Below are 144,179 nucleotides of genomic sequence, written 5' to 3'. Positions count from 1 at the left end.
TTTTCTAAATCTCCATATTTTGAAAGCTTTCCACTCTGCATAGCTTAGAGATCAGAAGGGGTTGGTAGGGTGAGCTCTATTAAAATGTTCTTAAATTTTCATCAGCCAGCGTTTTGTCCAGTTAATTGTGGACAACACTTTTTACCGTGTGACAATAGCTGATGTCCCATACAATTTTATATTGAATTCTCAAGGGTATTTCAAGGCTGTCGGTGTGGTAGGTGTGATTAATTTATGAGATACAGGCAGTTTCTGATGTATATTTCTGGCTACGAGGCCATGTTTTCCTCGGCATTCTGTAGGTACTAAATTATTGCAGATAGCTGTGATTTCCGTCATTCCCTTACCTCATTAAATGTACCTCATCCAGGTGCCTTCCCTTCCTTTCTCTCTGTGGATCTGGGTGCCCAGTTACTGCCTGTCGGGCATTTCTTTATTATATATATATATATGTGTGTGTGTATATATATATATATATATATATATATATTATATATATATATATATATAGAGAGAGAGAGAGAGAGAGAGAGAGAGAGAGAGAGAGAGAGTGAGGGCTCAGTTCATGTGGACGTTGACCTAAAACACCAGTCAAAAACATGGGCTCCATCTGGAGGTAAACATATTCTGTCACATTACATTTGACAAGTTCAGTGACAGGTACCTGCTTGTCAGTTTTTACTGTGGTTTGCATTTCTCCAAGTTTAAACCTGTTTATTGTTTTTTTTAAATTTATTAAACCTGTTCATTATTTATTAAGCTGTCCAGAGACAGTCTTCTTTCTCAGTTTTGATAAGAAGTATTAATCTTCTATAGGAGGCAGCTAGTGGGCACCATAGTGCACAGAGGACTGGGCTTGGAGTCAGGAAGACCTGAGTTCAAATCTAACATCAAGACATGTATTAGCTGTGTGATCCTTGGCAAGTCACTTAACCCTGTTTGCCTCAGTTTCCTCACCTGTAAATTGAGTTGGAGAAGAAAATGACAAAACTTTCTAGCATAATTTGCCAAGAAGATCCCATGGACAGTATGGTCGATGGGGTCACAGAGAGTCAGACATAACTGAACAACAGATCAATTTTTTCATAGCTCCATTAGGGTGATAAGCCCTTTGTTCCATTAAGATAATACAGGGTTTTTTGTGTTTTGGAGGGTTTTTTTTGGTAAGAATGCATTCCAAATGAGTTCCAGACCATTTCCCAGTTCTTGAAGTATATGTTGAGACTGGTAGTGTGTAGATGGTAATCACATGTGTTACTTCATGTGTTACATGTGTTCTTCCCATTGAGCTTTGCTTCCAGGATGCCTGGAAGCCCTTTAACTTCCTACCTTTCCCCTGGAAGCTTTAGCCTGCTTATGGGTGGCTGGGAAGAAAGAAGGGCATTTGCAAGTGTAGACCTTAATTCTGGGTTTCATGATGGGAAGCCTGGTTCCTGAGGAGCCCACTTTGGGGTGGCTGTAATCTGGAGGAAGATTGTCCTGACTTTGCCTAAACTGGTCACTTCATAGCCTCTGTCCACTGTTCCTGGCTCTGCCCTTCGAGGCCCAACAGACCAATTGGATCCATATTCCCCAGGAGAGGCTGTCAGCAGTTCCCGGTGCCCCTGAGCCTTCTCTTTTCTGGCCAAGTGGCCTCAGTGACTTTGGCTGACCTTTAGATCCCATGATCTCAGGTCTCTTTAATCATCCCACTCACCCTTTTTGGGAGCTTCTACAGTTTACATACCGTGATGTCAAGAAATGAATATAATACCAAAGAGTAGTCTGGCCAGGGAGGACGGGAGGAGTTTCATCTTCTTATTCCTGGAAATTTGCTTCTCATGAAGCAGCTGAAGATTACATTAGATTGTTTTGGCTGATATTTCAAAGTATCTTAAAAGAACTTTACCTCAATCAACCAGTCATCATCTTTTAAACACCTATTATGTGCCAGGGACTGTGCTGAATGCTGTCCTTCAGGAGTTTACATTCTAATCTCACCCCACCAGCTGACAGAAAAGGTGTAAGCCAGATAGCTGATGAAAACCAGCCAAAGTTACTTACCCGTTCAAACCAAATATTTCACAATGTGTCTTTACAGATTCCTGAAAAGAATCATTAGCATCTGATAAATCAACTAAGGAATGAAGCATCCATTTTCCCACGAACAGATTTTGGTGGTGAGAATTCTAGAAATAATGGGTGACTTTGTGACTTCCCGCAGCTGCCCATGAAATCACAGAGCAGTGATGTTTCAGGAGTCCAGGCTGTAAACGCTGCTGCCAGATGGATCTGGCTGAGAACTCTGCCATGGCAGCTGAGCAGTCAGGTGGAATCATTGGCAACGGATGGTCCCTAAACAGGCTCATTAGGTGCAAACTGATGTTCTGTAAGAGCAGAGGCATTGGAGGCTTCCGTTCTGGCCCTAATCATCAAGATGAAGAATCTCAAAGGGGAGCGGTGGATCTTCACCGTCATGAAGAAAGGAATTGGGGCATTTGTCCACGGCTGAATGAGGCTGGAAAGCTGCTGCCTGAGAAGGCCTCAGAAGCATAGCCATGGTCGCAGCCCCCAGCCCGGCAGCCTGGATGCCCAGGAGTGGGCTCGGAGCAAAGGAAGCTCCCTTGTTGCTTCAGAGCATAAGTTTGTGGTTTTATTGGTGATTTATTTTGATGGGAACTGCAGCTTTTCAAGGAAAATGGTCATCCTGATGATGACTTGTGTCTCTGGGAAATTCATTTGCTGGATTAGAAAAAATGAGAAAGATGGGAAAATTTAAATATGCCCCTTTAGATTTTCACCCACGTCTGTCTGTGATGCCTTCAAAGTAGACTGACAGACCCAGAAGAGACTTGGAGATTACCCAATGCAACACTCCTGTTTAACGGATGGGGAGCCCGAGGCCCAGCAAATGAAGTGACTCACCTAAGAGCACCACTCTGCTGAGAAGCAGAGACAGGTTATGGGCTCATGGGAGGAGAGGCTGAGACCTGGGAGGAATCGGAAGGCTGTCCAACCCAGGGTCCTGCTCTGCAGATGAGGAGGAAAAGCCAGTCATCACAGAACTCCCAACAGGACTGGGGATTCAGTCACATCCTTTCCTTTTAAGTTCAGTTCTCTTCCCACTGCATCCTGGACCCCAGGCCCCCAGATGCGCACTGCACTATTCTTATTATCTTAGGCTTCCAATACATCAATTTAGCATTCCACTTATCCTTCCTTCCTTCCTTCCTTCCTTCCTTCCTTCCTTCCTTCCTTCCTTCCTTCCTTCCTTCCTTCCTTCCTTCCTTCCTCCCTCCCTCCCTCCCTCCCTCCCTCCCTCCCTCCCTCCCTCCCTCCTTCCTTCCTTCCTTCCTTCCTTCCTTCCTTCCTTCCTTCCTTCCTTCCTTCCTTCCTTCCTTCCTCTCTCCCTCCCTCCCTCTCTCCCTCCTTCCCTCCCTTCCTTCTTCTTTTCCCATCTTGCCATGTATTACCTAGGTAAGGTGCTTAGCCTCTTTTGGCAATCTATTTCCTCAGCCATGATATAAAGGGATTGGATTCGATGATCCCTCTTTGTTCTAACAGCTTTGTATCTGAGATCCAATCAATGCCTAGATAGTTTCTGTGGCCCAGCCTCTAACTTGACCATTTCATGGTGTACTGAATCCCTGTCCCTCTGCCCAGTAGGCACAAAGCTCACCACAAGTCAACACCAAACCAAGCCTAGTCAGAACAAAGGTTGTGTGATTGGCTCTCCAATAGATGACTAACACCCTCTCAGGACAAATGCATGTCATGAAATTCTCAAAGAAATAGAAACATCCACATTCAAATTTACTTCGTTCTAAAAATCCCCACATCCACTCAAAGTTCATTGCTCTTCTGGGAGTAAGGGAGGATGCCAGGAAGCAGAAGAAATACTGACCAGGCCTGACACTGTCCTGGCACTAATGCACCTTCCCCTCTCGATGCTTGACTGAGCTGAAAGCCTTACACTTACCTTAGCCTCGCACTGACTTTCTAACTTAGATTTCTCAACTTTTTTCTTTGCCTTTTTATTTTTAATCTGTGCGAGGGAGGGAAAATCAGCAGATTTTTAGGAGAAAGAGAAAGGAACTACCTGGCAAATAGAAGGCCTTAAAGTGGTTGTTTCTTGGCACATACCACAAGGATGGAATAGAAAGGTGGCGAGGGATGGCAGAAATCACACTGACTCAGGGGAGGAAGGATCTGTATTCCAATCTTGCCTCTGACACTACTAGTGTAGCTTTGCACTAGTCACTCGATTTCTCTGAGTCTCAGTTTCCTCATCTATAAAGTGAGGAGAGGGGATTGGCCCCTTCTGGGAGAGGGGTCATGGCAGGGGGAGAGGTAGATGACCGCTTCTGGTTCTAGTCAATCAACAAATGTTTTTAAGTGCCTACTATGTGCCAGGCACTGTGCTAAATACGTTCTAGATCTGTAATCCTTCCTAAGCCAGCAAAGCAAAGCAAAATTCCCACAAGGATAAATTGAGAAATGCTCATCTTTCCTTGAGGAAATTCATCCAACTATCTGAGACTCTTCATTCCTCTAGTCACCTTTTCATGGTGTTCATCACTACTCTTTTGCTATTGAAAAATAGCTCATGTTACCGTAGGATGTGGTCTACTCTTTCATCCAAAGCTTTGTGTCTGAACAGTAAAAGACTTGAAAACATTCCCGCCCGGCACCATAATTCACCCCCTGACCACAACCACCCAGGAATAAAAAGGGCGAACTACACAGAGAGGGCAGCTTGTAGCCTGAAAACAGGGACAATGTGGTCTAATGGTTATCCCCTGTGGTTCAGAATTTGTCTTGCACAGAGAGGAGTAGAAATTCCAGGGCAGACACCTCGAGTTTTTGGTAATTGAACTGGGGCCTTGTCATCAGCTGCAGGACAGAAGAGGGATTTAATTTTGCCACCTCTCACCTCTCCAGTGGATGCATCCTTTGAAAGCAGGCGAGTGCCTCTGGCACTCTCCCCAGCTTCCTCGTTGATCCTGCTGCACACAATCTGATGTTAGAAATATCTGATGGGAGGGGTTGGCAGGATGGCATTGCACCTCAGATCGCCTCCCTTTCTTTGTCTTCCTGGTCACTCTGATTATATGTAGGGGTTTGATGACTTAGCAATGTGTAATTAAAGGACTGCACTTTTCTCTGGCTAAGTCTCTTTACTGGAAGGTATTTCATTTCTTATTAGATGCTACACCTCTATAACAACTTCACTGGCAGGATGAGAACCTTATTCTGAATAAGGGGTGTGTATGTGTGTGTGTGTGTGTGTGTGTGTGTGTGTGTGACTGTGAAACAGCTACTATTCTCCCTACACCCAAGCCAGCTTGGCCTCTTGGTGTGTGCTGAGCCAAGATGACAAGGAGAAATTATTTCCTATTATTTTTCATATTTTTTATCTTTATGTTCAATATAATTATTCAGACAGAAGCAGTGCTCGTGGCTTTCCTACTAGTCACTACCCCACTATTGTTTTTTTATGCTTGATGTTAGACTAATTATTGCATACTAATTGATTTTTGTAATGGAGGAAGGAAAAGGAAGAAAGGAGAAAGCAGAAAGAGAAGAGAGAGAGAAAGGAGGGACGGATGGAGGTAGAGAGAGGAGGGATACAGGGAGGGAAGGAGAGAGAGAGAGGGAGAAAGATAGGCATGGAAGAGGGATGGAGAGAGACAGAGACAGGGGTGGGGGTGGGAAGGGAGGGAGAGACAGAAATTTAAGTGCTTACTGTGCACCAGCCATTGCACTCAGTGCCGGGGATATATCTTTGATTCTTCTCTGGGCTCTTCTCCTGACTCTCTGCGCTTCTTGATTCACTGGGACCGGGCAGCCTTTTCACCCCTGAAGATCCCTTCACCTGAGCGACCCTTCCTGTCTCGTCAGCCTTCTCACACCTCACTCCCTTCCACATATTCTCTGATCCAGCAACGCTGCTCCTCAGATCGGGCTGGTGGGCTGGCTGGTAGCTTGGCTGTTGTCCTTGTTCTGGAAGAGGACCGGCATGACGTCCCTGTGTTGGAGTTAAGGCAGAGGGTGTCCGACTGGCTGATCAGGCCAATCTGAGCTCAGAAGGCTCCATCACAGGCTGGGCACAGACAGTCCGTGTGAACATTTGGAGTGGAGTTGTCTCTAAATTTGTGCAGCTCGTGTTTCTTTTGAGCTACTGTACTTCTGCTCTGCTCATAGAGCACAGCTCCTTCTTTGCTATGGGCACTCCAGGCCTGGTGGTCCCATGCTGGTATCTCCTATGTTACACAGTCATACGTAGTCTGAGCTGAGTCTCTGTGGTTTGGGGCACAGCCCTCAGCCCTTCTCTGAAACTCTAGGAGCCTTGATTTCCCACCGATCCTGCTCTGCAGGGCACAAAAACAATGAGCTTCTGTTTTCAAGGTGCGATCATCTGGGCCCTCATGTCTGATCTCCTGAGGGGTTATGGTTGAGAATTGGGTTTTGTTTTCAGACGATTTCAATGGTGTTTTCAGAAGAACTTATTACATCTTTTCACTTAGTAGGACTGTCACAGCTGTAAGTAGCCATTTTGGCACCTAGTGTGGTATGAGGGGCTTGGAGGAGGGCAAGGAGAGCTAAAGAAATATTTGCACAGGACGTAACCAGAAGAGGGAAGGAGCACACTATCGCCAATAGTACCATCACGATCATGATGATGATTATCGTCATAGCTCCTTTCATATAAAGCTTTCAGGTTGGCAAGTACTTTACATGTGTTGTTTCATTTTATCCTTATATTAACTCTGGGAGGTAGGTGCTTTTTTTATCCCCATTTTACAGATGAGGAAATTGAGGTAAAGAGTACATAAGTGACTTTCCCAGAGTCATACAGCTTGAGCATGTCTGAGGCAGGATTCAAACACAGGTCTTACTAGCTCCAAGTCTGCCCAATGTGCCACCTTTCTGCCCATCAACTGCCTCCCATACTTGGATTTTCAATTTTTAGTTTTTATTAATATCTTTTTTTCCATCATTTTCATTTTCAAATATATCCCCCCTCCCTTTTCAACATGGAGAGCCATGCCTTATACAATGTTTTGAAAAGGAAGGGGAAAAAAAATAGTTGAATAGAATTTGCCAATGCTTCGATCAAGTAACCAGTATAAGTGTACTGTGTCCCAGCTTCCTATTTTAATTCATTATTCTTGCTACCTTGATGACAAGCTCGTTTCTTTGTATTGTAAGAGGAAAATCACCTTAATGTTCCCTCCTTGTTGTGCTTCTGAGCACCAGAAAGAAAAAGTTATTAGAGGGAACTAAGGGAAGAAAAGTACTTCACAGCACAACTTCCAATAGGTCTGCAGTTACTTTATGAGATCCTAGATGTGGCTTTTAAAAGGAGCTCAACATCTATTTCATCCAACCCCCCTCATTCCCTAGCTATGGAGACTGGTGCCCGAGAAGGTTGACTGACTTTCCCTAGGTCACCCAGGAAGTAAGCATCATAGGGAATTTTCACCCAGGTTCTCTTCTTCCAGAGTTGGCACACTTTCCACAGTATGGCCATGTTTTCCTGGTTTTACTCTATTTTAATTCACTATTCATTTATTACACAAACATATATTAAGCACTTACTGTATACAAAGAGTACTGTAACAGGAAATGAAAATGATTGGAAGAAAAGGCGAAAGTTATACCTGTTCTCAAGGAACTGAGAGTCTGGGAAGGGACAATGTTTGGAATAAACAGAGAGAATGCCTCTTGCAAGGGAAAGAGCCATGCCCTTGGAAGTAGAAAGACCAAAGTTTGAGTCTGGGCCTCCAATTATGACCTACATGACTTTGGGTAAACTCCTTTACCTTTTTTGAGCCTCAATTTTATTGTCTATAAAATGGAACTTATAATACATATTCTTCCTACCCCTCAGGGTGGCTGTGAAGAAAATGCTTTGTCAAATATCTTTCTTCCCCTGCAGGTACTCGGTAAATATGATATTTTATCATAAATAGCCACGAATGACAATATAAACTGGGACTCCAGGGAAGTTCCTCTGAGCATGCATGATACCGCTGACCATTTTATGACCTTGGGCAACTCAGTTCACTTATCTAGGCCTCAGTTTCCTCATCTATAAAATGAGATGATCCAACTAGAAGCCCTCTCAGGTCACCAGGAGCTCTAAATCTCAGCTCCTATGAGCCCATGAATGCATGTTGATTTGCTGCAATTCATTAGAATTATGATAGGCAGTGTGATGTAGTGGGTAGGGTTCTGATTGGAATCAGAGAGATCCTGCCTCTCATATTTGCTAGCTGTCTGACCCTGGGCAAATCATTTAGTTATGCTCTCTGAACCTCGATTTACTCATCTGTAAAACGGGGACAATCATAGCACCTACTTCATAAGATGATTGTGGGCATCAGATGAAATAAATAAGCAACCTTGAAAACATCATGCAAATGTGAGGGGACAAATACAGGGTGTCCAAAATCATAGCTTAAGACTGCACCAAGATTTTTGGGACACTTTGTGTATGTATATAAATTACTCAACTGAAATTTTCCATTGTGAGTTCAACTCAAAATTCAACAAGCATTTGTGATTAAGCACCTACTATGAGCCAGACACTGGAAATTATTAGTGTCTGAGCCTTTCACTACATTGGCACAGGGAACTGTCCAGCAGGATTCCTCCTACCAGTGCAGGTCTATATCTTCTCTGCAATTTATAGCCTTAGAGGCTTGCAGAGCACCAAGATGTTTGGTAACCGGCCCAAGGTCGTGTGGACATTATGGATGTCAGATCTAGAACTCAAACCTAGGTCTGACTCTAAAAGCTAGCCCTCTATTCACTTCATCACATAACAGCAGAGATACAAACACAAAGACCGAATATTCACTGTCCTCATAGAACTTATGTCCTATGAGTTGTATGGAACAATTGTCCATGTCCCATTAATGTAGGAATATACATTCACGGTATTATTTTATCAAAGCAATGTGGTGCATGGTGGATGGGTCACTGGTCCTGGAGTTGAGAAGACCTGAGTTCAAATTCAGATTCAGATGCTTAGAAGTTTTGTGACCTTGTACCTCGGTTTCCTAATCCATATAATAAAGATTATAATAGTATCCACTTCATAGGGTTGTTGGAGGCTTAAACAAGATAATATGTGTGAAGAGCTATTTAAATGTTAGCTCATACAAAGTGTCCCAAAAGTCTTGGTGCGGTTTTCATCCATTAAAGCTTAGACCCACACTAAGACTTTGGGGATTCCCCGTGTTATTATCAGTTCTTACTATGTTTCAGGCGCTGTCCTATAGGGCCTGGGTTCTGTCTAGGGATGTTCTGCCCTTCTTTTTACTGCCCCATAGAACCCTGAGCCTCACTCAGTCACTCAACAAACATTTGTTGAGTGCCTACTTTGTGCCAGGCATTGTGCTAAGTGGTAGACATACAAAAAAAGAGGCAAAAGGCAGTGCCTGCCCTCTGGGAGCTTATGCTCAAACGGACTCAGGCTACAATAAGACACCCCTACTGAAGGGGCTGTCTGAGCAGAGTCTGGAAGGGAGCCAGGGACTGCGGGAGGTGGAAGTGAGGGGGCAGAGCATCCCAGGCCAAAGGCTTTGAGGTGGGAGATGTCAGTGAGCCTTCTGCTGTTTCATGGGCCTTCCTTCTTCACCCTCTTCCCTCTGTTTGTTCCTAGGAGCTGTACAGATGTCCTGTGTGGTTTCATTTTCATCATGACCATCTTTTGCTACATCATTTTAGGACTTGTGGGTAAGTTAAGACAGGCGGGAAGGAACAATGTCTGGATGGAAACGGGAATTTCATGACATGCCTTCCCTCTGAGTGCCTCCTAATGGTGACCGTTGTCCTTCCCAGAGGAGGTGGGCATCATCTATGCACACTGGCTGGCGGCCATCATGAGCAAGAGACACCCAACAGCCTCGTCAATAGCAGACCCAGATCCACAGAAATTGTGAATAGGAAGGGAACTCATTGGTGCTGCCAGGGCCGTTGTGGTCCTCAGTCACGGTCAGATCCATCCCGTGGATACAAAATGAACAAAACCCAGCAGGTTTGGCCGCTTGGGGTAAGGCAGCTAAAGTGGAAGCTCCCCCCTTTAAAAACAAAGTATTCACAGAAGCATGCCGAATACACTAGTTCTCAGAGCTGGGATGGCACGGCTGGTTGGGAGGATGCCTCCCTGGCTCCTGGCAGGCGGTTCCTCACTTCACTGCTCGCTTTGGGGCCCAAGATTGCCTGGGGACGCAGCCAGAGCTCAGGGCGCGGGGAGAAGGGGCCCTTCTGCTCTCACTGGGTAGAGCCTGGCCACCCTTTCTGAACAGCCGGCCCAATCACAGCATGGCATGTCTGTTCCTGAGTCCATCAGAGATCTTTGAAGAGTGCTGTGATTTGCTATCATTTTCTCTCCATTGAAAATATGGTAATGGCTTATCATGCTCACAGTCAATTTTACAAAGTCAATAGGGATAAAAAGGGATAGCAGACAATCTATCCTCAACTCACTGGGACATGATAGGAGAGAATTTTGTCCTGGAAACCATAGCTTAGGCTTCAAGGTCTACAGCACCTAGTGCTGCCTGGCTGACGTCTGCACTAACCTGCTTGTGACCTTGCACAATTTGACATTAGAGGTATCCAAGGACTCTTTTCACGAAACACTCCATCTCATGACCAACCTTTTTGTTGGCTTTCCCAAAGGCCTGGACCAGCCTCTGTCCTCCCCTCTGCCTCCTAGCCACCCTGGGTTCCATCAAGACTCTGCTGAAATCCCACTTTCTACAAGAGGTCTTTCCTGGTCCCCTCAATGAGAGTGACTTCCTTCTGATTTACCATATAGATAGATATAGATGAATCTATATGAATCAATATCTGTGCATATCCATCCATACATATATATGTACACACATATATGTTATGTATCTATATGGATATATGTACATATCTATATATGTATATATACACATGTGTGTGTATAGATATGTATGTAGAGATCTATCTGGGACAGCTAGGTGGAACAGTGGATAAAATGCTGGGCCTGGAGTCAGAAAGACCTGAATTCAGATCTGGCCTCTAACACTTAGTAGCCATGTGACCTTAGGCAAGTCACTTGACCCAGTTTGCCTCAGTTTCCTCATCAGTAAAATGAGCTGGAAAAGGAAATGTCAAACCCCGCTAGGATCTTGGCCAAGAAAAGCCCAAATGTGGTCATGAAGAGTTAGACATGACTGAACATCACCTTTTCCTCACCCACCTTCTACCAATGTAGGTGTACACCTTCTTTGTAATTTGTAACCCTAGAGACTTGCTGAGAGCACTGTCAAGTTCAGGAATTGATCCAGGGTCATGTGGACAATATGCATGTGAGATACAGAACTCAAACTTGGGTCTTTCTGACTCTAAAAGCCAGCTCTCAGATACAAACACAAAGACTGAATATTCATTGCCCTCATGGACTTTACGTCCTATGAGTTGTTGGGAACCCTCCCAAGCAAAGGGCTTTACATATATTATCTCATTCGATTCTCACAGCAACCCTGGGAAGTAGATGAAGAAACAGGCTGGGAGAGGTAGTTAAGTGACTCACCCAAGGTCACACAGCAGTAAGGTTCTGGTGCCGGATTTGAACCCTGGTCTTCCTGTCACTAAGTCCTACCCTCCACCGTGGCACCACCTGCTGTCCCATAGGGCTAGTCATTCTATTCTGTTGACCCTTCTTCTCAGGCCTGCCCTCCTCTCCTTGCTTCTCCCTTTCTGAGCCTCCTCCCTCTCTTCCTTCTCCTCTACTCCCCATCCCCTGTGAGATAGCTCCTACAGGGACAGTCCCCATTCTGCCTATGAGGAAATTAGCCTGAGAGAGGTTCAATGCCTCACCTTGGTTGCTCAGTTATCAGAAGTTCCAGATGAGATTCAAGTCCAGGGCTCTCCCAAGTCCAGTGCCATCCCTCTTTCCAGCAGTGACTGCAGAACATTGACTTTTCAATGACATTGTGAAAGGGAATGGGGAGGACAAGAGCAGACTGGATTGTTCTGTTTCTGCACATGTCGGCATTCTTTGAACGGCCCCAGGTTTCTCCCTGAGACAAAGCTCCTTCTGTAATGCTCACATTCTTCCAGTGAGTCACCGAGGTTAACAGTTTCTAATAAAGACAGAATGTCAGCCAAAGCATTAGGGGCCAAGGACACAGTAGGAGCCAGCAGGATGTGACACGTTCCATACATGGAATCACAAATGACAAGGAGCCTATGGAAAATCATCTAAGAGATGTATAAGCCAAGAGGACACAGGATCAGTGATACAGTGAATGGGGGAGATGGAGGCAAACAGCTTTGTCCATGGAAGCTATAGATAGGATAAAATGGGTAAAACCAGTAGAGAGAAAGCAGAAGGCCTCCCACATCACGGGGGACTGGTGAAGCCCCCCTTAGAAGGGTTTTGAAGGAAGCCGGAGAAGAAGGAGGGGGAAGAAGAGGGAGAGCAAGTGTTCCAGGCTTGGGGACATTGGGGGAGGGGGACAATGCCAGAGCTGAGGAGGCATGGCCAAAGTGGCTGGGGTCACTGGATCAAGGAGTGCACGAGGCTCCCCACCAGGGATGGGATGAGTCTCCCCTATTGCCATGACTGCTCAATGGCCATGAGTATCCCTAACTCACTTTCATGGGCAAGGAGCAGCCTGGAGGCTGCAGAGAACTAGTCAGTGTCTTATCATCTGGATAAATGAAAATGGACCATAGCCTTGCCACTGACCTGCCCCTGGCAAGCTGGGCTGTGTTTGTGCCCCAAGTAGTGGTGAGTGTTCTACAAGAGCTCCTGATGTTCTGCCTTTGGACCAACGGTCAGGGCTGATGGGACCACCTAGGCCCAGGACATGCAGGTTTCTTCCCATAATGCTGAAGATCCTGCAGTTTGGGTCAGTGTCAATGCCCTGACCAATGGACTTGCCCAACTCTGATGGGAAATACTTGTTTCCCATGCCTCCTACTGCAGGGGAAAGAATGCGATGTACAACATTGCATCAAGGTTTGCTTTCTAGTCCTGGCATGCGATCATCCGTGACCTGGATCTCAGTTTCCTTATCTGTCAAATGAAAGGGTTGGAATAGATGACCTTCAGGGCCTCTTCAAATTCCAGCTAAACTGCCATGAAGACCCTTCATGCCAATGAAGACCTTTCCCACTTCCAAGGGGGCCCACTCTCCTGCCCAGGTTGAGACAGAAGGAAAACAGATCTCAGATCATCCACTGCTAGTTATCACCCTTCTAGTGAGGCCATTCTACTGGACCAGAACTAACCTAATCATCCCTTTTCTCCTGCTTATGACCTGGAGAAAGGTGGCAAGGGCACCTAGCAGGAAAGTGAGCTCCTCTCTTGGCACCTGGTGCCACTCTTGCCTTGTGCTTGGGCCAGTAGAAAGCCCTGGACTGATGGCAACCAGGTGGAGGGAGGGAGGGAAGGAGAGGGGCAAGAGAGGGACCTCCCAGGATCACTTTCATGGCCCCAGCACAGTCAGGTGCCCAAGGAGAGTCCAAAGGCAGAGGGAAACCTCACTGGGTCAAGAAAGCAGCCCTCAAATGAACAATGGAACCTTCTTTCACTGTGGCCTGGATGAGACCCAATAAGCATTTAATGAGTACCTACTGTGTGCCAGGTGCCCTGGTGGGCACCAGGCACACTTAGACAAATTGGTCCCTTTTAGGAACTTACATTCCTCTAGGAAACAGCACATACACAGATGAATAAACAGAATATATAGAAAGTCACTTGGAATAGGAATGGAGACTGCCTCACAATGGGATGAATTGGGCCTAGGTCTTCTGGGGATTTACTAACTTTGCCAAAATTTTCCTAAAATCAGTTTCTAAGTGAATGTTAATAGATGCCTGAAAGACAATGTGATTGTCAGCCATCCCAGCAGGGGCTGGGTGGCCCAAATGGTGGCCATCTCCCAAGAACGGAAAGTCCTCTGTCTGCACTCACTCACAGTGCAACAACTTCCTTTCCTTACAGTGAGTGACCCCTAGCCCTAAGCCTACGTGGGTCTCCAAAGCCAACAAAAGGATGGTTATCGTTTACATGCCACTTGGTCCTAATGAAGTCACTGACTCCTGGTCAGCACCAGGACTTCCACCAGTGCATCTTGCTTATTTCTCTAGCACAGAGGTTCCCAAAGTGATTCCTCTCAGGAGACCATTTTGCATCTCCTTCTTTAGTTTTACAATTATGGGGTGTTCAAGAAGGGCTAGCACCTCTGGTGTGAGGGGTTGGGGAGCTCTTTCAGAGCTGCTCATCACTTTTGGTATCCACCCAGAACTTGGCTCTCACCCGTGGCTCCAAGAAGCTGGAGTATGTGCAGTGGCCACACCCCAATAACTGGCTTGGCAGACAGCTAAGCCAGGTGAAAGTAACCGACAGCCTCAAACCTCTCAGTGAGTTAGGGGCTCTACCCCAAGCGGGTGAAGACTCCCCCACCCTACCCCCCCTTTCCACTGTGGAATGGGCAGATGAGAGCAATTTGTTCCAATGGCCACGAAGGTGGCTGAAGCAGACGCTGTGGAGTGCTTAGAGCTCAGCCAGGTGTTGAAGACACCAAAGTTATCCACTGCATCCTGACCATCACCAGTCATCCTGACTTTTGTCTGGCCACTGGACTTTGATGACTATGGAAGAGAGAGAATCAAGCTGCCGACTTTGTACAGCTCTACCTCACTTACACCCAATTCACGGACAAGTCAAGACATCACCTTGTGATGTCATTGGTCCCCTTTGAAAATGAAGGACAAACAAGTGGTGAGGTGGGGACTCAAGCTCACATCCTGTGACTCCAGATTCAGCATTCTGTCCACAGCAATCTTGGCCCACAACACACCCACCAAGGAAGGAAAGAGTGAAAAATCATTTACTAAGTGCTTCCTATGTGCCAAGTTCGGTGCCAGTGGTAGGAATGCAAAAGCAAAGATAGCCCTTGCCTTCCAGTGGGGGAAACCAAGCTCAGGAGGCACAGTGGCTAGGGAGGGGCAGAAAGTCCAGGAGGACTCAGTTACCAAGGAGGAGATGCTGGTGCATGATGTGATTCAGACAAAGGCATTGGGGAATGCTGTGAGCCGACTGGACCATTTTCTGGTGCCAAGGACTGAGCCTGGTCCCTGAATCGGTGGAGGAGGCCTCCTGTGAGGCAGGAAACTGGAGGTGGGGCTGCTTCCCAGCGGAGTCATCCATGTGGACTTCCAAATTCAGCATCATGTGTCCTATTATCTGCTTCACTGCATTTGTAAATTGCTTGTGTTAAAAAGCCATAAGCACAATTTGGCAGGCCTGTTTCACACATATTAAAACTGTTAAAACATACCTTTAAGGGATGGAAGATGGCTATCCCAAAGCCAGCGTATCCCACCAGCATGTGTTTGGGGAATGCCTTCCATGGCCCAGACAGATTCGCCGTTCATTTTAAGTGGTGGTGCAGTCAGTGTGTCTGATCCCATCTTCTCCTCAACAGAGGGCTTTCTGAATATTTGTTACTAATCGACTCGACCCTGGAAGAGCAGGAGAACAGATGTGGCAAAGATTTGAAAATGGGAGGAGAGAGGGCTGACTGCTGGTCCCTCCATCATGAGGTGCTTGGCATCAGCGGAATGAAGGTTCCCCACAATGTGACTCCTCTGGATCACTGTGAGGACAGAGCCTTGTAACTTCTAAAGGCTCCTCTGACATATGGTTCTCCTTCACCCTGATCATTGTTATGATGGTGAGGGATCTGCCTGAGTAGAGATGGCTTCCAGTATCCTGTGAAGTGATGCTTCCCCAGAATGCCAGACCTGGGCACTGTCTCTCATGCCTGTTGTCTTCAGTCTGAAGATCCAGCCAAGCTGTGGGATGGTTACACAAGCCTGGAGGGGTCAACCATGCCAAAGCCTACATCAACTGATGTCCAGTAGTTTCAGCCATTTCTGACTCTTCATGACCCCATTTGGGATTTTCTTGGCAGACACACTGTGTAGGTTTGCCATTTTCTTCTCCAGCTCATTTTACACAGGAGAAGCTGAGGCACATGGGATGGAGTGATTTGCCCAGGTCACACAGCTAGTGTCTGAGGCTGGATTTGAACTTAGGTCTTCCTGACTCCAGGCCTGGCACTCTGCACTGTGGTCCCACTTAGAGCTCAAAGGTTGCATCGCTCCCTCTCGAGTATAGTTCAAACCCTAAAACAGATTAAAGTCTAATTGGGAAATTATTAACAAAATACAATAACACATAGATAATGTCAATGTGTGGTTTTCTAAGTCAGTCTCTGAGGCAGGAATCCTTATGTATAGTTTAGTGGCCCACTTGTATCTGAGTATGGACCCCCCCCCCAAGTCTGCAGGAACTAAAGCCGTCACCATCTGCATTATCTGGTTACGAGTCTAGGGTTGGGCTGTGTGTGGTCTGAGGGACAGACTGGCCCTCAAATCCACAGAGGGTCATCACCAGATTGGCCCCAGGTCTATGGACTGGGGGCCATGGTATGTCTCAGATGGCATCGACTCAGTTCCAGAGGGGTCATAAGTGATGGGATCACCAGTCCTTGAAATACTGGAGCCTTCTGACTTTGGAGTCAGAAAATTGGCATTTGAATCCTCACTGAACTACCCTGTGACCCTCGGGGATAAACTCCCTGGAACCCCTTCCATGATGTTTCCTTCCTGTGATGCTCGTAAATGTCCATGTGTCATCGATCCCCATCATGGGAGCTCCTGGAGAGCAGGGCTTGACTTTCTTATTTGTATTCCCTGGCCATGATGCTTTGCACACAGCAAGCACTTATTCCATGCTTTTTTACTCATTCATGCAGTCACTTACTCACTCACTCATTCATTCACTCTATAAAACAAGGGGGCTAGACAAAATCTCTGAGAGCCCCAGATCTAAATCTACGATTCCACTCTCTTGTCTTGAAGTAATTTTATCACATGCCACCCAAGAAGTAATCGCTCAGAAATCATTTCTCTGCCCACTTTCTCTCCAGACATACATACAGTCTCGCTTAAAGAATTAGGAAAGCTAGTGGCGTGGATGCTGTCAATAAATCAACAATTATTTATTGGAACACCTGCTATGTGCCAGGCACTGTGCTAGGCATGGGAGATTCAAGTACAAAACAACCCCTACTTGCAGTAAACCAATATTCCAATGGGAAAGACAAGGTGATTTAAAATATATATCTTATAAATAGGAATTGAAAGGATACAAGTACATGCAAAGTAGTTAAATATAAGTAGTAGTTTGGGAGGAGGGTTGCTAGCAGTTGAGGGACAGAAGGGGGTGTCTGAGCTGCATCTGAAGTCATCAGCACGCATTTATTAAGCACCTCCCATGTTGCATGCCCTGTGCTAAGCCCTGGGGATATAAAGAGAGGCTAAAATAAAATAAAATAGCCTCTGATCTCAAGGAGCTCAGAATCTAATGGGGGAGGGGACAACATGTGGATAGGTATGTAAGCACAAGGTATGTACCTGATAAATTGGGGTGGTCTCAGAGGAAGGTGCCAAGATTCAGAAGGATGGGGAAAGGCTCCTTGAAGAAAGGGAGATATTATTGAGACTGGAAGGGAGGCCCCTGAGAGGAAGCTCTGGTTAGCCTCTTTGGACCGGCCCCAGGCCCTCCCTGGTTTTAGGCCAAAAGATCGCCGTGTCTTTTCCAATGGGGAGCTGATGGTTTGATGGTTGATTTCAGGGAAAAGCTCTGGAAAGGTCCAGGGTCATGGGAGGGCTCATGGTGGTGCATGACATGACGACCAGACAACAGCTCAGGATGCTCACCAATAAGAGGCTAGGGCCAAGGGATGGGACCTCGTCTTTTTAAGTGGCTGCTCTGTGCCCAGCACTGTGCTAGGTGAAGGGACAGAAGTGGCCATTTCTTTGTCCATTTAACTTTTCATACTTTGTATTAACTTCGTATTCAGATAACTAAATGCATGTTTGTTCTCCACTCATACTGTGCAAGTAAAACATGAGGTCCTTAAGAGTGGAGACCATTGTTCTACGCCTGCCACACAGTGGGCAATTCATTAACGCTCACGAAACAGTGAATGGAATTGGTCTCACAGATCTCAAAAGTCAGCCACAGAAAGTGGTGACCCAGGGAGACCCAGCTGTCCCACAATACCTCTTTCCCCAACGGAGGCTGTCTTTGAGTAAAGCTGTCTGGGGAAGGGCAGTCTAGGCATGGCCAGGGACTGGATTCTTTGGCGGGCAGGATGCCCGGGAGTCCGAGGCGGGCACGTCCTCTCCTTTGAAGTGCTTCTGCTCACTGCTGCCATTCTTTTCCTTCCAGGGACCACTTGTAGAATGAGCGTCTATTCTGTGCAGACTGAGAGGGGAGTGGTGGGAGCTGGAAGCCAGCCTCATTTAGGAGACGCTTCGTGGGAAGTGCACCAAGCATGGTTTATCCTACTGTTGTGGAAAGCACTATAGAAGGGAGTTGGCTCTTCAGTCCCAGAAGAGAAGTGAAATCTTCCTTAGTTCTATCAGGAAAGATTTGTCTTTTGGAGAATAAGAAGATTCAGTAGGATAGAGAATAGTTCATTTGAGGATTTCATAAGATTGAGAACTGGAAAGAGACCTTTGAGGTCATCCAATCTGATCTCCTCATTTCACAGATGGGGAAACTGAGACCCAGAGAGGAGAAGGAGCGTATGCAGGGACCAAGGAGTAGCGGTGGGCTTGACGCCTGGTCCTCCGACTGTGAAGTCCAGTGCTCCTTCCATTGCATCACTCGGCCTCTTGTTTGAAAGGTGCAGGGAGGTTAGTTACTGCCCAAGGTCACACAGGTAGCAAATGACAAAAGACGGATTTGAATCCAGCTCCTCTGCCCCCAGAGTGTCTGCTCTGCATCTGCCAAACTGGAGAACAAATCATAAAACAAATAAAGAGTTCGTGGGAGAAGCAGTATGCAGCATGTCGTGGTGAATGGAATGTCCATCATGGAACCCAGAGTACTGGCGTCCAATCCTCTTCTGAAAGTTACTAGGCTTGGGACTGGGGAGAGTCACAACCTCTCTGGGTCTCATTTTCTACGTCTCTAAAATGGGAATGATAATACCTGTAGTACCTATCACACAGTTGTGAAGATCAAACGAGGTGATGTATGTAAAACATGAAAATGTCATCTCTCTCTCGAAGACAGACAGAATTTATTAAGTGCTCACTGTACTAAGCAGCTGGGGAGACTGCTTAATAAACACAGGCAAGACATTCAGCGCCTCCCCTCAGGAGCTTACATTCTAATGGGGAAGAAAACAAATAAAGGAAAGCTGGAAAGAGAGGGAAGGCAAGTATGTAGATGGCCAAGAGATAGTAGGGAGGTCTGGTTCTGGGCAGGATGAGCCAAGAGCTCGACTCTCAGATCGTGATGTACAGTCCAAAGTGCCAGAACTGGGGGAGATGGCAGTTATGGTCTGAGCGCAGGCAATATGGTGGGTAGATGGCCTAGAAGTGGGCATGGATTAGGCCTGTGAATCAGAGAGGAGGCAGGGAGGGAATTTGAAACTCAAGAATTATAAAAAAATCAATGACAAGATTGTTTTTACATATTGTATAGATTCTTAAAAGATGTTACAAGGCTTAATAATAAGATTTTGATACTTTCAAGGATCTGGGATCTCACTGATGGGGGCACACCCTCTAAGGGTGCAGATTGCAACCTAGATACACCTTCTTGTCCTGAATAGTTCATTCTTGTCATTCTTTCTTCAAATTCTCCTGCAAAGGATCCACCCAACATGCTGGGATTTCATCTAGATCCCTTGAGAGTGGTGAGACAGCTGACCTAAGTCCTTTCCCAGTCACAGTCATGCATTTCTTTCCTGATATCCATGACAATGCTTCTCTTTCCATTTTCCACATCCGAGCATTAGACCTGCTAACACCGTTTTCCTGTTACTTTGCTACTCTTTTTATGGGATGCTTTTGCTAGGGGCTTTCTGCTTAGGCTTTTGCATCGTGGCTTTCCCATCTTTCAGAGGGCTATCCTTACCTTTTCTCTGCTTGCTGACCTGCTGACCTATGGACAGATTTCGGCTAAAGCACCAGTATATCCAGCCGTCAACATTAGCTGTTGTCCTGCCTCCACCTCAAGCTTCTAGCTACTTCTTCACTCTTCCTTTCTGTTGCCTCCTTTGTTCTCAATCCTGATCTCACGACAGAGCCTAGCTACCTGGGTTTGCCTCACGCTGGGCCTTGCAAGATCAGAAAGAAACAAAAGACATGTTTATTTATGCATGATAGCAAGATGCTAACTCATCTGCAGATTCTAAAGCTTTGAGATAAGGATTCAGATAAGTTCACTGTGGAGTGCAGCCTGCAAGGAGAGGCATCAGGGTTTTGTTAATTCATCATGCAGTGAGCTGAGAGAAATAAACTCTTAATAACCATGCTCAGATCATCAGATATTTCTTTTTATTAAAGAATTATATGGCATTTCAGCAGTTACTTACAAACATGAACTGCTCTGATCAATGGATATCAAATAAATGAGTTTTTTTGTAAACTAAAATTGAGGGTAAACCAAAGTGCTCAGCACGCCCACCTTCAGTAAACTCTCCAGCCAGGCTTCTTCAGCCTTCACTTTGGGGGGATGGTGAAGCCCGTTTCCCTTCTCAGAGCTGCTCGGTTGACTGCTTGGGGGCAGAGGGCGTGGCTGGACCTGATTCTGGCTCTGCCACATGCTGCCTGCATCCCTTTCTCTCTCTGGGCATTCGGCTCAATCTATAAAATGAGGAGTTCCTTCTTAAGGTTCCTTCCGGGTCTGCATCTATGTTCTATCACTGAACAACGTTCTATCATTCTGAACATTGAAAATAATTTGAATGTGACAAATATAGTCCTAAGGAGCAGAGACAAGAGGAATCTAACAAGTCAAAGGGAAAGAAATTGGAAATGGGATAAGTCAGTGGGACTCTGTGTTGGACGTTTTTTGAGAACCATGGTGGTGAGTGATAAGGTATTGGGTCTAGTTTGGAACTCCACATAGGAAGATGGATGGGTAGAAATTGGAGAGAGTCCAATGAAGAGGAATAATGTTTTTTAAAGGCCTGGAAAATTGCAGTCAGGAGTTTCAAACAAAGAAAAATGATGAGGTAATATGATTTTGAGAAAAGAGAGATTACCTAAATGGTGCCTTCACAAGTGAAGAAGGGCAAATAGAGCAGACTGCTAATCTGCTGAGCTTAAATAAGAAGAAATGGGTTTCTACAGCAGGAAGAGAGATTTTCATTTTGATAAGAGAAAGTGATCTTTGGGTTTAGACTTTGTTTAGAAGAAGTTCACAAAGGAGGTCTTGGGTCCTTGTTTCAGGGGAACTTCAGAATTCATCTGGACAACCATCTGAACTAGATGTTTGGGTCAAGGATATTTAGAGTCTGTAGATTTGAGTTCGAGACTTACCTGTATGATCTTAAGTCATGTGATCTCTCTGTGGCTTCCAATCTGTGAAGAAAAAGCTGGATGCAATGACCTGTCAAGTCCTTTCCAACTCTTGTCCCTCATATCTCTTGTAGGGATCTTGTCTCCTCACCTCCGTGAGAATTATTTTTTTGAATTTAAGATTCTTGAGGGCAGAGACTTTTTCATTTTATCTTTGTATTCTTCACAACCCAGCCCATCCTGAAAAGAACAAGACCTGGCACACAGGAGGCACTCAATAAATGCTTGTTGGATTGAATTTTATAAAGACACCTTTGGGTACTTGTTGGGAATGGGTTCTCATGGTGCTGGTGAGTAGGGAAAGCAATGAGAACCTATATGAAGAAATGACCTTTATTTACGGGGGGAGAAAATTGGTCTGGTCAGGACTGCATGCTCAGTGGACATGCGTTCCTTCTATTGGACATGTTACATTTCTTTGGAACTGGGAAGGACTCTATTACTCCAAAATCACTGTGAGAAAGTAGGTGGAGCCATGTTATTGTGAATGACCCATGGAATTGATGTGTCTGAATCATGACCTTGAAAGCACAGTACCCGGAATGTCGGAGGTGCCTAATAAATGTTTATTGACTTGACTAGAAAAGTTGGCAGAAGGACCCAGGGTGAAACAAAACTTCACAAGAAGAACACAGAGTGGGAGTTCTGACCAAACTAAGTAGTCCCAGATTGGGTTTGTTTTCAAGGCAAGATAACAGGTAGCCAAACTTCTGAGTGAAATCAAGATGCTTTCTTCACCAATAAAATGATCATAGTAATACTCATACCTCCTGCCTTATAAAGGATTTTTCTTTTTATCAAGGAAGTCAAGGTCACGGAAAGTAGTTATAGTCATGGAATGCTATAAAAATGTAAATAAGCTGTTCTATTTTCAAACTGTTACTTCATCAGTGGCAGGTGACTGGCTTCCCACTCCCCACACCAATTCTCTAGGCAGGGAGAGTGAAACAGTTGAGACAATGTTGGGTCCAGAGTCAGAAGACCTGGCTTGGAAACCTGGCTCTTCTGTTTGACCTTGGGCCAGTCATTCACTCTTTGGACCTCAATTTCCTCACTTACAAAATCAAGGGGTTGAATTGGATGCCACTTAAGTCCCTGGTAGCCTCATGCCTATGATCTTCTAGTCTTCTTTCCTCAAGTAGCCGAGAGTCAGGGAGTACATGAGAAAACACTAGGCTGGAAGAGAGAAGGTGGTCTGGCTTGGGTGACTAGACTAAACACAGTGGGTAAGGTTTACAGTAGATAGCAGCAAAGAGAATTAGATTGTGAAACAGGGAAATGATGTTTAAATACTGGCTTTAATGCTCACTACCCATGTGACTTTGAGCATACCACTTCTCGATCTGGGCCTCAATATCCTCATCTGTCCAATAGGGATCTGTCAGTTCATTGCATCTAATACATTAGTCCAGGTGTGTGCTGGAGCCAGCTCTTACTGCCCCTCAAAATAATTGTAAGATTGTCAGCATGAGCATTCCCACCTCTGAAGTCAGCAGACAGGAAATCAAGGCTTTATTTGTTGTTCTGTTGATTGTATAGACTTAGAAAAGCGATGGAGAAAATGCTAACTAGGCACATTCAGCTTAAAAGGACACCCTGCGTAGGTTTTTCAGAAAGATGGTTGTTAAACATCAGAATTAGCCCTCCCATCTTGGTTTTCCCCAAAAGGCCATTCTTCTACTGAACTTCCCAGCATCCTCCAATCATCTAAGTTCTCAGCCTCTGGATCCTCCTGGATCCCTCACTGTCACCCCCTCCCATAGACAATTATTTGGTCATTTCTACCTCCATGACATCTCTCCCATAGCCTCCTCCCCCACTCCTTTCTCTCCATTCCCGCAGCCACCCCCATTACTCAGGCCTTCATGAACTCTCGCCTGGACTATTATAATAGCCTCCTAATTGGGTTCATCTCTACTTTCTACTTCATCTCTACTCCCTCCAATTCCTCCTTCCTATCATCTGCCAAAGGGAGTTTCCTAAGACTCAGATCTAACCATGTTACTCCTCTATTCAATAAACTACAATGGCTCCCTATTATCTCTAGGGAGAAAAAGTCCAAACTCCTCTGTTGGCCATTTGAAGGCCTTTCAAGTGGTTCCAGTCTACTCTTACAGTCCTGTTTCCCATCATGCCTTTGGCTTTCTACTGCACAGCCAAACTCTCCCATTGCTCCTCATCAACAGCCCTCCTTGTTCCATCTTTGTGCCTTTGCCCTGACTGTCTCCCATGCTTGGAAAGCTCTGCCTCCACACCTTCATCTCGTAGAAGCCCAAGTGCCTTCAAGGGTCAACCCAAGTCATGTAAATGCTATCAGTGCTACACATTTCAGTTTCCTCATCTGTAAAATGGAGATGGCTACTTCCCAAGGTTATTGTGAGGATTAAACGAGATAATATTTGACAAACACCTTACAAAATTTAAAGCATAACACAAATACTATTTATGATGATGATGATAATAACAGTCACAATTATTATAATAATATTATTCCTGCTAGGTTTTAGCATCCATACAAATCCACAAATGCAGAGTGCTTCAACAGCACTCTTCAGCCTTGGCACATCCTCCCACTTTTTTGTACTTTGTTTGCTAGCCCAGCCGGGTTATTATTCATCATTGCATGAACACCACTTACACTTGTCTGTCTCCATAACTTTGCTTGTGTCTTTCCTTCTGATTCCTTCTCCTATTTAATTATCAAAATCTGACCCATTGTCTAAAGTCCAACCCAAATGCCACCTCCTCTGGTGAGTGTGCCCTTCCTCCCTCAGATGGAAGTGATTAATGCGTCCTCCCTCAGAACTCCTAAAGTGTTTTGTTGACTAGCTCTCTTATCATCATCATCATTATTATTATTTTGTTGTTGTTGACTCATTTTCAGTTGTGTCTGACTCTTTGTGACCTCATGGTGCTTTCTTGGCAAAGATACTGCAGTGGTTTACCATTTCCTTCTTCAGCTCATTTTACATGTGAGGAAACTCAGACAAATAGAGTGAAATGACTTACCCAGGGTCATACAGCTAGTAAGTGTCTGAAGCTGGATTTGAACTCAGGTCTTCCTGACTCCAGGTCCTGTGCTCTATCCACTGTACCACCTAACTGCCACAGGGTTTTGAAGAGGCAGAGATCAAGAGATTAAGAGAGATAGAAAGTGTGTGTGTGTGTGTGTGTGTGTGTGTGTACATATGAGGAAGGGGAGGAGCCTGTGCACAGACAGGGAGATAGAAGAGGGTAGATCTAATATAGGAAACAGTTAGTAATCTGGTTTGGCTGGAATAAATAGAATGTGTGAAAGGTGGCGGGTAACGTAAAATGATCTGAAAGGTAGTTGGGAACCAGGTTTTGGAGGGCTTTGAGTGTCAGGCTCTGAGAAGTTTGTATTTTACCTTCAAGTCACTACAGAGAGTGAGATGGTTGGACCTGACTGTATTGATGAATGTGAATTTGGTGGGTAGAAGGTGGGCTGGAGAGGAGGAGCAGCCGTTTTACAAATGAGGAAACTGATGATCCAAAAGTGTGTGTGTTTGTGTGTGCATATGTGTATGTGTGTATGTGTGTGTAAAATCTCTCTAGCTCTCGATTTGTGGGTCTCGTCACATTCTTCTGGGAGACCTATGGTGCTTAGGCTGACTCTGCCCATCCTGTCTCCGACATCAGCAGGCTTTGCTTGCACAGTGAGCGCAGTTTCTTTGAATGGTCTTGCTTTTTGCGCCTCTTTCTCCAGACTGCCTTCCCTTCTGCGTATTTGCATTCCAAGTTAGTATTTCTCTTTTGCTTCTCTGGGGGATTGGCATCGTGGGTTCCCGTTTTTCTATCCTGCCCGGTACTTTTACTGCACCGCACTTCAATTCTGCCCTCATAATGCTCACTGCTCTTTTAAATTACTCCACGTTCCCCCAAACTCCACGGGGTCCTCTGTCTTGCTGAGTGTTGGATTGTTTTCCTTTGTTTTAATGCGCTTATTCACAGATGCCTGAACTTCACCTGGGGCCACCTTTCCTCCTGCTCTTAATGGTTTCCCATTGATTTATCTCCTGGTCTTTTCTTCTTTGGGAGGTCTTTGGCTTATCTTCCTTCCTGTTATTACCCCTTATTGCTCACTTTCTGACCCAGTTATTGGGGTCTAGATCTCAAAGCACCCCAGCCTCTTCCCATGCTGGGACTTTCACAGTTCACTACTGTAGGTCTCTACCTAAGTGACTTTTGGGGGAACAGAAGTGACCCCAGCTTCCCTCCCTCCCCTCCCTTTCTCTTCTCTCTCACTCCTCTCCTTTCCCCTCCCCACCACTGTTCTCGCGGTGGGGGAGGAGAATAAAGAAATTGTTTCTTTCTTTCTTTTTTTTTTTAATAGTATGCTTCCACCTGCCTTTGGCCCCCAACAGGTCTTTCTCTGGAGGTGCCATCGTCTGTACCCACAGGCTTGGCGCAGTACCCTACAGTCCCTGCTCCTGCCGCATTCCTTCCATTCCTTATTTCTCTGGTCCAGCAGTTTTGAGCAGTCCCTCTGATGCCCCCACAGATGGGGATGAGCTTTGCTGTTTGAAGCTTGGATCTCTGAGGTTTTGTAAGAAATGGATTGAGTTGGGGTAGGGATTAGGTCTATTTCAAGCCCAGACTTGTGTCCTGCCCTGGTTCCTCTGTTCTGAAGAAATCCTTTTCAGCCTAGAATACTACCATGGCTTTGGAGAGATGGAGGAGGCGATGGAGCGTCTATAGGGTTGAGTCTTGTTGGAAGCCCAAAGGTTGGGTCCTTTGGGTCAGTGAGCGCAGACTCACTACCAGTGCTGCAGTGGGGGGTGGGGAGGCTTCCTGTGTGAGCGTCAGGCCCTGACTGATTTTTTTGAGGGTTCTTTGGATATTTGTCCGAGACCATGGAGACAGCTGAAGTTGCCTTATTTTGGAGATATAATTTGTGTTTTGGAGAGATGTGAGAGGTTGTGAGGATCAGAGAAAATGTCTCACCTATAATATAATAATATATGTGATAAGCATTTATCTCGTTCCAGTGAAACCCTTTACATGCGTTACCTGTCTTGAGCCTCGTGAGAACCCTGTGAAGTAGTAGTTACCATCACCTCCATTTTACAGATGAAGAAACTGAGGTTGACAGAGTTTAAGGGATTTGCTCAGGGTCACAGAGCTAGGCAGGATTCAAACTCAGGTCTTCCTAACTTCAAGTCCAATCTTCCCACTGTTCCATCTAACTAACTGCCTTTATAGTTCCCAGTAAATGCAACCTTGGGCAACATGTAGAAAATGGGTTGAAATAGTTAACAAGAAAACATGAACTTTTCTTTTAAAAAGTCCTTTTCTTAATCAGGCTCTCAGAGACTCATCAGTTAGAGATGTGTGCTGCTGGAGGTCAGGCCTGGCCAGGGTCTCTCTGCCTTTTGCTGCCTCTCAAAGCCTCCGTTGCCCCAAGCCAGGCTCTGCCGGAGTCCCATTTGGCCTTTCATTAAGCTAATTGCTATTTATTCTTGGATTGAGCTCTCTTCTTCAGTTGGGGGATGAGGCAGCAGCTTTCAGCAGCCTTTCTAAATGCTGAAAGGATGGTAAGAGAGGGAAGCCCTCTGCTTCCTCCTTCCTCCTTGCTCATCCTGGGGGATGAGGGAAGAAATAGGGAGGGAGGCGTAGCCTCGAAGAAACGCCATTCCCTGGACTAGCACGTCCAGCCGGGAAAGCATCGAAGTGAGTGTTGGCCGTGAGATGATGGTGGAGTCTGGTAGGCGTTGTATTGGAGCCTGGCTGGGGATGGGCTCTATTGTAGAAGCATCCATGACAAATGAAGCAGTCAGTCTGAAAGCCTGCATGAAAAGGGAGCATATCAAAGATTCAGTCAAGGCCCAATTGGTAGGACCAAGGAAGTCTCCTGCATCATTTGAATTCACCGCACGTTTCTAGGGATCTGGAGCCAATCACCACGTTTTACCCAATGATTACTTTCCAGTACATGAGACGACTTCAGGGGATTCGCGGGCGGAGCTATACTTCACGATGAAGTGTGGGGGTGGGGTTAGACCCCTGGAAGGAGGGGAGGCCTTGGAGACGTCTTCCTAAGGGAATGTAGGCAATGCAGAGTGGTCCAAATGGGAGAGGAGATCCTTACAGAGGGTGAGGTCTTGTGGGTGTTTCCGTTTGGAGATGACAGTATGCTGGTTTCAGAGAAATTGCCATAACAACAATGACAATAATAATAATAACTCACATTTCTCTTGTGCTTTAAGGTTTATAAAGCGCTTTATGTAGATTATCTCATTCAGAGGTAGAGGCTATTGTTGTTCCACATTTACAGAGGAGGAAACTGAGGCAAACAGAGATAAGTGCCTTGCTCAGGGTCACATGGCTAGTAAGAGTCTGAGCCACATTTTATACTCGGGCCTTCCTGCGTCTAGGCCCAGAACTCTATTCTCGGAGCAAAGCAAACAAACGCAGAAATAACAGCCAGCATTTATATAATTATTAAAGTTTGCAAAGTCCTTCATAAGTACTATCTCATTTTGTCCTTACAACAACTTGGGGAGATAGGTGCCATTGTTATGTCCATTGTACAGATGGGGAAATTAAGGCATATAAAAGTTAAGTGACTTACCTTGGGTCATGGTTTAGTAAACAAGCATATATTTGAAGGTCAAATCGGAACTCAGGTCTTTCGGATCCCACGTTTCGGCTTTATCCACAGAGATGCTGAATGATGTATCTTGTCCCTCAAAAGGCTCTGGTCTGTCTCTTCACACAAAGCACGAAGACCTTCCACTGTCTAGACTAAAGCATTTCAGCTGGAAGGATAGCCTGTAGATGTGACCCTTCAGTAGATGTATCTGGGAGAACAAAGGGGCCATTGCTATCAGGCAACATCTCATGTTTCTAATCCTCTGTGGGCACTGGTAGAGGACGGCCTCCACTATTCTGGGGGGTCCCTCTGGGGAGGTCTTAGGGGAGTCCAAATGCCCTGGGAAAGACAGCTTCTTGTCTTTCTCTCCATGATCCAAAATGGGTTGGAGAGTTCTGAATGCAGAGAGCTGGGTGCCATGCCAGCAGATGGCGGGATGCAAGGTGACTGCTTTTATTCCTTTTGAGTTCCTATGGGTCATTTGGCCCCTTGGCTTCCTAGCGCTATGTGCTGTATGGATCCTAGGTTGGGATTTTGCCAGAGTAATTTTGCAAGGATGGGAAGGTGCCCTCATTCTTTGCTGACTGGTGCTCAGCATAGCATCTTTTCTGGACTTGGATGGGAGGCCAGCAAAGCTGAGTACTGACCAAGTGACTCCTTTTTCAGTAACCTGCTAGGGACTCCACCCTGGAATGGGAGCAAACCCTGTGCTCAACATATCTGCTTCAGGTGCATATACAAATTTAGTGAGCCAGCTCCATCCTGGGATTGTTATTTAGAAAGACTTGGCTTTGATCTTCAAACAAATGCACTAAAACAACCTGACCAGAAATGTGCCGTGCTCCTTATGGCCTGAAGGACCCCAATTTACACCATCATATACTCATTCTCTACCGTGAAAGCAGGATCTGGGGCAGGTGGGTAGGGGAGTACTGGGATGCTTTCTTCCCCAAGTTAGGAGGCCCTAATCTACACAGCAGGGACTTCTTGGTAAATCACTGCATTTGCCTTCTCGGGAGTAGAATTTTTCTTGGAAAGCTTAATGTTTTTGTTTCTAAGGCACATAAGCTCAAGAAGGGCTTTGTGTTGGGAGGAGCTGGAGTTTGACCTGAGCATTCAGGGTGTCCCAAAAGTCTAGCTCAGTTTTAAACTGAGACTTGAGGATTCCTTATACACCATGTACAAAGAGATGACTTGGCTGACCAGTTCAGTTAGGCTGGAGAAAACTCAGAAAACTGAGAAAGAGGGCTGCGTCTGTGGTCAGAGCACCCAGGCTAAAATCCTGGCCCTGGCCTGGCCACCTCAATCATCTTGGGCAGGTCACTAGCTCTGGGCCTGTTTCCTCATCTGTAGATGTATAGATGCTGTAAAGCCTCTGGCATTGGGACATTCATTTACAGTGACTTCGCAGAGCCTCAGTTGGGCCATCTGTAAAATGGGGACAATCCTACTTGTACGCCCGTTTCATGGGCCTATTGTGAGCATGGTATTTTACCATCTCCTTGGCTTTGGAGAAGCCATTTCCATCTCTGTGCCTTAGTTTCTCATCTACAAAATGGCCCCCTTTTGACTCTAAAATCTCTCTGGACACGGACTTGATGCTCTTAAAAGCATGAGCCATTTTATTTGTTCATTTTATCTATACTGTGGCCTCAGCTCTAGAGGCCAGGAGCAGCATGTTGTTTGGGGATGGAGAGCGGCCTGTCCGGAAGGGTCTTGGGTATGGGGTGAGCCGGTGAGTGATGAAAGGGATCGAGAGGGTGAGGAGTCAGGTCCGGCCTCTGCGGCCCCAGAGAAAGCGTTGGACAGGGGAGGCTGGATCCTTGAAGGAAAAAATGGAACTGAATGGAAGCTGGGAGAAGAATGCTTTTCAGTGTCAGAATTCTCAGCTAAATTTGGGGAGAATTGATTTTTTTTTTTTGCCAAAGTGAGATGTAAGAAAGTGGCCATAAAGAGGAGTGAATTATGCAGTAAACTCGAATCCAGTCGCTGTTGGAGAAGAGGAAACTTACATCCATAAAGAACAGAAACCAGGGCCTGTCTCAGGCTGGGGGTGGGGTGTCATCAGTGCTTCAGCGAGAGGTGCTGGGGTGTGACGACAGCTTGAGGGCTTGGGTTCAAGCCTTGGCTCTGAAATGCCTGCCCCTGGCAAGTCCCTTACCTCATCAGTGCCCCAGTGGCTAAGTCACAGAGAAGGTGCTGACCTGTGCCGGAGGAATGAGGTTTCATTCTGGGAGTTCACTACACTGATGAAACCACCCCACCTTACCTCCCTCAGCCCCACAATGTTTCAGTGCATTTCTTTCCTAGAAGTCAGGACTAACTGAGGAAGTTCAAATGTTGAACTACAACATGTGAAGTTTATTTCAATTCACTCACTCACTAGTCCTGCCCCCAAGGCCAGTGGATCATTTCATTGTCTGTACTACCACATCTGAGTACTGGCACCCTGGCTCCAAGTCCCCTGGTGGACTGATTCCAAGGTCAGTGGCCAATGAGTAGCTTCATCTCTGTGGGGTGATAGATTAGCAAACAATGTTTGTGGCGTGTTTTGGGATCACCCAATGATGCAATGAACCTGAACTCCTGGGTCATCAATTCTAGAAGGGACCTTAGAGGCCATCTCTCTATTTCCCAGAAAAGCAAACTGAGGCTCAAAGCACAGAAATGACTTTCTCAAGCTCTTTCAGCCACCTAGTAAGTGTCCGAGGCAGATTTGAACTTCAGCCTTCTTGCTCCTACCTGTCACTGCAAGCTCCTCCTAATGCCTGACTTACTTTCCGGCTCTGGTGCTTGTCAGCCGTATTTGGGCTCACACTCTCAGTTTCCATGTGGGAATGACATTAATATTAAAAAAGGAATAATGATGCCTCCACCAAAATAACTATTTTACCTTTCCAGAAAAAAAAAATGAAATAGAATCCTGGGGAGTTAACGCTGAAGGGCACCTTTTAGAAACGATTTATCCCAGCAGCTTCATTTTAAAGACCATGCTAGTTATCCTTAGAGGCACCATGACATCATGGACTGAGAACATCCCCAAGCTGACTGCGGGGCATAGGGGTGAGTTTGGGGACCCAGCCTCTCACAGAGACTGTCCAATGAAGGGTGGAAGGGCCACCACCTACATCCATGGAGGGAGCGCCCACGCTGGTGACATCCCAGAACCCAGAGCGTCAGCTCCTGCCTCGGTCCCTGACAGCCTGGGTGACCTTGGGTGAGTCACCCGGGCTTCAGGCTCATCCTCCACGGGTCTCATTCACCAAGGAGGCTGGCGGTCCCTCCTCCCTCTAGAGCTGACCTCGCCTATGGGGGTAGCCCCCTCAGCGCCGGCCGCAGGGTGTCTCTTCCAGATGAGCCTGGCAGGTGGGAGCGTCACCCCTATTCCTAACAGTGACTCGAGGCAGGACCACAGACAGTTACGTCATACTATTCACTGCGCATCTGTCAGCTCTGTGGTGAAGTCATTTGGTCGCGAGCCATCGGCCGTGGCTGTCAGCCAGGGAAGCTCTCGTCCCGTCCTCTCCTTCTCATTTCCATAAATGTCATCTCCTAAGTGCATTGCCTCATGTTCTGGCCCCAGCCCAGCTGAGTCTGGGGGGATGGAGGGAGCGTCTTTCCTGATGGATTTGGCTGTGTTTCATCATGTTTTTCATTAAGAAATGACCACGTACGGGAAATCAATAACCTCGGCTCCCTGGGGCAGGGGGTTCATCACGGGGAACATTTGAAGTGCCTCGGGTCGCCAGTCACTGATGTCATTCTCCTCTTTGCTTCTGCAGCCTGGGCCCACGGGGACGCCAAGAAATTGGCCTACCCCACAGACAGCAACGGGGATTTTTGTGGCCAGAAGAACACCCCCAATGAGTGAGTATGGTCCACGTGTATGCCTCGTGCCGGCAGCACCCAGCCCCGCTCACAGGGCCCTGTGTCTGAAGCTGGACCAGACCCCAGGTCCAAGGCCTACCCCTCCATTTTACAGAGGGGAAACTGAGGCCCAGAGACCCAAAGGCCACTACCCCAGCACGGAGGGTCAGAGGTGGGAGGGGAACTCCACTGTGCTGTCTGCCTCCCTTTCTCTCTTCTTCCATCCCGTCTCTTCCCTGCTCCCCCCGTTCCCTATGCCACCTTCTTGCCAGTCACGAGGTTTTGCATGACATGAATTAAAGCCTCAGCGTGATAGGAACATAGACCAGAGTTGGAAAGGATGTCAGATGCCATCTGGTCTAATACCCATTTTACAGAGGAGGAAACTGAGGCCCGTGGAGGTTAAGTGATGCCAAAGTTTATACTGATAATGTAAGAGGTAGGATTTGAACCCAGTTCCTGTGACTCCTTAACATACTCTGGACAGCTTTCCATGAGGTTGTCATTTTCCCACAGCCTTTTTTTGGATGCTATAAAGACAAAGCTTCATAAAAATGAACTTATAAATGCTAGGTTGTCGCAACCATTGCATCAGAATTCAAATTTAAAATAGAAATGAGAGGGCCTGGCCCCTCTGTAGTGCAGCATTATGGATCGAGAGCTGGAATTAGCCTGTAAGACCTGGGTTCAAGTAACATGCTGGGATCCAGACTGACTATGACCCTGGTAAGTTCTTAATCTCTCAGGACCCCAGGCAACTCTCTCTGACTCTAGGTTACAAAGAAAGTGCCAACCTTCCTGGGGAGAGCAAGTCTCCTCCCTCATGACAGCTTGGTTCCTAAACCAGGTTAATCACAAGGACAATCCCTACTCCTGGATATCTTTCATAGGACAGGAAAAACCTGGAGACATCACCGTGTGTGGTGGCCTTGGAGCTCACCAGTCAACTTTGCTGTTTCTGCCAAAGCCTTGAATAACTGCAATGACAAAAATGAAAACAAAACTTTAAGATGATTCTCCCACAATTCCTTCTCTCTGCTTAAGGATAACTGCAATTTCAGCTATTGAAAACAGATTTATCTTTTCCTTTCCTTTAGCTTAAAAATAGAAGGGAAGCAAACCACCATTGTGCAAAGTGCCTGCCCACTCCCCATTGGGCAACTCTTCCTTCCCCTGTGTGTCTGCGACTGGCGCGTGCATCTCTGGAGCCCTCATTCTCCTTCTGTGGAAATTAGTACTAAGTGATGGGGGGGCTTCAAAGCACTCACTTTTAAAAGAAAAAAGGAACTCCTTTTATTAACAGAATTCTCTACCTCCAGAGGGAGTACTGGTTAAAATATAAATAAGTTCAAGGAAGGTTTAGATACATTCCTGGACTCTGTTCTTAATGGATCACCCAGGGGAGCCCAGGATTCTTTGGAGGCACATTCCTACCCACTGGAGCTGGAGGTCATGGAGGACAGCCATGCTACTGTAGAAGGCCCCTGGGAGTGATATTCAGAAATTCAATAGTGGCCTGCGTTTTGACCCCATACAGCAATCCTTAGCTCTTAACCTCAGTGACTCAGGAAGGTGCAGGCCTGGCTAAAAGACAACGCTTGCTGGTGGACAGGACAAAGAAAGCTCTACGTGCTACAAAATTTCTTTGTTCATGTCCCTGGTTCCTCAAAGTTATTTTAAAATAATTTTTAAAGGTTTCATTGAAAAATAAAATCTCTATGGCAAAAAGGGCTCCAACCCCAGCCGGTGACCCACTTCTTTCCAACAAACTTAGATACAACAGATTGTACCATAGCAAAGAACTGGGACAGTCCCATGATGCATCTGTAGCTTATTATAACGTGTATGCCTTTGTGTGCTGGAAAGTCCACTCCTCGAGGGCAGGTATGCACTTTGGTGTACCAGAACCAAAATAGTTAATGGAATTCAGTTCACTGAAGAAGATAGATTCCGTCTGAATTGAGTTCCGTGCTGCATTCGCCTGCACTATTGGGTCCCACATGAATTGGGTTAAGAATACATTTGGGTGAGCCCAGATCTTGCCTTCTTTGGGATGGTCTGAGATGATCAGAGCTCAGCATCGTGAGGCATGCAGCGTGCACTTGAAAAGTCACGCTGAGTTAGAAGTAAAACCACTTTGGAGTTCCGTGTCTGTGTGATCGTGCTCTGGAGTCCCTGAACAGCAACAGTAGTACAGAATAATGACTGACGTTTCTGCAAGTGCTTAGTCGTCTATAAATCGTGCTCATAACACTCTGGATGGTGAGTGCTCTGATTGCCAAGATTCCAGATATGCAAAGTGGTTTACTGCCTTAAATGGAGTTGGGGCAGGATCTGAACCCAGACCCTCCTAGCGCCCATGTCTGGTACTTTGTCTGCCATGCTGCCATCTTTGGCCTCATTCAAAAGGGGGTAGTATCCAAAAAAGGGGAAGCTGGATATTCCATCATGTCGATTCAATCAATTGATTATTTACTGAGCATCCACCGTGTGCTGGGCACCAGGTTCGGTTCTGGGAATACAAGTACAACCTGGCAAGGAGTTTACATCTGAATATGGAGGGAGGCAGCAAGAGTGTGTATGTGTGTTTTATGTGGTTATGTGTGTATATGTTCTGCACAAATATATGTAAACATATGTATGTATGTGTGTGTGTGCGTGTGTATATATATATATATATATATATATATATATATATATATATATATATATATATATATATATATATATATATATATATATATATATATATATCTGTAAAACTGTAGGATAGAGAAATACCAAGAGGATAAATGCAAAAGATGATCATGTGTTTATGTACAATTTGAGAGGGAAAAAACTAGAAAAGGGAGGGATCAGGAGAGGTCTCTTGTAGAGGGTGGTGTTGGAGCTGTGTCTTTAAGACAGAGGTAAGGAAGGGAGTATGTTCAAGGTATGGGGGATGGCCAGTGCACAGGTGTGGAGGTGGGAGATAGAGTACAGGGTGTGAGGAAAAGAGAGAAGACCAGAGTATATGAGGCAAGAAATATATAATGAGGCTAGAAGGAGAGATTGCAGAGAGAGGGAGAGAGGAGGGGAAAGGGCCTCCTTGGGGTGGCTGGAGGTAGGTAGGGGAGGTATTGGGGTGTTCCCCCAGTCCTGGCCTTTGGGGCCAGGCCTACCATTTCAGCTGCTTCTCCTGAGGGTGATAAGCATGGGTCCCCATCCTGCCCCATCCCTTGGTGAGTGAAGGCCGGATCCATGCAATGTGCTGGCCAGGTAACACTTGGAATAGTGTTTGAGGTCCTGGGGGTGACATTTATAGGTGTGTGTCCAGGAGAATGACCACGATAATGAGGCAATCAGATACACTGCCATGTGGATAACTGGTTGAAGGAACTGGAGACATTTTGCTTGGAATTCTTGTGCTCGGCCCCAGTGAGTAGAATAAGGAATAATGAGCAAAGGTTTCTGGAGGCTTGATTTTGACTCCACGTGAGACAGTACACTTCCTACAACTTAGGTGCTTCCGAAGTGGAGTGAGCCTGCTCGGGCTTTAGCGGGCTCTTCCTTCCCTGGTAGTCTTCAGGTGAGGGCCAGATGGCTGCTTCCTGCCAGGAGGATCGCTGTTCAGTGGCTGTTAGATCAGATAGTCTCCACCAGTCTGTGATTTGGGTATGGGGCTGGAGCAGATCTTGGAAACTGAGGATTGTTTTCAGTTTCCCAAGCAATGGAAAGATGCATGGCGAGTGTTAACAGGCTGTAGAATGTTACCAGGGATCATTCATGCGCAGGAAGTGATGGCAAAGAGATGTGAGAAGCTAATGGGAAAGATGGTCCGGTCTTGGAAGATGGTGCTGGGGCAGCTGGAGGGTTGTTCTGGCATGGCAGAGGTGTTCAAAGTACCAGGGTATGAGCCATGGGCCTCTGGGGGGTCCTTATTTATGGAGACAGCATGGGTAAGAATGATGCAAGCTGATAAGGTGCAGAAGGTTGGTGATCTTTATCTGGGGACAGAGGGAATTCCACACCCAGGAAATCCGTAAGTGAACAAGCATTTCTTAAGCCCTTACCATGTGCTAAGAGCACAGAATACTGAAGAGGATGGGAGCAGAGCACTGGATGTGTGATGCCAATGGGGCGGAAACCATAAGCCATAAGTCACATCCACTCTTTACAATGTGGGCTGCCTGGTGGCAGCTCTCTAGCGAAGGTATTGAGGGCTGCCTAGAGCCGGAGAGATGAAGTGATGTACCAGAGTCTCACAGCCAGAATGTGGCAAACACGTCCTTTAGCTGTGGGTCTCCTGGGTTGGAGACTGGCTCTCTATCCACTGTGCCAGGAAGAAATAAAAACTGTCCCTGCCCTCAAGGAGCTGATAGTCAAATGGGGGAGATGACGTGATAAGAACCAGGGCTGGACACAACTTGCAGAGGAGATGGGAAGACCCTGAGATCAACCAGTGGTGTGTCCATGGGAGCCATCCAACAATCTCTAAGGGGTTTAGTCAATTTTTCCGTTTCAGAGTTTTGTAGTTTTACAAACATCGGATCCTCTTGGGACTCATTTGCCTTTTTCACCTCCCTTTGGGTCAAACGGAATGAAATGTTTAAAGGAGCCTTCCTTCGGGGGGGTTTGTCTTTCTTGGGTTGAGCAGCTAAGTTAGGGAGCGTGAAGCTGGAGAAAGGCCCTGCCTGGGAGGCACAGTGAGGTGGGGGGCCCTGGCTTGGGCGTCGGACCCCATCTCAGCTCTGTGCGCTGCTCACTGTTGTGACCTCAGGGACGTCAAGGAAAGCCTGGCTTCCCATCCTGCCACGGTCCTGCGAGGGCACGGCCAGGCTCACTTTGGTGCCCGTGTCCCCTGCTCCTTAGCTGCAGCCTGGCCTGGTGGGGGAGAGAGCCGGCTGCAGAGCTGGTGTGCACTCTGAACCGTGTGGGCAGCATGCCCAAGACAAGTCACTTCCAACCTCCCCAACCTCCAAGATGAAGCTGCAGAGCAGGGCTTGTGTGCTGAGCTCAGGGGTCTAACTCTAACTGGGAGCTCCTATGGCAGAGAGCCCGGAGGTCTGGTCCAGAAAAGAATGCCAGGCTCCGTGCCAAGCTCCGTGCCAGGCAATGGGGAGAAGGCACCAAGCAGACAAAAGAAGGGCCTGAGGTGTGGGGGGTGGGGGTCCTGCCTCCCTGGGGAGCTGGGAGAGGGCCCCTGAGCTTCCTGAGGGCCGGCTGGGCACAGCAACGGATGCCCCCACCACCGCCCCTGGCAGAGCCCGCTCCTGGAATGACTTGACTCCTAATGGTGTCCGGGTTCTCAGCCAGCAAGCACTTGATTGATATCAGCGCCACCTTGTGGCCACCACAAGAACCTCGGCTCCTAAAGGCTGTACTCGAGAACTTTGGTCAGGGTGCTTTGTTCTGCGTCCTTAGTGGTCGTGGGCACAGAGGAAATATCCTATCTGTCCAAGGCGTTGGGCATGGGGAGAGGAGGAAGCTCACACACTCACATCCTCGTACACTCTCACATATACTCACTCACATTCACACATACTGGTGCACGCACAGTCACACACACATATACTGGTGCACGCACAGGCGCACACACACATACTAGTGCACACACAGGCACACACACACATCTTTGTACATACTCACATACTGGTGCACACACAAGCACATACACACACTCACACACACTCATATACATACAATGGTGCATACACAGGCACACATAAACACACAGTCACACACACGTATACTGGTGCACACACAGGCACACACACTCACATCTTGGTGCACACACAGTCACACACACAGTCACACTCACACATACTGGTGCAAACACAGTCACACACACACACACACATCTTGGTGTACGCACAGGTACACACACTTTTTCATTTGCTTGTTGGATGCAGTTGGGAGTATTGGTGGCATCTTTACCATAAACGAAGCCGTTCCCTCTCCAGCATACTGGAGATGACTCAACAGGATGATGTCCTTCTCACATGTCACTTTTTTTTTTAAAGTGGGGCAGTGGGGGTTAAGTGACTTGCCCAGAGTCACACAGCTAGGAAGTATTATGTGTCTGAGGCCAGATTTGAACTCAGGTCCTCCTGGTTCCAGGGCCGGTGCCTGCTGCCCCCTAGCTGCCCCCTCACATGTCACTTTGAGCAACCCCAAGGACTCAGCAGTCAGTTTTATTTTGATTTTCTCACCCCCTTTTTTCAGAGATCTCTAGGTTGAATGAACAGCCCACAACGATCACATGCCTCTTCCCCGTCTCGATTCTCCAAACCAGTCACTTATACTTGTGATCCTCCCCTGACTCTCCCAAAGCAGTGCCTAGCTCTGAGCTGAGCCATCCCCTCAGTGCCCAAGAAACTGGTTCCCATGAGCCTTGGGGACCTTAAGAAACCTAACAACTGAATCCACAACATTCGGTCATTCACTATCACCTCTTCTGGTCTCTTGCCAAGAGACTGGAAAGCTATGAAAACTCACTGGACTTTGGAGCAGACTGCCCCCAAAATAAACTCCTCCTCCTCCTCCTCCTCCTCTTCCTCCTCCTCCTCCTCATTATCATCATTAATTGTCCACTGAATACCAAAGAGGCCGTGGCCTCCAGGTGCCCTGTTACATCACCGCAGCATACTGTTTGGAATTGACGGCTGCCTAAGAATTATTGTAAAAGCTTCAGGAGACCTTCTCTGTCCCTCAGTTTCCTCCTCTGTAAAATGAGTTGGGATGCTCAAGGCTCCTTCCAACCCTCTCTAGGCTCCGATGATGCAGATGTACTCAGAGTCAGCAGCTTTAGCGCTGAAGAGACCCTCAATAAAGGCTTGTTTCCCTGAAGGCGAATAGAAGTGCGTGAGGTCTTAAGGGCCAGGAGGCCTGGGTCCAAAATGGCGGGTGTTTCTGGGTTCCCTGATCTTCATTCTTTCTCTGTCGTTGTCTTTCTCTATAGGAAGAAGCCTATTTTGTTTTATTTTAACATTCTGCAGTGTGCAAGTCCCACGGTGCTAACGAGCTTCCGCTGCCCGACCAGGCAGGTAAGGCAAGGGTGAGGCCGCCTCCATTCTGTCTCAGAGAAAGCTCAGCTTCCTTCAAAGACAGCTCGAGAGCCAGCCCTTTGGGGGCCTACCCACATGCCCCGGGTGAGCACTCTGGCCATGACCCAGCGCTGTTCCGTGTCTGTGTCATGGGGACTCATCCGCGAACCTACCGGATCCTTCTCCGTCATCTCCCTCCCCCGCCCAGGAGAACGTAAGCTGCTTAAGAGAGGACCGTATTGCCTTGGCTGGAGTGTATTGAACAGAATTGAATCCTCTTGTGGGGAGAGGAGTTTGGGTGTTAACGGGGTGTCCTGGGTGATTGCTGTGAATCTGTGGGCATGTCTCTGCCAGGCCCTGTAGAATGTAAGGGTGAAAAAGAAACAGTTGTCATGGGATTAGCCTTTTGGATAGAGGGCTAGCTTTGGAGTCAGGATGTAGCTGAGGGATTCGAACCCTGCTTCTGATGCACGATTAGCTGTGTGGCCAGGCACAAGGCGCTGTACTTCTCCCAGGGAAAGGGATGACTCTCTAAGACCAAAAATCACAGATGGTGTGGTCGCCTGGATCAGTGAAGGTGATTTGCACACTGGGAGTTCCCTTAAGCCAACTCAATCATGTATCTGGCACCCTCCCTCCCATTGGCAACAGCAATGACAGAATTTTCAAGTAAAGGGTCCAGAAGATTACTGGCCACAGATTCTTAATTTCATTTGTACAATGGAGTCCTTTGGCAGGCTGATGACGCCCCTTCTTAGAATTAGAGTTTTTTAAAAAATCATTAATGAAGGAAATAATACATTTCATTTAGAGGTTAGTGAGAATAAAGACATCCTTTTTTTCATATCAAAGTTCACTGGACTCTGTCCATAGACCTGTTACAGATTTGTGGACTCCAGGTTAAGAAGCCCTAGTGCAGACTTGTTATGCAAATGTAGAAACTGAAGCTAAAGGACTTGCCCAAAGACGTGCCCAAGCTACAAGTAGGGCTGAGGTCCTAGCTAGCTCGTCAGTTAACCAAAGAACATTGTCGTGTTAGGTTGTGGGAGACCAGAAGCCAGGAAGGATTATGTTCAAGAAGTCACCCATGGGGAAGGCCATAGGACAAAAGGTTGTACAAGGAGATCTACACAACAAAGCATTTTATAAGGTCTGAAGGCTGAGGGCCATTGCCAATGTGGGGTGTGTGTGTACGCATGTACACACAGGTCCCTGTGCGGGAGCGTAAAGGGGCAGGCTTCTGAACTGTTGTTCACATTTACAGAGATGCCTCATGTTGCACTGGAGAGGGGGCCGTGTCTGGAGAGACAGCAGCCATTCTCAGGCTTTTTGACTTCAGGACTCCTCTTCACTCTGAAGAATTATTAAGACCCCCTCCCCCACCAAAAGTTTTTCTTTATGAAAATTATAGCTATAATATTTTCCATATTAGAAATTTAAATGGATAAAATTTTAAAATACTTATATTACTTATTATTTTAATAAGTAATTCATTGATTCATTTAAATAATAATAAATATGCTACATGTTAACATGAATACTATATTTAATGAAAATTTTTTAAATTTTCCAAGACAAAAAACTGAGAAGAGTGGCATTGTTCTGATATTTTTGCCAATCTCTTTAATGTCTGGCTTATTAGAAGACAGCTGGATTCCTGTATCTGCTTCTACATTCAAACTATTGGGATATGTTGTTTTGGTTGAAGAAAATCTGGCCTCCCGCAGAAGTGTATTTAGAAAGAAGAGGAGTCTCTTAATGGTAAATGTAGTCTTAGTATGATTATGAAAATTGATTTGACCTCAGGGATGCTCAGGAAGGACTTGAAGAACCAGTAGTTTGGAGAATTGGTCAAATGGCTTGAAGGTAGTAAGATCCGAATTAATATACAACCTTGGACACACTCCCTGGCCCTGTGACCCTTTATGCCTCAGTTCCCCCATCGGTAACATGAGGGAGTTGGATTTGAAGGCCCCCTGGGTCCTTGGCAGCTCTAAATCTCTGACCTGAGTTCAAGTTCTGGTTCTAATACTGACTAACTGGGTGATGTGAGCCAGACCACTGTGGGTATGGAACGTGGTACAGACTGTCGAACCTAGGTGGGAGGTTGGTGCGAGAAATAGGGAGGGAAAGGAGGTGCCAACCCGACTAGGACTGGCACATTAAGCCAGCAACAGGAAAACCAAACTGGCATTCTTGAGATGATCCTGATTTGCTTTTCTAAAGGATTCCATCTTGAATCTCCTAAGCCAGGCAGGCATCTTGGATAAGCCACTAGTGGAAGTGTTGAGCCTTCATTTACAAATGTGAACAGTCTGGGTAACTCGCTTGTCCTCTCCAGGCCTCAGTCCCTCATCTGTCAGATGAATGCGTTGACTGGAGAGCCTCGAAGGCCCCTCTTCCAGCTTTGCTGGCTGAGCCCATTATGCTGAGGATAATGATGGTTGATGAATGGAGTGCTTTACATGCATTATCTCATTTGAATTCGGAAGCCAAGGACCTAATTCAATGAGCATTTTGTCCTGCAGAGAGAAGACCACTAATTAACCAAGTGGCCTCCCCATTCTTGCTGCAATTAATGCACAGCCGTAGCCGTGGAGAAAGGCGAGTGCATTTCCTCTGTGGAGCTCGCTGCAATGCTGATGTGGTCCAGACACTGGGAGGGTGGGCAGCGATCTACTCAAAGACCTGACCTCCAAGCAGCCTTCATTTTTGGCTAATTGTGCAGCGATTGCTGGCTAATCAACATCCTATTGGAAATGAACAAATTTGTCTGATGGAGGGAGGCAGAGTGGAGAGGGGCTGTATTGTTTTTTTTTTAACAGCTCATTAGAGCTGGCATTGGATGTGATCCGATTCTTGTGTTGATCATACGGCACTTGGCATGTTAATCATCTGTAGGTATATGTATGTGTGCGGCGGAGGTGGGGGAAGCGAGCAAGCATTGATTCAGATCGCTATCTTCCAGGGACTATACAAATATTGTATCATTTAATGTGTACATGCAATTGCTTCTACATAAATGTATATGGGCATGGCATAGGGGACAATGCTAGACTTGGAATCAGGAAGAGTTGGTTTGCAAGCCAGGCTCTAACACCTAATAGCTGTATTGCCTGAGCAAATCACCCGATCCAAAATGTGAGCTGGAAGGGGCCTCAGTGGTCATCCTGGTAAACCCACGCAGGAACCCCATTGCAACATGAATGAATAAATGAATGAATGGATGGATGGATGGATGGATGGATGAATGAATGACATAGAGATTAAGCTTTCCCTATGTGCTAAGCTCCAGGGATACCAGCGCACCCAGAAAAGTGGGACAATCCCTGTTCCAGGAGCTCCTGGTCTAGTGGAGGAAACACCTAGGGAAGGTCTCAGCTGCCAGTCAGAGGGAAAGGTCCCCTGGTAGGGGGTAGTGGCAAAATGCATAGGCAATAAACATTTATCAAGCACCTACTATGTGTCAGGCACTGTGCTAAGCACAGACCACTCCACAGAAACACCCAGGTCTCTTTCAGAATGGCTGCTTTCTGTCTAAACGTGGATCCCCCATGATATACTTGGGATTTGGAGATTTTTACTCAAATGGAAGATTTTGCATTTCTTACTGTTGACTTTCATCTTTGACTCAGCCTAGTGCTCTGGCCTGTCAAGCTTCTTGTGGGTCCTGTCTCTGGAATCCATTGTGGTAGAGATCCTTCCAAGTTTGGGGCTATTTACAGATTTTATGGGGAAACAATCTGCATCTTTACCCAGGTCAGCCACATCTTCATTCTCTGGACGCCTTCATGAATCCTCAGCATAATGGGCTCAGCCAGCAAAGCTGGAAGAGGGGCCTTCGTGGCTCTCCAGCCAACCCATTCATCTGACAGATGAAGGACTAAGGCCTGGAGAGGACAAGCGAGTTACCCAGTCCATTCACATTTGTAAATGAAAGCTCAACACTTCCTCCAGTGGCTTGTCCAAGACTTTCTGCACAATGCCCCAGAAACTGCCCTAGCTTCGGCTTCACGTGGTGGATGGAAGTCGCCTCTGCCCTTGCAGCCCCTCCCTCTGATCCTTGGCTTCCTGCCAGAGTGACCACTTCGGCCAGCTGCATCTTTGTTCCTTTGCAGACATACTCCTGCCTTTGCTCCCAGGTGTCCTCTATGATCCTCTGAGATGGGTACCTGGGTGCCCCCCACCTGCTTCCCAGCTTTCTCCTCTTTCAGATCTTGCCCGGCTCCATCAGAATATCAGTTTCTAGAAAGCAGGAATTGTCTTTCTGCATGGATCTGTGGAACTCTGAGGACTCTGGAGGGGTCAGTGTCACTGACCATTCCACACAGCTCAGCCCTCCTCATATCCAATTCCTGCCCAAGTCAAGACATTACCTTGTAATATCATTGGTCCTCTTTGAGAACGAAGGATGAACAGCAACAGTGTGTATCTGAATTTCCAGGGCTTATCCCAGTGTCTGGTATATAGTAAGTGCTTAATAAATGTTGCTGTTGATTGATGAAAACGCTAAACAGGGCCAAGCACAGGTCCTTGGGGTACTCCAATGTAGTCCACGATGGACTTCACGTACCTCCCATTTCCAGTGTGTGCTCCTCCTACTCTCTTCCGTCTACCCAACCCCCTCCTTTTACAGAAGAGAACACAGGCCCAGAAAGATGAAATGGCTCGTCTCTGGCCACATGGAGAGTAAATCTGAGAGCTGGCTTTGACTCCAGGTCCAGGGTGGTTGCCCCTGGCCCATGCTGACTTCCAGTGGAGTGTGGAAGAGGAAAGGTTGTGACTTTCTCATGGCTTCATGGTTAGCTCTGGGAGGGCCCTGACCCAGTGCCCTCTGCTGGCCAGGGAATCCTACAACACATTAGCACCCTATCTGAAGGCCTGGGGTCTCAGATCGTGTCCCAGAGAATCCTGGGGTGAATATCCATGCTGCGAGTAAAGAGCCCCAAGAAAATGGTGATGCAGCAGCTGTAGCAAAAATATGAAATGTTGACACTTTAACGTATCAAAAATGCTTCTCATGCATGTTGATTCCCCCACCCCAGGAGTAGAATAGGCCCGAGTTCCTCTACTTTGCTCTAGAATTTCCTTCTCTTTTCTTTATCAGAAGGGCATTCTGTGTTCCAGAAGCCCCTAGAGACCCGCATTTATAGGATCTCATGATATGTTTCAAGCCCCAAAGTGTTTCCTGGCCAAATTAGTTTGGCAAATGCTGTTTTAAGTTCATCCATTTTTGCTTATTCTGGCAAATAAAGTCAAAAGAAAAGCATTTGCTTTCCCTGGCCCTCATGACATGCCTATCTCCTGAGCATTTTTTGCCCTGGGCAAAACTCTGCAGAGTTTTGAATTGGCTTTTAGTGACCCTGGAGCCTGGCCTTCTGCCTCACCTGGGCATTAGCGCAGCACTCTGGTTTGGCAATGATTGTCCCTTCAAGCAAGTGGGATCTCCATTCCCATCCAGCTGACATTGGGAAAGGATTCTTCACAAAGACTGATTGCTGCAAATGGCCCTAATTGTGTTAGTTTCTTGGGCTGATAAAAGACTTCATTATGGTTTGCATATGTTGTTGAGGAAGAGCTGGTCTCATAATTGTGGATGACATAGATGATCAATGTTCCAAGCATTTTTGAATTTGTCATTTTATTCCTATTATGGGATATGAGGTGAGCCTTTAACTCTGAATAGGCCTAGCTGACTCGGGCATGAGATGAATCTTCCCTCTTAGCCCTGTCCTCTGATTCTGAGCTTCATAATGTGGCCACTCTGATCAGGAATCCATCTTGGCGTCACACCCCTGTGCTGCATCACTCAGAATGCTGGCAGGAGAGACTGGGCTTAGGATCTCAGGCACGGTTCTGGGAAGTATGTTAGAGGCCCCCTGGGCCAAGCCAGGCTTGCTTTGGATGCTTGCGATCTGTGCGACCTTGGGCAAGTCACTTACCATTTCTCAGCCTCTGTCTCCTCATCTGTAAAATGGAGCTGGTGGCGACTCCAGGACCTGTGTCACGGGGTGGTTCTGTGGCCCCGAGGCTTGCTGCAGAAGTGTCAGTAACTGATTGCTGTTATTGCTGCTGCCACTTCTTCACATGAGGAAACTGAGACCCAAAGGCATGAAGGTTTTTGGTCAAAGTCATGAGTGACCAAGTTGAGATTTGAACCCAGGATGCCTCACTACAAAGCCATCACTTTTTCCACTTGTCTACCTAGGCTCCTAGATCTAGAGCTTGAAGTGGTTTCAATCCCATCCAATGCCAGTGAGGAAGCTGAAGCAGCTGGCTCAAGTAGAAAGTGTCTGAGGCAGGATTTGAACCCAGGCCCTCTTACCCCAAATCTAGCCCTCTGCCTTCCGTTTCTTCTCCTGTGGTTGTGGATGTAGTGCTGGAAGGGACCTCAGAGATGTTGTCATCCATCCTTGTCATTTCACAAATGAGGAAACTAAGGGCGTGAAGTAGCTTGGCCAAGTTCACATGGGTAGCATCATGGCTGCCATCTGAACCCAGATCTGCTAATTCACCTTATGTAGGCAGCATATAACCCCCTGGGAGTTAGAAAACCTGGGCTTGAATCCCAAGTGTCTGTCACTTATTGATCATGTGACTTTGCACAAAATACCAGGCCTCAGTTTCCCCAACTGTAAAAGCAAAGTGTTAGATTCGATGATCCCTGAGGTTCTTCTGGCTCTAAAGCCCTGGGCTCTGTACGCGCCAAGATTTCTTTCAGCTTTTGATCCTGCAAGACTGGTTCAAGGACTGTTGGTGGAAAATTGGCTTTTTCATCTGGTTTAAATGGGACGGGCCGCTGTTTTCCTCAAGGCACTCCTGGATTTGCAGTTCAGATTAGAGGACTTGTTTCTTCCCCTTCAGCTTATATCTGTTTTTCTCTTTCCTTTATCTAGTTCTGCGTCTCCATGTGCCCGGACAGGTTTTTAACCTTCACAGACGTGCAAAAAAAACATCGAGTTGATAGAAGCTCCTGGGAATACTATCGGCAGTTCTGCAAGCCTGGCTTTAATGACCCTTTAAAGGTAAGGAAGGGGATTTAACTTCTGATTGAGCTCTTCCAGGTAATGTGAGCATGGCATCTTTGCTTCTGTCAAGAGCAAAGTCTTCATGTTTGTTGTTGGTCAGTCATCTCAGTCGTGTCCAACTCTTACTGACCCCACTTGGGGTTTTCTTGGCAAGGACACTGGAGTGGTTTGCCATTTCCTTCTCCAGTTCACTTTATAGATGAGGAAACTGAGGCAAACAGGGTGAAGTGACTTGCCCAGGGTGACACAGTTAGTAAGTGTCTGAGGCGAGATTTGAACTTGGGAAGATGAGTCTTCCTGATGCCAGCCCAGGCCCTCTGTGCACAATGGTGCCCTCTGGCTGCCCCAAGTCTTCATAACTCAACCAATTCCCCAGGCATTGCAGAGAGTACTGAGAATGCAATTGGATCAAAGACATGGCTGGCTCCCTGTGGTTATGGCAGGTGTGGGTGCAGTGGATGGTAGCTCCATCCACAGCGGTGGCTACTTTTGATTTTTCTGGCTCTGTGAATAGGCATGTTGACATATGCCTTAGCTCGCATTTCTAGAAGCAATTTGAGGAATATTCATAGCAGCGCTTTTGTGATAGCGAAAAACTGGGAACCAAGTGAGTGCATATTGGTTGGGGAATGACTGAACAAATTATGGCTTATGACTGTGGTAGAATATTAGTGTGCTGCAAGAAGAAATGACCTATATGAGAGACACATGAAAAGACATACTGAAGAAGGGAGGAGAGCCAAGGGGACCCTGTGTCCAAACTGACTACAATAATCTGTGCAAAAAGAGTGTGGAAATGGAGTGAATATTTTATCAGTCTGGTCCCTGGAAAACAAATGTGGAAATGAATTTCCTTCTGTTCTTGGAGAAGTGGGAGTTATACCTGAAAGTATGTAAATAAATGGATGAATAAAAAAAAAATAAAACATTTCCAGAACACGAAACTGCAAATCTGTTACCTACAACTCACTTTCCCTTTTAAATATATAATGAAGTTGTCATGTGACTGTTTCCCCTCCCTACTCCCCTGCCCTAGAGATGGCTACCATCAGACACAAATATGTGTGTGTGTGTGTGTAAAGCCATACTACATATACTTCTATTTATCAGTTTTTTCCTGTGGCTGCAGATAGTATCTTCCTTCATATACCCATTGTAGTTAATTTGCGTATTTATAATAGTCAAAATGATTTAATCACTCAAAGTTGTTCTTAAAACAGTATTACTGTATACAACACTCTCTTGATTCTGCTCATTTTGCTCTCCGTTATTTCTTGCAAGACTCTCTTTGTTTTTCTGTGATCACTGAGCTCATCACTTCCTATAGCACAGTGATATTCCATCATGTCATATACCACAACTTGTTCAGCCCTTCCTCAATTGAGGGGCATCCCTACAACTTGCATGTATTATTAAAGGAAATAACTTAGATAACAAGTCCAATGTGATGTTTGTTTTTTAAATAGGAACAGATTTAAAAATTTTCTTTGGAAAAGCATTTTGTTTCTACATTAAGAATAAAAGTCTTTTGTACCCTGTCCACTGAATACTGCATATTCCTTCTCCTGCTTTCAGTCTGCATCAGAAATTCTTCGGCATGAAGATTGCCCATCATTTATTTTACCCAGCAGATCTTGTGAGTAACTGGTATTTTATCTTAAATTCAGACTTTGTGATTTAGACACAGTCTCTACACAAACAAAACATATTTAAAAAGTGAAAAACTCATGCCAGTTATTTGATGTCACTTGGTACATACATATCAGAACAAATGATGGCTTCAAAAACCAAATTCAGTGCACTCAATTTACAGACAAGGTAACAAGGTGAAGAGAGGTTGATTCACTTGACCAGATCACAGTACCAGAACAGGAATCCAAACCCAAATCGAGTGCATCTGTGGAAAAGCCATCTATGCTGAATGAGGCCCCTGCGGATGAATCCCATGTAGGCATGGGAGGAAGCACAAGGGAGCTGAAATCAGAATCTCTAGCAGAAGGATCCACACAGGTCACTCACAGACCCACTGCAGTGCCGTCTCTGAAGGATGGATTGGTCAGGAAGGACAGAACAAAGACCTATGAATTTTTCTTTATTACGGTTGATCAATCTTTGTAAAGCCCAATGTAGTCCCCACTTGATCACCTTCTAATTTGTAAGGATGAGTTCATTTGTGGCACTTCTCAGCAAAGACCAATGAAGAATAATGCATTCAGATGTGATGTTTCTCACCTTCTTACAGAAATGGAGGGGGGAAGCAATGGTTTCATTCATTTGTTAGGATCCCAAAGTCACAGAATCACAGCCTCCGAGTTAGAAGAGATGTCTGAGGTTATCTTTTTCTTCCAGTACCTGGCCAAGGGGACGGTTCAAGTAGCCCCAGCACTGGCAAGATCAGATTCTGATAAGACTCTTCTCAGTGTCACTTACATCTCTTTTGGTGGCTTCAGCATTTCCAGCCTAAACCCATAAAAAGGAAAGAGAGCTGGGGGGCAGACATATGATTAAGACACCAAAAAGACCATCCCAGTTGCTTTAGTTACCCAAATGTGTACTTGGCTCCAATTTCATTATGAAGCTTTAATTTTCAAGCGTTAGTTGAATGAGCATCTAATTTTTTCCCTAAGAGAAAAAATATATTTCCCCTTCATAAGTTCCAACCTCATGTGATTATTAAAGTATTTTTATGATGTGCAATGAATATTATTTCCATTTTTCTTCCTGTGTCATGCCTTGTGCTCAAGATGAGCCACTGAAGAGTCTAGTTGCAAAATACCCAGCAGATTGCAGGTCTACTTTCTCTTTCAGCTTTAGGACCATCAGGCAATCTTTCTATCATCAAGTAATAGGCAGCTAACTGTCTACATTGGGTAATTTATACACCATCTGATAAGAAGTGAATGATAAACCTCAGAAGGTTTCAATATGGGAGGTGTATCATAAGTGTTCTTGGATGGGGCAGAATAGTGACTACCATAATTTTCATTTATTTTTAACAGTTCTCAAGAGATGTTTCCCAGACTTAAGTATTATCAATGGCATTTTGGCCCTAAAAAACAGGACAAAGTTTGCTGATGGAGCTGGAACTACAAGAGATGTCACCGATCTCCAGGAAGGTGTTAAGTATGTTTGTTTATCATCTCAGCTTCTGTTTGGATGGGACCCTTAGATCAGACCCTCGGATTGGGACTGGGGCTTCTTGGAAGATAAAGGTGGGGAGAGGTTAAAGAGTTTGTTATTCCTTCCCTGTAGCCTCAGGGTCAACCAGAAATTGAGTAATGGGTACAGGCTCACCAAACCTATATGTAAAGAGAGGAAGAAAGTGTATCCAGGAGTGATGAGAATGACCCGAATGTTTGGGAGATTGAGAAATGACTCATATGGAAGAAATATCGATGGTAACATGGCAGAACCTAGGCAAAGGTTTCTATCACTTCTGTCATCACTCCTCCTTTTAGGGTTTTGTTTGTGATCAAATTCTATGGTCTCAATGGTGTTGAGAATGCTGATGTGGAAATATCTTCCACTGATGGAGATAGACAACTCATCTGTGCTTTCTAGTCTTAGAGACTTGTCTGGGGGCAATGAGTATATAGTGGCTGTCTGTCAGAGGCGAACCTGGGTGATCCTGACTCCAAGGCTGGTCCTCTATTCAGTCTAGTAGTCTACTTCTCTCCAAAAATAATCTCATGAATAGACTTAAAATCTTCATTCCCAGATTATTTTTAGTGACTACAGCAATTAATCCAAAATGTGTGTGTGGGGAGGGAGAAAAAGAGAGAGAGAGAGAGAGAGAGACAGAGACAGAGAGAGAGAGCAAAACAGAGACAGAGATAGAGAGACAGAGACAGACAGACACAGAGATAGAGAGAGAGACAGACAGACACAGAGATAGACAAAGAGAGACACAGAGAGAGAGAGACAGAGAGAGACAGACAGACACAGAGATAGATAGATAGAGAGACAGACAGACACAGAGATAGACTGAGAGACAGACAGACACAGAGATAGACTGAGAGACAGACAGACACAGACAGAGATAGACAAAGACAGAGACAGAGAGAGAGAGACTAGACACAGAGAGATAGAGAGATATAGACAGACACAGAGATAGACACAGACAAAGAGAGCGAGAGAGCACTGAAATGACCATTAAAGTGATATCTCTATATGGACATATGCTTCTCTAGTGCCCTGGGCTGTGCATGGCACTGTGTTAACTGTTGTTACCTTGCATGCATAAACATAGCCAGGGTGTCTAGTTTCATGGCCCAGGGTTGCTAAATTTAAATGCAGAACTGAAAGATTTTTCTGGTACTTTTAGAGACATTTCTGTTTGTCTCCTTGAAAGCTGGCAGGGATTAAATTAAAGAGAGGCATTGTGGTGAAGTGGGCAGTGCTGGGATTTGGAGCCAAAGGCCCTCGTTCCCCATGTCGGCTCAGCCATTTGCTGTCCAAGTGACCTTGAATGCCTCCCTTGGTCTCTTTGATGCCCTAGTTTGCTAATCTGTAAGATGAGAAGTTTGGGTTCAAGGGCCCCTAAGGACGCCACGCCCTCCCTGGCCCAGGTCTAAACCTTGATCCTAGGAAGAGAGCAAAGGCTATTCATTATAGTTTTGTGAAAACAGGTTAGAAAAAAATAAACTCACAGATATCTGGAAGTTCTAATGTGAACACCAGACATACTATATTCAAATTTTCCTGGTTCTCTGTACTTAAAAATGTTAATAAAAATGCCATTAGAGAAGGAAATCAGGCATATACTTCAGGTTTGACTTAAATGGGGAAATCAGGGTGGTTGTGGGGCCCAAAAGTAATCCTAGCTCCAAAGTCCATTGGTGTAGGATACTCTCCATAGGGGTGGGACACTGGTCCCTCCTGTAAGTAAAGCATCCCATACCACGGGTGTCACCCCCAAATGGATTGTACTAAGGATGAATTAAGGCAAGTATTGACTTTGCCTGCCTGGATTCAGTGAGTTACAAGCAGATCTCCCCTGAATTCCTTTTCTGCGGTGCCCTTTCTGTCTCCCAGAACACGGGGTGCACTATTAAAATTGCATTTTCCTGACATTCGTGGGAGAGATGCTTCCAGTGTCTGCAGGGTTACCCAGAAGGTGACACGGCATGTATTTCTGTGCTAGCAACAAACAGCCCCGAGAGAAGGTCTTTCCAAACAAGCATTGAAGAAGTGGCTTGTCAAATACGTTCATTCTGTTAGCAGCATTTCTTTTCAGGGCAAGCCAGAAAGCTGAGTTTTTAAAATCTTCTTCTCTCTTCTCCTTTTATTTCAGTGGCATCCATCAGATCCTTGCTATGAGAACACTTGGCTTGAAGATTTTTGAAGATTTTGTAAGTTCTTGGCATTGGATTCTCACGTAAGTGGCTCCGTGCCCATCTTCCCCTCGCCGACTTTGAATTTCTGTCTGTGTCTTCCCAAAGCAGCTCACTGCCCGCTGCTCTCATTTTTAGTGGATGCTTTCCCGATGACATGAACGGGACTCAAAGTTCAGGTCCTGGGTGCACATGGGTAAGATACTTAGAAATATGGACAGACCTGGCATATGGTTGCAGGAATTTCTTATACCAATATTTTATGGGTCTACAGTGTTGTTAGTGGGATGATTTATTTGGGTCACAACTCCTCTGTGATTTAGTAAATAGTCTTAAAGAATTTTTCTGCTCAAAAAATGTGAGCATCTTGTGGCTAAAAAAAAATGAATTAAATAAACATTCACTTAAATGCCTGCTTGCTACAAGGTGCTGTGCTAGGTGCTGGGGGTACAAAGACAAATTGGAAACAGTGCCTGCCCTCAGAGTTATTCCCTTCTATGACAGAGAGATTGATGCTAACACTGACCTGGATGATCTTGGACAAATTATTTAACTTTCTTGGGCCCCTGTTTCCCTGTCTGTAAAATAAAAATCTTGAAGTAGATGGCCTCTGAGGTCATATTCTTCCAACTCTAGACCTCTGAACATTTATACAGATGTGCAAATGCAACCTAAGTTGGGAAACAAGAGAGAGCTGACAAGTAGAGGTGTCAGGAAGGACTTTCTCTAGGAGATCCAATGGGAATCACAAAGCTTTTCCACCCTCCATCACCCCTCGTGGGCTGTTCCTTGTCTAGACTCAGGGCCTTGGGCTGTCGGCCTGCACATGGTCTGTCATGTAACTGCAACAAGGTTTGCTTGTTGAACCCTTTTGTCCTTCATCTAATGCTAAGATTAGGAAAACTCAACCAGAGCTTGGCTTGGTATCTGGCACATAGTAGCCTCCTAACAAATGTGTTTTGATTAATTGAACTGGAGACATTATTCAAGCCAACTGGTATAATTGTGTGGTCATTCATGAAGATTTGCCAGCTGAGAGATCCTGCCTTACTCAATAGCAGGCTGAGCTATGTACTGGGGGCCACCAAACATCTTGCTCCCTTGTCTGGGCTCTTCTCCTTCAGCAGAAGGACCCATACTGCTATCAACAGTCTTGGACCTTCTCTCCTCCCTAGTAGAGTTCCTTTTTAAGGCAGCTCTGAGGTAAATGGAATAATACAGCCCAGCTGTCCCCAAAGTGATGGCCAATAAAAAATACAAAAAGAGAGAGGGAAGAAGTGCTCCTCTGAACCTCGGGTCTCCGTGGTAGGTCCTAGCACAAGCAGTAGGAATACTGCCCCAATGCCGTCGGGGAGAGAAGGCAAACTAGACTCATTCACCACAGCCCCTGTGTCAGGTTGAAGGCAGTCTTGTCTGAATAGTTCAAGAAAAGAAAATTTCCACAACGTGCTACGAGACGCGTGTGGGAAGGCAGGGGTTGTAAAATCTGGATACACAAGAAGACATCTTGGAGAAACGGAGCTATTCTGACCCAAGGTGTGTTCTTTCCTTGTAGCCATATTCCTCAGACCAAGGCTCCAGCACCATCTCTCAGCAAGGACCATTTGCTAGAGAGCTGGTTCCATGGAGAGCAGGTGATGAGTGCCATCTGCTGGCGAGTGGCAGCAATAAAGGAGAGCTTTGTGAAGCTAAGGGCGCTTTGATGGTGCCAGGAACTTGGGCAGGGGCAGGACTTGGAGAAGCTTCTACCAGCTTCTTGGAATTGAGGGAAGCTGCAGAAAAAAATGAGGGCAGCATGGAGCTTGAACCAATGACTCTGAAAGGAGAGCTGTGAGGGCTGTAGAGCAAAGCACCTTAGCTCCTCCCCACATGCTGAACCCTACCTAGGGGCTGTGGGCATTGTGAGTCCAGGTGGATGTACAGAGTTCTGGGAGAGTGCAGTCCATTGTGTGTGTATGTGGGAGGTCATGACTCTCATTAGAGTTGGAAATAAATCCTTTCCATGTTCTTTTACTTGCAAAGAAAACTGTTGTGTGGTTTGAGCTTTGTGACCCTGAGTCACAAAGTGACCCTCACTTTTGGGGAAGGACCAGATACTGATATACATTCTATGTAAGTGGAAGTACCAACACAGAAGAGTGAGAGATTAGAAAAGATGTTCCAACCCTTCCTATGAAGAAGGCACCTCTAATATAAGAGTTACAACTGGGAACTGACAGGACTTAGCCAGAAACACATAAGCTGCCTAACTGATTGACTCATTGGATTGGAGAGGCAACTTCTAGTGCTGTTTTCAGGGATGCTCCATTTTAAGAATTTCTGGTGCACTCTGGTCAAATTTGGCCCTTTTCTTTTAGAGGGGAAAGAGAGATTTAAATGAAACAATCAAAAAGAAGTTATTAAACACCCAGAAGATGCTAGGCAATTGGGGTGCAAAAACACAAAACAAAATGAAACCATTCCTTGGGGATGGGGGTGGGGAACAGCACATACACATTGAAACAAACCCAAAAGGAGGCTGAGGCAGTTTGGAGGAGCAAGAAAAAGCAATTGAGCCAAGCTCCTCATTATCCCTTTAGGCTTTTGACTTCATTATTTCTCCATAAAGATCTAGAAAATGCACCAGGAGAAAGTGATTAGGAAAGCTGAGCAAAAGCCACAGTGAACCATTTTTCCAGCCCACAGTGGCCAAGGGAGACACAGAGGTCTACAGACACTGAAGACAGAGTCTGGCCAGGAATGTATCCAGGGCATGAAGCATCCCAGCACCCAGAGGCTGAAAGAGAATTGAGACAGAGCACTAGGGCAGAAGAACACCCCGGGAATCCCACATTAGTGCTGGCTGCAGGAATGGGCACCATCTAGAAGCTCTGTTGTTCACTATCCATTCTGGTCACAGATACAGGGACTAGAGGAGTAGTTGCAAGCAGAGACTCTAGCTATCACCTGAAGCAGGAACAAATTTTGAAAACATAGCTGTGTGGCTTGGATCCCAGGAGCAGAGCAGGGACTTAATTCTAGCCTTTAGCCCACTGTGTGCACCTGTAGTGGAATAACCAGGGAAGAGTCTCAGACCAAAGGGGAGCTGAAAATTCAATCATTCTGAACCTGCATAGCCTCCCAGTGGTCTACTAACCAGCAGCAGTCTGTGGAAACTCCCAAAGAAGGGAAAGGTAATGGACCCAAACCTGGGTCAGGAACTTACACAGATCAGAAAGCAGGGCAGTGAACAGACCTCTCTGGGATCACGTCACTTTAGAAACACTGGAAACTTTTGGGCTCCTAGACTGAACTACAAAATCAACAGAAAGACACAAAATAACAGAAGTTCAACCAGCCATCCTTCACTAGAAGTGATCAGAACCCAGCATGAACAGAAAGTCCAAAGTCGAGAACTAGACTGAAGAATTAACAAACAAAAAATAATTCCACCAGAAAGAGCTACTATAGTGATAGGGAACCCCAAGCACAAAGAAGGAGAGAATGACTTAAAAACATCTGCAGGCAAAGGATCAAAGAAAAAAAAATGCAGCTTGAACACAAGTCCAACAAGAATTTCTAGAAGGCGATGCAAGAGTTTTAAAAAGGACCAGAAATTATTTAAAAAACCAAAGACCAATAGAGAAATAAATAGGAAAAGAGGCAAGAGTTAGGAAAGAATGATACGAGAAGAGAGTTAACAGCTTGGAAAAAGAGGTACAAAACTTTACTGAAGAAAATAATTCCTCAAAAATTGGAATTGGCTCAATGGAAACTAGTGACACCATGAGACATCAACAAATAATGAAGTCAAAAGCCTAAAAAATAGATGAAAATGAGAAATATCTCATAGGCAAAAAAAAAATCACTGAACTACCTAAAAACTATGAGCAAAAAAGAGCCTAGACATCATATTTCAAATAATCATAAAAGTAGAAGTTCAAATTAATCTACTGGTCACCTATTGAAAGAAATCCCAAAATGAAAACTCCCTGGAACCAAATATAGTCAAAATCAAAAGTTTCTAGGTGAAGGAAAAAATACAGCAAGCGGTTGGAAAGAAGGAATTCAAGTGCTGGGGAGCCACAGTCAGGACCATGCAAGATTTAGTAGCCACCACATAAAGAAGCAAAGAGCTTGGGATACAATATCCTAGAAGGCAAAAGAGCTAGGCTTAAAACTAAGAATAACCTACCTGGCAAAGCAGTGTACAGAGGAAAACTGGACTTTTAATGAAATAAAAGACTTCTAAGCATTCCTGAAGAAAAGACCAGAGTTGAGTAGAAAATTTGACAATACAAACACAGGAGTCAGAAGAGTCATAAAAAGGTAAACATAAGGCAGAAATCACAAGGGACTAAAAAAGATAAAACTGTTTGCATTCATATATGAGTAGAAGCCCTCAGAACTTTATCATTACCAGAAGTCTCAGAGGAAATCTAATTAAACAAAAATGAAAATTAAAAAAATGTATTTGGATTATCTTGACAAAAATGGAAAGAGTGAGAAATAGAAATGCACTGGGAGTGGAGGGAAAGGAGAGGAAGAATGAGACAATTATTGCCCATAAATGGGATGTTCAAGAAGGAGTTTATAAAGTGGTGAGGAGTGGGCAGAACTTGAACCTCCCTCTCATCTGAATTGGTTAAAGAAGGAAAGAACACACATATGGTTGGCTAAAGGTGGGCAGATGGGAGGGAAGGGATGAAGCACTTATATAGTGCCTACTACATGCCAGCTACTGTGCTAAGCACTTTACAAATATTATTTAATACTCACAACAGCCCTGTGAGATAAGTGCTGTTATTATCTCCATTTTATTTATTTATTTATTTATTTATTTATTCATTGATTCATTGATTCATTTATTTATTTATCCATTTCTTTCTTTCTTTCTTTCTTTCTCTTTTCTTTTCTTTCTTTCTTTTTTTCTTTCTTTCCTTTTTACTTATTTATTTATTTATTAAATTTAATTATTTTTATTTTTTCCATATTCTTTTGAGTTGAAAATTTTTCTCCCTTTTCCTCCCCCCCACCCTCCCCAAGACTGCGCACAATCTGACATAGGCCTTACATTTACATACCCATTAAACATATTTTCACATTAGTGAAGTTGTAAGTAAAAATTAAAACCAATAGGAGGAACAAAACTCAACAGAAAGATGAAACAAAACTCAACAGAAGGTAAAAATAAGTGATAGCGATTCGACTTCCATAGTTCTTTCTTTGGATGTGGACAGCATTTTCCATCCGAGGCCTCTGGAGATGTCTTAGATCCTTGTAATGCTGAGAAGGGTTCAGTTTAACAATTCTTAGTCATTGCATAACGTGGCTGTTATTGTGTACAAAGTCCTCTTGGTTCTGCTCACTTCACTCAGCATCAGACCATATAAGTCTTTCCAGGTTTTTCTGAAGTCAGCCTGTTCATCATTTCTTATAGCACAATAGTATTCCATTACATTCATATACCACAACTTGCTCAGCCATTCCCCAATTGATGGGCATCCTCTCAATTTCCAATTCTTTGCCACCACAAAAAGAGCTGCTATGAATATTTTTGTACATGTGGGTCCTTTTCCCATTTGTTTGATCTCTTTGGGATATAGCCCTAGAAGTGCTATTGCTGGATCAAAGGGTATGCACATTTTTGTAGCCCTTTGGGCATAGTTCCAAATTGTTCTCCAAAATGGTTGGATCATTTCACAACTCCACCAACAATGTATTAGTGTTCCAATTTTCCCACATCTCTCCAACATTTATCATTTTCCTGTTTTGTCATGTTGGCCAATCTGATAGGTGTGATGTGGTACCTCAGAGTTGTTTTGATTTGCATTTCTCTAATCAATAACGATTTAGAGCATTTTTTCATATGACTATAGATGGCTTTAATTTCTTCATCTGAGAACTGTCTGTTCATATCCTTTGACCATTTATCAATTGGGGAATGGCTTGTGTTCTTATAAATTTGTCTTAATTCTCTATATATTTTAGAAATGAGGCCTTTATCAGAGAGACTGGTTGTAAAAATTCTTTCCCAATTTTCTACCTTCCTTCTAATCTTAGTTGCATTGGCTTTGTTTGTGCAAAAACTTTTCAATTTAATGTAATCAAAATTATCCATTTTGCTTTTCATAATGTTCTCTATCTCCTGTTTGGTCATGAATTCTTCTGTTCTCCATAGATCTGATAGGTAAACTATTCCTTGTTCTCCCAGTTTACTTATGGTATCAGCCTTTATATCTAAGTCCTGAACCCATTTTGACTTTATTTTGGTATATGGTGTGAGATTTGGGTCTATGCCTAGTTTCTGCCATACTCTTTTCCAGTTTTCCCAGCAGTTTTTTTCAAAGAGTGGGTTCTTATCCCAGAAGCTGGGGTCTTTGGGTTTATCAAATAATAGATTACTATAGTCATTGACTACTGTGTCTTGCATATTTAACCTATTCCACTGATCCACCTCCCTATTTCTTAGCCAGTACCAAGCAGTTTTGATGATTGCTGCTTTATAATACAATTTAAGATCTGGAATTGCTAGGCCACCTTCCCCTGCATTTCTTTTCATTAGTTCCTTTGATATTCTGGACCTTTTGTTTTTCCAAATGAATCTTGTTATTATTTTTTCTAACTCTATAAAATAATTTTTTGGTAGTTTGATTGGTATGGCACTGAATAAGTAAATTAGCTTAGGTAGGATTGTCATTTTTATTATATTAGCTCGGCCTACCCATGAGCAACTGATGTTTTTCCAATTATTTAGATCTGATTTTATTTGTGTGAAAAGTGTTTTGTAATTGTGTTCATAGAGTTCCTGGGTTTGTTTCGGAGGTAGACTCCTAAATATTTTATAATGTCTACAGTAAGTTTAAATGGGATTTCTCTTTCTATCTCTTGCTGTTGGGCTTTGTTGGTAATATATAGAAATGCTGATGATTTATGTGGGTTTATTTTATAGCCTGCAACTTTGCTAAAGTTGTTTATTATTTCAAGTAGTTTTTTACTTGATTCTCTAGGATTCTCTAAGTATATCATCATGTCATCTGCAAAGAGTGATAGCTTTGTTTCTTCTTTGCCTATTCTAATGCCTTCAATTTCTTTTTCTTCTCTTATTGCTAAAGCTAAGGTTTCCAGTACAATATTGAATAACAGTGGTGATAATGGACATCCTTGTTTCACCCCGATCTTATTGGAAATGCTTCTAGCCTGTCCCCATTACATATAATGCTTGCTGAAGGTTTTAGATATATGCTATTTATTATTTTAAGGAAGACTCCATTTATACCTATGCTTTCTAGTGTTTTTAATAGGAATGGGTGTTGTATTTTATCAAAAGCTTTTTCTGCATCTATTGAGATGATCATGTGGTTTCTGTTGGTTTTGTTGTTGATATGCTCAATGATGCTGATAGTTTTCCTAATATTGAACCAACCCTGCATTCCTGGTATAAATCCTACCTGGTCATAGTGTATTATTCTTGTGATAAGTTGCTGTAATCTACTTGCTAGTATTTTGTTTAAAATTTTTGCATCTATATTCATTAGAGAAATTGGTCTATAATTTTCTTTCTCTATTTTGACTCTTCCTGGTTTAGGTATCAACACCATATTTGTATCATAAAAAGAATTTGGTAAGACTCCTTCTTCACCTATTTTCCCAAATAGTCTATATAGTATTGGAATTAATTGTTCTTTAAATGTTTGATAGAATTGCATGTAAATCCATCTGGCCCTGGAGATTTTTTCCTAGGGAGTTCATCAATGGCTTGTTCAATTTCTTTTTCTGAGATGGGGTTATTTAAGTATTTTACTTCCTCTTCGTTAATCTGGGCAATTTATATTTTTGTAAATATGTATCCATTTCACTAAGATTGTCAAATTTGTTGGCATATAGTTGGGCAAAATAATTCCTAATTATTGTTTTAATTTCCTCTTCCTTGGTGGTAGCTTCACCCTTTTCATTCTTGATACTAGTAATTTGGTTTTCTTCTTTCTTTTTTTTAATTAAATTAACCAAAGGCTTATCTATTTTATTGGTTTTTTCATAAAACCAGCTCTTAGTTTTATTTATTAGTTCAATAGTTTTCTTAATTTCAATTTTATTAATTTTTCCTTTGGTTTTCAATATTTCTAATTTGGTGTTTAGTTGAGGATTTTTAATTTGTTCTTTTTCTAGTTTTTTTAGTTGTATGCCCAATTCATTAATCTCCTCTTTTTCTATTTTATTTATGTAAGCATTTAGAGATATAAAACTTCCCCTAAGAACTGCTTTTGCTGCATCCCATAGGTTTTGGTATGTTGTCTCATTATTGTCATTCTCTTGAATGAAATTATTGATTGTTTCTATGATTTGTTGTTTGACCCAATCATTTTTTAGGATTAGATTATTTAGTTTCCAATTATTTTTTAGTCTATCTTTCCATGGCCCTTTATTACATATAATTTTTATTGCATCATGATCTGAAAAGGATGCATTTAATATTTCTGCCTTTCTGCATTGGATTGTGAGGTTTTTATGCCCTAGTACATGGTCAATTTTTGTGTATGTGCCATGTACTGCGAGAAAAAAGTATATTCCTTTCTATCCCCATTCAGTTTTCTCCAGAGGTCTATCATACCTAACTTTTCTAATGTTCTATTCACCTCCTTAACTTCTTTCTTGTTTATTTTGTGGTTAGACTTATCTAGTGCGAGAGGGGGAGGTTCAGGTCCCCACTAGTATAGTTTTGCTGTCTATTTCTTCCTGTAACTCCCTGAACTTCTCCTGTAAGAATTTGGATGCTATACCATTTGGTGCATATATGTTTAGTAATGATATTACTTCATTGTCTATGGTGCCTTTTAGCAGGATGTAGTTTCCTTCCTTATCTCTTTTGATTAGATCTATTTTTGCTTTTGCTTTGTCTGAGATCAGGATTGCTACCCCTGCTTTTTTACTTCAGCTGACGCATAATATATTCTGCTCCAGCCTTTTACCTTTACCCTGTATGTGTCACTCTTTTTCAAATGTGTTTCCTGTAAACAACATATTGTAGGATTATGGTTTTTAATCCATTCTGCAATCCATTTCCGTTTTATGGGAGAGTTCATCCCATTCACATTCACAGTTATGATTACTATCTGTGTCTTTTTCTCCATCCTTTCCCCCTATTTATGCTTTTCTTTCTCCTTTTTCCTTTCCCCCCTTCACTAGTGTTTTGCTTTTGACCACCGCCTCCTTCAGTCCCTTCCCCCTTATTATCCTTTCCCTTTTCTTCCCCTTTAGTCTTACTGCTGCTTCCCTCCTTCTTTCCCCCTTTTTTTCCCCCTCCCTTTTCTTTCCCCTTTTCCCTCCTACTGCCTATAGGGCAAGTTAGATTTCTATACCTAACTGATTATATTATGCCCTTCTTGAGCCAATCTGATGAGAGTAAGGTTCAAACAATGCTCCCCCCCTTTTTCCCTCTGCTGTAATAGGATTTTGTGTCTTTTCCTGTAATGTAATTTACCCTTGTCTGCCTCCTCCTTTCTCAGTACATTTTCTAAGATCAGATTGATCCACTTATTTGGATCCATTTAACCCACTTGATTAGATTTTTTTTTTCATTACATCAAAGTCAACTAATATCCACCCTCTTTATGTATACTCCTTTAACAAGGTGTAATAACAATACAGTTCTCAAGGGTTGCAAGTCTCATATTCCCTTGTAGGGGTTTAAACAGCCCCCCCCTTATTAACAACATATTGTATCCTTCTGTCCCATTTACCTTTTTAAGTCCTTCTTGAGTCCTGTACTTGAAGATCAAATTTTTTGTTGAGCTCTGGTCTTTTTATCAGGAAAGTTTGGAAGTCTCCTATTTCGTTGAATATCCACCTCCTCCCTTGAAAAATGATGCTCATTTTTGCTGGGTAATTGATCCTTGGCTGCATTCCAAGCTCCTTTGCCTTATGGAATATCATGTTCCATGCCCTGCGGTCTTTTAATGTAGAAGCTGCAAGGTCCTGTGTAATCCTGACTGTGGTTCCATGATATTTAAATTCTTTCTTTCTGGCTGCTTGCAGCACCTTCTCTTTCATCTGGTAATTTTGGAATTTTGCTATTATATTTCTTGGCGTTGTCAATTTGGGATCTCTTTCAGGTGGTGATCGGTGGATTCTTTCTATGGTTATTTTCCCTTCTGGTTCTAGGACTTCTGGGCAGTTTTCCTTTATGATTTCCTGAAAGATACTGTCCAGGCTCTTTTTTTCATCATGATTTTCAGGTAGTCCAATAATTTTTAAATTGTCTCTCCTGAGTCGATTTTCCAGGTCGGTTGTTTTACTGATGAGGTATTTTACATTTTCATCTATTTTTTTCATTTTTTTGTTTCTGTTTGACTTTTTGATTTTTTTTTGCTCTCTCATAAGACATTTTTTTTCCATTTGTCAATTCTAGTTTTTAACAGATTGTTTTCTTCTGTTAGTTTTTGTACTTCTTTCTTCAACTGGCCAATTGTGTTTTTGAGGGACTTGTTTTCTTCAGTGTATTTTTTTTTCCAACTGGCCAATTGCATTTTTGAAGGACTCTTTTACCTCTCTCATTTGACTATTAAAATCCTTCTTGAGCTCTTCTAAGATGGCTTTTTGGGCTTCAGACCAGTTCACATTCCCTTTTGTTGTTGCAGATGTGGGTTTGTTCCCAATGTTGTCCTCTTCAGAATTTCTGTCTTGAGCTTCACTCTTCTCACAATATGAATCTATGGTACGTTTCTTTTCACTCATGGTGTTTCTTTATTCCCTGGCCTTTAAAGAGACTGAGCTCTCCTGCTGGGGAACAGAGGGTACTGACCCAAGCTTCTTGTGTTTGGAGCCTAGGTCTTGGTCACTGGCTTTGCATTCTGGGGCCTCTTATGCTGAGAATTGGAGGCTGTAGGTTTCTGGCAGCTTACCTTGTGTTGGGCTGGAATCAGCAAGGCTGGAAGTTTCAGGCAATTCTAGGTTGCCTGCTTTTCCCTTCCTTTAGCTTTCTTCAGCTCCTTTTAGATGGCTGCTGCAGGATGTTTATCTGCCTGGGACCCCCTGCAGTGTTGTCTCCCTGGTTTCTGCTAATGCACCCGGAGATTCCTTTGCGGTGGATTGCTGAGACTCCTGGTGCTTTTCTGAGCTGGTTTCCACCTCTTCCCGCCCTCACTGAGGCACTGGGAGGTCCAGGTGTTGGTGTTTGCCTGCTCTACTACCTGGGCTTCAGGATCTCTTCACAATTGTAGGCTTCAGGCTCCTAAAGCTCACCTGGTGTTGGGTTGGAATCAGCAAGGCCGGGGCTTTAGGAAGACTTTAGGTTGTTTTCTTTACTTCCTTTCAGATGAGTGCCGCAGGGTACTTACCTGCCTGGGGCCCCTTGTTTTTGCTGAGGCACTGGGAGACCCGTTTGCTGGGTTATTGCACTGCTGCTCCTCGTCTTTCTTCTAGTTCAGGTGTTCCAGAGGTGGTTTTTTTTTTCTGGGGTGATATTTTCTGGGTTTTCAGAGGTTGATAGGGGAGAGTGAGAGCGACTACCTTTTCACTCTGCCATCTTGGCTCCTGGAAGCAGAACTCTCTATTATCTCCATTTTACAGTTGAGGAAATTGAGGCAAACAGATGTTAAGTGATGTGTCTAGGGTCAAACAACTAGTAAGTGTCTAAGGCCATATTTGAGCTCTGATCTTCCTGACCCCAGACCCACACACTGCCTACTGCAAAACCTGACTGCCTCCACAGCAGATAGAGAAATAGGAGAGAACAGGACTCAGAGGAAAGGGATGATGAATTAAAAAGAGTGGATTAAAGGAGGCAATAATCAGCAGTAAAAGAGATTCTTCAAAAGGAGGAAAGAAAAAAGAGAAGGAAAACTAGAAGAGAATGGGATGGAGAAAAATACACAGCGATAGTAATTGTGAATATAAATGAGATTAACTCACTCATAAAACAGAAGAGAGCAAAATAGACAAGAACCCAGAATCCAACATGTTGTTTACAAGATACACACTAGAAACAAAAAGATACACACAGTAAGGGACTAGAGGCAAAGCTGATGTTTCTGCTGAAGCAAAAAAAGGTAAGGGTAGCAATCATGATCTGAGAGAAAGCAAAAGCAGAAATGTACCCAATTAAGGGAGATAAGTCAAGAAACTCTATTTCACTAAAAGAGATGCTAGACAATGAATGAATATCAATACTATATATCAAATTGGGATAGCATTGAAATTCTTAAAGCAAAATTGAATGTTATACAAGAAAATAGATGATGAAACTATGATGGTGGGCGGCACCTTTATTTATCCTTCTCAAATCCAGATAAATTTAAGCCAGAAAATGAACTTAAAATGAGCTGAATAGAATTATAGAAAATTATAGGAAAAAAAATTACATACATGTTAGACCTCTGGAGAGTATTGAAAGGGAAGAGAAAAGAATATGCCTATTTCTCAGTTGCATTAAGACAGATTCACAAAATTTGACCATGGGTTAGGGCATAAAAACCTCACAAAAAATGTAGAAGAGGAGAAATATTAAATATGTCTTTTACTGATCACAATGCAATAAAAATCAAATTCGTTTAAGGCCTTTGAAGCATAGATTAAAAACTAATAGGAAACTAACTTAATCCTGAAGAATGAATGGGTTGAAGAACAAATTATATAAAAAGTCAATTTTATTTAAAATTTTTATAACAATGAGACAATATACCAATTTTGGGGGATACAACCAAAACAGTACATAGAGGAAAATTTATGTCTTTAAATTCTTATATCAATAAAAGAAAGATCAGATCAAATTGGACATGCAGTTACAAAAAAGCCCCTAACATTAAATTAAAAACTCTCAGTTAAACACTAAAATAGAGATCCTAAAAATCAAAGGAAAGATTATGAAAATTTGGTGGAAAAAAACCATTAAACTAATGAATAAAACTAAGCTTTTAAGAAAAGTAAATAAAATAAACCTAAATTAACTAATCTGACTTGGAAAAAAATAAAAAAAGGTAAAAACCCAATTACCAGTAACAAAAATGAAAAAGGTGAATTCACAATAAATGAAGAAGAAATAAAATCAATTATTAGGAATGATTCCACTCAATGATGTGCCAATAAAAATGACCATCTAAATGAAATGGATGAATATTTATAAAAATATAAATTATTCAAATTAATAGACCAAGAAAAAGAATGCTTAAATAACCCTATCTTAGAAAAAAAATGAAATTGACCAAACCATAAATAATTTCCCAAAGAGGAAAGAAAAACACCAGGACCAGTTGGATTTACAAGCAAATTTTACCAAACATTTAAAAAAAATAATCCCAATACTATATAAACTGTTTGGAAAAAGAAACGGGTAAAACTCAAGCATTCCTGATGAAAAGATGAATAGAAAATTTGACTTTCAAATACAAGACTTAAGAAGCACAAAAAGGTAAATATGAAAAAGAAATCATAAAGGAATAATAAATGCAAAATGTTTACATTCCTATATGGGATGATAATTTCAAGTCCTAAGAACTTTATCATTATGAGAAGAGTTAGAAGGAGTATTCTTAAACAGAGAGCATGCAATGGGTATGAAATGACTATGATGGGATAACGTCAAAAAATAAGATAAAATTAAGGGGTCAGAAAGAAGGATGGACTGGGAGAAGTGGGAAGGAAGAGGAAGAGTAGGGAAGAGTATCTCACATGGTCTATTGTTGTCCTTCATATTCTTAAGAGGACCAGGATGGTATCACTATGTTGGGGTGAAGGTACAGAATGACCGACTCTGGCTGATCAGATCAATACAAGTTTGGAATGCTCTACCACAAATAGTCCATGTACACATTTGGAGTGGAGATGTCTCTGAATTTGCTCATCTCATATTTCTTTTGAGCTAATTCTGCTTTGCTCAGAACACAATGCCCTCTTTGATGTGGGTATGCCACACTGAGCAGTCTTGTGCAAGTGACTCCCATGCCTCAAATCATTTACACAGTTCTCCAAAGAGACCTTGAGAGTGTCCTTGTATGGCTTCTTCTGACCTCTGTATGAGCTCTCTGTAAAATTGTCATTTAGGCAAACATACATTTGGCATTCAAACAACCTGGCCAGCCCATCAGAGTTGAGCTCTCTGCAGTAGATTTTGATACTTGGCAGTAAGAGCCTAAGAAAGGACATCAGTGTCTGGTACCTTATCCTGCCAGGTGATCTTTAGAATCTTCCTGAGATAATTCAAGTGGAAGAGATTCCATTCCCTGGCATGGCACTGGTAGACTGTCAAGGTTTCACAGACATACAGCAATGAAGTCAGCATGGTGTCTCTGTAGGCCTTCAGTTTGGTAGTCAGTCTAATACCTCTTCTCTCTACACTTTCCTTTGGAGCCTCCCAAACACTTAGCTCTAGCAATGCATGCGTCAACCTCTTGTGGACATTTCTGGAAAATATTGCCAAGGTAAGTGAATGTATCCACAGCAATAAAATTTCTCCATTTGCTATAATTAGTAGTTCTACACATGGATGGTATGGTTCTGGCTGGTAGAGAACCTGTTTTCTTGGTGCTTATTCTCAGGCCAAAATTAGCACAAGTGTCAGAGAATCAGTCCATATCCTGTGGCATCTTAGCCTCAGGGGCTCCATTGAGGACAGAATCATCTGTGAACAAAAAAAAAAATCATGCACCAACTCTCCCTCCACTTTAGTCTTGGCTCATAGCCTTTTCAGGTTAAATAATTTACCATCTGTTCTTGATGCCATTTTCGTCCTTGTCGAAGGCTTCCAATAACATTGCTGAAAACATCATACTAAAAAGCATGGGAGCAAGCATACAACCCTGCTCACTCCATTGGTGACTGGGAAAGCACAAGAGCATTGTCCATTATCCAGAACCTGGGCAAGCATGCTGTCACGAAACTGATGTACAATTCTGATGAACTTTTCCAGGCGATTAAATTTTGCCAGGATTTCCTCAAGCCCTCACAACTGATAGTATCAAAGGTCTTGGTCCAATCTACAAATGGTGTGTATAGACCTATGTTCTGCTCCTGGCATTTCTCCTGCAGTTATTAGGCAGCAAACACCATATCAAACATTCCTTGGCCCTTTCTGAAGCCACACTGGCTCTCAGGTAGATGACCATCTTTCAGCCTATTAAGGAGGACTCTGATAGGCATCTTGCTCACAATGACTAAGAGAGACACCTTCCTGTGATTGTCATAGATCAAATTATTTCCTTTTCCTTAATGGAGATGGACAATGGAGGCATATTTGAAGTCCTGGGGCAATAACCTCCTCTTGCCATATAACCCAGAAGATTTTGGGCAGCTTTTGTATGAGCAGGATCCTTTGCCTTGTAAATTTCTTCAGGAATAGAATTAGCACCAGGTGCTTTGCCACATGAGAAGAGTCGAATTGTATTAAAAAAGTTCTTCTGCAGTTAGAAGTTCGGCCAGACAGAGATTGACTTCAACCTCAGGTATATGGTCTATGGTTTCAGCATTGATTGATGATGGTCTATTGAGAATACTATGGAAGTATTGTCCGATCTCTCCAGGATCATATCCTTATCACTAATCAATGTGGCTCCATTAGTAGTTGAGATTCATCATGGGTCTTTGGCCCATAAATAGCCTTCAAGACATCATAAAAAATGCTCTGGATTGTTACTATCAGCATAAAATTGAATTTCATCTGCCTTCTTGCTGAGCCAAGAATCCTGTATCTCTCTAAGCTTTGCTTGCAGTTTACTTTTGGCTGAGTTAAATGCTTCCTTCTTAGAGATGGATGAATTATCCTGCTGGTAAATCCTATGGAGCTCTCATTTTTCATTTAGTAGCTTTTGAATTTCTCCATAATTTTCTTCAAACTAATCTTGATATTTGCAATTGTTCTGGCCCCAAATAAGTAAATGTAGTGCTGTACAGCAAATCTCTGAAAGCTCCTGCTTCTCTTCTGCTCCACTATTGCCAACCACGTGTTGGCTCACCTTTCCCTCCAAGTTAGTTACAAACTGCTGACACTTGGAGAAGCACTGCAATCTGCTGACACTAAGTTTTCTGGTAGCCATCTTGCTTCGGGGCCACCACTTTTGTTGAATGTGAATGTCTAGCTTGGAGAGGATAAGTTTATGATCAGTTCAGTACTCCACCCCATACATCTCCTTTGTTACTCTCATATCCTGTCTGTCTCTTCTTACAATGATGCGATCTATTCAATGTCAATATTTGCCTCAAGGGTACATCCTTGAAGGTTTATTGTATTTAGGTAAGCAGAAGACAGTGTTGGTAATGAGAAGGTCATGAGATGCAAAAGTCTTTAATAGTAAGTGACTTTTGCTTTTGCTTTCTCCAATTCTATTCTTCCCAAAGACTCCCTGACATGTCTGGTAATCTGTGCCTCCTCTAGCATTAAAGTCACCCACAACTTCAAGCTTGTTTTCTTTCAGCATGTTGATGATAAGGGTCTCCAGATCTTCATAATTTTTTTCTTTAAAAAAAAATTTATTTTTACTTTTCAACATTCACTTCCATAAGCTTATGAGTTTTAAATTTTCTCCTCCTCCCTTCCCACCTCCCTCCCCAAGACAGTGTACAATCTGATATAGGCTCTACATATACCTTCCTATTAAATATATTTTCACATTAGTCATGTCGTAAAGAAGAATTAGAACCAATAGGAGGAATCATAAGAAAGAGGAAACAAAACAGAAGAAAAAAAGAGCAAATAGTACGCTTTGACCTACATTCAAACTTCATAGTTCTTTCTCTGGATGTGGATAGCGTTTTCCATCATGAGACTTTTGGAGATGTCTTAGATCCTTGCATTGCTGAGAAGACCTAAGTCTATCAAAGTTAGTCATTGTACAACATAGCTGTTACTGTGTACAATGTTCTCCTGGTTCTGCTCACTTCACTCAGCAGCAGTCCATACAAATCTTTCCAGGTCTTTTTCTGAAGTCCACTTGCTTATCATTCTTTATAGCACAGTAGTATTCCATTACATTCATATACCACAACTTGTTCAGCCATTCCCCAATGGATGGGCATCCCATCAATTTCCAATTCTTTGCTACCACAGACAGAGCTGCTATAAATATTTTTGTACACATGGGTCCTTTTCCCATTTTTATGATCTCTTTGGGATACAACCCTAGAAGTGCTATTGCTGGGTCAAAGAGTATGCACATTTTTATGGCCCTTTGCACATATTTCCAAATTGCTCTCCAGAATGGTTGGATCATTTCACAACTCCACCAATTTTCCCACATCTTCTCAAACATGTATCATTTTCCTGTTTTGTCATGTTGGCTAATCTGATAGGTGTGATGTGGTACCTCAGAGTTGTTTTGATTTGCATTTCTATAATCAATAGTGATTTAGGACATTTTTTAATATGACTATAGATGGCTTTAATTTCTTCATATGAGAACTACCTGTTCATATCTTTTAGCCATTTATAAATTGGGGAATGACTTGTATTATTATAACATACTTTTTTTTTCTTTGACCTCATCAGGATTCATTATGGTGGGAGCATACACATTGATGATGGTGGCATGGCACTTTCCTGCAAGTGGCAATTACACTGTCATGAGTCTGTCATTCACTCATTTTGGGAGGCATACAAGTTTATTGACTAGTTGAGTTTTGATTGTGAACCATATGCCAACTTCACAATGTTCCCCATTATTGAAGCCACTCCAAAAAAAAAAAATGTGTATCCAGTTCTGACTTCAGTAAGTTGGCCTTCATTTGCCAGCCTTGTTTCACTCAGGGCTGTTATTTGGATGCAATATCTGCTGGGTTCTCTCATAATAAGAGCCAATTGTCTTTCAGGTTTACTGGATTTTTAATTATCTGTAAGTGTGCACACCTTCCATGGACCAATAGTGAAGGGAATCATCTTTACAAAAGGTTTTGTATTGTTTGTTTCTGTTTTCATCACAAGTTAGGATCCTCACCTGCAGCCTAGGGTTAGATTAGATGCAGCAGACAATTTTAGGATACTTTTTCTAGCCCCTTCCTCATGCTAGGAGATGAGCAGTGCAATCCTTTAAAAAAAGACTGCCCAAATGCCCAGGGGACTTCCAAATCCCATTGCTGCTTTAGACTGGTGAGAAGATGATGGCCTGAGCTGCCTATATGCAGGGTTGTGGCTATAGCTCCCACTGTATCCACCCCTACTGCTCCATCATTTGCCCATTGCACAGAACTTTGAGATAGGTAAAAATAGTAAAATGGTATGGCTGAGGTCTTTTGACTCACATAAATTCTATTTAAGTGAAGCAGCATTGTGCAAAGTCACCTGTCTCGCTCTCTCTTCCAGAGTCATTAGAGTCCATTGGCAAGACAACAGCCAAGACAACTGGTGATGGTGTGGGATGCATTGGATGACCTTCAGTGTCTAACCAAGCTCTAAAATATTTTACAGCACCTGCTTGAACACATTGTTCACATCCATCTGTTCCACCAGGGGAAGTTTTCACATGTTTAGGGAAGATACCCCCTTAACTCACCAGCAGGTTTGAGGCTCATTGGTTACCCTCAACCAAGTTTAGCTTATTTACCAAGACAGTTTACTGGGATGTGTCTGCTGGTCATGCTATAGCTTTTTGGAGCCACAGATGAGAGTTGGGTGGCAAGAGGGCATCAAAGGTGGAATGCAGCCCTGAAAAGGTCTCAGCATTCCTCACAAAAGAGCTACTAGTCTTCCCTGAACAACACCCCCCCCCACTATTTCATGTCAAAGAGATGTGAAAGAGGAAGAACTTTTACAATGAAGGAGAATATATGGGGGGTGGGGGTTGTGACGGACAATACTTAAAACTTAGTCTCATCAGAATGGGTTCAAAGAGGGAATAACATACACACTCAGTTGGGTATAAAAATCTAACTTACCCTACAGGGAAGTAGGAGGGGAAGGACTAATAGAAGGGAGGGAAGATTAAGGGAGGTAGTTGTCAGAGGCAAAACATATTTTTGAGGAGGAACAGGGAAAAACTAGAGAAAGGATAAATATAAAAAATAGGATGGAGGGACTACACAATTAATAATCACAACTGTGAATGTGAATGGGATGAACTCACCCATAAAATGGCAGAATGCATTAAAAAACAGAATCCAATAATATGTTGTTTGCAAGAAATAGACAAAACAGAGGGATAGAGAGTAAAAATAAGGGGCTAGAGTGGGATCCATTATGCTTCAGCTGAGGTTAAAAAAAAGGCAGGGGTAGCAATTAAGATCTCAGATAAAGCAAAACCAAAAAAAAAAATTGACCTAATTAAAAGTGCTAAGCTGAAAAACTATATTTTGCTAAAAGGTACCATAGACAATGAAGTAATATCAATACTAAATACATATGTGCCAAATGGCATAACATCCAGATTCTCACAGGAAAAGTCAAATGTGTTATAGGAGAAAATAGTAAAACTGTGCTTATGAGGGACCTCAACTTTCTACTCTCAGAACTAGATAAATCTACCCATAAATTAAACAAGAAAGAAGTTGAGTAAAATGAATAGAATTTTAGAAAAGTTAGATGATGGACCTCTAGAAAAAATGGAATGGGAATAGAATGGAGTTTACCTTTTTCTCAGCTGTACCTAATACCTTCACAAAAATTGATCACGTATTAGGTCATAATAACCTCACAATCAAATGCAGAAAAGCAGAAATATTAAATACATTCTTTTTAGACCCTCATGCAATAAAATTATGCTCAGTTGAGGGTCTATGCGAACATAGATAAAAATTAATTCAAAGCTAAACAATCTAATCCTAAAGAGTGGGTGTAACTAATACATTGTTGGTGGGGTTGTGGAATGATCCAACCATTTTGGACAACAATTTCGAACTATGGCCAAAGGGCTACAAAAATTGATCCAGCAATAGCACTCCTAGGGCTATATCCCAAAGAGATCAAACAAATGGAAAAGACCCAATGTACAAAATATTCATAGCAGCTTTTGTGGTGGCAAAGAATTGGAAATTGAGAGATGCCCATCATTGGGGAATAGCTGAGCAATGTGGTATATGAATGTAATGGAATACTATTGTGCTACAAGAAATGATGAACAGGCTGACTTCAGAAAAACATGGAAAGACTTATATGGTCTGATCCTGAGTGAAGTGGGAAGAACCAAGAGGACTTTGCACAGAGTAACAGCCACATTATGCAATGACTAATATGTTAAACTGAACCCTTCTCAGCATTACAGGATCTCACATCTCCAGAGGCCTCGGGATGGAAATTACTGTCCACATCCAAAGAAAGAACTATGGAAGTTGAATCGCTATCACTTGTTTTTACCTTCTGTTGAGTTTTGTTTCATCTTTCTGATGGTTCCTCATATTGGTTTTAATTTTTACTTAAACTTCACTAATGTGAAAATGTTTAATGGTAGCAAATGTAAGCCTATGTCAGATTGTGACTGTCTTGGAGGGTGGGGGGAGGAAGGGGGAGAAAAATTTTCAACCCAAAAGCATATGAAAATGATTATTGATAAATCAAAATAAATTAATAAAATTTTTTAAAAAAGAGTGGGTCTAAGAACAAATAAAAAAAATAATTTCATTAAAAAGTGATAACAATGAGAAAGCACCAAAATTTAAGGGATACATTTGAAGCAATTTGTAAGGGAAATTCTTTTTAATCTCTAAATGCTTGTATCAATAAAATAGAAAAAGAGCAAAAAAAGAACAAATTAAAAATCCTCAAGTAAACATTAAATAGGAAATCCTGAAAATCAAAGAGAGATTAATAAAATTGAAAGAAAAACATTGAACTAATAAATAAAACTAAGAATTGTATTTTATGAGAAAAAACAATAAAATGGATAAATCATTGGTTAATTTGATTTTTTTTAAAAAAGAAAGAAAACTGTGAGAGATGAGTATCTCTTATATTTAATAACTTATTATTGTGTCAGGACCAAGGTTTCCCCCCTTTTCTATTTCTTCATCCTGAAGTCAACCAGTGTGGGAAATCTCTATTAAAGATTTCCTGAGGCCAAGATCTAATCACACAGTAAAATAAATTCTAAGTATGGGCTAATGAGTATATCCCTGTTTGTTATGTTGTTCAGACAGGTCTGGGGAAAGGTTGATTCTCCTTATTATCAAGACATGTTTTATGGAAATTGATGTCTCTTTGACCAAGATGTGAGTGACCTAAGTCACGTACCCGAAGATATCTACCTCCTATTTGATTAGCCAATTAGAAGTGATTAGGCATCCCTCAGGAACACCTCATCTTTGAAGGGCATATAAACTGTGAACCCACCACCATTGGGGGGGGTCTTTAGTTTAAGAGAGATGGCCAAATGACCATCCTATTATTAATAACCTGCTGGCCTTATTAATAAATTGATTAAATTACTAAGAAACTATGTTTCTCAAACTTTTTAATTGTCACAAAACCTAATTACCAGTATCAAAAATGAAAAAAAGTTAATTCACCATCATTGAAGAAAAAGAAAGCAATTATTATTTTGCCCACTTATATACCAATAAATCTAATAATCTAAATGAAATGGATGAATATTTACAAAAAATACGAATTGCCAAGATTAACAGAAGAAAGAGAATACTTAAATAACCATATCTCAGAAAAAGAAATTAAACAAACCATAAATGAGTTCCCTAAGAAAAAAATCCCCAGGACTTGATGAATTCACAAGTGAATTCTACAAACATTTAAAGAACAATTAATTCCAGTACTATATAAACTATTTGGAAAAATAGTCAAGAAAGAAGTCCTACCAAACTTCTTTTATAACACAACTATGATGCTGATACCAAAACCAGGAAGAGCAAAAACAAATAAGGAAAACCAATAAACCAATTTCCCTAATGAATATTGATGCAAAAATTTAAATAAAATACTAGCAAGGAGATTACATTAATATGTCACAAAAATCATACACTATGACCAAGTAAGAGGTATACCAGGAATGCAGGGCTGGTTCAATATTACAAAAATTATCAGCATAATTAACCATATTGATAACAAACCCAACAGAAATCATATGATTATTTTAATAAAATCAGAAAAAAACCTTTTGACAATATATAACAATCATCCCTACTTGAAATCCCCCAAAAGCATAAGAATTAATGGAGCTTTCTTTAAAATGATAAGTAGTATCTATCTAAAATCATCAGCAAGCATTTTCTGTTGTGAGAATAAACTAGAAGTCTTCCCACTAAGATCAGGAGTGAAGTTAGGATGCCCATTATTACCACTATTATTCAATATTGTACTAGAAATGTTAACTATAGCAATAAAAGAAGAAAAAAATTGAAGGAATCATAATAGTCAATGAGGAAACAAAACTCCCTTTGCAGATGATAATGATGATATGCTTATGGAACTGACTAAAAAACTAGTTGAAATAAGAACTTTAGAAAAGTTGCAGGTCATAAAATAAATCCACATAAATCATCAACATTTCTATATATTATCAACAATATCCAGCAAGAAGAGCTAGAGAAATTTCATTTGAAATAGTTTCAGACAACATAAAATACTTGAAGCTCTACCTGCCAAGAGAAACCTAGGTATTATATGAGCATAATTACAAAACATTTTTTTCACACAAATAAAGTCAGATCTAAAATTAATTGCTCATAGGTAGACTAAGCCAATATAATAAACATGACAATTCTACCTAAATTAATTATGCAGGGCCATATCAATCAAATTTACTAAATAATTATCTTATAAAACTTGAAATAAACTTCATGTGGAAGAATAAGAGGTGAAGAATACCAAGGAAATGAATAAAAAACAATATGAAGGAAGGTGACTTAGCAGTACCAGATATCAAACTGTATTACAAAACAATAATCATCAAAACAATCTGGTGCTGGCTGAGAAAAAGAGTGGTGGACCAGTGGAATAGATTAGGTACACAATAAGCAGTGGGAAATGACTATACTAATCAAGTGTTTGACAAATCCAAAGATTCAAAATTTGGGGACAAGAAATCACTATTTGATGAAAATTGCTGGCAATACAGGAAAGCAGTTAGGCATAAAATGGGTATAGACTGGCATCTCACACTGTATACCAAGATAAGGTCAAAATGGGCACATCATTTAGACAAAAAAATAAAGATAATATAAGGAAATTAGGGGAGCATGGAAATTTTTACCCATCAAATCAATGGATAATGGAAGAATTTATGATCAAACAAGAGATAGAGAAGACCATGGGATGTAAAGTGGATAACTTTGATTACAACCAATTAAAAAGGGTTTGCATAAACAAAACTAATGCAGCCAAGGAAAGCAGGAAACTGGGAAAAATTTAACAGTAAATTTATCTGATAAAGGTTTCATTTCTCATATATATAGAGAACAAAGTCAAATTTGTAAGAATTAAAGTCATTCCTCAACTGATAAATGGTCAAAAGATAAGAGCAGACATTTTTTCAGAAGACGAAATCAAAACTATTTATACTCACATAAAAATGCTCTAAGTCAATATTGATTACAGAAGTGCAAATTAAAACAACTCTAAGGTACCACATCATACTTATCAGATTGGCTAATATGACAGAAAAGGAAAGTGGCAAATGTTGGAGAGGATGAGGTGAAAATAGGGACCCTAATACATTGTTGGTGGAGCTTTTAACTGATCCAACCATTTTGGAGAGCAATTTGGAATTATGCTCAAATGGCTGTACAAATTATTTAACGTCCTTATTATGGAGTTGTGAACTGGTCCAACCATTGCAATATAATTTGGAACTATATTCAAAAGCTATTAAACTGTGCATACCTTTTGACCCAGGAATACTGCTGGTAGGTCTGTACTTCAAAGAGAATAAAGAGGAAAAAGACCAAGATGTACGAAAATATTTATGACAGCTCTTTTTGTAGTGAAAAAGAATTGGAAATTAAGCAGATACTCATCAGTTGGGGTATGGTTGAACAACTTATGGTATATGAATGTGATGAAATACCATAGTTGCTGTAAAAGATGATGAAGAGAGTTTTTTTTTTTTTTAAATCTGGGAAGGCTTATGTGAACTGATGCAAAGTGAAATGAGCAGAAATAGGAAAACAGTTTATAGGATAATAATAATAACAATATGGTAATGACAACTTTTAAAGATTTAGAAACTCTCATCAACTCAATTACAAATCATAGTTCCAGAGAATTCATGATGAAACATACTATCTACTTTGAGAGAGAGAGAGAGGTGAGGAACTCAGTGTGCAAATTGAGGCATCTCCTGACCTTTCCTGTTTCCTTTCTAATTTTGGACATGGCTAAAGCAGGAATTTGTTTTCTATGACTATACATAAATATTTATAATGGGTTTGTTTTTCTTGTCTTCTCAATTGTTGGGGTAAGGAGAGAGAGAGAATTTGGAATTGAAAATAAAATAAACTTGAATTTTTAAAAAAGAATTAAATACAAAATATATGGAAAGTATATGGGTGGGGGAGTGAGGATGGGTGGGCCTAGCAGCTAGTAGGACCAGAAAAGGCATCCTCTAGGAGGTGGAACATGAAGATGAGCAGGGCATTTGTTCCATGCATTGAGGCCATTGCAGCTAGAATGGCTCAGATTCTAGAAGGTATAACTATTAAGCACAATGGAAATTTCTTGAAGTTGATTATGTATTTTTCACTGATCATTTGTGGTAAGTGCATTTTGTGAGGAGCTTATTTACTCTAGAGTAAGAAGGATTGGTCCATGGGTTACTGGTGATCAGGCTGCAGTGGTGGGCCAAGCACACCAGCTCCTACTCGAACCTCAGGTGCCCTGTGGCATTTCTCAGGATCAGGCTGAGGAAGTTAGGTCCTTGTGGCTGTGAATCAGAAACACCTTTACTGCATCTTTTATTTTTATAGGGATACATTGTTGGCAGGTAAGTTTTCTGAGACTGAGCAGTGGGTGTTTTCACTGGCTACTTCCCAGATGTCTTTCATCCTCATGTTAGTATTTCTCTCCCTTTCAGTGGGCTATTCCTTGCAATGATCAGTAGCTTGCTCTTCCTGTGGTTCTTGAAATACACTGCCGGCACAATCTTGTGGGTCTTTGTGTTTGGTGTGGTCATCGTTACGTCGTATGGTAGGTATCTATCCACTCTTACAACAAGTCTCAGAACCAGAGCTTTTGAGGATCTGGAGCTGGGGATAGATTTCAGGGGGTCCCTGGATAGATCTGGGGGTCCTGGGGTAGCAACATTTTAATTTTTACTAACCTTTGGCTCCCCTTGTCGTCCCTTGCACTTTATTTTATGCACTTCTCAACATTATTATGAGAAGGGCTCCAGAGGCTTCACCCAATGGCCGAAGAGGGTCCAGGACATGAAAAAGTTCAGAACTCCTGCTCTAAACATTGTCTTTTCCCTTTATTTGCTGCCACCACTGAGCACAGAGTAATACTGGTGGTGGCATGAATGATTATGCTTCATAAGGAAAGAATAGCGAAAAGGGGGTTGGCAGCTAAAAGAAACTTAGCTCATTTTGTTTACAGCTTCTTCAGTTGTGATCCAGGAGGGGTTTCTAACTTAAAAAATACCAAAATTCTCAAATATTTCCTAAGCTACTTAGTAGAGAGTTTGGAGCTTCCCCATAGCCAACTGAAATCAGAGTATCACAATCAAGAAATCAATTAACAAGCATTTTGGAAAAGCATTTCCCATGGTCCAGGCCCTGAGGTAGTAGGTGCATGTATTGACTGACTGACTGACTGACTACTAAGTCCTGGGGTTGCAAAGACAAAAAGAAATGATTCCTGTCATCAAGGACTTTATATCCTCATCAGGAAGAGAACATGTGCATAAAAATGTATATATCAAAAAAGGCCATGTAATTTTCATAGGAGAGGAGAGAGCAATTATTAAACACCTATTATGTACAAGGCCTTCTGTCCTGAGATCCAAGGTTTCTCCCTGAGCCCCCATTCCTACAATTGAATGTGTCTTAAAATAATGATTGGTGGCAGCTTTTCATAGTGGCCCCTGCTATGCTGTTTGCTTACAGTGCCAGATTGGCATGTTTCAATTCAACCCAGCTGTTCTGTTTTTCCACTTCTGTCCTCCCACCTGGAAAACAGTTCCCACTAGTCTACACTTCAGGATTTTAAAACTCACATCTGCTAATGAACCAGAAATCAAAATCACTTGTTCACTAGAAAAACTAGACCTTTGTGGAACACTGTTGACTTTCTCTCTAATTTGTGGTAAGCCATGCAGAAAGTCAAAAGCCCCAAATTTGGGGGTGAAGATGTATTTTTTCAACATTTCTGTTATAAAGTTGCAAAGTGTGAGGTATTCTTCCTGCCTCCCTCTCTCCTCACCCCCGTGCGTTGTTCATAGTTGGACCGTGATGAAGCAGTGAAGGAGTGTCCTGAAAAAATATCCATTGGGTAGAAATATCTAGTACCATTATGGAGCAGTGATGAGGGACAGGAGTATCCTGAAAATATGTCCAATAGGTAGAAATATCTAATGGAAATGTCGTAAAACACTTGGCCTGTTAGTGTCAAATAAAGTATATAATGTAGAAATAAAAATTTGGCCCACGCAGGAATACATCTGGCAGAACACTTTAATGAGAATAGCATTGCCCTCTCTGTTGTTCCAGAAAGCTCTTGGTTTATTGGCTCTCATTATTTTTTAAAGGAATATGGATCTGTTATCGTGAGTATGATCGTCTTCAGTCGAAACCCGGAACCGGAGACACTTTCTATGAGGTTGGCCTTCATTCTGATGTGGGAGTTTACTTGCAATTGCGGCAAACCTGGTTAACATTTAGTAAGTGACTTTTCAAATCTTTGTTAAAGATCCAATGAGTCATGCATCAAGGTGTGCTGCAAGCTGCCCGGGTTATAGGACCAGAAAACGCCCTTAGCAAGGACACTTGACGAGGATAACACATAATGTCAGCAGCCAGTGTGTCCCTGACGTCCCTGAGGCATCTTTGTCAAAGTTCTCAGGATCCTGTCAGTCAGAGGTCACAAGACCCTGAGAATGTCAACCTTGTTGGAATTTAGCTTCTTCACTTATAAAATGAGGACCCTGAACTCAATTTGCTCTCTAGGTCCTTCCAGCTTTCACATTATATGATCTCATGGTTATAAAATTTTCTCCCTCTGCTTTCATCCTCTCTTCTTTTCTCTCCCCTCTCCTCATCTAGTCTCACCCATCCCCCTTCCTCCTTGCTCAAGTTGGGTTTTCATCTATGTAGGGTGCACCAACCACATAAAGAACTTACCCTGTTAACTCAGATCAGCACTTCCTTTGCAACCTGCAGCCTTAAGACAGAGGTTCTTAACCTTGGGGTCTTTGAATATAGATCCTATGTGTACGAAGCATGTATGCATATATACGTACATATACATATATACATGCATACACATATAACACATATAAACTATACAGAGGGAGACTATATTTCAAAATAATTGACTTCCTTTTGAATCCTACATTTTTTTTGTGCATTTAAAAACATTCTGAGAAGGGGTCCATAGGCTTAACTAAACTGTCAAAGGGTTCTATGAAACAAAACAGATAGATAACCTCCATCTTAAGAATTTTCTAGGACATTGAGAGACAGTGAATTGTCCAAGGTCATACAGCTGGTATGGGTTAGAATCAGGACTTGAACCCAGGTTTTTCTTTCCTTTTTTGTGAGGCAATTGGGGGTAAGTGACTTGCCCAGAGTCACACAGCTAGTGAGTGTTATGTGTCTGAAGCCAAATTTGAACTCAGGTCCTCCTGACTCCGGGGTCAGTACACTATCCACTGTGCCACCTAGCTGCCCCTTCTTTCCTTTTTGATGCCAGCTTTCTATCTAGTACTCCATGATGTGCCTCTAGTTTTGAGTGTTAGCAGGATTAAACATGGTTACAATAATTTTCCTTCCCCCTCAAATGAAATGAAGTTAGCATAATAAGTGAAAGTCATTGAAGTGAAATTGATTTATAATGGAAGGCAATGCTATATTTTCAATGGCCACAGACAGACTTTGTAAGTGACTTTGAAAGGGTTTGGATATGAAAATCTCCTCATAATTCACCTGATATCCATGTAAGGAATTTTTGATGAATTGGGTGTCAAAATTCCTTACCTTGATGGGAAAAAAAAAGAATTAATTTAATTATTATTAATTATATATTAATTAACATAGCCCTTTTGTGACCAAATGTTATTTCAAATTTTTCATTATCAAGTTCAGAAGTAATATGTAACCAAAGTTAATTTTGCATATTCTAATGTTTATTAAAATTAAAGAACTGGATAAAAATACTTTTTACAAAGTTAAATGGAAGATAGCAGAGTAAAGACAGGGACTGCCTGAGCTCTTCAAAATTCCCCTCCAAACAACTTTAAAACATTGCCTCAAAATGAATTCTGGAGCAGCAGAACTAACAAAAGAACAGGCTGAAACAATTTTTCCAGCCCAAGACAATGTATAAGGTTGGTGGGAAAGGTCTGTCTCAGCGGAGTGAGAGTGGAGCTCAATCCACTGCAGGCTGTGCCCCAGAAAGCCAGCAGCAGGACTTCAAGGGGATGGACTTGGCAGCAGCAGCTTGATTGGAAGGAGATTATAGGAAAGCCTTTGCTGGCACTGGCTGCAGGAATCTGTTGCATTGCCCATCCTCCGTTCCAGGTCATAGACTCAGGGTGAAGAGAAGCACTAATGGGAGTGAGAAACCTGGTCACTGTTCCAGGGTAGGAAAGAATGCTTGTGGTCACTCACCAAGCAGAGCACAAGCCAGGAGAGCGCTGACCACCCCTCTGCTGAGATCATGCCCCCTTGGAAGAATTGAAAACTTACAGACCCCCGGACTAGTTCTGAAAGCAGCAGCATGAAAAACGCGAAGTTTGGGGCAGTGCCCCCTTTACCCCAGAAGCAGAGCCCAAGTTTAGCATCAAAGTCAAGGTCAAGAAATAATCTGGAAAAATAAGCAACCAGCAACAACAACAAAATAACCTGACCATAGAAAGACATTATGATGCCTGGTGAAATTCCAACACAAACTCAGAAGAAGCCATCAAAGTCAAAACAGCTACACACAAGTCTCAAAGAAAAGCATGAGTTAGTCTCAGTCCCCCTTCCCCTGCCCCCCCCAACAATTCCTGGAAGAGCTCAAAAAGGTTTTAAAACTCAAATAAGAGAGGTAGAGGAAAAATTGAAAAAAAGCGAGAATGAAGCAAGAAAATTATGAAAAGATAGCCAACATCTTGGTAAAAAAATAATAAAAGGTATAAAATACAGAAGAAAATAATACCTTAAAAACAGAATAAACCAAATGGTAAAAAGAAGTGCAAAAATCTACCGAAGAGAAGAACTTCTTTAAAAGCAGAATTGGCCAAATGGAAAAGAAGGTACAAAAGCTCACTGAAGAAAATAATTCCTTAAAAATTAGAATTGGGCAAGAGGAAGCTAACGAATCCGTGAGACATAAGAAACAATCAAACAGTTTCAAAAAAATAAAAAAAGAGAAGAAAATGTGGAAAAACTTCATTGGAAAACAACTGACCTGAGGGACAGGTAGACGGCACAGTGGATACAGAACTGGTCCTGAAGTCAGGAGGATCAGTCCAGTCCAGCCTCAGACACTTACTATTTGTGCAACCTTGGACATGTCACTTAACTGGTTACCTCCGAAAGAGAGAAAAGAAAGAAAGAAAGAAAGAAAGAAAGAAAGAAAGAAAGAAAGAGAAAGAAAGAAAGAAAGAAAGAAAGAAAGAAGAAAGAAGAAAGAAAGAAAGAAAAGATCAGCTAACCTGGAAAACAGCTTGAGGAGAGATAATTTAAGAATTACTGACCTACCTGAAAGCCATGATAAAAACTTTTTCACAGACGTTGTGTTTCAAGAAATTATCAAGGAAAACTACCCCAATGTCCTAGAACCAGAGAGTAAAAGAGAAATGGAGAGAATTCATCCATCAGCACTTGAAAGAGATCTCAAAATGAAAACTCCCAGGAATATTATGGTCAAATTCCAGAGCTCCCAGGTACGAAGAAAATATTGCAAGCAGCTAGAAAGAAACAATTCAAATGTCATGGAGCCACTGTTAGGATAACACAAGATTTAGCAGCTTCTACATTAACAGACTGGAGGGCTTGGAATATGATATTCTGGAGGACAAAGGAGCTAAGATTAAAACCAAGAATCACACACCCAGAAAAACAATAACACTTCCGTGAGAACAAATAAACATTTAATGAAACAGAGGACTTTCAAGCATTCCTGATGAAAAGATAAGAGATGAATAGAAATTCTATTTTCAAATACAAGACTCAAGAGATTCAGAAAAGGTAAACAGGAAAGAGAAACCATAAGGAATTCAATAAGGAAGAGGATACTTGTAACTTCTAAGAACTTTATTGTTATTTGAATGGTTAGAAAGACTACATATATATGTATGTATAAACATACATATACACATACACATACATACATGTACAATATTTGTATATATATAAATATATATGTATGCATATACACACTCCCCCCACCCCACACATGGCATGAGTGTGAATTGACCATAATGGGATAATATCTAAAAAAAAAAAATTAAGGGGTGAGAAAGAAAGATACACTGGGAGAGGTGAGAAGGGAGAGGTAGAATGGGATAAATTATTTTAAATAAAAGAGCCATGAAAGAGCTCTCAAAGTGGAAGGGAAAATGGAGTGTAAAGGATGATGCTTGAATCTTATTCTTGTCAGAATTGGCTCAAAGAAGTAATAACATATACCTTTAGTTGGGTATATAATCTATCTTACCCTACAGCAAATTAGGAGGGGAAGGGGATAAAGGGGAGGTGTGGATAAAAAGGAGGGCAGTTGGAGAGAAGCTGTGATCAGAAGCAAAATTCTTTTGAGGAGGGCCAAGTGAAAGGAGAGGTGAAAGTGGGGAGAAGAGAGAGGATAAACAGAGGAAATAGGATGGAGGAAATACACAGTAATAATAACTGCAAAAATATTTTTAGAGCAAGTTTATCTGATAAAGGCCTCATTTTTCAAATACATGGAGAACTTGGTCAAACTTAAAAAAATACAAGTCATTGTCCAATTGATAAATGGTCAAAATATATGAACAGGCAGTTTTCAGAAGAAGAAATCAAAGTTATAGTCATATAAAAAATGCTCTAAATCACTGTTAGTTAGAGAAATGCAAATTAAAACAGCTCTGAGACACCGTCTCATACCTATCAGATTGATTAATATGACCAAAAAGAAAAATATTGGATGTTGGAGTGATGCAGGAAAACTGGGACACTAAGACACTGTTAGTGGAGTTGTGGACTGATCTAACTGTTCTGGAAAGCAATTTGGAACTATGCCCAAAGTGCTATAAAACCATGCATACCGCTTTGACCCATCAATACTACTACTAGGTCTGTATCCCAAAAAAGATGAAAATTAAGGAAAAGGTCTATAGGCACAAAAATCTCTATGGTTGCTCTTTTACTTGTGGCAAAGAATTGAAAATTGAGAGGACGCCCATCAATTGGGGAATGGCTGAACAAGTATATAACTGTGATGGAATACTAGTGTATTATAAGAAATAATAAACGAGATACTTTTGGAAAAACCTGATAAAACTTATGTGAACTGATGCAAAATGAAATGAGCAGAACCAGGAGAACATTGTAAATACTTACAGCAATATTATATGATGGTCAACTATGAATTATTTAGCTATTCTCAGCAATACAATGATCCAAGACAATTTAAAAACATGTAATGAAAATGCTATCCATCTCCAGAAAAAGAATTAATAGAGTTTGAATGCAAATCAAAGCATGCTATTTTTTACTTTGTTTTTCTTTTTTTTCTTTTTGGTTGATGTTTTCATTTACAACATGACTAATATGGAAATATGTTTTGCATGACTACTCACAAGTAACGTCAAATTGCTTGTTTTCTCCAGGAGGGCAAAAGGGAAGGAAGGAGAGAGGAAATCTGGAACTTAACATTAAAAAATGAATGTTAAAATTTACATGTAATTGGAAAAAAACAAGATATTTTAAAAGTTAAATGGTCCATAGTGATAACATAAGACTGTAACATGTCAAATTATCCTTTTGGAAATATTTTGCACTCATCTCTTTTTTTAATTGTGCAATTCATGCATATGCTCAATTAAAGTTTCTTTAGAAGTAGGTTTGACAGTTTCATCGAACTCTGTGTGGTGTTAGAAAAGCTGCTGTTTCTTGCATCATCCTACTTTTTAAAAGGCAGTTAAAATCAAATGTTTTTCATTGAGATGAGATGGATGTGCCATCAGCAGGGCTAAGCACTCTCAGAGAAATGCTTTCATTACAAGCATTCTTGTTTCATCAAGTCTAGCCCAAATTATTTCATCAAGGAGAACTTCATTCACTCAATTTCAAAGACATTGCTATGGAACTGCACTCAATTGCAGAAAGATCTGGCAAACACATTTGTTTTTGTTGTTCTAGGCAACGGGGTTAAGTGACTTGCCCAAGGTCACACAGCTAGTAAGTGTTATGTGTCTGAGGATGGATTTGAACTCAGGTCCTCCTGAATCCAGGGCCAGTACTCTATCCACTGCACCACCTAGATGCCCCCGCAAATACATTTTTACATTAGGGGTTAGAATGGGGGCCTGTGGTTCCATTGATGTAGGAAATTCTAGGTGAGGAAGTGCACTCCACCAATGCAAATTGGTACCTTGTCTATAATGGAAAGTTTTAGATTTGCCTGAAACAATGAGAGATCCAGGGATTCACCTGGTCATTATGTGTCAGGGGCAGGACTTGAACCCAGGTCTTAATTACTTTGAAGCCAGCTCCCCGTACATTACAACATGTTGTCTCTCCTTTTGTCTGATAATAAGAAACTTCTCATAACACTTTTATATTATAACAAGAAAAATAGTACTCCATGACAAAGAAAACTGGAGGAAGAGTCGCGAGACCTGAGCTCTCATCCTATATTTACAAATGCCTGGCTCTGTGACCTTGCACCAGTCATAGATTATCTCTGGGCCTTAGTTTCCTTGGTTGCAAATGGAGAATGCTGAAATTAGATGATCTCAAAGTCTTCTAACTCTAAACCTCTGACTCATATTACAATTTAGAGAGAAAGGCTGGCTTTTATTGTTCAGTAGATGACTTACCTCACAGGGAATAGAAGTTTTAATGTTCAGTGGGCTACCTATCATTTATATCAAGCCAGAAGCTAAAGTGATTCTAACATATCTCATTTTCTTGAGCTAAATGATCAGCTTGTCTCAACATCAGCAAGTGGTGATTTCAGCCTAGCATTTGCTACTTTTTAATATGGCCATATGAAATTCTCTCATTTGATACTGGTTTCTGTGTTTTAAGGGAATGAATTCGCAAGAAGTTAAAATGTGTACTTAAGCAGAAGGAGACCATTGTACTGGAGTGGGATGATTAACTTCCAAAACCTTATTTCATATGCAGCATAACATTCCCACGTCTTTGAGATATTAACCAAAATGTGTCACATTATTAGGGAAAAAAGAGAGGAAATGGACAGAAGCAGGGGCCAACGTGGTTGGTAAAAGGCATTCTTCTTCCTTCCCTGTCCCTCCCCACTATTGGTGTAGTGGAACCGGGCACCCAGAAATGCCCAGGCCATCACGTCTGTGCTTTGAGATTTTGTAGTGATGTGACATTGAATGAGTTTCTGAGGTTCAGTTGCTTCATCTCTCAAATGGGGATGCTAATACTTTTATTCGTGGGCTTGTTGTGAGGATCAAACACTATAGAAATGGGAGGGATCATTTCCACTGACCGGTTTGCTTGCATATCTTCAGTCTCTTGAGTGATATTAGGTATGTGAAACACTTTGAATATAAAGTGATAAGTAAATGCCAGGTAGTCAAGTCCACACTTGCTTAGTAGGTGCTTCCTATGTGCCAGGCTTTGTGCTAAGTACTGGGAATAAGAAGGAAAAAAAAAGAACTCTGCTCTCCAGAAGCTCACAGCCTGCTCTTAATAGTAACCTTGTTCTTTTCAGTCAATAAATCAACACTTGATAAGTGCTTAAATGAGATAACGTGCAAGGTGTTTTGTAAACCTTAAAATGTCACATAAATAAGAATGATTAGTAAATGCTCTGTCAACAAATATGGTGTCTAAGTAGCCTGGTGCACTGGATTTGGAATCAGCAAGACCTGAATTTGAATTCTGTCCCAGATGTTTACTAGTCCCATCATCCTGGATAAGGCATATAAGTTCTCTCAGCCTCAGCTTCCTCATCTGTAAAATGGAAGTGGTAATAGAGTTATTGTAAGGACCAAGTGAGGTATATAACATATTTTGTAAACATTAAAAGAGCTACATAAATGTTAGCTGCTATTATTATGTGTGTTCTAGGCCAGGAACTCTACTAAATGCCAGGAATATGAAGCTACAACTCAAAAGTCCTTGCCCTCAAAGAGCTTATATTCAGCAGGGAGGGGCAACAATATGGACATGTTGGCATATACATGAAGTCCCTATGGCACATGGAATGGCATAGTGAATTAGAAGCTTGCTTTAGCCTTGGAAAGAACCAGAGGCAAGCTTGCCTCTGCCACAATGGCTATGTGACCCTGGGCAACTCACCTAACTTTTCTGAGTCCCAAGCAACTTTTGTAGACTGTAAGTTTCAGATGATTTGTTGATGTGCATTGATGAGGGGAGTTTCCATATTAAAGACATCACAGGCTTGGACCCCTCAGAAATGTTCCTCCAAATAATGTGATTATTTGCCTATGTCTGAAGTGAAGAATGGTCCTCCAGATCTCTGCACAGCCAACTAGCTGGCTGGCTACTGGCTAGAATTTCTTGGCATCTTTGAAAATACCCTCTTGAGCTGTGGTTTGTTTTTTTCAGAGAAGTGAAGCATTTGCTTGAACTGAGGCTCCATGGCAAGTAGGAGTCTGAAGCTGACCCTCTAGGGGATCAGCACAAGTCCTGCTGTTTGGGGGTCACAACCTCAAATGTGTGGTCTTTTCTAGTGATCATACTTTGCATCCTGGAAGTGTGCATTCTCCTTGCCATCTTGTTCCTGAGAAAGAGAATCCAAATTGCTGTTATGCTGCTGAAGGAAGGAAGCAGGTAAGCAGTTGGTCATAGGATACCAAATGAGAGTTATTGTCCTTAGGACAGACCATGATTTGGTTGGATGATCAGCCAGAGTCCAAGGAGACCCTTTGGGTGACAGGGCTTGGTTGAGAATTTATAGGAACATACCTGGTCAGAGGCTGATAGAATAATGTGATAACCAGCCGTATGTGGTTGTAGATAGAGTAAGCTTCAGTTAGAAAGACTTGAATCCAAGTCCTGCATTACAAATGTATGGGCTGGGTGACCCTGGGCAAGTCATCTAATCTCTTGCTGTCTCAGGAGACTCTGAGTAGCATACAAGTGCCTTTCTCCACTGTTAACTGGAATGACCAGGATATCATGAAATCACAGATATTCTTCAGAAAAAATAAATGGGGCCAAGCTAAGCTGCAAGAGAAGGGACCACAGAAGTTGTCTAGTCTAACTCCAATTCAGAATATACTTATTACTTGTGTCACACTAGTCAAGTCACTCCATCTGGGCCTCAGTTTCCTCATTTGTAGAAAAGTTAGATAAGAGAATTTTTAAGATCCCCTCCAACTTATAAATCTTTTGAACTACTTTGAAGATAAATCTGCAAAACCTATGAGAAGCCTAACGAGTCTTTTCTTAAATGGCTCTTATAATGAGGAAATCCCTTTATCACAATTCCATTTTCAGATAGCTCTGTCATTAAATTCCCATTATGAGCCCCCACCACTACCATGCCTCCCCTACCCCGGTACCTCCCTTAGGGACCAAAGAGAATAATATCTATTCTTCTTCCACATGACAGCCTATTAAATACTTATAGTTAGCAATCAGCCCCCCACTAATTGCTTCTCCAGGCTAACCATCCCCCAAACATTCCTCACCAACATAACATGAGTTCCTTCACTGTCCTAATTTAACTTTTCTGGAAAGACTCTAGCTTGTCAATGTTCTTTTAAAAAAACATAATGCTCTGGACATCGTCTGAACAGTCAAATATAATGGGACAATGTCCTACCTTTTCCTGGAATTATACATTGATTAATATAGTCCAATACCATTACCACACTAACCTTTTTGAATATGATATCACACTATTGACTCATAGTGCATTTATAATCCATTAACTGCTCTCTAGGTATAACTTCTTTATTCTTTATTTTCCAATTAAAGGCAGTAAGTTAATGCTATATGTGGGTATTATACAGACATATATCTATATACATTATTTATAGTATATATAGAATAATACAAATTAACATAGTGCATATGAATGTACTTCTACATAACAATTAGATTTTATCTTATCAATTTCAATTTAACCTGCTGGAATTTTTTTTGTATTCCAACTTCATCCAGTGTAGCAGTTATCCCTCTCAGATTCATATCATGCACATATTTAATAAGAAGTCTATGAATGTATATATCCGAATCAATTGATTAAAAAAAATGTTCACAAGAGTAGCACCAGTGTCAGCAGCCAAAGGGCAAAGCAGGTCACTGGCCGTGGTGCTGATAGAGCACGGTTCTCAGGTGTTGGGGCACCTAGAATCTTCAGGAAACAAATTAGCCATTGGGGCAGCTGTTATTTTGGAGGAACACTTGATCATGGACAAGTTTTATTTATTTTTTTGTTTCTTTTCTTTTTGAGACATTCAAGGTCCTTTCGTAGGCCTGATCCCGCTATGATAAACACAGGAGCTTTGATGTGCTCTGTTATAGACCTGGGCCAGTTCACTCCTCCTTAGACAACCTGGTGTCTCTTTGCCTTAACCACTCAGGGCTCATCATAGTAATGCCAAAGGGAGCAATGACACCTAGGCAGCATAGCCCACTATAGCTCAGAGCTCCTGAACTCAAGAGATCTGCTAGCCTTACCCTTACTAGTAGGTTCTACATTAAAAGACTTAGGTCTTGGGACATTGTATTTTGAAGAGCAACCAAGAATAACTTTCTCAGCAAAGCTGAATATAATCCTGAATGAAAAAAAAATGGACAAACTGAGAAAACAAAAATGGACAAACAAAAAAATTGGACAAACTGAAAGACTTTCAGATATTTGTTACAAAAAGACCAGAACTCAATGGAAAATTCCATATAGAAAATTTGCTATAGAATATTCACTAAAAGATCCAGAAGACATATAAGGAAAACATCAGAGACTAATTATAAGATACTCATTAAGGTAAAACTGTTTATTTCTTATATGTGAAATATTATCAGTATTCTTAAAACTGTCATCATTACTAGGATAATTCGAAAGAAAGGTTGGGGCTGAGTTGTACATGGTGGACTGAAATAAGAGGCATGTGCTGCTGCTATTCCTTACTGGTTATGACAACAGGTATGGTGTCATATATTCTGACAGTGAAGCAGTCAGAGAGGCCAGAATCAATGGACTGGGAGAAATAGCTTTTGACTAACTGCTTTCACTTAGAGCCACTGATGATCACTCAACTCCAGCCACGCTGGCCCTGTGTCTGTTCTCTGCCTGAAGCATGACTATACATCCACTTCTTGGCTTCTTGGTGTCCATCTCCAGTCATTAGGAATCTGCGCTGGGCATTGTTTTTTACCTTCGTTTACATGAATGTCTTTACTTCCGGTCTAGTCTCCCAAATGTAAAGTTTTAAAGGATTTCCTTGTTGGCAGCAGCGATGAGTTCAAGGGGTTGATGCCATGGTCTACTCTTCACTCCAGGACAGAGACTGCTGGCAGGGCTTCTAGCCATTTGCCAGCTTTATTAGTCTGTTGAGGATTGCCGCAGCAATTAGAAGCCAGCAAAAATTGAATTGTCAACAACGTTCCAAAAGGAAATCCCAACTCAACTATGAGCTGTGATGCAAAGGGCAGAAACAGGGGCATGGAAAGTGATGTGGTCAGGCCTATGTCCGCAAGACCAGTCTGGCACAGACAGAATTCATAATGGAATACATCCTCATGTCTTGTTGAATGTTGCCCATTTGGCAATTCCTAGTTACATGCTGACTTTTACTCTCAAATCTGTTTTACTGTGTTCTTTGTGAAGCAGCCAGTTAAACAACAAGCATTTATTAAGAGCTTACTATGTACCAAACATAATGCTAAGTGCTTTAGATAGAAAGAAAGGCAAAAATAGTCCCTGCCCTCACAATCTAATGCAACAGAGGAAACAATGTGCACACAACTGTGTATAGATGGAAGATTCTAGAATTGAAGGAGACTAAGAAAGGTTTCTTGCAGAAGGTGGGATTTTTTTAATGAGATTTGCAGGAATCAAGGGAAACCACCAGAAGAGATAAGGGAGGGTATTCCAGGAGTGGGGGACAGCCAGGAAAAGAGCTCAGTGTTGGAGACAGAGTCATGTGTGAAGAACAACCAGATTCCAGGGTGTGTGGAAGGGAGTTAGGTATGAAGACTGGAAAGACAAGAGGGTCTAGCTTAGAAGGAGATTGAAATGCCAAACAGAGGCTTTTGTATATGATGCTCTAGGTCTGCCCTGGTTTTGAGCTCTGAAAGAAATTGGAGCTAAGTCCAAGATAAGTTGAACCATTTGTAGCTTGATACTCTGGGATGAAAGTCGGCAAGCAATCTAGTCAAGTCTGTGACTCCTGCATGACATACAACATTCTGAAGCCCTACCTTTATCTCAGTCAGTCAGTGAATATTTATTAAATGTCTACTCTGTGCTAGGCACTTTGCTAAGCATTAGAGCTACAAAAAGGCAAAAGACATTTCCTGCTCTCAAGGAGCTCCCAATCTAATACAGGAGTCAACAAGCAAACAAATATATAGAAACAAGCTATATACAGGATAAATAAAAGATAATTAACCAGGGGGAAACACTGAAATTAAGAGAGGTTAGGGAAGGCTTCCTATGGAATGTGGGATTTTAGTTGGGGCTTAAAGAAGCCAGAGAGGTCAGTAGTCAGAGCATTATAGACATGGGGGATGGCCAGAGAATGCCCAGAGCTGAGAGGTGGAGGGTCTTTTTTTTGTGAAACATCCAGGAGGCCAGTGTCACTCAATCAAATTGTGGTAGGCAGAAAGGTAAAAGAAGATTGGAAATGTAGGGGGTGGCTAAGTTATGATGGCCTTTGAATGCCAAATAGAGTATTTTGTATTTGATCATTGGAGGTAATAAGGCATCATTGAAGGTTATTGCATAGGGGTGGTGGTCACATGATTGGAACTGAGCTTTAGGAAAATCAGTTTGGGATCTGAACAGAGGATGGAATGGAGTGGGGAGAGACTTGAGACAGGCAGACCCATGAGCAGAGTGTTATAGTATAACAGGTATGAGGTGATGAAGGCCTACACCAGGGTGGTAGCAGTGTCAGAGAAGAGAAGGGGGCATATTTGAGAGATGTTACAGAGCTAAAATTGACAGGTCTTGGTGACATATGGATATGGGGGTGTGTGAGAGAGCTAGTGATGAATCCAGGATGACTCTTAGGTTGTGAGCCCGAGGGATTGGAAGGCTGCTGTTGCCCTCTATAATAACAGGGAAGGTAGGATAGGCAAAAGTTTAAGGGGAATCTAGCAAAGGAGACTGAGGAGTAGTCAGATAGATAGGACACCAAGAAGAGTGTAGCATCCTTCAAACTAGAGAGAAGAAAGTTTCAAGGAGAAGATAATCACCAGGGTCAAAGGCTGCAGAGGTCTAGGAGGACTAGGATTGAGAAGAGGCCCTTGGATTTGGCAAGTAATTCATCACTGATAACTTTGGAGAGAACACTTTCAGTGGAAGGTCAGAAGCTGGATTGTAAGAGTTAAGAAGGGAATGAGAGGAGAGAGAGTGGAAGCATCTATTATAGATGGCCTTTTTGAGCTACAAAGAATGGAAGGCATATAGGATGATTTTTTATCAGGGATGGGAGGCTCAAGTGAGGGTTTTTTTTTAGAATAAGGGCGACATGGGCATGTTTGTACGCAAAAGAAAATGAGCCAGTAGAGAGGGAGAGATTGAAAACAAGTGAGAGAATGAGGATGCCAGAGAGGGCAATCTATTGGAGGAGATGGGATGAGATGAGATTACTCAAGCCATCAGTTAGCCTTGGCAAGGAGTAAGGCCATCTTATCACATGAGACAGTGCTGAAAGAAGAGGGAGGGGTAGAAGGTAGGAGTGACATGAGATGAGAAAGAAGGAGGAAGAGGGAGCTAATGGTGAATGTCCTCAACTTTCTTTCATAAAATATGAGGCAAAGTTCTTAGTTGAGAGAGTAGGGAGAGGGGAGCCATGGGAGTTTTGAGGAGGGGTAAGAAGTTTTGGAAGAGTTTCTGTGGAAAGTGAGATGGGATAAGGGAGATATAGCAGGATTGCTTAGCAGCAATGAGGGCCCAGTTGAGGTTGTGTAACATAAATCTGTAGTGGATCCAATCTGTGTTAGACTGAAAGCAGTGACTGACTGAGACTTGGTAGGGTACGTGGGGCAAAATGACAAGGCAAGGTATAGATTCAAGAGAGGGGGACAAGGAAGAGTTGAATTGGTTCACCGAAGTGTCAAGATGGAGAAAAGAGAAGAGAGTAGCTAGGGTAGTTGGCCTGGGAGCAAATTGAGGAATTGAAGTGTTGGAGGTCACAATGTGGACACGGAGTTGGGTTTTATAAGGGAAAGCAGAGAGAGCGGTGACAAGCCAAGAGCTTATGGTCACATGAGTGGATTTGGAAATTATGCAATATGGAAATGTTCCATTTGTAGGTAATAGAAAGATCCAAGTGTATGACCATCTTCGTGTTTACTTATTATTTATAGTTTGCCCTTCCTTTCCTATTCTAATAACTGAATTTAAAGCAAACAAATAATAACAATAGTAAATTGGGCTGGCTTGACAAGATTTATTTTTAGTAACTTTATTCCAATTAAATTTTTTCTAAGTGAACCCAAGTCATTCTATTGGCTGTTCGCTCATTCAGTCATGTCTGACTCTTTGTGACCCCATGGACCATAGCACTCTAGGCCCTTCTGTCGTCCACTAGCTCCCCAAAGGCCTTTCTAAAAATTTGCCAGTAGACAGCAGGTTCATGGGGGTTTATTTGTCTTTTCTATGGTGATGATTCTCAGACCCACACATCCAGCCCTAGTCCCTCTTCTGAGCTCCATTCCCATGTCATGAACGGCCTGTTGGACATTTTTAGCTGGATGTCTTATAAGCATCTCAAATTCAACACGTCAAAAATAGAACTTTATTTTTGACATCTTTCAAACTTTTTGTTATGTCTGTCAAGGATACCAAGATTCTTGTACCAACCAAGGCTTCTTCAATTGTAAAATGGTGATAATAGTAGGACCTAACTCCCAGAGTTGTTGGGAGGATCGCATGAAATAATGTTTGTAAAGTACTAAGGACAGTGCCTAGCACATAGCAAGGACTATTTAAATTCTAGCTATTATTATTGCTGTTACTGTTCTCAACCCCTTGCTCTCATTTCAACCACAGATCCAATCATATGCTATGTATCATCAGGGACATTGTCACATCTCACAATCTGACCAAGTCACTCCCCTACTTAATATATTTCAGCACCTTCCTATTGTCTCTTGGATCCAATAGAAATTCCTCTGGAGAAGAAAGCTCTTCCCAATGAGGCCCCAAGCTGGCTTCCCAAACTGATTTTATTGAGTGTTTCTCACTCTACCATCATTGCACTTTTGGGCTGGCTGCTTCACACACCTGGAATGCCATCCCTTACATCTGCCTTTCAAATCTGCCTTTTAGAATGCCCCCTGCTGGCTTGTGTACACAAACACACTCCCATGTGCACACATTTTGCTAAACTATAAGTTCCTCAAGGGCAGAAGACAGTTTCTTTCTTTTCTCTTTTTGTCCCCACACCTAGCATATGGCTTGATACATAGTAGGTCCTTCATAAATGCTTGGTGATCAATCAATTAAGGTCATTGGTGACACTTGTAGACTCTACTACTTTCTCCCACCCCTTATAGAGATTCTGTCGTCTTTGGCCTGTTTCCAGTCTTCCAACACTGGCACCATTTTCCACAAGCTTGATGAAACACAGGGGTCTGGGAACTTTATTTGCAAATTTATTCCACATGCTAGAGTATAAGTCAGTTGAGCCAAGATAATTGGACTCATGTGATTCCACTAGCTGCTTTCTTGCCATGTCCCTATTATTCCATTGTCTCTTTTCCCTCCCAATCATGTTTGTTCTAGTCTTTCCAGGCACATAATTCTCCTCCTTGACCAAGATGATGGAGACAAAATGGAAGTTTAATTATCCTGCTTTCTTATTGTCATCTGCTTAACATTACACTGCCATCCATTTCATTGGTACCCTTCCTCAGGTACTTGCCCCTATTTCTACCTTTCATGCATTCCCTACTTGATTCCAAATCACTGAGAGCCCTGTACAATCACAACTGCCTGTTGACATGCCTTTCTTTGTTTATTGGGACCATTCCTGAACAACCTTGATTGTCCCATTCTTGAGACCCTCCCAGCCTTCTTAAGCCATGTGTCTTTCTTTGGCAAGAGACTAATGATTGGTTTTTGTCGTTTCTCAGTTGAAACATGCTTTCTTACAAGGTTGGGTCCCTGCTTGACCATTCCATTTATCTAGCAAGACTGCATGTGCTACAGTGCTAGGTGCTGGGGAGACAAAGCCTAAAACTCTTGGAGCCAAGGAGCTCCCAATCTTTGTGTCCTCCTTGGCTGTCAGAATGCCAATTCGAACCTGAGTACTTTCTCCCCTGGGTCCTTAATCAGATTTTAATCTAGGCTAAGGACTTACCTTGGTGGAGCACTAGATCATAGAGTGAGAGCTGAAAGAGGAGGCTCCCTTGCTTCAGTGTCAGCGTTCTTTCCAATGTTCCATGTGATCTCCCCACCTCCTTTGTCTTTTAAGAAATAAAATGTCAGCAGCACAAGTTAAGAATCTGTCAGACCTCCAACATTGAATAGAATGAGCCCATTACCAGACAAACTGAAGTTTATCTTCATTATACCTTGCTTCCATGCCAATTTTGCAATGGCTTTCAGAATTTATCATCAATCTCCTCTATCTGGCTTTGTTAGTAATGTAACCTCAATAAGATCCCAGTTCTCATTCTCCTTCCCTTCTTCCCTCTCTCCCTCCCTCTCTTCCTCCCTCCCCCCTCTTTCTTTGTCCCTCTCCTCCTTTCTCCCCCCCTCTATCTCTCTCCCTCTCCCTGTCCCTCTCCCTCTGCCCCTCCCTCCCTCTCTTCCTCCCTCCCCCCTCTCTTTTTATCTCTCTTCTCTTTTCTGCTCCCCTCCCTCTCCTTCTGCCTGCCTTTCTCCCTCTCCTTCTCCCTGCCTTTCTCCCTCTCCCTCTCTCCCTCTCTAACTTTTTCCCTACCTCCTTTTTTCCCACCTTCATTCTCAGGTTTGTAGATTTCTACATAGGTATATGTATTCTTGACATACTCTCTCTCCTTCTCTCAGATACTGTTTTTCTTTTGAATACGATAAGTTCTTCCATTGCTGTATTTCAGTCATGAATTATAATAAGTGAATAATTCCTATCATGTCATATTGTCTTACTGTTTTGAAAGCCTCAAGTTGACTTTGTTTATTGGAGGTAACTTGGTATGGTGAACACTGGCTTTGGAGTCAACCAGATTAGGTTCAAAGCCACCTGTGGCATTTCTAACACATGCAAGTTTAACATGTCACTTCATTTTTCAGAGCTGAAGTTTCCTGCTCTGTAAAATGAGGGAGGTATATTAGGTGGCTTCTGAGTCCTCTTCCAGTTCTAGATCTATGAACCTATTAGCTTTATTGCCGATGCTCTATGCATTATCCTTCCATGCTTAAATAGCACTCTATGTTATCATCATGTCATTGCCTTCAATGATACAGATCACATAACATCCTCACCCTGGGCATGTCTCTTAACTTCTGTAGCCTCTATAAAATGGGGCTGATAAAACACCAAATTCAATCGTGAACATCAAGCAGGGTAATGCATATGAAATTTGGTAAACCTTAAAGTTATATGTCTATATATGCACATATATTAGTTATTAATATTTTATCATCATCATGCTGTGTGGTTCTTGTCATGTCCTCCCTGAAATCCTTCAGTGGGGTTGATCTCCCCAATATTTATTATTTTCTCTTTCTTTTAATATCTTGGGAAGACCAGCACAGCACTTGATCTGACCATCCATTATTCCTCACACTCACCATATGGTCACTATACCTTCCTTTCAGATTATAGATTTCCTAGATGAGATTTATTACATTGTTTATTGTGTGCTGACCCTTCTTGGTTACATGTTGGCATCTCCAATGGAGTTCATCATCCATATCTCATTGATTGCTCTTTGGGTCCACCACAGTTTTGGTGTTTTGAAGATCTCTGTGGTCTATCTGATATTACCAGGAGAATACTCCATACATGAGAACATGTATGTTCCATGGCTCAGGCACTCATTTTCTACCTACAGGAATTATCATGTAGCCTCCCATGGAGATCCCATGGTGCAGTGAGAAGAATGTGGGATCCACACTTAGGAGCCTTGGGTTCCCAATCTATCTTTTGGCACTTGTATATGCCTTTGGGTATATCACTTAACCTGTCTGGGTCTCGGATTCTCATCTGTAAAATGGATGGGGTGACAGTTAGACTAGATGAAGTCGAAGGTCTGCTCCTATGTCTTCTCACCTCCACTTTCACCCTTTTCCCAAGTCAACCCTACATTATTGTCAAGTTAATAAGATTCCTTAGGCACAGATATATCTGTGTTATTGGATAAAGTTTAAATTCCTTAGCCTGGCACTCAAGGCTTTCCACAATCTGGGACATCTCCACCTTTCCAGTATCAATTAATACTTATTCCCTTTGTGTGCTCTACACTCCAACCAATGAATTGCCATCTCATAATTCCCTATATTTCCTTATCATTATGCTTTTGTTCACATGCTTGTTTATACCTGTATACCCTTCAGCTCAGATTGTCATGGAAAGCCCTGCTCAAACATCACCTTCTCCAGGAAGCCCTCCCCTAATCTCATGATTATTGTCCTTCCCATCTCACCTCCTAGCACCTTTCCTATGTATGTCATAGGGATAGGGTTCTGGCCTCGAAGCCTGGATTTCAGTCCTGCCTCTGACACATGCTGGCCATGTGATCCTGGGCAAGTCACAGTATTTCTTAGTGCCCCCAGCAATTCTTCAAGACTATGAGTGTCAGAGAAGGAAGGAGATAGACATTGGTGGAGGGAGTTTCATTACCTGGGAGTTCTTTATACACAGGCCTAGTCCCTGTCCCTTTATATACTTATCAATTCAATTCCACAAGTATTCTTGTCACATATTATCTTTTCTTATAATTGCTTACAGATGACCAGTTTCCATCACTCCTAGAGTAGAATCATCATGGGGGCAGAGACAATGTCTTTTCTAAATTCCTTTAGCACTGGTAGAGTACTCTGCTCAGATCAATGAATGTTTATTGAATTGAAGCATCATCTAAGATGTGTGGCAGGTAAAAAATCAAATGACTGAGGAAAACATAGATTTGATCTTTGGAGCATATCGATTTATTAAGCCATGTCTGCCAACTGCTCAACAAACCACGACCAGACCTGATCTGCTTAGGCCTGGACCCAGAAGATGGGGGGAGACAGACTTGTTATACATTAAAAACAATTGATGATATAAGACCAGTTAGTTAAAAGGAAACAACACAATATTAGGTAAACTGATTTCTAATTGGAGGAAATATTAGGGACTTTGCAATTTGGGAGGGGCAGAGTGAACAGGTACAATCTCCTGACATCAGAAAAAGAGGCATCCCCCCCCAAATATTTGTGAACAATCAAAGGAACATGGAAACAATAAGCGATCCATCCATCCAGGCTAGTTTTCAGATGACACATATGGGTTACTTTGAAATGTAAACCTGTGAGAAAACTCCTTGTACCAGTCTTTGGGTTTGACTGAGTTCCTGGTCAGTTTAACCGAGGTTTTCGGTTAAGGGTCTCTAAGCAGCAAGTGGAGGTTGCCCAGTGTCCCAACCAAATCAGAGTGAAGTTTGAACAATACAACAATAAGGTTTCCTCCCAATTCCCACAACTGAACAAAGTTTTCTCATAGGACAGAAATGGACTAGAAATGGACAGTTATGGACTAGAGCCATAATTGAATAGAAAGGGAGCTGAGTCACAAGATGGTGTCAGTGTGGTTCACTCAATTCCCACAATTAGCCATTTGCTGTCCTAATCCTCTCAATTCCCTCAGATGACAGATGTATTGTTCATGTCCAGAGTTGCTTCCTTCTCTGATTTAATCTCACCTTCAGCATTATTCTTCTTCCTATCGCTCTCCATAATATGGCCATTTACAGTTTTCTCTAGGAACTTTTCCCTTCCCCACTATTTTCATTGTAAAGTTCCTTCAGATCAGCACCAAAAGCTAGCAAGAAGCCATCTTAAACCCTTGCCCCCAAAGCCATGTTCTGTTCACTGCCACCATCTGTATCCCATAATTTTCTTTTTGTTTTAAATTTTGAACTTTCTGTCAGAAGAACTATGTTTGTTACCTTTCTGTTTCCTTTCTAGGATTTCTTAATCTTTGTAAATCTGTTCCAGAGTTTTCCTGGCAGTATCATTTGTCACCATAGAAATCCCCAAAAGTGAGTTGTGCTTCATGGATTTGCTGAAGCCCTGCAGGCTCCCAGAATACCACCCACCTCATGAGCAGCTGTCTCTGGGCTAGTGATAGCTGACTCTGGCTGGCTGGCTGGTTCTGGCCTTTTCTCCCTCCCTCCCTCCCTCCCTCTCCAGATATTACTACTGAATTCACTATTTGATCTTTAATGATAAATAAAGCTACCTGGTCCCCAAACAATCAACCACAACAATCAACTAAACAATTAATTTAATGAAAAAAATCAACATCCACACCTATATGGCAACATGTAATCACTCTCCCTCTTCTAATTTGCCCGTTCCTAGTTCATCTCCTACGTTATTAGACAGATATTGTTTCGTGGAATTTAAAGACCCTCTGTTGTTCTTTAATCCTCTCTGTTTCGTTGTCATTTCTTTGCAGCCGAAAGCACTGATTGATAGAGGGAGCTGCAAGGGATTCTGGAGGCACCCACACATACATTTTTGTCTATGGCTCATAATTCACAAATATTTTTATGCAGATATTTATATTTTTAAAATGCTACCAATAAACACTTTCGGTTTCTCATAAGATTCATGCTGAGAGTTAATAACACCTGCAACTTCCAAACTACTCCCAAATGCCATACTTTAAACTTCTACATAATGCATAAGGAGAAACATGGGTGGTAATTACTATAAACCCAAATGACCATGCTCTGTATGGATAGAAATGAATGGATGGAAACAAAGTCATTAATATCTAGGAATGAATTTTCAAGCACACTTTAAGCGGTCAATAATCATGCTCTTTAAAGTCAGTTTTTAAAATGGTTAATAGTTTGTGAGATGGCTCTGTCTCTCATTTCCATATTAAGCAATCAACGCTAGTGACTGATTGCAGTGGGTTTATTTGGTAAGAAAGGGCACAGTGGGGCAGTGACTGAAAGGCCTTTAGCCTTTAGCCTTTCCATATTACTTAGCCTTATTTTCCGTTAAATCTTAAATTCTTCATTAGTCTTTTGTTGGGAGAGGAGGATTTCAGTCTCTTCTGAATTAATTTGTTTCTCATTTCTTTTCTGGAAACAGTCCTCAGAAGCATGCCCAACCCTGGTGGCCAAACCCTGAGGAAGGCTTGTTGAGAGAAACCAGCCAGTAAGGGGTGGTGTGGTAATAGAAGGGTTTGGAAGGGCCAGAGCGGTCCCTTAATGGCAACATGAGGTGATGCACGTGTGGAGAAAATAGAAAGTGAACAAGATGAAAAGCTTTGGGAACTAAGAACCAGTACGCCATTTAGCAAAGTGACTTGCATAGAGTAAATGCTTAATAAAAGTTTGTTGATGGACTGATTGAAAAGAGGAAGTTTAAGAGGTAACAGGCTGGAATGCTAGACTACATTGCTAAAGCATCGTACCCAGATGTTTGAATGGAAAAGAACCTTCTTACCCTTTGCTAATTATGCAGCCTTGTAGGAATAAGGGCCACTCTCGACACTAAACACATTGGATTGAAAAGGGCACTTTTCTGGAGGCATGGAACTTGGGATCAAATCCTATCTCTTATTCTTAATACTTGTGTGACTTTGACCAAGTCACAACCTCAGACTTCAGTTTCCTTATCTATAAAATGAAGGACTTTTGCTTCTCTAGTTCTCTGGGCCTAGGGAGAGCTAGACCATACACAGAAGAGGGTGACCAGAATGTTGAATTGCCATACAGCATAAAGAACAGTGGGTTTGGAGTCAGATGTCCTGGGTTAAAATTCTGACTCTGCTTCCTACCTATGTGATGTGGGGTGAGTAACTTCACCCTTCTTGACTTCAGTTGCCTATTCTATAAAATTAAGAGGTTGGACTAAGTGATCTCAAGGGTCCTTTGCAGCTCTGGCTCTCTGACCTGATGTCTGGATATCATGTCATCAATGAATTCTCAAGGACTTGGTTATATTCAGTGTTAACCCAGGGGGAGGGAAAAGATGTGAGGAGACAAGAGAGCTCCTTTCAAATGCTGGAAGGACCTGCATGTGGAAGAGGGGACTTGACTTGTCATTTATTAGGAGCATAACCAGACTCAATGACTGAAACTTCCAGAGAGCTAGGGATCTCTATAGAAGGTTGGATTCTCTAATACTTGGAGCTATTGAGTTGTGGAACGAGCAGCCTTTCTTTGGCTGCTGGCACTAGAAACATTCAGTAAGAAATTGAGTTGAATGCCCCCCACCACCACCACTGGGGCTGTTGTATAAGTTGTGGGGGTATACAATTGGAGTAGCTTACCTTAAGTGGTCTCTTCCAGCTTCCAGAGATGAAGGGAAAATCCTGCAACTAGAAGATATTGACTCTTCATGAGTGATGACAAAAGAAGCAGCCAAAGAAGATGGTAGATATAGACTCTTGGTAGGCATTAGGGATGGAGAAGAATGCAGGGAGTTTCTGGCCCAGTTGTCCATGGTTAGGTTAAGTGGAAAAAGCAAGAGTATTTAAGAAACAGTCAGCAAAAGAGCTAAGGAGTATGATGCCTGCTTTTGGAACTGGTCAGATAGAGACATTCAGCTCAAGGTTTGCCATGAGTTCTAACAGTGGCATTTGGAAACCTGTGACTCTGAAACCTTTAGAATTGCTGACCTTTCTTTGTTTTATTTCAGGACCATTGGATACATCCCATGCTCCTTATTGTACCCCCTAGTCACGTTCTTTCTTATTTCAATCTGCATTTCTTACTGGATCGTGATTGCTATGTATCCTTCCATCAATGACATCTCTGAACCTAACCTTCAGAGCCAGTGCCCATGGCCATGTATCCAGTGTCTACCATGCTAGAGTAGCCTAGGAAAGTCTCCAGACAATGAACACATTTTGTTTTGCATAAATGTTCGCAAGAAGCTGTGGAGAGTAGTGGAGAGAGGACTTAATGCTGACCTCAGAGTTAGGAAGGTGTGGGTTCAAAACCTGCCTCTGACACCCAATGCTTGTGTGATTCTGAACAAATGATCTCGCCTCTCAGTACCCTGGGCAGCTCCCTAAGCCTGGAGGTTGCAGGAGAGCTAGTCTTCACTTGTGGAGGGAGCTTCCTACACTACTGCAATCGCAACTCTGATCCAAAAACAAATTTTAAAAAATAAATATCACATCAATTAATAACAGATTTGTTACAATGACTGTAGGAAAATCATAGAACCTAAGTCTGAAATGAACACAGGGAGCCCCCAAACACTGGCAACTTGTTGCAAAGCTCTAAGAATAAATATCTCTTCTTTACTAGATTGCCCTTATAAAGAGTCTCTGACAAGTTTATAAGATGTGTTGTTGTTAGCCTGGAAAAAGCCGGCTTTGCTGTACTCTTTTTGATGAGAGCTACTCAGTATACCTCAAAACCTTCTCTCCACAGACTTTCTCCTTCTTTTTTGAACTCTGGCTTTTTACCTTGTGATGTAGTTGTTTCTATAATGCTGTCCTCCTCCCTATTTAAGTAGAATTAAATTCCTCAAAGTCAGGGAATGTAGCATTTTTGTTTATTTATTTTTTTGCAGTCCATAATGTGACTTGTCCAGGATCACACAACAAATAAGCATCTCAGGTGGGATTCAAATTCAGATCTTCTTGACTCCAAATTCAGAACTTTATCCGCTACTCCATCTACTCTTTCAGTAGGTAGAAAGAATGAAGCATAGCAGCTTAGCCCATGTCTTCCTCCATGGGATGATGTTATGGGGTACCTCCCCCAATGAAGCCATGTGCCTTTGTCATCTGATCTCTCTCTCTCTCTCTCTGTCTCTCTGTCTCTGTCCTCTCTCTCTCCTCTCTCTCTCTCTCTCTCTCTCTCTCTCTCTCTCCTCTCTCTCTCTCTCTCCTTTCTCTCTCCCTCCCTCCCTCCCCCTGTCTCATTTTATTCCCTCAACTGAATTTGTTTTTAAAGCTTAATGTGAAGGTTAATTTATGGGACTTTATGCTAAGCACAGGAATAACTAGTTGAGATCATTTTAACTTTGTGGTTGAATGTGCTCATTTGTGCTATCTAAGAGTCCTTTTCTTCTCTTTCCCCCAGCTCCTTTAGTCAATTAGACATTAGGACCTTCCAGAGTTCTCCTTTGGTGGTTTGTGTGTGGGGGAAGGGTTGGGGGAGGGTGTGTGTGTGTAGGGGTGTGTTGTTTGTTTTAAATTAAAATTGTTACCTGTTCTCCTTAATAGCTTCCTCTCAGTTTCTTGGCTACATCAGGGAAAGCTGTATATAAAGTCCTGAATGTTGGGACTAACTGCAAATATGCAAATGAAACCTGTGACCCTCAGGTAATCAATCAATCAATCACCAACACATATTAAGGGCTTATACAGCACCAGGCCCTGCCCACATGGTAGAGAAGCCAGATGACTCATGGAATATGTCTCATTTTCCTATCTTCCCATGAAATTCTACTGACAAAGTTCTACAGCTCTCCCATGTCTACATAGTCCTCCAGGAAGTCCAGCCACTAGGCAGCAAGCTATTAAAGGGAGGAAGGTAGAGATGAAAGTGGCCAGGGATGGTGTATTAATTGAGAGCAAAGACAGAACTAAGGTGAGGCATCTGGGACTTTTCTCAGGGTCTCACTTGAAAGAGTGTTGATAGTATTTATGTTTTAATGGCAAAAAAAACAATTAAGTTTAACACATAGTTAACAATGATAATTAGTTAAAATAGGAAACTACCAGATAGTAGGCTAGAGGGAGCTCCTTCCCGCCCAGCCCTAACATGTGCTGGTCTCCCAGAAGAGGCCTCACCCCAATGTCCAATGTCCCAGTGTCTCTTTCTGCCCATCCTCACAATCCAATCTACCACTACCACTCCACCACCAAACAGAGGGCATATGCTATGCTGCGTGCCCTGGACATGGTTAGTGGTACTTGACCCAGATGAAAAATGCCTTATTCTATTTCTATTCGCATATCATGCCAATAGTTCCCAGGGACCTGTGTATATGGCAAAACTTACATATGCAAAATCAATCAATGTAGATGAGTGATAGGGGAAGGAGGGACAAAGGCTGAGAACATCCCTTGGTAAATGATTGAATTGAACAACAGATAATATGCCCCCGCACAAAGCAAAATATTTTGGAGCTTACTAAAAACAGATACAAGTGACAGGTGACCGAGAACAGACCTGGAAGGAAGAACAGTAGAGGGGATGGGGATGGGAGAGGAGGCCAGGGTTGTGAAAACCTCCTGCATGGACTGAATGGTAGCTAACCTTGTTACTCTCTTTATATATGTGCAGACTTTCTATTCTACCAACATAAGAAAGGAATGTCCGGGTGCTGACTGCTATTTTGCTTTCTATGGTGGAAAATCTATCTTTTACGAGCATATCTTAATTTTCCAAATCTTCAACGCATTCGTCTTCCTCTGGCTGGTGAATTTCTCCATTGCCCTGGGTCAGTGCACCCTTGCGGGTGCCTTCGCCTCATATTATTGGACCTTCCACAAGCCTAAGGACATTCGCTCATATCCACTCTGTGCTTCATTTGGATGTGCTCTCCGGTAAGACTCCTGGGCGAGCTTGGTTGGCCAGCGCTGAATGCGCAGCTGAGAACATTAGCTCAGAGGGTCATTAGATGTAGAGCTTGAAAGAAAAATGAGAGGCCATTTTGCGTCTAACCCTGTCATTTTACTGCAGAGTCACTTACCCAGAGCCCCACGGCAGGTTAAGTGTCTGAGGAGGGATGCAAACCCAAGTCACTATACCATGGTGCCCCTTGCCAATGACATGGATTTGATGTGCCCTGATGATACATCAGCTTTGCTTTGGCTGTAGCTGGTGTCCCTAGGCCTGGCACTCACCCTTCTAAACATCATCAGCTGTAAGGGCAGGGCCAAGGCAGAGAGCAAGATTGCTCAGGATAGTGGTTGCCATCAGAATAGCTCCAACTTCCTGTCTTGCTTGAGGCAGATTCCCACCATCTTCATTCATGAAGTAATATATCAGAAGATTGTCGATTTCGAGCTGGAAGGGGCTCTAGGGGCCATTCAGTCCACTTCCTTCATTTTACAGGAGAGGAAACTGAGGATGAGGGATACAAAGTGATTTGCCCCAGATTACACATAGAGTAGACATCAGATACAGGGTGTGAAACATTGGTCCTTGAACTCCTCAAACAGGTTCCCTTTGCACTGTACTTGCACTGTATGATGCCTTCCCATACACTTCCCCCTGGTATATGTGTGTATACTTACCTCAAGTATATATATAGATGAGGGAACTCTTTTAGTGTTTGCTGAATGACTGTGTGTCTACATGCTTTGCCTACTATGCAAAAAGTATGGAGTCCTCCTCTACATGGGAGGCAGCTAGGTGGCTCAGTGGCCAGAGCACCAGACCTGGAGTCATGAAGACCTAAGCTCAAATCCAGCCTTACTAGCTGTGTGACTCTGGGCAAGTCACTTCATCTGTTGCCTTGGTTGTTGTCCTTTATGCTTGAAGAAGCCCAAAATGACATCACTAGGTCACAGTGCAGTGTGTCCAGATGTGGTTGAGCAAAACAACATGATTTCAGGAAGCTCCACCATGGATTGGGCACAAAGAGTCTGTATGTCACCCTGGGAAAGTTACTTAATCTCTAGTTGCTTTAGTCTACTTGAGGAGGAAGTGGCGAACTACTTCAGGATCTTTGCCAAGAAAACTTCATGGAGCGTGAGGTCCGCGGGCTCATGAAGAGTCAGACATAACAAAATGACTGAATAAAGACAACACACAAACACACTATGCATCTATAAGTTAATCCGTGTATGAAACTCCAGATATGGGAGCTGCCTCTGTTGAGGCAGATTGCAGCCCACCTCGGATTTGTTAGGTAAGTCTAAGGAGTGGCCCAAAACACACAAATGTTGAAATATAAACATTTTTAAATTCGTGCCATAACCAAGGTCCCCAACTAGTAAGTATCAAAGGCAGGATTTGAACTTCACTCTTTCAGACTTCAAGCTCAGCTTTCTGTGCACTATGCCAAGCTGCCTCTATTGATAGACTGACCTGAGTAAAATTGTTCAAGAAGCCCTTTTCTATAAACTGTGATGCAAAAAGAGTTGAATTAGATGGTTTGTCATAAGAGTAGGAAAAATGTCTTCCAAATCCTTCCTTGTCCTACTAGTGAAAATGTCTCACTTGCTTATTTGCTTTTCTCTTTGACTAGATATCACACAGGTTCCCTAGCATTTGGATCTTTAATCCTTACAATTGTCCAGATTCTTAGAGTTCTGCTGGAATACTTGAAACACAAACTTAAAGGTAAGATTCCAGAAGTCGTTACTGAACAATGCTACCCTTCACTGGTGATTATCATCATTTTCATCATCATCATCACCACCATCATTATCATCTTCATCATCATTGTTATCTCATTCTTATCATCATTACTGTTATTGTTGCTCAATTTTAATTTTAAAATATTAAGTATAGAGTATGACAACAGTCCAAAACAAAGAAAAAGTCCTGTCCTCAAACAGTTTACATTCTATTAAAGGAGAACCAACGTGGATTAATCAATCAACTAAGCATGTATTAATTGCTTACTAGATGGAGGCAAACGAGTCAGAAAAAGCAATCCCTACTCTGAAGGAGCTTATATTCCGATTGGGAAGACAAATACTTATATACATAGATGCCGAATTGATACAAAGTGAATAAATAGAAAGTTATTCAATAAGGGCGGGCATGAGCATTTGGAAGGTGGGGATTTGGAAAGATTTCATATGTAAGGGATTGGGTGAGCTGTTTCTTTTCTTAAAATTTGTATTGATATTTTCTATTTGTTACATCACCAGTGGATGTCATGGATCTCTCTCCCTCTTCCTTTCCAAGAACCAGTCCATATGTACAGTAGTATTTTTAGAGAGAAAAAGGTCAGTGTAGCTGATTGATCCATTGAAAAAGTCCCCAAACATGTGCACTGTGTAACCCCTATTAATGTCCCACCTCTGTGAGGGGCTGAGGTGAGCTCTCCTCTCATCTGGCTTCATTCGAGTCCTGCTTGATCTTTATCATTTTGTTACATTCACTTTTGATTTTTTTGTCATGTTCTTTCCATTTCCATTGTTGTTGCTATTGTGTGTATTGTTTTCTTGGATCTGCTGACTTCACACTGCATTAGTTCATAGAGACCTTTCCATGCTTTTCTATATTCATCACCCACATCATTCCTTATAGCACAGTAATAGATCATTACCCAATTTTTTTGCCCATTGTCTAATTGATGGGCATCTACTTTGTTTCCAATTTGTAGCTAATACAAAAAATACTACTATAAATATTTTGGGGTATAAACTTTTCTTATCAATGGTTTCCTTGGAGGTATAAGCCCAGTAATGGAGTATCTGATTCAAAGAGTATGGACATTTTAGGTACTTAATTTGCATAATTCAAAATTCCTTTCCAAAGTGGTTGTACCATTTCACAGCTTCACCAGAAACATATAGCTGTGCCTATCTTCCCATAAGCCCTCCAACATTGACTGTTGCCATTTTTTTTGGTCACTTTTGCCAATTTGCAACCTGATGGTGATACCTCAGGATTAGTTTGATTTGCATTTCTTTTTGCATTATTAATGATTTGGAACATTTTTCATGTGATTGTGAGTGCTTTTCAGTTATTCACTTGAGAACCATTTGCTCATAACCTTTGGCCATTTATCTATTAGAGAATGGCTGTTAACTTTGTATTCTTAATTGTTTATATATCTTGGATATCAACCCCTTATCAGAGGAATTTGATATAATTTGATAAAATTTCACCCATTTGCCACTTCCCTCTCCCTTTTTATCCTAAATGTGTTCCTAATGTCCATTCAGATACTTTTCAGTTTCAAGTACTCAACGTTATCTATATTATCTTTTGTAATTGCCTCTTTTTCTTATTTGGTTAAGAATATATTTCCTACCCATACCTGTGAGAGGAATATTATCTGTTTCTTTTTTCAAATTTTTATAGTATTTTTATAGCATGATTTTATACTATATACTATACTAAATTTATACTATGTTATAGTATTTATAGTATTTTTATAGTATGATTTTTAATATTAAGGTCACATAGGCATTTAAAATGTATTGTGGATGTGGTGTAATATGTTGGTCTAAGCCTAATTTCTTCCAGACTGCTTTCCAGTTTTCCTAGCAGTTTCTATAAAATACGCAGTTTTCCTCAAGTAACTTATGTTTTCTGTTTTTATCAAGCATTGGGTTATTTAGTGCTGTCCTTCTGATTCTCCCTTGACTAGTCTGTTTCATTGATATACCTCGTTATTCTTTAACCTTCCCAATGGTTTTGATGATTACTGTTTTATAATAGAGTTTGAGGTCTGGAAGTGCTAGCCACCCTTCAGCCCCACCTCTTTTCATCATTTCTATTCATTCATTTCATATTCTAGCTCATTTATTTTACCAAATGAAGTTTATAATCATTTAATCAAGTTTTGTAAAGCATCCCCTTGGTGATTTGATCGGTATAGCATTAGAAGTATAAATTAATTTGGGTAGTGGTATCATTTTTATCATATTGGTATGGCTGAGCCATGAACATTGAAAATTGCTCCAACTATTTAAGCTGTTCTTCATTTATTTAAGGAGCACTCTATAATTGAATCCTTGTGAATGAATGTGTGCTTTGGGAGTTTGGTTCCCATGTTGTATGTTGTAGTTATTTTACATGTGTTGTAGTTATTTAGAGGAAGGTTTCCCTCATCATCATGGCTTCTTGTTTTTGTTATCATTATATAGAAATCTTGTTGCTTTTTGGGATTTTATTTGTAGCCTGCAACTTTGTAGAAGCTGGGAGTTCATTTATGGCCTGTTCATTTTCTCTTCTTTAGGTAGGTTCATATAAGTATTCTCTTTTCTGTTCTGTTATTGGGCAATTTATATTTATGTAATATTAATTTCATTTAGAGTGTCTGTTTTATTGGCATATTGTTTCCTAACACTTGCTTTTATGTCATATTTGTGAATTCACACTTAATTTTTAAAACTGGTTATTTGGTTTTCTTTTTTTAATAAATAAAATTAACCAATGGCATATATTATTTTTTAGGTTCCTAATTTTATTAGTTTATTTTTTACTTTTGATTTTTTTTAATTAATATCTCCTTTGATATTCAAGATTTCTATTTTGGTGTTTAATTGGGGCTTTCAATGTTTTGTTTTTCAAGGATTTTTTACGTGCATGCCAAATTAATTAATCTATTGTTTTCCTCTTTTGTTGTTGTAAATATTTAGAGAGATAAATTTCCCCCTCAGTACTCCTTTAGCTACATTCCACAAATTTTGGTACATCTCATTGTTGTCATTGTCTTTCATGAAATTACTGATCTTTAGATTTCTTAAGAATTAATTTAGTTTCCAATTAAGTTTAATCTATGCTTTAAAAGCTCTTTTTTGAAAGCAACTTTATTATGTTATTGTCATAAAAAGATGAATTAAATATTTCTGCATTTCATCATTTGTTTGTGAGTTTTTTATGCCCTGTTACATGGTCAATTTTTGTGAAGGTGCCATGCATATCTGAGAAGTAGGCATATTACTTTCTGTTCCATTCACTATTCTCCATATATCTACCATATCTAACTTTTCTAAAATTCTATTTGTCTTCTTAACTTCTTGTTTATTTTATGGTTAGATTTATCTAGAATTGAGAGGGGTAAATTAAGCACTCTCCCCACTATTACAATCTTACTACTTCCTCTTGTAAATCACTTAACTTTTCCTTCAAGAATTTGTATCCCATGCCATTTAGTACATATATGTTCTGTATTAATATTAAGTCGTTATTTATGGTATCTTTTAGCAAGATGTAGTTTCCCTGTTAATCAAAACATGTTCCTTGCTCTTTAAACAGGTAGGGCCCATGCTTTTGACCACTCCTTTCCACTGTGGAATTATAACCCAGGACTGAGTAATGGACAACAGAGATGCCAGATAGCACACTTTCCTGTACTCCTGACCAGTCCCAACCCCACTGTTCATAGACCAATCTTTCAATGTTCCTAAGCTGCCCTGGATTGGAAAATGACTCACTATGAGTTGTTGTTGACTTCAGTCTGGTGCACTTTCTCTGTTATTGTGGAGGTGCTAAGACAAGAAAAAAATGTTACCTTTCACTCCGCCATTTTGACTCTACCCTGCTTCAGTTGAATCTTAACAGAAAATTAAGAATTCAGTGAGGTAGAAGTCAGGAGGCAGTGCATCCAAAGCATCAGGGATGGCCAGTGGACAGACATGGAGGCAGAGTGCCTTGAAGGGGAAAAAAGACTAATTTAGCTGTATCATAGAGTGTGGAAAAGAAAGTAATTTCCAATTAGGCTATAAAGGTAGATTGGGGTCAAGTTGTGAAAGGCTTTAAAAGTCAAATAGGGGAGTTTATATTTGATCCTACAGACAAAATGGTGCCACTGGAGTTTATTGAGTAATAAATGATGATGATGATGATGATGATGATGATGATGATATGATGATGATGATAACAACGACTAGCATTTGTTTAGCATGTATAAGAACATAAGAACACAAGATTTGTAGGGGGGCAGACTGTTCTGCTGGCTATGCCACTGGTAAGGGGATAAGATCTGTTCTGGCCTGATTATGCCACTTTTAGGGTAGCAGACCCTCTGAGAAAATACTGAGATATGAAAGTAAGAGAGGCCCATGCCAGCTTGGTTATTAATAGGTTTTGTTAAGGTTAACAGCGGAGCTTACCCACAAGAGGCTAGTTGCCCTGGGTGGCAGCAGGACAACATGGTGCATCTCTATATCCATCCTCAGGCCAGGCCAGGTATTATTTAGAAATAGAACAGTAAAGGCATAGTGCTAAGGATAGACCAAGGTCATGTGTAGATTTTCCCATGGCAGTTAGAGCTTCTTTTGCTATTTATATTCATTCAAGATAAATTACATTAACTGTGAGACTCGAGGTCACATTCCCAGGTTCTGGTTCCCTTGTACACTCCACCCATCATGACCAGCTCATACATTTTTTTCTTGATAGGATCTTGCACAAGATTTCCTGAGTGGCACATGAGTCATTTTTTCTATCATGGAGGGAACAGAGGTGCTCAACAATAAGTTACATTGGAGACACTATTCACAACAGCAATACAGGCACAAGTAGGGAACCAACATATCTAATAAGGAATTAGCACAGTTGTTACACTTTTCTTCCATCCCACCCCTAGGAAGGTGAAGTGAGAATCAATGGCATTTGGCAATTAGTGGGAGAACTAAACTTAATTTATTATAAGCTAGCTGAATTTCTAAACTAAGTTCAGAGACAAAGAAACATGGCTTGAGCAATTTTACAATACATTGGAAGTTATACAGAATAAAATAAGTTACAAAATGGAATCAGAATCATTTTGTTCTCTCAATTTCCTCCTTTTTGTCAATGGGAAACCTGTTTTTTTTTCCTGACAAGTTGATATAAGAACAACAAAAATGATTAATCATAGTACAAGCCATAAGAAGAATATCTAAAGCTACAGACTAATTTAGAGGGGACATTCACATGACACCAAGACAATTGAGGGAAATTAGCATACAGATATTGTGAAGCAAGAAGACCAAAGTATGACCATCAATATTACCTAACATCAAGTCTCCTTGCATTTTAGTAACCCACTTCCAACGTATGTTTAATCAACAAATTTCATCCTGAATCACAGATGTCCCATGTAGTTGACTCATCTCTGGAAACATCTTCTCTTAGACATTTTGGGATAATTCTAAAGTAGTCTCCTCTTTAGTAGATTTGATTCTCTGGTTCCAAGTTACCTGCAGAGATCCTTTGACGTTCCTGATAACATCTTTTACAAAACAGATTGTAGTACAGCCTCTCAAGGTTTACTTCTAAAATAGCAAGTTCATGTGGTTCTGATCCTATTAACAATAAAGCTACAAGGGGAACATTAAACTAGGAACTCCTAGTTCACTTGACACTTCAGAGAATTTAGATTTTTTACATATACCATTAGAATAGTTTACATTTGACATATATATTTGTCTGATCTTGTTGCTTTCTCAAAATTTTCCACTCCTATCAAGTCAAATTTCTTTAGGAGAATCAGATGCTATTAAGATTAATCCTACATATGAAAATATAGGTACTTTACACCCCTAAGTTTGATGGTTACACAAATGAATTTACTTACCAAGAAGATGATTTTATTACAATCATAACAAAAGACTTGGGATGTCATGTGTAAATACACTAAGTAGTTAATTCCCAATTGTATGTACTCAAAATTGCATTGTGTTTATATCTTTTACTGACTACTTGCCTTCATTATAGAAATTTGCTATAAAAGGGGGAAAAAGGCAGGGACATGATTATAATAGCATCAGAGCTAATCCTCCAGACCTAAGCTTGTCAGCACAGAATGACTCCACACATGTATATCATGAAAAAGCACCCTTAGCTCTGTTTGATTTCAGATTAGAGTCACAGTGGACAACCAATCATGCAGTAACAAATTCACCTCACAGCCAGATTCAGATTAACCAGGTAACAAACATTCCTGTTCCAAAGGAAGTAATGCAATATGGAAACTAAGCCAAGAGGATCTTACCTTCAGCCATGCCAACATTGTCCTCTCAGCTTTTCCCCCACATGCAGACCTCTGCCTGGCACAGTTCAGAATCACACTCTCGTGGCATTTCCCCTGACTGGTGGATTAATGACTTAAAGATCCATCAAACAACTATACTTGAATTAAAACCTAGAACAATACTAATTACAGTCCCAAGAAATTTTACCTCAGATATTAAGTTTCACTAATCATAGCTTAGTGCTAGATAACAGTTATTGTCACTCTCATGATCTTGCAATAAGTAGTGAAAGTTTACTAAATCTTGTGTTACTTGACTGTGTTTCCACAATAATTGAATTCTTCCTTTCTGGTCGCTTGCAATATTTTCTCCTTCACCTGGGAATTCTAGAATTTGGCTACAATATTCCTAGGAGTTTTCCTTTGGGGATCTCTTTCAGGAGGTGATAGGTGGATTCTTTCAATTTCTATTTTGCCCTCTGGTTCTAAAATATCAGAGCAGTTTTCCTTGATAATTTCTTGAAAGATGATGTCTAGGCTCTTTTTTTGATCATGGCTTTCAGATAGTCCAATAATTTTTAAATTCTCTCTCCTGGATCTATTTTCCAGGTCAGTTGTTTTTCCAGTGAGATATTTCACATTGTTTTCTATTTTTTCATTCTTTTGTTTTTGTTTTACAGTGTCTTGATCTCTCATAAAGTTACTAGCTTCTAATTGCTCCATTCTAATTTGTAAGGAAGTATTTTCATCAGTAAGCTTTTGGACTTCCTTTTCCATTTGGCCAATTTTGCTTTTTAGGGCATTCTTCTCCTCATTGTCTTTTTGGACCTCTTGACATTTGGGTTAGTCTATTTTTTAAGGTGTTATTTTCTTCAGTATCTTTTTTGAACCTCCTTTAGCAAGCTGTTGACTTGTTTTTCATGATTTTCGTGCATCACTGTCATTTCTCTTCCCAGTTTTTCCTCTACTTCTCTTACTTGCTTCTCAAAATCCTTTTGGAGCTCTTCCTTGGCCTTGGACCAATTCATATTTTTCTTGGAGGCTTTGGATGTAGGAGCTTTGACTTTATTTTCTTGTTCTGGTTGTATGTTTTGATCTTATTTGTCACCAAAGAAAGATTCTACAGTCTGACTTTTTTTTTGCACTGCTTGCTCGTGATCCCAGCCAATTACTTGAGTTATAAACTCTTTGTTAAGGTAGGGGTCTGCTTCCAGTGCGGAGAATGTACTGTCCCAAGCTTCAGAGGTTTGTACAGCTGTTTTCAGAGATACTTCTAGGGACCTGTAAATTTTCAGTTCTTCCAAGGTGGTATGATAAGAGGTGAGGTGTTTACTCCTTTCCTGGCCTGTGATGTATTCTATGAGTGACCACAAGCACTTTTTTCTATCTTGGAACTGTGATGAAGATTTACTCTTCACCACTACAGGCTCCACCATGCCAGCACTCCTCCTCACCCCAGGACTGCCACCCAGAACTGTGATCCAGATCCAAGCATGAGCAAAGCAAGAGAATCCTGCACCAGCAAAGAGATCCCAGCAATACCCCTCTGATTAGCCACTCGATTCCCCCTCAGTCTGTGGGCTGGAAGCTCCAGAAGCAGCTGCCACCCCAGGGCCACATGCAGAGCCTGGAACAGTAGCCATGTTTCTCTTTCACTCCAGTCACAGACTTTTCCCAGTGACCTTCTAAGTTGTCTTTGGCATTCATGGGTTGAGAAGTCTGGAAACCACCACAGCTGCCCATGATTCTGTCCTCTGATGCCTGCTCCAGGTTTGCTGAGGCCTGTTTTGCCTGCATGCCCCTGCTGAACTGAGTTTCTCTCCCAGTCACATGAGATAGACCTTTATAATCAACCATCCAGGTTGTATTGGGCTGGAAATTTGCTTCACTCTATCTTTTTGAGGGTTTTACTGCTTTAGTATTTGTTTAGAGCCATTTTTACAGGTATTTGGAGGAGTTTTGGGGGAGAACTCAAGCAAGTCACTGCTTCTACTCTGCCATCTTAGCTCTGCCTCCCAGCAATAAAAGTTTACCAAGACTTACTCACACACAGACACACCTAGACATGCACACAAGAGATTTCCACTTAACATCATTTTCCTGTTTTTCTTTTCTCATTCTTCTCAAGTTTAGACTTATCACTTTTATATTACAAAAAAAACCTTGTTAATTCTTACTATCCCAATTCATTATTTAAGAATTCTATAACCCATAACAAGCTTTTTTCTCAGGAGTGGTAAGATATATGACTTTGTCCAAACAGATTGTTTCAAGAAACATGGCAAGTTTATAACCAAGAGGATTCTAAAAGGTCTTTTCTTTGTACCATTTCCCGCATAGTAATTACCATTTTTTCCCTCCTTTTTTCTTGTAATTTTTCCAGTCGTTACTGAGTCTCATCACTCAGGGATTTGATTGGCAGGATTTTCCCCAAGGTATTGAAGCTCATCTCTTTGGGAATTCTCAGGAGGGCTGGATATTGTTCCTCCTGCTCCTTTAAATAAGTTTATCTTTTTTGTATGGAGGAAGCAAAATCATTCTGAAAATACAAATTGAGCATAAGCTATTACAAAATTGGGTAGGAGTCTGGTATAATTTATGGCAAAGTTTCTAATTTCAAGACATACACCAATTTTAAAAGTTATTTTTTAAAAAATGATCAGTACTTACCTTTAGTTTGTAAGACGTCATAATATCTAACCAAATGTTCCAATCAGTCAATTACCTTTTTGTTGCTTCCTGATTGAACTCTTTCTCTTTTCTATGAAGCAGGAAAGAATATTTCAGTGTAAAACTGCAGCCAATTTTTTCTTCACTTTGAAACTTCACTGACACCCCCACACACCTCATTATAATCAGTGAATCTTCTTCTCTAGTTGTAAAACAATAAATCTGTCTTTTTATCTATACTCATCAAACCTGGCTACAATCCAGAAATATAAAGGGAAAGGAAGAAGCTTTCTGAAAACTTATAGAGGTTCACATACTTTTTCCAAAGAATAGATTAGCTCCAAGACATAGAATGATTTGCCATCAATTTTCCTTGTAAGCTCTGTGCACACAGTTACAGACTCTGACAGACACACAAACACAGCCACAGAAAAAAAGCCCCTGCATACATAGAGCAAGAGCTGTGAGACAATCTGTCTCTGTCTGTCTGTCTGTCTGTGTGTCTGTCTGTCTGTCTCTCTTTCTCTCTCTCTCTCTCTCTCTCTCTCTCTCTCTCTCTCACACACACACACACACACACACACACACACACACACACACACACAGACAGCCTAAGAAATTATCATTCTTTTCCCACCTGACAGAAACTGGGGCTCTCCTTAAAGAAAGAGAACCTTCCCTGGGAATAATCCAATGACTCTATTCTCCAAGGTTTTGAACACAAGGTAAAAGCCTTCCCTGCAGGGCTGTCTTAGAGGCACCAACAAGTTCTCCAGAGCTTTGAACAAGGCTCTAATTCTTTAAGGCTTTGTCTGAGGGGATTTTTTTGAGTAACTCATCAACTTAACAAAAACAGCAGACTAAAGACAGACCTAAAGCTACAGCTTTCTTGTTTCTTGAATATTCTGATCTGACAGCTCTCTTACTTTCTTCCACTTACTTTTACCAATCATATCCCAAATAAGCTTAACTTCACTGAGGTTTTACTCCTCTGTCTTTCACCTGTCCATCCTCTGACATGGCTGCAATCAGAAAGGGAGGAAGGGAGAGAGGAATAGAGGGTGGGAAGGGGGGAAGGACAAAAGGAGTGAGCGAGGCAGGGAGGCAGGCAGGGAGGGAGGGGGGAGGAGAGAGAGAGACGGGGAGAGAGAAAGAGAGAGAGAGAGAGAGAGAGAGAGAGAGAGAGAGAGAGAGAGAGAGAGACTCCCCCTGTTCTTTTCCTCTATACAAAATGGTGGGTTTCTATATCTAATCTCAGGCCAGGCATTATATAGAAACAGAAAAAAAGTCATAGTGCCAGGGATGGACCAGGATCACGTACAAGTTTTCCCATGGGATAGTTAGAGCTTCTTTTGCTGTTTACATTTGTTCAAGGTGGTTTACATTAATTGTGCAACTCAAGGTCACATTCCTAGGATTTAGCTTCCACCATACAGCACGTATCATGTTTACATTTGTTCTTCTCAACAACCCTGGGATATAGATGCTATTATCATCCTCATTTTACAGTTGAGGAAACTGAGGAAAACAGAGGTTAAAACGACTTGCCCAATGCTACACAGCCAGTAATTGAGGTCTGATTTGAACCTAGGTCTTCCAAATTCTAAGCTCAGAGCAGTATATAAAATAAACTCACATAAATCATTGGCATTTCTATATATTACTAGCAAAGCCCAACAGCAAGAGATAAAAAAGAGAAATTCCATTTGAAGTTACTACAGACATTATAAAATATACCTGTCACTCTTTCAGGTAGCTATGTGGTGCAGTGAATAGAGCTCTGAGCAGTTTTTTTTTTCTGCATCTATTGAGATAATCATATTATTTGTTAGTTTTGTTATTGATATGTTCAATTATGCTGATAGTTTTCCTAATATTGAACCAGCCTTACATTCCTGGTATAAATCCACCTGGTTGTAGTGTATTATCCTCATGATAATTTTCTGTAATCTCTTTGCTAATATTTTATTTTAAATTTTTACATCAATATTCATTAGGAGAATTGGTTTATAATTTTCTTTCTCTGTTTTGGTTCTTCCTGGTTTAGGTATCGGTACCATATTTGTGTCATAAAAGGAGTTTGGTAGAACTCCTTCTTTGCCTATTTTTCCAAATAATTTACATAGTATTGAAATTCATTATGCTTTAAGCTTTTGGTAGAATTCATTTGTAAATCCATCTGACCCTGAAGACTTTTTCTTAGGGAGTTCATTGATGGCTTGTTCAATTTTTTTTTCTGAAATGGGGTTATTTAAATATTTTATTTCTTCTGTTAATCTGGACAATTTATATTTTTGTAAATATTCACCCATTTTACTTTGATTGTCAGATATATTGGCATACAATTAGGCAAAATAGCTTCTAATTATAGCTTCAATTTCCTCTTTGTTGGTGCTGAATTCATCATTTTCATTTTTGATACTGGTAATTTCTTTTCTTCTTTCTTTTTAAGAATCAAATTAACCAAAAGTTCATCTATTTCATGGTTTTTTTTCCCACAATACTAGCTCTTAGTCTTATTAGTTCAATACTTTTCTTTTTTTCAATTTTATTAATCTCTCCTTTGACTTTTAGAATTTCTAATTTGGTATTTAATTGAAAATTTTTTAATTTGTTCTTTTTTTCTAGCTTTTTTAGTTGCATGCGCAATTCATTGATCTTCTTCTTTTCTATTTTATTCATGTAAGCACTTAGAGATGTAAATTTTCCCCTAAGAATTGCTCTGGCAATATCCTATAAGTGTTGTTATATTGTCTCATTTATTGCTCTTCTCTTTGATAAAATTATTGTTTCTATGATTTGTTGTTTGACTCACTTATTCTTTAGGATTAGATTATTCAGTTTCCAATTAGTTTTTAGTCTATCCTTCCATGGCCCTTTATTACACATAATTTTTATTGCATCATGATCTAAAAAGAAGGCATTTAAGACTTTGCCTTCGATTCTGAGGTTTTTGTGCCCTAAAACATGGCCCTTTTTTTTTGTGTAAGTGCCATGTACCACTGAGAAAAAAGGTCAATTCTTTTGTATCCCCATTCAGTTTTCTCCAGAGGTCTATCATATCTAACTTTTCTAAAATTCTATTCACCTCCTTAACTTCTTTCTTGTTCATTTTGTGGTTACATTTATCTGGTTCTGAGAGGGGGAGGTTGAGGTCCCCCACTAGTATAGTTTTGCTTTCTATTTCTTCCTGTAACTCACTTAACTTCTCTAAGAATTTTGATGCTATATCACTTGGTGCATATATATTTATTCTTGATATTATTTCATTATCTATGATACCTTTTATCAAGATGTAGCTTCCTTCCTTATCTCCTTTAATTAGAACTATTTTTGCTTTTGCTTTGCCTGAGATCAGGATTGTTACTCCTGCTTTTTGTTTTCACACTTCTTCTGAAGCATAATATAGTCTGCTCTAGACTTTTACCTTTACTCTGTGTATATCTCTGACTCGTGTATTTCTTGTAAACAACATATTGTAGGATCTTGGTTTTTAATCTACTCTCTTATCTGCTTAATTTTATGGAATAGTTCATCCCATTCACATTCACAGTTATGATTACTGACTCTGTATAACTGTATATTTCCCTTCATCTTATCCTCCCCCATCTATACTTTTCTCTTTCTCCTTTCACCTTGTCACTCCTCACCCTCAATCTGCCCTTCCTTCTATCAGTCCCCCCTTTGCTTTGCTTTTCCCTTTACCCTCCTATTTCCCTATAGGGTAAGATAAATTTCTATAACCAACTGAGTGTCTGTGTTATTCCCTCTTTGAGCCAAATCCAATGAGAATAAGTTTGAAACAATGCTCACTTCCTCCCTTCTTTCCCTTTACTGTAATAGGTTTTTGTGCCCCTTCATGTGATGTAATTAACCCTATTCTGCCTCTCCCTTTCTTCTCCCAGATTAATCCTTTTTTTAGCCCTTAATCTTTTTTATATCTCATCAAAGTCAACTTATACCCACACCCTTTGTCTATGTATACTTTTTCTAACTGCCCTAATAGAGATACAGTTCTCAAGAGTTACAAATATCTCCCTGTATAGGAAAGTAAATAGTTTAATCTTATTCATTAACATGTTTTTTTTTCTTTCCCATTTACATCTTGAAATTTCTTCTGTCTCCTGTGTGTGTGTGTGTGTGTGTGTGTGTGTGTGTACTGGCAGTGTATCACAACCTACTTCTATAGACTATGCCTTTTTCCTATCACCTTTTAGATTATTTGTAATGTAGGGATGAAGAAGAGAATTGCAAGTATGGGAGACTCCATTTGCAAAGAATAGAGCCAGGAGACACAGGACAGCAGCTGGGCTAGGCTGGAACATAAAATACACCAGGGCAAGTGATAAAAGGTTATTCTGCAGATGTAGGGTGGAGCCAGACATTTCAATATTACTGCACACATCACTAAGGAGCACATTTAGGAGTTTTGTGTAAGACATAAAAACTCCTCTGAAAAGAGATGCATTCAGAGCCCTTTCCTTCCCCTCAAGACTCCTGTACTAATCTCAATTAGGCTGGTTTTCATGTCGGCAAATGAGTCTTGCTGTTTCTGTCAAATGAGGTTGTCTCCAGATTCACATGGGGTATGCTTTGTCAGAGGGAAGCCTTTAAACCTGATTTTGTGTTATTTAATCACATTCTTTCCTGAAATCCATTAACAGTAAAACACAGCAGAATATTTTGGTCTCTCTACTCTTCAGACTGTTGTATGGCCACAGTGATGAAATAAAAAAAATAACAAAAATCTGGTTTCCTGTGCATAGGGACACCCTCCTTGTGTGCTTTGGTCATTTTATGGAAACCTCATGTTAATGAAAAAGCAGACCTCCCGCTAGCATGCTGCCATCTTTCCACTTGCCATTTTAGTAAATAGAGGAAGCACAATCTTGTGCTTTCTTTCACTCTGTTGTATCTAGAAAAATGAGTTGGGAAAGTCTTTAAAATTGGGTCAACTTCAGCACAGATTTCTTCTCTGTACGTGTGCGTGTGTGTATGCATCATCCTAGCTCATGTTCCCAACTTCCTTGTCTTAAGGGCAATCACTGTTTCCTTCCATTGCACATCAGTTACTGACTGTCTAGAGTCCGCATGTAGGGGTCACACTGTCATAGACAGGACAACAGGCCCCTTTGAGAGCGCTGACTGTTCTATTTTGTCTCACATTAGTTTAATAATAGTTAACATGTATAAAGCACCTACTATGTGCCACAAACTATGCTAAGTGATTTACAGTTATTATCTCATTTAATTCTTACAACAGTCCTGGCAGGTAGGTGTTACCATCTCCACTACAGATTGGAAAACTGAGGCAAAGAGAAGTTAAGTGACTGAAACTGATGACTTTGCACAACTCTGCCTCACTTAAATCCAATTCACTTGCAAGTCAAGACATCACCCTCCTGGTGTCATTGGTCCTCTTGGAGAACAAAGGACAAACAACAACAATAACAGCTTGTCAGGGTCTGAGGCTAGATTTGAACTCAAGTCTTCCTAACTCCAGGTAAACTGTTCTAGCAACATTGCCTCCTAGATGCACATATTGATTTGTTGCTTTGCCTTCTTTCTGGTTTTCATTGACAAATACTTGCAGGATGATCTACCTCATTTAGATTTCCCCCTCAAGGTTTCTAAATTAAAACAACCTTGAGATATCATTTTATACTCACCAAATTGGCTAAAATTACTGAAGGGGAAAACAACAAATGTTGGAGGGTATGTAGAAAAAATTGGACACTAATTCATTGTTGGTGAAATTGTGAACTGATTCAACCATTTTAGAGAGCAATCTGAAGTTATGCCAAATACTTGTTAAACTACTTGTACCCTTTGACTCAGTAATACCACCACTAGTTCAATTTCCAAAGATGATTAGGTGAAAAAGGACAATTAACCTATATGTTTTAAAATACTTATAGCACTCTCTTTGTGGTGGCAAAGAACTGGAAGTTGCAGGGATGTCCATCATTTGAGGAATGGCTGAAACAAGTTGTGGTATATGATTGTGACAGAATACTGTTGTGCTATAAGAAATTATGACCTCAGTGATCTTAGAAAAACATGGAAGGGGCAGCTAGGTTGCACAGTGGATAGAGCTCTAGCCTGGGAGTCAGGAGGACCTGAGTTCAAATCCAGCCTCAGACACTTGACACTTAACTGGCTATGTGACCTTGGGCAAGTCACTTAACCCCAATTGCCTCACCAAAAAGCTAAAATAAAATAAAATAAAATAAAATAAAATAAAATAAAATAAAATAAAATAAAATAAAATAAAATAAAATAAAATAAAATAAAGACATGGAAACACGCATAAAATAATGAAGATTGAAATGAGCAAAACCAAGAAAACATTGTATACAGCAACAGCAATAAGAATGACTGAGTGAATAAGTTATTTTGACTATTATAAATACACAAATTAACTATAAAGGACATATGAAGAAAATCACTATGTGCATCCAGAGAAAGAACTGATGAATAGAAGTATATGCAGAATAATTTTACATATGTGCATGTGAATGTGTGTCTGTGTGTGTGTATGTGTGTGTATAGCTATTTGTGTGTAATGGTAGCCATCTCAAGGGCAGAGTGGGGGGAAAGTAGGGGAAAAAAGAAAAAAATTTACATGATAATGTTGTATATTTGAAATGAATAGCAAGTTATGTTTAGTAGATGTGCAATTTTACATACAATAATTTTTATTGCACTGTTATGGAAATGCTTGTTTTATTCCATAAATATGTATTAATATAAAAAATAAAAGTGAAAAAAAGGTCTCAGCAGACATTTTCCCCTAAATAAAATCTTGATGTTTATGAGGCAGGACTGCAAATTCCAATCCATCACCATTTTCCACCAGCATGTTTTGCTAGTTAGCTAATGAAATGGAAGTGCCCCCAGCTGCCACATTTCTCTCCTTAGTAGGGAGATCCAGCATTTGGTGAATGAGGTGGCTTCTGCAATCTATCTATTCTCACTGTGGTAACTGCTTTACATTAAACTAATATCAGAATGAACATCTTTATTTGTGTCCATTTCCTATTTTGGGAAGTTGTTGACTTCTAGATTGGATTAGAATGGCTCTAATCACTTAAAATGTCTTCTCCTATTTAAGAACTTCTTCAGACAGAGTATTTACTTTGACCTTTGTTCAAAACAATCCATCAACTACCTATGGATATGACTTGGGATCCCTGGATATGTCTGGAACTGGTTATTATTTTACATCTGTTAAACTGTTCTCCATTCTCCTTTCTATGAGATTATTCTGACCATATCCAGTCCCTCCCAACTCTCAAAGAATGTTTTTTATGCTGTGCAGAAATAAGACTGCTCAGTAATCTATTACCTAGAATCATCCACGTCTTGATCCTGAACCATATTTTTCACAATAGTTTTTGCTGTCTTCTCCTTCTCATTGGAATTGAGTATCAATGCATGTGTCATCATCTCATCCATCAGTGTCTCATCTTTTCAAGGTCATCATGGAGCTTCTCAAACACATTATCATTATCTATACAAGTTGCTTCTACATTATTCCATCATCTTCATTCTTTACTTCAGCCCAAATGGCTATTCTGCTTTTCCCTATACATGCCATTCATCCCCTACTTCTGTGCCTTTGAACAGGCTATTCCCAGTGCCAGGAATGCTCTTCTTCCTGATCTCTTCTTCTTGGAAACCCTAGCTCCCTTCATGGCTCAAGCCAAGTACCACCACTTTTTGAAAAATCCCACCCTCAGATCACTGTCAGACAGTCAACAGTCAATAAGGATTTATCAAAGGCTTACTGTGTGCTAAGGTGCTGGGGGCAGATACAAATGCAAACAGAGTCCCTGCCCTCACTGAGCTCACATTCTCATTCTAAGCTTTGCTGTGTGCTATTTCGCATATAGCCTGTGTGTATTATTCTGAACATGCCGTCTCCACACAAGTAGAATATAAGCTCCTTGAGGGAAGGAGGTGTCTCTTTTGTGCATTCATAACCTCAACCTAGCACAGTTCTACTTCTATCTTTCTGCTCCCCTCCAGAGGCATCCCATAGACCAAAATATTTTTTAAAGATAAAAATTACTTATTTTCTTTGTGAGCTCTGTAAAGCAAGTTCATCAAATAATCCCAAAGTTGCTTCTTTTTGCCTTTGGTTACATGATGAAACCAATTGTTCCCCACTACATTATTCACCTTTCTGGGGTGAACCTGAGAGTTGCTCTTCCATTTAACAATAAGGTTTTTTTTTTTTAATACATTAGTTTTCTTATTTCCCATTTAGCAAAAATGTCTCTATGAATGTGGCTCCTTCCTTCTGTAGAGTCCACTTCATGGTCATTAGACCAAGCTTATACTTTGAGTCTCCAAGTCTCCAAAGTTAGTATTTTCATAGTTTGAGTTGTGAGATTCTTGATCCTCTCTTCTTTCTATCAATGCTCCTGTCATTGCAGAAGTGGAAGGGAGATTGAGCAGACAGAGGGCCATTTAGTATTTTATGGTCATTTTGTGAGTTGCCATTGTTGGAAAACAGAGGATGTTGGTGGGACCAGTGACTGAACATGCACTTCTATTGGTATATAAAACTCCCTCTGCCAATGCAAATCAGCATCTTCTTGGTGGTATTTAGAGGCTTGGAGAGTTATTTAAGACGCAAAGAGCTTAGGAGACTCTCTCAGGATCACACAGTCAGGAAATGTCAGAAGTAGGACTTGAACTCAGGTCCTCCTGGCTGAAAGGCTAGTGCTCTTTTCAATTGAAAATAATGGAAATTCACCTTAGTGATGGATTCTCCTTGATGAAGATGTATATACACTAACTCAGAGTATGTCTTCCCATTCGTGGCTTCCCTTGAGGCTAATTTTGCTGTACATCCCAAGACATTTTAATTCCCAGGATTTAGCTACAAGGTGCTCATGGATTTTGGTTTTTCCTTCCCACAGACTCTAACAGTAAATCTGCTAAGTTCATTCTATGCTGCTTCCAGTGCTGTTTCTGGTGTTTGGAAAAAGTCCTCAAGTTCATAAACAGAAATGCCTACATCATGGTAGGTAGTTGGATTTGTGCCCTGCAGGGCTCCATCATTACCATGCTAGAGTCATGTGACAATGGCATTAGAGAGCGAGGCCCTCCATTGGCCCTATTGCGTTTAGTCCCAGGGGGATCCTAGGGTTTCAGAATATCACAAGGGTCAAGCATTTATTTACTTAATCTTGTTCAATGATGCTTTTAATAATCATCCTTCAGTGAGCAAAGCTATACATTATGGTATTTTCACTTGTGCCCAAACTGAGAGTTTATGTTTTCTTGACCTGATTACGCATACATATGTGCCAGGAGTGTGCTGGAGCCAGCTCAAACCAGCCTCCACACGTTGATCGTCAAGTGTCCAGCATAAGCATTAATACCTTGGAAACTGGCAAAAAACAAATCAGGATTTGGTTTATCTAAGAATTCTCCATTTTTCCTCCCCTCCCCCAACCATCGTTGGTACTGATGAAATATTTCAGTTACTTCAGGTCCCCATAGATAGACCTGAATGGATCATATAGTTGATTCTCTAGGGCTGGGCTTCTCTACCTGGCAACCATGGTTCCCTGGAGAGATTTTAGAGGACCTGTGATTTGGGATGGGAAAAAACGCATCTTTGTTTTCATTAAACTCTAGCTGAAATACAGCATTTTCTTCCATTAGGGTAGAGAAAGGAAGGGAATAAGTATTTATGAAGCACCTGCAATGTGCTAGTCACTATGCTAAGTGCTTTTTACAAATATTATTTCTTTTGATCCACAACAACCCTGTGAGGTATGTACTGCTCTGATCTCTATTTTACAGTTGAGGAAACTGAGGCAAAAAGAATAAGTGCTTTCCAGGGCCATAAAGCTAGGCACGAATTGAGGCTGGATTTGAGTTCAGGCCTTCCTGACTGTAGGCCCGGTGCCCTATCTCCTGTACCACCAGCTGTGGCATGATTACAATGGTACATATGCATAAAAAGTACAAATATAGACAAAAATATTATTCAAAGAAGGTTTTTGAGACACCAAAAGTTTAAGGCCTGATTTAGATGATTTGGGGAAACAGGTCTGCTTTTCTCTGCAGTTCCCCACTTTGGTGAAAGTATAGATACAGCAGGGCCAGAGTTGGAGGACCCAGCTGCCAAGGATCATGGGATATTATTAGGATGTGGAAGAAACCTCTGAGGTGATATAGCCCTTCAAGACCCTCATTGAACAGATGAGGAAACTGAGGGCCAGAGAGGTTCCTAGGACCATAGATTTGGAGTGAGAAGGAACCTTAAAGGACATCTCATCAAGCCCCCTTATTTTACAAATAAGGAGCAGAGGCCTATGGATGTTGTGACTTAACTAAGGACAAACAGATAAATAAGTGGCAGAATTAGGTTTCAAACCCTGGCTCTGCTATTTGTGTTATGTGACATTGGGCCTGTCACTTGCCCTAAAATGAGGACATTGAGTTAGATACCTACTAAATCTATGGCTTTCCAAACCTCCCTGAGCCCCAGTCTAGATCAGGGGTTTTTAACCTGGGGTCCATAACCTTGGTTGTTTTTTTTTAAAAAAAATATTTGGGAATTCCTTGCTATCCCATGTATTTAATTTTCTGCTTTTAAAACACGTGATTTTGAGAAGGGTTCAGTAGGCCCCAGGCAGCTGCCAAAGGAGGCCAAAACCAAAGGGGACTGAAAACCCTCTTCTTGGTCTCTGTCTGTGCATTGTAGAGAGCGTGCAGTCTCTGGGCCCCAGCAGTGTTGTTAGCAATAATGAACAGATGCCAACTTCAGGAACCCCCCAGGCCTTCCTAGGACTCCCCCAAAAACTCCCCACCCAATCCCCACCAAGCAGGAAACAGGGAGGTGGGCATTGCTGATGGGCAGGCCATCTTCTCGTGCCATCAGCCTCATCTCTGCTCTTCTGAGGGTATCGTTCTGACACACTTGTGTTTGCTTGGTTTTTCTGCAGATTGCGATATACGGAGAAAACTTCTGCACTGCAGCCCGAAATGCTTTCAAGCTTATAATGAGAAACGTGGTGAGGTCAGTAGGCAGATCTGAGGCTAGAGATCTCCTTACAGTCAGTCAGGAAGCAGGCATTTGTAAAGTACCTACTATGTGCTAGGCACTGGCATACACATCAAGTGTGTGTTGGAGCAGCATTCTCATTGGCCGGCAACGCTTCCGCCAGGAGATTGCCTTCCATCTGTTCTGTATGTAAATTGTATATGTACATAATTACTTATATGCTGTCCTCCCCTCTAGAATGTAAGCTCCCTGTGGGCAGGGGTCATCTTTGCCTTCCTTGGAACCTCCAACACTTAGCTGGCCCACATACAGGAAGCATTTGAAGATGCTTCTTGGTGGACCGATTGTCATTTGCTGATGGAAACCTTCAGTCAGTCAGTCTGTCAGTCTGTCAGTCAGTCTGTCAGTCAGTCTCAGTCAGTCTCAGTCTGTCAGTCAATTGGTCTGTCAGTCAGTCTGTCAGTGTGTCAGTTAGTCTGTCAGTCAGCCTGTCTGTCTGTCAGTCTGTCAGTCTGTCAGTCTCTGTCATTCAGTGTGTCGGTCAGTCTATCAGTCAGTCTGTCAGTCTGTCAGTCTCAGTCTGTCAGTCAATTGGTCTGTCAGTCTGTCAGTCAGTCTGTCGGTCAGTCAGTCAGTCAGTCTGTCAGTCTCAGTCAGTCTGTCAGTCAGTCAATCAGTCAGTCTGTCAATCTGTCAGTCTGTCAGTCTCTGTCAGTCAGTCTGTCAGTCAGTCTGTCAGTGTGTCAGTTAGTCTGTCAGTCAGTCTGTCAGTCAATCAGTCTGTCAGTCAGTCTCAGTCTGTCAGTCTGTCTGTCAGTCTATCAATCTGTCAGTCTCTGTCAGTTAGTCTGTCAGTCAGTCAATCTGTCAGTCAGTCAGTCTCAGTCTGTCAGTCAATCTGTCAGTGTGTCAGTCAGTCTGTCAGTCAGTCTGTCAGTCAGTCAACAAAGTCAACAAAGACCGTTTGAGCTCAGCTTATGTATGAGGCACTAGTAGGCACTAGATAAAGTTGTGAGTTTAATAAGATAGTTCCTGCTCATAGAATTTCCGATTCAGTCAGGAAAACGGCTCTCGTCGCCGTCCTCCTGTGCACGATCATGCCACCTCTATACCGTTTTCAGGTTTGAAAAGCATTGTAGAAATGTTGCCATTTGGTCCTCACAATAGTCCTGGGAGGCAAGTGCTAGTGTTGTTATTACCATTTTGCAGGTGGAGAGACTAAGGCTGAGAGAGGTTATGTGACTTGCTCAGGGTCACACAGCTAGTAAGTGTCTGAGGCAGGACTTTAATGTAGGTTTTCCTGACTCTTAAGTCTGGCGTTCTATTGACCATGCCAGCTAGGAAGATGTTCACGCAATAACTTGCCCACAGAACTCAGCCATCCAGATGTCCCATTGACACACCAAACACAGCACGCCCCAAACCGAGCTCATGTCTTTCCCGCTCTTTCTATTGTGGTGCCCCCAGTCATGCCATTGTCCGTGTTGGAAACCTTGGAAGAGACCTTTGACCTTTCCTAATCCTCCCTAGCTTATATAATTAGTGCCCAAGTCCTATTACAACATCTTTTGCATTCACCCCCTCCTCTCCATCCCCACTGCCACTATATAGTTTTCATTCATGATTTCTTGAAATAGAGCTCTGGAAAACCAGGCTTTGATAAAACCCATTGGTATTCAAATGGAGCTACCAAATCACCCTGGCTCTCAGTGATTGGCCAATAAGAGGTCCTAGCCCAAGCAACACTTACCTATTGTTTGGGTTTTGATGGCTCAGAGCAGGTGTATATAAAAATTGTTTCTGTTTTGGCTATCAACATAAGGCTTCACTAGCAGACCCAAGGATATGACGTAGACCTTCATCAAAACCCACTCATAAACTCTGGTCCCCTCTCCCTCTTTCCAGGGCTGTTAAGCTCCTGGTTCCAGGATGCATAAATTTGCTTAGGCCTCAACAGTCAGCTTGACCACAACCCTCTGGAAGCAAAAGCCTGCCAAGAGAAGAAACCCTAGCTACAAAGCTCTGAACTGGTAGTGCTAGAGAAAGTAGGTTCCAAAATGCTAATGCCAGGCCAGAGAATTGAGGAACAGAGGGAGCAGGGAAGGTCACCAAGACAGAATACCATGCATGTAGGACCTGTGTAGCACTACACCAAGCCTGAAGGCCAAGACCTAGGCTAGGAAGGTATAGGTTAAGACTCCAAGATGCAGCCTCCGAGGAAACCACAATCAGAGGGGAGGGAGTCAGGAAGTGAGTGATAAAGGATATTATGGGGGGAGAGGAGAGAGGAGAATTTAAAGTACCAAAGATGTAAGGAGGAGGAAATCTCAAAACCTGGAACACAGACAGATAACTCAACAGGGAAAATACTCTGGATCAAAGAAAAAAAACATAGAAATTATTAAGAATGAAAATGATGAAACAATATGCCAAATTTATGGAATGTAGCCAAAGTAGTGCTATGTAGGGGAAATCATATCCTTACAGATATACAGTAATAAAATAGAAAAAGAGATAATTATTGAACTGAGTATGTATTTTAAAATTAGAAAAAAACAAATGAACAAACAAAATAAGCACAAAAGAAAATATATTAAAACTGGAGGGGAAATAAATTAACTGGAAACAGAAATAACCATAGAAATGGTAAATAAAACTAAAAGCTAGCTCTTATAATAAACTTTGTAAACCCTTAACTAATCTGATTAAAAAGAAGAGAGCAGAAAGTCAAGTCAATAAAACAGCAAATGGCCAAGGTGAAATCATAGCAAACCAGAAGAAATAAAAGTACTTAGAACATGTTCAGCACAGTTATATATGCTAACAAAACTGAGAACACAAAAAAAATAGAGAATAACTCCAAAAATGTGAAATATCTAACCTAGCAGAAGAACAGATTAAGATCTTAAATAATCTGATCTCAAAAAGTGAGAAAGATTTAACTATAAAAGATCAAATAAAGAAACAAAACTTCTGGTCCTGATGGATTCACAAGAAAATTCTAACAAACTTATAAAAAATAGTACTCATACTTCAGAAATTATTTTCAAAAATTGAGAAAGATGCTTACCAGAATCCTTTTGTGAGACAAATATATTCCTAATACATAAATTTAGGAAAGATTAAAAATGAAGAAAAGGTCATTATCATTAATAAAAATTGACTCAATTTTTTAAAACAAAATGGTATCAAACAGATTACAGTGATTTATCCAATAAATCATTCATTATTATCAAGTGGGCTTTATACCATGGATGCAAGGGTAGTTAGACGTGAAAATAATCAATATAATTGTATGAAACACCCAAAATTCCAAAACCACATCACCTCAATTGATAATAGAAAAGGCTTTTGGCAAAGTACAACACTCTTTTATACTAAAAACCCTACAAAATATAGGCATGAAAGGACCTTTAAAATATCATAAGAAGGGGCAGCTAGATGATGCAGTGGATAGAGCACCAGTCCCGAAGTCAGGAGGACCTGAGTTCAAATCCGGCCTCAGACCCAACACTTGACACTCACTAGCTGTGTGACCTTGGGCAAGTCACTTAACCCGAATTGCCTAAAAAAAAAAGCCAAAATATCATAAGAAGCAATATCTAAAACCAAAAGCAAGCATCATAGGTGAAAGGGTTACAATAGAACCTTTTCCAGTAAATACAGGAGTGAAGCAAAGATGCTCACTCTCCTTACTAATATTTATTATAACTTTAGCAATACTAGCAAGAGCAATAAGAAAAGAGAAAGAAATTAAAGGAATAAAGAGATAGAAAGAGAAGATGAAGTCATCCTTATTTGCTGATGACATGAGGGTTTACTAGAGAAGCCCCAGGGGTTTACCAAAGATATTAATTGAGACAATTAACAGTTTCAGCAAAGTTGCAGGCTACAAAATAAATCCTCAAAAGTCATGAGCATTTATATATAATAACAAAAACAAGAAGCAATAATATAAATAAATCCCATTCCAAATAACTTGAAAATGCTAAAACATCTGGGGATGAATCTCACAAAGCATGAATCTCTCAAATACTTGTATAGATTCAATTGTAAAATGTTCCTGAAAGAAATAAAGAACAACCTAAATAGATGTAGGAATATTCTGTGCTCATGACTAGACTGTGCTGATATAATAAAAATGACAAACAATCAAAATTAATTTACATTTTCAATGTTATGCCCATCAAATTGCCAAGGGGATACTTTACGGAACTTGATAAAATAATAACAACATTCAATTGGGAAAACAAAAGATCTAGAATGTTAAGGAAAATGAGGAAAATAAGAAGGACAAAGAAGGACTAGCACTTTTAGACAAACTATATTACAAAGCAGCAGGGGTCACAACCAATGATTTGCTATTGGTTAATTAATAGAAAGAGCAATGGAACATACTAGACAAAAGAGATCAAAAAACAATAGAACTTGGTAATCCAATATTTGATAAAGTGGAAAACATAAATTGCTTAGGGAAATACTCCCTATTTGGTAAAAAAAAAAAAACTGATAAGAAAAGTAGAAAACAGTCTGGCAGAAATTAGGCTTAAACCAACACCTTATACTCCACTTCACATTCATTCTCCTCCTCTTCTCCTCTCCCTCCTCCTCCTCCTCCTCTTCTTCTTCTCTTATTTTTTTCCAATTACCTGTAAAGATAGTTTTCAGCATTCACTTTTGTAAAATTTTGAAAAATTTCCAAATTTTTCTCCCTCCCTCCCCTTCCCCTTCCCAAGACAGTAAGCAGTGTGATATAGGTTATACATGTACAATCATGTTAGACATATTTCCACATTAGTTATGTTGTTAAAGAAGAATCAGAACAAAAGGGAAAAACCACAAGAAAGAAAATACGAAGTGAAAATAGTCTGCCTCTATCTGCATTCAGACTTCATAGTTTTCTCTGGATGTGGATAGCATTTTCCATCATGAATCTTTTGGAATTGTCTTACATTCTTGCATTGCTGAGAAGCTCTAAGTCCATCAAAGTTGGTCATCGCACAGTGTTGCGGTTACTGTGTACAATGTTCTCCTGCTTCTGCTCATTTCACTCAGCATCAGTTCATGTAAGTCTTTCCAGGTTTTTCTGAAATCCTCTTGGTCATCATTTCTTATAGAACAATGGGAATCCATTATATTCATATACCACGACTTGTCCAGCCATTCTCCAGTTGATGGGCATCCTCTCAATTCTGATTCTTGGCCACCGCAAAAAGAGCTGCTATAAATATTTTTGTATATGTGGGTCTTTTCCCCTTTTTATGATCTCTTCAGGATACAGACCTAGTAGTGCTGGATCAAAGGGTATGCACAGTTTTATAGCCTTTTGGGCATAGTTCCAAATTGATCTCAAGAATGGTTGGATCTGTTCACAACTTCACCAACAATGCATCAGTGTTCCAATTTTCCTACATCTTCTCCAACATTTATCATTTTTCCTTTTCTGGCATGTTAGCCAATCAGATAAGTGTGAGAGTTGTTTTAATTTGCATTTCTCTAATCAATAGTGATTTTAGAGCATTTTTTCATATGACTATAGATAGCTTTAATTTCTTCATCTGCAAACTGCCCGTTCGTATCCATCATAATACATTCTAAATGGATGCATAATCTTATGTGAAACATCAAACTGTTAAAAAAAAATAGAAGAGAAAGATCACATGCCTCCCATGGCTATTTTTAGGAGATATGTTGGCAAGAGATGGACACGCTTACAAAAATAAAATCAATAACTTTGAACACTTGCAGCTGAAAAGCTTCTGCACCAATGACATGAATGCATAGGCGACAAGAAGGGAAGCATCAAATGGGGGGAAAGCTCTCCAGCTCAGATCTATCTGGCAGAGGTTTTGTAGCAAAACATCCAAATCATATGTGCACACACATAGAATATCCATTCTCCACACAGATTCATGGTCAAAGAATTTGAAGAAATGTTTCTCAGAAGAATTGTAAAATATTCACAACCACATGAAAAAGTACTCCAAGTCACTAAAAAGGGAAATGCAAATCAATCTACCCTGGGTTTAGCCGGGAGGTTTGCAAATTGGTAAAAATGACAAAAACATTGCAACTATCATTGTTGGAGGGGTTGTGGAAAGATAGGTACATGGAAATATTGTTGATGGGGCTGTGGAGTGGTACAATTATTTTGGAAAGCAAATCTGCAGTTATGTGAATAAAATGACCAAAATATCCATACTTTTGGAACCAGAGACTCCATTACTGGGCTTATGCCCCAAAGAAACCATTGAAAAGAAAAAAGTCCCCGTATGCTCCAAAATATTTAGAGCAGCACTTTTTGTGACAGCTAAGAAGCAGATACAAAGTAGATGTTCATTAATTGGGGAATGTATAAACAAATTATTGTATGTGAATGTAATGACATATGACTGTGCTGTAAGAAATGATGTGTGTGGTGAAGAGAGAGAAGCCTGCAAAGAGCTTCATGAATTGATGATGTCTGCAGAGTAAAGTCAAGAGAGCCAAGAAAACAATATACACAATGACTACAACAATGTACATAGAAATAACATTGAACCAAAAAAATTACGAGTGAATATAGATAGAGTAAGACTCAAATCAAAGCATTTTGAGAACCGATGTTAAGATAGCTATGGCAGAGAGCCAATTTAAATATCTGACTTCTCTTTCACTCTAATGGCTATTCTTTCCTTGGCACATGCTTACTACCCTGTATTTCTTTCCAGTTGCCTCACTTTCCCTATTTGTTACTACCTTGGATGCCTTCATGTTCTAGCTACACCACTAAGTCATCTTTATCAAATAGTAAATAACAGGAGTTGATGATTAAGGAAGCGAAATTAAAAAGAAAATGACAGGAGGCTGGGAAAGCCTGGCTGGGCCAAAGGGAAAGACTGTTTCAGCCATCAAACATTCTTAAGTCTCATTACATCCTCAGCAGCAGAACTGTTGCTGGGAAAACAACATGGCACCCAGACCATCCCTGAATGACCCTGCAAGGCTGTGTTCTGGTTAATGCATTAAAAATACTCAACTTCATCTCTGGGCCCCAAGTTCATCCTGGGCATCCATTTTTTGGCAGAACAAATGTTAGGCAAGATGCATCTAGCTGGATTCCTGCATGATTACTCCCCTGCCCTGTGTGGATCCCAATGACCCTGCAGAAATGCACGTTGAACAAGGCATAGGGGTTTTGAGGGTCACTTTCTCACTTCTCTGTCATGCAGAGTTGCCGTGTTGGACAAAGTGACAGAATTCTTGTTATGTATGGGGAAGCTGCTTATTTCTACTAGTATCGGTAAGTAATCTACAGATAGAGGGAATGGGAGTGCTTTGTAAAGTAGCCTTGCTATAAAAAGTGACATCCCCATGCAAATGAATAATAACCTTCTTCCTGTTTTAATAGGTGTCCTGGGCTTTCTGTTCTTCACAAAAAAACTCCCGCTCACACCACCAACACTGAATTATTACTGGGTGCCTCTGTTGGTAAGGAAGGGCTGAAGCCTTGTTGCATACCCTGGAGCTTTTTAGAATGGGAAGCAGGGTGGGGCATGGGGAAGGGCTTGGCATCAAAGGACCTGGCTTCAGAGCCCATAGTGTCACTGCAAACTTACTCTCTGTGTCGTCTTGACTAAGTACATCACTTCACCTTCTGGGATTCAGTTTGCTCATGTGAAATGAAAGAGTTGGGATAGAGGGTGACCTTTGAGTTCTGTCCACCTCTTGATCTGTGCACCTATGATTGTATGATGATGGGATTACATCACCTCTGAGTGTCTTTCCAACTTTGAATCCATGACCCTGGAGTCCTAGAGCTTTCAAAGAAGGTTAAATCAATGAGTTTATAGAGGCATTGTGCACAAAGAATTGTTGCTTTAATGCTATCTGAGGCATGGGACTTTCAGTAGGCTAATAATTGAGGAATGGCTTCAAAGCTAGTGCCCTTCCTCTGGTTACAGTTAGATTTAGGGCAGAGGAATCATGGCTGATAGCTGCTAGTTGGCAGCCCAGAAACAGAACTGGACCCTATTTTTCATTGTTACTATAGCCTGAGTATATATGTGTATATTGGAGATGGGGATAGTGGTGGTGGCAGTTATAAGGAGATCACAAGATTAGTGGTCTAAAACTGAGAGGGACCTTCAAGGTCCTATAGTCTAACCCCATCATTAATCAATCAATTGATATTTAGTGAACATCTACTATGTATCAGATACTGCAAAATACTGGTAATATAAAGACAACATTTTGCAAGAGATTCCTTGCCCACATTGAGCTTCCATTCTAATAGAAGAAAGAAAGTTGGCTTCAGTGTCCTTAGGTCTTTTCTAGCTCTAAATATTTGGGGATTATATATATGTATGTATGTGTGTATATGTATATGTATATGTACACACACATATATATATATATATTTACACACATATACATATATACATATATGTATATGTATATGGAAAGAGAAAGAGAGACACAGAGAGAGATATGGATATCTAGATATAAGTATGTGTGCATATATATATATATATAATATGTATATGTGTATATATATATATATATATATATATGTATATATACAAGACATATGCAAATTAAAAAAAGGTAATCTTGGAGGCACTAGTGTAGATGAGTGGTTGGGGGTTAGGGTTACATATAAGAAGGCCAGAAGAGGTTCAGTCACTTGTCCAAGGTTCCATGGTTATAAGTGGCAGAGAGGAAAGTCAAACTTAGGCTCTGTGTCTAAAGGAGACAATGTGGTATTGTGGAAAGAATATAGACTCTGGAATCAGAGAACCTGGGTTCAAATCTTCCCTCTGATGGTTACTGCATGTGACTCTAATCACATCATGTAACCTTTTGGGCCTCAGTTTCCTCCTTTGTAAAATGATGGGGTTGGCCTAGATGACTTCTGAAGTCCCTTCCAGTTCTAGATGAAGGATCCAAAACCCAAGGTTCTTTGCATTTTACAATACATCAACTCCTCTGTCCCATTCAACCAATGACATAGCTTCAGAGATGTGAGCCATCCTCTGGGACTTTGGGAGGCACTTCTTCCAAAAGAATATCAACATGCCAATGTTTTCACCCAGAACAGAAATCCATTCTGCTGCTCTTACCTCTCCTCTCCATAAAAGGATGAATGGCACCTCCCACAAGAGTCTATCCTTCTAAGAGTCCAAGACAATCAAGTTATCTTGGGGACAGTATCAGATATTGAAACCCATTCCTTAGAAGGCATGGATAGTTGACTAAGCCAGCCAATTAACCTTGTCAGACAGCCTCCATCACTGAAATATTTCCAGTGGGCACATCCATACACCATGGAGTTTCTAAAAGTCTCAGACAAATAATCACCACCTGTCAGATCATGATTGGAGGACTGGCCCTGGGCAATCCTGCTCCTACCCTACATTAGGAAATGATGCTTTGGTTTTCATCCTGACAACTTTGTTATTATCCTTAAAATGTTTTGAAGATAAAACCATATTAAGGGTTGTTTCTTGGTCTGAAACTTAAAACAAAAGCCTCACTCTTTGTCTGAAAGAGACCTTTAACAAGGGGCTCTCAGCCTTTTTTTGCTCACAGCATAGCATTCTTCACCATGAGGAAAGCACATTGAATTTTTAAATTTGGCATATTTTTTCAAGTAACAAAATTCTCTTTTTTTCTTTTTTCATTTTATCTTCCATTAAAAAAGGGGAAAAAATCCTGAATTCCTTACAACAAATAGGCATATAGTCAAGCAAAACAAATTTCCACATTGACCATGTCAAAAACAAAGTTTTAATCTCTACCCTGAATCCGTTACCATTGTGTCAGAAGGTAGGTAACATGTTTAATCTTTGGTCCTCTGGACTAGTGGTTAGTCATGGCTTTGCTCACAGTTCTTGGCATCACTCAAAGTCATTTGTCTTGAAAAGATTGCTGTTACTGTGTAAATTGTTCTCCTGGCCTGTTCCCTTCACTCTGCATCAGTTCATACAGGTCTTCTCGTTTTTCTCTGACACCACTCCTGTCATCTTTTCCTAGAGCACACTAGGATTCCATCACCTTTCTATAGCGCAACTTGTTCAGTCATTCCCCAATTGATAGGTGCCCTTTCACCTCCAGTGCTCTGAGGCGTACTAAAGCTAAGTTCCAACACCCAAGCAAGTTCAGAGACTCACACATGTGCAGTCTCTGTTCAATCACAACAATCACTTCATTGCTTCCTTTTCAGGTTCAAAGCCTGAAGTGTTTGGAAGTTACTGTGTCTATACAGTAGGCACTTATGGTTGATTTTAGAATATTACACTTAGGTATGCAATGCATGCCACATATATAAATGTCTACTAAAATAATTACAAATTTTCTTCTGCCTGGAATGATATAATGACCAACATTTCCCAGCATACCAGGTAGAACTTGTAGCACACTTTTATGGTCACAGCTGTAGGCTGGCTCTACAAACTTTTTGGTTTTTTTCTCATTCACTCTTGTGATGAGTTAAGGGATTCATTCATTCATTCATTGAAATGACTGGTTTCTCTGAATGTTTTCATTTCATTGACTGAATCTATTTAATAGGGTCATAGATTTAGACTTGGAAGGGAAATTGGAGATTATCTATTCCAGCTCCTCCATTTAATAGCTGAGAAAGTGGAGGCAGAAAGATGCTATGTGACTCTCTAAGGTCATATGGGCAGTAAGTAGTTGTGGCAAGATTTGAACCCAGGTCTTGTGATTCTGAAGCCAGCAATCTTTCCATTAGACAATTCCGCATTGGTATTATGTAGACAACAGTGCACTTGCTGAGCTCATTAGAGTAGGTCATAATTCACTAGAGTTGACTGTGATGTGCTCTGCCATTCTTGACTTTGAAGGAACATGGCTTCTAGGTAGCCAGGTGGCACCATAGTGCCTAGAGTGCTGGACCTGGAGTCAGGAAGAACTGAATTTAAATGCTGCCTTAGACATTTATTAGCTGTGTGATCCTGAGCATGTTACTTAACCTCTCTCAGACTCAGTTTCTTCATCTGTAAAATGAGGATAATAAGGATAATAATAGAACCTACTTCAGTTGTTCATTTAAGGATGAAATGAGATAATATATGAACACATAAAGAGGTTTTTCATACCTTAAAGCACTACACACACACACACACACACACACACACACACACGCGTGCACATGCACACGCGCGAGCAAACTTTCCAATTGGCCTTCCCATTTCCTACATTTCCAAAGCTGGGGTCCATTCACAGTCACCAGGCTCAGGTTGCCTGGAGTTCAAAGGCTCTGCAAGATCTTGTCAAGTGTTCGAAGCCAAGTTCAATGCTCAGACAGCCAGGGTGTCCTTGCAACTTTTTAGATTTGGCTTGACAATCCTAATGTAACATTTTAAAGTACTGTTGATGTCTCCTCATTTCTAACGTGCACAAAGACATACACACACATCAGAAAGGGTCCCTCTTCCCTATCCATAATTGCAAAATCCACCAGCTGCCTAGTAGAAGACACCCCTTCTTTGGCATTTTCCAATCCTACATGGTTAATCCAACGCAAAACTAATGAAAGGGCCTCTTTGCTTCTCTCTTCTTCTCCAACAATCAATAGTGTTACTATTGTCCCCTCTAGGAAGCAGTGTGGTACAGTAGAAAGACCACTGGATTTAGATTCGGCATCTGAGTTCAAATGCCAGCTGTGCTAATTACTGTCTAAATGACCTTGGACAAATCATTTACTTACCATGGGCCACAATTTTCTTCTCTATAAAATGAAGTAGCCCAGACCAGATGTCCTCTAAGGTCCTGCATCTCTGATTCTAGATGTTCTGATCTTACTCCTTACATGACCTGAGAGTGGAACAGTATTCTTTGGAGAAAAAGATGCTGAAACAAGAGGCCTGAGACCAGTGACTTCTGAGTGAGCTCCACAAAACCTGGGCTCAGATATGTGAGAATGAATAGTATCTTAAGAAATAGCATCTGAAAGCCCAGTGGAAACGATGCGAATAGTCAAGAAAATGAATGGCTTCCTTCAGGAAATGAAGTTTTCCTGAGAATCTTGGGACTAAACAAGCCAGGAAACTCATTATTAAATATTTTGTCCCTCTATGTTGCAAGTAGGGAGTAATTAAATCTTTGTGATCCCAGTCACATCAAAGCATCATATGCAGAATTCATTCATTTGTGCCTTGTCTTCTGCATGCCAGTCACTGAGTGAGGGGCTGGGCATACAGAGACAAAATTGAAACAGGCCTGTCCTCAAAGGGCTTCCAATCTATTAGGATTGTACTAAACAATGCCTATAAAAGTATATAAAATATGTTACATATATACACGCATAAGGTTATATGGTGGACAAAAACAAGTGAGGAGAATCAGAAAAGACCTCATATAGATGCCAAAGCTGAGACTTCAATGAATAAACGAAAAGCATGGATCACCTTCTTCCAAGGATTTATTCTGATACACAGTATATTGAACCTTTCCTATTTGCTTCCTGGGACAGTCTCAATGACACATTTCCCCTTTGTTCTGTCTGCTTCCAGATGATAATTTTTGGGTCTTACTTCATTGCCCATGGGTTCTTCAGTGTCTATGCAATGTGTGTCGATACCCTTTTCCTCTGCTTCTGTAAGTATTCAGCACCTGCCTGTTTGAAGTTCAAATTGGGATGTAGCTGGGGAGCCATTGAATGGTGGTGACAATATGGCCAGCTACATCCTTGGCTGGCAGCTTACACATTTGCCGTGACATGACTGCAAGATCAAAATGATGTTTTGGCTGCAATGGGAAATTGCTTAGCAGAGTTTCTTTCAGCAACAGTAACAACAGCACACAGGAGTTTTGCAAAGTGCTGCAATGACTCTTGGTTTCCCTGGGATTAGACCAGCTCAGACATTCCAATTTATGCTAATGGATGACTTTGGCCATCAGGAGTGTTCAACAACGGATGGAAGGACTTGCCCTTCCTGCTATCAGGACAGAGTTTCTTTTGGGGAGTCTATGCTAATGTCGGGCTCTCACTGGCTCCAAAGTCACATAAGGCCAGATCTTCCCTTGCACCATTCTATCCAAAGATGATTCGTAGGGAATTGAAGTCGGCTCTGCCACCATGCTGCCAATGATCAATTCCTTAAGGGATCTGGAAGTGCCCTAATATTTCCCAGGTTAGTCATTGACTTTTTTAAAAATGGAAAGGATATTTCAGATAACTATGTTTCTTTTTCATATGGATAGAGGATAGGGATTAAATTTGTGATTTCATTGGCTCAGGGAATTCCCTCTGACAATGCGGATCATCACCCTCTGAGTTCAACTTAAAGTGTTAGAGTATTACCTAAGGTCCTAAAAGGTTAAGTGAATTATGTAGGGTCACATAGCCAGTGGATGGGGTTCAGGACTTGACCCCAGGTCCTCCTAATTCTGAGACCAACTCTCTATCCACTATGCCATTGTCTCCTTTTTCACAGCCTGTCAGAACCACAAACTGAATAAATGTATTAAATTTTAGCCTCAGAACTAAGGGCCTCAGGGAACTCCTTCTTGGTCATCTTTGTCAAATAAAGTTATTCAGCAGGACTAGGAAAGGTTATTCAATTTGGCAAAAGAAAAAAATAATTCTTTGGGACACAGTTTTATGATTTGATCAACTCAACTGACTCCATCGGTAATTAAGCTGGTCTTTCCTAAGTTTCAAGGGAAATGTATGGTTTGACAAGGCTGATATGATCAGTAGCATATCAGCTGCTATTGGTGGTCAGTTGTGTCTAATTCTTCATGACCCCATGGACCATACATAGCATGCCAGGCCCTTTTCTCCTCCATTATCTCTCAAAGTCCATCCAAGTTCATGTTCATTGTTTCCATATTAACTAGTCATTTCATCCTCTGCCATCCCTCTTTCCTTTTGCCTTCAATCTTTCCCAATATCGGGGTCATTTCCAATGAGTCTTGTCTTTTCAATATGGGCCAAAGTATTTAAGCTTCATCTTCCAGTGAATAGGCTGAATTAATTTCTTTAAGCATTGACTGATTTGATCTCCTTACTGTTTAAAAGACTATCAAAAGTCTTCTCCATCACCACCATTTGAAAACATCAGTTCTCTAGTGCTCAGATTTCCTTATAGCCCAACTCTCACAGCCATACATTGCTACTAGAAAAACCATAGCTTTGACTATACAGACCTGTGTTATCAAGGTGTTGTCTGCTTTTTAGTCTGCTGTCCAGATTTGCCATAGCTTTTAATTTCATGGCTCCAGTCATCATCTCCATTGATCCTTGAGCCCAAGAATATAAAATCTGTCACTGCTTCCATATCTTCTTCCCCCATTTGCCAGGAAGTGATGGGACCAGGTGCCAAGATCTTAGTTTTTTTATGTTAAACTTCAAGAAAGCTTTTATACCCTCTTCTTTCACCTTGAAGAGCCTTCTTAATTACTCTTTACTTTTTTGCCATCAGAGTGGTAGCATCTACATATCTAAGAGTTTTGATATTTCTCCTGGTGACCTTAATTCCAGCTTTTGATTCAGCCAGCCTGACATCTCCCATAATACACTCTCCATTTAAGTTAAATAAAGCGATAATATACCACCTTGTTGTACTCTTTTTCCAATCTTAAACCAAGCAGTTGTTTCACAATTCAAACTTGCTTCTTAGCCCACATAGAGGTTCCTCAGGAGACAAGTAAGATGATCTGGTACTCCCATCTTTTTGAGGACTTGCCACATTTTGTTGTGATCTGCACAAAGGCTTTAGTGTAGCCAATGAAGCAGAAGTAGATGGGTTTTTTTTTTCCTGTTTTTTTTTTCCTCTTGCTTTCTCCATAATCCAACAAATGTTGGCAGTTTGGTCTCTAGTTCCTCTGCCTCTTCAAAAAATCAGCCTGCTCTTCTGGTAATTGTTGATTCACATGTTGCTGAAACCTAGCTTGCAGAATCTTAAGTATAACCTTGCTGGTGTGTGAAATGAGTACAATTGTTCCATAATTTGAACACTTCTTGGCATTGCCCTTCTTTAGGATTGGGATATCAACTGATCTTTTTCAATACAGTGGCCACTGTTTAGTTTAGTTTTCCCAATTTGCTGGCATATTGAGTGTATCACTTTAACAGCATCACCTTTTTGGATTTTAAAGAGCTTAGCTGGAATTCTATCACCTCCACTAACCTTAGTGTGAGCAATGCTTCCTAAAGCCCACTTGATTTCATTCTCCAGGATGGCTGGCTCTGGATCAGTAATCATACCATCATGGTTATTGGTGGTGTTGAGATCTTTCTTGCATAGTTCTTTTTTTGTATTCTTGACACCTCTTCTTAATTGCTGCTTCTGTTGAATCCCTACCGTTTTTGTCTTTTATCAGGTCCATGCTTTGCATGAAATAGTCCCCTGATATCTCTAATTTTCCTGAAGAGCTCTGTCTTTCCCATCCTATTGTTTTCTTCTATTTTTTTTTTTTGTTTTGCATGTCTCATTTCAGAAAGCCTTCTTATCTCTGCTTGCTATTCTCTGGAATTCTGTATTCAGTTGTGTATGTCTTCCCCTTTTTTCTTTACCTTTCACTTTCTTTCACATATAAGAGAGTGACTCAAAGACTCGTCTTTTCTTCTTTGGAAGTGATCCCTGAGTTCAGCGCATGCTGGATGGAGAGAGGAATGGAGTTGAGTCATTGCCACGGAATGAATTAGGATGTAAAGAAATGACCTGACCTTTCTTTTCCATTCTATGCATCTGTCCATCAACCTAGGGGTCCAGAAGCCAGGAATTTAGAAGTCCTGGGCGCAGTTGTGAATTCTTCCTTGAATAGCCATGAATTTAGACTGGGGCTTGCTTGTTCTCTTCATTTTGCCTTAGTTTACCAGTTAGCATACCAGCATTTGCTCATTAGGGAAGTGTAGTTGTAGGCAAGGAAAGCCTCGATAAAGCAAAGATTCGATAAGCACTCATTTTGTGGTAGGTACTGGATTAAGTTCTGGGAATACAAAGAAGACAAAAGCAAAGCTTTTGCCCTCAAGGACCATGTGTTATGATAGGCAAAGTTGCTGGTCAAATTTATGGCCAGAGGCAGAAACAACCATGGCAACCAGAGGAAGGATACCTAAACTATGGACGATCCAAGTCTTCTTTCCCGACGTCTGAGTCAGCAATAGGATGAGTCATTGGCTCATTCCAGGCCCAGCTTGTTAAGTGTGGCTTCTCTCTAAAGCATAGCAGCACATGTTTAGAGACTTAGTCCTCTGGAACCCTCTTTGGCAGACTTAGAATATTCACTCTGGGCAATGGGAATTGCCTTTTCACTCCCTCACCCTGATTCCTCTTCCTCCTGCCATCTTTATTGCTGAGATGCCAACTCCACAGAAAACCAGATAGAATTCCAGCTTTAAGCTCCTCTTTGTGCTGAATACTAATGATTTTCTTTTAGAGACTCTTGTCTTAAAAAATAAAGAACATGGTAGACTAGACTGGGTTTCTCTTCCCTACACCAGGTGTTCCTACAGGCAACATGTACTTGGAAATGACTGCTTGTAGACCGTCTTCCAGGACAAGTCCTGATTATATGAGTCTGCCTTATTTTTATCTCCTTTGCTGCCAAAAAAAAAATTGTGGGCAGTTTCAAAAATGCACTCTGTTTGAAGACATTTCTTCACCCTCTTTGAGCTATTGGGCCAATATTTTATGTGATATCCCTTGCCACACACACACACACACACACACACACACACACACACACTCCCAGGAAAGTCAGCATCTCCAAGAATTTGTATGCTGCGAGGAGGAGAAGGGTGGGCTGACCGGTGGAGGTGAATGCCCCAAGCTGGCAGAGCCCCATTTGGCTAGTGGTGTGCCAAGGAAAGAAAGTGAGAGCAACTGAATGACCCAGGAAAAAGAACAAATTCAGCTTGTGTCCTTTGCATGAGAGGAAGGTCATCAACAGACTCAAAAATGTAGTTTGAATAGCTATTATAATCATTATCATGTTTAAATATTCAAATAATATTTGGATAGCTATTCTAATTGCCATAATAGCCATTAATCATCATTGAAAGGCAGCTTGGCATAGTGGATGGAGGGCTAGCTATTGGGGTTATGGAGACCTGGATTCCAATCCTGCCACAGACACACACTGACCCTGGACAAGTCACTAACTTCTTGGCTGTAGAGCAGCTGCCTACTTGAATTATGGGAGAGAGTTTCTTCTTCCAGGGAAGTCACAAGCGTAGTAAAAAAAATCACCAACATAATAACTAATAATAACAGCCAACATTAATACGGTGCTTGCTGTGTGCCTGACACTGTGCTAAGTACTTTGCAAACATGGTCTCACTGGATCCCCCAACAACCCTGGGAGGTAGGTGCTATTATTACCACCACTTTACAGCTGAGGAAAATGAGGCAGGCCGAAGTTAAGTGATTTGTCCAGGGTCACACAGCTGGTAAGTGTCTGAAGCCAGCTTTGAACTTCAGGCCTAGAGTTCTGTCTACTACACTACCCAGCTAGCTGAGCTCTTATAGCCCCAGCCCCATCCCACCCCCAGAAGCCCGAGCGTCGTCATGGGGAAGAGGAGGACTCAGGAAAATTGTCCAAGTGACAGAGAAGAGCCTCAGTGACCTAACTTTGACTAATTCATCTTGTCTTTAACTTTCTAACATTGGCCTCTTCATTTTTCTCTGTTTTATTCTTGGGTTTAAAAAACATCCTTATGACTGTTTGCTGCTGTTGGCTGCACATCCAGGTGAAGATCTGGAGAGAAATGATGGAAGCCTAGAAAAACCTTACTACATGTCCCCTGAGCTGCTTCATATTATGGGCAAGAAGCAAGCCAAGAGAGAAGCATAGAGGCTTCCACACAGGGCTACCCATCCCAAGGAGACCTTGAACAAGTATGCCAGCCCAGATTTAGAAACCATGCTTTGGAGTGATGGGCAGAGAGGCCGGCTTTTATGCTGAGGAGACGGGAAGCCGGTGACAGCAGCCACTGGGGAAAGAAGGGGCTTCATTGAGGCTGCTGCCCCTCCTGGGGATCAAGGGGTAAACACCAAGCATTTTTTAAAAATAAAAAAAAAATCTCTAGCTTAAAGTTCTAATAACTTTTCTAACTCAGTTGGCTGTTTCCCCTTAGTGCACCTTTCATGATCTCTCTCTCTGTCTCTCTCTGTCTCTCTCTCTCTCCCTCCCTCCCTCCCTCTCCCTCTCTTTTAGTAAGTGTATATTTGTAAAAGATATTCAGGCAATTTCTGAAAGCACTACAAATGTTGAACCAATTAGCCATGAAAAGATCAACTTCTAGTTAACCAGCGTATTGTACAAAATGTGCAAATGTGGCCCAATGGCCATGTTATTACCATCCAGGCTGGCCAATCATCCTCTTTAAATTGTGATGGAATTGTGTGGTTATGATTCTCTAGAAAGTTCATTTTAGTAAGATATTCAAGTCTGCAAAAATCCTGTTGATGTCAAATGTGATAGAGGTCTCCCCTTGAGAATAACTGAAAACCACTAACAGTGAAACCTGCTCTGAGCCCATTCTGAGGCAGCAAAGTTCTGTTCATGGCCACCTTGGGCATGAGACAATGGATTCCAGTGTCATTCTCTTTGGGGCAAAGCTGATATTGCCGTGTGTGTCTCCTGAAACTCTCTCTGTGTTTCCAGCACTGACTTCCTCTTTCTGCCTGGGAGAAGACAGTCACAAAACTGCTTCAGAAGACTTGACATGTCTTCTCACTCAGCACTTCTGTAGTTCTTCACTGGGGCACCATCTGTGCCTTAGTTCCACCTTATGTTGAGGTTGAAACCGACTTTTCCCCCTCGTTTCCCAAGCTTACCTTTAAGGAAGATGCTTCTTCTGTCTTCCACTGGAAGGCTGCTTCTGACCCTGGGTTAACTCCTTTCTCCCTCTTCCTTACTTGCCATGAAAGGCTTCCTGGAATGAAGCCTTCTTTCCCTCCAGGGCCTGGGAGAAAAGTTACCTCCATACTCCTCCCCTCTAACCTGAGGGATAGTGGCTGGAATCTCATAATCAAACCTGGCTGTTCTCCTGTTCATTTTCTGAAAGTAAGAGGCTGTGTGATGTGACCACCAGG

The 144,179-nt window shown here is 41.5% G+C and overlaps 1 protein-coding gene across 1 annotated transcript; it reads left to right on the top strand.

Moving 5' to 3' along the window:
- Positions 1 to 31,177: 31,177 nt before the first annotated feature.
- SLC44A5 (solute carrier family 44 member 5) lies at positions 31,178 to 143,149 on the top strand. Its single transcript, XM_078155806.1, has 20 exons — positions 31,178 to 31,262; positions 31,639 to 31,912; positions 38,853 to 38,937; positions 45,834 to 45,962; positions 47,541 to 47,601; positions 48,965 to 49,088; positions 51,259 to 51,342; positions 76,210 to 76,322; positions 77,881 to 78,012; positions 86,212 to 86,311; positions 100,512 to 100,604; positions 102,066 to 102,153; positions 103,121 to 103,383; positions 105,033 to 105,127; positions 123,029 to 123,132; positions 125,069 to 125,142; positions 132,339 to 132,409; positions 132,518 to 132,597; positions 137,646 to 137,730; positions 142,832 to 143,149. The coding sequence occupies exons 1-20, from the start codon at positions 31,178 to 31,180 to the stop codon at positions 142,933 to 142,935; spliced, it is 2,244 nt and encodes a 747-aa protein (XP_078011932.1). The 3' UTR covers positions 142,936 to 143,149.
- The last annotated feature ends 1,030 nt before the right edge of the window (positions 143,150 to 144,179 follow it).

The sequence above is a fragment of the Phascolarctos cinereus genome, unplaced genomic scaffold, assembly GCF_003287225.1.
Source record: "Phascolarctos cinereus isolate Bilbo 61053 unplaced genomic scaffold, phaCin_HiC Scaffold_5;HRSCAF=322, whole genome shotgun sequence".
NCBI lineage: Eukaryota > Metazoa > Chordata > Mammalia > Diprotodontia > Phascolarctidae > Phascolarctos > Phascolarctos cinereus.
Note: the sequence above shows the minus strand (reverse complement) of the source record. Positions and strands in the feature narration are given on the sequence as shown.

What these genes read in the sequence shown, in the direction of transcription:
- SLC44A5 (XM_078155806.1), top strand. Translation starts at nt 31,178, where the DNA reads ATGGAGGGAGCGCCCACGCTGGTGACATCCCAGAACCCAGAGCGTCAG. An exon ending in GGTCATCGTTACGTCGTATG is followed by an intron (nt 76,323 to 77,880) that starts GTAGGTATCTAT and finishes TATTTTTTAAAG; the next exon opens with GAATATGGATCTGTTATCGT. An exon ending in CTGCTGAAGGAAGGAAGCAG is followed by an intron (nt 86,312 to 100,511) that starts GTAAGCAGTTGG and finishes GTTTTATTTCAG; the next exon opens with GACCATTGGATACATCCCAT.